Source organism: Artibeus jamaicensis, unplaced genomic scaffold, assembly GCF_021234435.1.
Source record: "Artibeus jamaicensis isolate MK-2021 breed Jamaican fruit bat unplaced genomic scaffold, CSHL_Jam_final contig_426, whole genome shotgun sequence".
Taxonomy (NCBI): domain Eukaryota; kingdom Metazoa; phylum Chordata; class Mammalia; order Chiroptera; family Phyllostomidae; genus Artibeus; species Artibeus jamaicensis.
Window position 1 is genome coordinate 4507560 of NW_026521826.1, and position 144179 is coordinate 4651738.

The 144179-nt window shown below is 44.1% G+C and overlaps 1 protein-coding gene and 3 pseudogenes across 1 annotated transcript; 3 read left to right on the plus strand and 1 right to left on the minus strand.

The window, feature by feature from the left end:
* Nucleotides 1-338: 338 nt before the first annotated feature.
* CCDC3 (coiled-coil domain containing 3) lies at nucleotides 339-84905 on the minus strand. The gene is made up of 3 exons (XM_037155204.2): nucleotides 84293-84905; nucleotides 81801-81975; nucleotides 339-2854 (listed from the first exon to the last, which is right to left on the minus strand). Exons 1-3 carry the CDS (start codon nucleotides 84664-84666, stop codon nucleotides 2579-2581), a joined length of 825 nt encoding a protein of 274 aa, XP_037011099.1. The 5' UTR covers nucleotides 84667-84905; the 3' UTR covers nucleotides 339-2578.
* LOC119056695 (ankyrin repeat family A protein 2-like) lies at nucleotides 63311-66665 on the plus strand (annotated as a pseudogene).
* LOC119056672 (thymosin beta-4-like) lies at nucleotides 72181-72689 on the plus strand (annotated as a pseudogene).
* Nucleotides 84906-109649: 24744 nt separating the features above from the next.
* LOC128627518 (cytochrome c-like) lies at nucleotides 109650-109965 on the plus strand (annotated as a pseudogene).
* Nucleotides 109966-144179: the final 34214 nt, after the last annotated feature.

A 144179-nucleotide genomic window follows, 5' to 3' on the forward strand; every position in this document is an offset into this window, starting at 1 on the left:
GCCATTGTGTGACGCAGCCTCATGCTGCACAATAAAATCAGGAGCTACAGCAATGGAGACGGTGGCCTGAACTGAAGCCACCAAAGGGGTTCACATTCACACACCAGGTGGAGGCTCAAGACACTCTTCCCCACACTAGGTGTAGCCCACATGCTACCAGCTTGTGACTCTTGAGGACTCTATTTAAAGAGTCTAGATTCTATCTGCCTCTCATTTATTATATGACTTTGGCCTCCCCGAACCACAAAGTGGACTAAACCATGGCCTGCGTCTCAAAGATAGTGCTAGGAGAGGTTGGCTGACATGTGTCAAGTTCTGGTGAGTGTTTATAGCTGGAATATTCTTGCATGAAAAAGTTCCTACTAGCCCTGGCTGGTGTAGCTGAATGGATTGAGCATGAGCCTGCGAACCAAGGGATCACGGTTCGATTCCCAGTCAGGGCACATGCCCAGGTTGCAGGCCAGTTCCCAGTGGGAGACACACAAGAGGCAACCATACACTGATGTTTCTCTTCCTCTCTCCTTCCCTTCCCCTCTAAAGATAAATGAATAAAATCTTTTTTTTAAAGTTCCTACTAGTACAATAAACAAGTGGCAAGGACTGTGGTTAAGATGGCAATGCCGCAGATAACAAGGACCCAGGGAGTTAGTTCCCTTTGGCAACCGATCTGAGGGTATGTTAATGTCATTGATTGATGAAGCTGCTGCCCCTCCTGAGGAGCAGGCCAAGGCAGCACAGCTTCTCTGCAGGTGTGTCGAGGGATGGGCATGCGGAGAAAGGCAGGGTCAGGCCGTGTCCCGAATGCCCAGGAGGTACTCACACATGCTCCCTGCAGAGCATCCAAATTGCCTTTCCAGGCCTCATCTTGAAATCTCCCTGATACAAAAGAAACATCGCTTTACTGTCGTGGCTGAAATATTGCTCATCTTTATTGAAAAGGGAGACATAGTGCAGCTGTAGAGACCCAGCTCCCACATTCTTCCAACGCTGACTGTAAATCACCCTTGGGCTTGTCCTTCCCTTCACCGCAAGCACAACCGTTCTAAGGGAGTGTCCCCAGGAAGAGTAACCTGGAAGGCACCCCTTCTGCTGTGTACCCCACTGAAGCATAAGCTACTAAAGTGCAGGCAGAATCTTGGAAACAAGGAGCCCTTGAGCCAACAGTTCCAATGCCACTCAGTCCAAGACAGAGTCTGCCCCTGAGGCAGGAGCCTGCCACCAAGACTCAAGTGACACAAGGTCCAACCCTCAGACTGGCTGCCACCAGCATGGAAATCTGACAGGACCTGCCACTTCTAATGGAGGAGACAGAACAGTCGGGCCCTGCAGTGTCCTGGGTGGTCTGTGGGTAGCAGACCCCCAATGAAGGGCCAGAAGCTTCTCTCTGGACAGGCAGGGAAGGGAAAGGTCATTATCTTCTACCCTCAGCAGAAGATCACCGACAGGACACTCAACTGACTTCCTAATAACGCAGCTGGGGCCTGATCACATGAGCCTAAGTCAAGAACCCGAGTGTCAGGTATAGTGAACACAGCTCTTTTCCTGCAGTGCTGTCTTTAAAGGTTTCTGTCCCAAGGGGATGACATGGTTTGATTGGGTACAGGTGCAACTGCGACAGGCAGACTGATGTACAAACACTACCCCAGGACGAGGTCTGTCCCTGTGGGTGGAAAAGCATCTTCATAAAGAAGCAGGAGAAGGGAGCACCTGGAACCAGGCCTGCCTGGGACCGACGCAGAGTCACCGGATCCCAATAGGTAAGAAGGTGTTTTTCTAGGAGTCCAGAGTACTGGGGCAGCTCACCTTGAATTTGGAAAAGTGGGAAGAAATTACTGAGCAAACAGTAAATTAAAATTGAAATTTAGAAGGGGCTGCAATGCTGCTCAGGATTTTCCCTTAGGAACGTGGAGTGATGAAACATGGCAGGCCCCTGGGGCCATGTCCCTCTTGATTAAAGTGACCTCTTATCTTCGGCTCTGGGCAGCTGGTATTGGAAATCGGGTATAACGTATCTTTTTAATGGCCCGCTGCCCAACTCAGTTCCCTTACCTGTGCCGAGCGCATTAAGTCTTCACTTGCCTCAGGGAGAAAAGGCTGGCTGGAGTAGGGACACCCTGCACCTGCTACTTATAGGCATCACTGGGAGCTTTGCAAGGCCATTATTGTCCTCCTTCCAAAGGCCTGGAATATGAGACATGGGGCAGTTCCATGACTGGATTCAGGTCACTCCTCAAAACTAGTTGTTCTGGAGCGCAGAGTTGAGGCTGCACGGCTGCCTCTTCTGAAACAAAGGCCAACCTCCTTGCAGTCTCATACAGCTAGAAAGTCTAAAGTGTCCTTTCCCCAATATCTGCACTTTGCAGGCCACTCCCAGAGGCTGAGGACAGGCTCCAGGCAAGCACACAGCTTGCTTGATCCTGCTGCCTCTGGACTTCCAAGCACCATGTGTGAGACCAGGTAGGAACAGCAGGACTTTCCCTTTAACCAACTAGACACTACCAAATGCAGAGTAAAAAATATCTTCTACAAGGGAGGCAAGGCGCCCCAGCAGTGCTGGCTGTGGCACCAAGGGGTCCCCTTATCCCCGCAGGTAGGTGCTGCGTGCGGGCTCCCGCCCCAGGGCGTTGATGTGCGGAATGGCTCCCGCTGTGGCTGCCAGCTTCTCACTGAGCTTCTGGTTGACCAGTTCCAGGTGGCGGCCGTTCTTCCGCGCCTGCCGCAGCGACCTCTTGACCTTCTTCACCCGGTCCCGAAGCTGCCTGTTCCGCTTCTCCAGGGTGGCCACCTTCTGCTGCAGTTTCTTGACATGGTCCTCCTCCTCAAACAGGGCCTTCTGCACCGATGAACACATGAGCTGGGGACAAAAATGCCACACAGGGAGAGGCAGGTGAGTCTCCGGAAGTCGGCCCAGGTCAGCGTCCCAAACCCTAGTGTCACCCACAGCCCGGACTCCCGCCCAGACCTCAAACCGAGCCCCTCTTTTGCTTTCTATGTTTGGGTCCTTGGATAATCTTGCTTTAAAAAGATATTCTAAATATTTGTCACTCCTATCAAAAAGCTTCAGGGAATCAAGTAAAAGACCAAAACCCAAGACAGAAAAATGCACAATGAATGTAGATAGTTTGCAGGCAAAGTAAACCTCTCAAACGTTAGGAACAGCATCGCAGCCCCTCTCATAGTAAGATAAATACCAATCGCAGCCTCAGTAAACCACTATTTCTCACAGACACTGCAGGTTTAGTATAAGCCACTGCAGAAAGCAGCCTGGCTACATCTATTGAACAAAAGCATCACATACCCTTTGACCCAGTGATTCTGGGCTTTTTTCGTAGAAACACTCCCATGTACGCCAACTGCCACACACAAAATATAGAACAGTATCGCTTGTTACAGGTACAAGATGGAGAAGTGACATTAGCATTGCAGTGGCCTCAGATCCCCTTGACTTTTTTTGTCCATCCATCCATGAGCATAAGTGCATCTGTGGGATTCAGTGACCATGCACTGAGGCGCCCACACGCATCAGCCAGACCACAGTCCCACTGTGGGGCCTGCAGTGGCCCAGGAACTGGCTCCAGCCCCTCTTAGGCAAAGGGCCTCAAAATAGATATACAGATGGCCAACAGGAATATCGCTAATCACCAAGGAAATGCAAATCAAAACCACAAGTAAGTGTCACCTTACCTGTTCAAATGGATGTCATCAAAAAAGGCAAGAGGTAGGGTTATGGTAACATAGGCAGATCCTGAACTTACCTCCTCCCATGGACACACCAAATCTGTAGCTACATACAGAACAGCGTCTGATGAAGGAAACCCAGTCCCTAGATGAATGACTCCCACACACTGGGCAAATGAGGAAAAAAAAAAAGTGTAGAAACAGGAAAGAGAAACTAAGACACGAGCTTGTCATAAAGCCCTGGTGTGACCCACAGGTGGGCAGGGACTCACAGCTCCCAACTTCTCCCCGAGGAGCTAAGAGTTTGAACCACGTGGTGGGGACTCCAGCTTTCAAGACCTGCACCTGAGAGATGGAGCCCCAGGCAAAGCCAGCGGGGCCGTGTCCACAAGGCTCCAGCAAACTGAGAAATGGTTCTCAGAGGACTCACCCATGGATTCCCCCAGCACAGAGGCAGCAGACTGAAAAGCACCCAGTCTTTCTGTGACAAGGCCTATTTGCTTTTAAAGCTTCAGCCTGAAAGACTAAGCGCACGTCTAGAAGCCGACAGCAATATTCTGCAAACCCTGCAGGCCCGGCCTCTGCCTTGCTCCAGGTACCACCCAGAAAGGAGCCCGTGCACACATCTGGTGCCCCAGTGGTGGTGGCTGTGCCCAGGGGACACCCCCTCATCACTTGGATCCGGGGCCAGCAGGGCTCACTGTTGCAGATCCCATAGCACTATAACAGTAGGGAAATAGCCTAACCAGTAACGCACTCAGGGCACAGTGGGGGCGATGCTGCAGCTACAAATTGAAATCCCTGTGACCTGGCACCGTGATAACCCCAGGGCTAGAGCATATCAAGGAGAACACACACTAAGAAGTCACAGGTGACCCAGCTTCTTTTCAAGACACCCTCCTGAATTGTTATGCCAGCAAAATGGAAAATTATGATGGGGAGAATAACGTGCCTTTCCAGATTTAAAAAAAAATTGATTTTAGAGAAGGACACACTGATTTGTTGTCCCACTTATTTACTCACTTATTGGTTGCTTCTTATATGTGCCCTGACTAGGGATCAAACCGGCAACCTTGTCATATTGGGGTGACACTCTAACAAACTGAGATACCCGGCCAGGCCCAAGATGATGGTTGTCGTTGGTAACACTTATGAACATCTTCCTTTTTCTGATCTTCATCCTGATATCAAAGTGGTGTTTCTCCCTTCACACACAGCCCCTCTGTGATCCAAACAATGCAGCAAGGAGGTAGAGCAACATTTAAACCCTACTGCTGAGGAGCACCTTTGCCCAGGCCGTTGCTGCAACGGGACGACATGGATGCCTTTCTGGAAGGCCCACAACCTCTGTAACTGATTGAAGACCCCTGCTTGGGCTTGGGTGTACAGATGGCATCTGAGTTTCGTCCATGACCCCAAAGGATTGGCTGGGGCAGAGGAGGCTGCTAAAACCAACAAGGCTACGGGTGAGGATGACACTGAGGAGCCCTAGGGCTGGTTCCTGAGGACTTCACTGAGAAACTGTTGGGACACATAACTGTTAAGAAAAGGCAAGAGGAAAGACTGCAGGAGAAAACTCACAGTGAACGGCTTAGCAGAAGCTTTTGTAGACCTCAAAGCAGCTCTTTAAAAAGTCCGAAAACACGCCCCCCACTGCCAACAACAAAGGTTTTCATGAACGAAATGCACGTGTTGCATTATGCAGAATGAAAATCTGTACTGAGAAAAAGAAACCTAGCAAACCACTGTGGGCCTAGTTCTGAAAAGAGTGACCGATCCTCCAGAAGAGCCGCAGGTGGGGCCTTCAGCAGGTGTTCCAGAAGGAGGCGACAGCTCCGGGTGAGTTACTGCACCGCGTGACCTTCCAGGGGGACGAGTCGTGAGTGTGGGGGCCACTGAAGCCCCTGACCCCATGGCTAATGTGCATTTGCGTCTTAGTTCTTGACAAAAATTTTCATAGGAAGAAGCTTATAAAGACAGCTAAGTGGTAATACATGAGTCAAGTAAAAAAAGTAAAGTTTATAAAGTAAAAAAGTTACCGCCCTGCAGGCCCCAGTTGTGGTCAGTGTGCTATACAGGCGTGCCTTTTTTTTTTATACTGTATTTTACTGTACCTCTTCTGTGTGTAGATGCTTAAACACATAAATATTTACTACTGTGCTACAGTTGTCTATGGTATTCAGTGCGTCAACATGCTGCACAGGTTTGGAGCTTTAGAAGTAGCAGAAACACAGCCTAGGTGTGTGGTGCAGGCTGTACCACCTAGGCCTGTGTAGGTGCACTCTACGATGTTTGCAAGTGACAAAACTGCCTAATGACACATCTCGCAGAATGTATGCCTGTCCTCAAGTGATGCCCGGCTGTAGTAAGGTGGTGGCTTAATCACATGTAAAGCCATTCTGAAGGTTAAAGGATAAAAGCAGTAAAAATGGCTATATCTACAATAGTGTTAATGGATACACAGATGTGAACTGTGATTTAAAAAGCACAGTACATACAACAAAAGTTACAAAACAGCCAGAAAACAATCAACAAGATGGCAACATGTACATACCTATCAGTAACTACTTGGAAAGTAAATGAACTAAATTCTCCAAAGGACACTAAATGGCTGAGTGGATTAAAAAAAAAAAAGACCCAAATATATGCTGGCTACAAGAAATGCAGATGAGCTTTAAGGACATACAGACTGAATGCAAGGGAATGGAAAAAGACATTCCATGCAAATGGAAACCAGAATTAAGCTGACGTAGCTACACTTACATCAGACAAAATAAACTTTCCAACAAAAACGAAGAAGAGCATTAAATAATGTAAAGGGATTGATCCAACAAAAGGATACAACCATTGTAAATGTGCACACAACATAGCAACACCTAGAGATACAGGAGTGGGCAACAGTAGGTTTAAAGTTGTAATACTAATAAATAATACAAGATAAACTCTGTTTCATGAGGTCATAACTGTAAACCTGCTTATGCCTGCCCCTGTATAGAGCAGGGACAGATAGAAATATAACGCCAGTAGGGGAGTTTACCTGCATTAATCAATGTATAAATCATCCAGACAAAAGATCTAGAAGTAAACATTGGTCTCAACATAAGACTAGATGGACTTAAATGGTATATCTTAAATATTCCATTCAAAAGCCAGGGCATACACATTCTTAAGTACACATGGAGCATTCTGCAGGACAGACAACATGGTGGGCCCCAAAACAAGTCTTAGTCAATTTAACAAGATTGGACCCACATCAAGCATCTTTTCCACTCACAAGGATACAGAAGTATTAGAAATTAAATAGAAGAAAACTGGAAAATTCACAAATATGAGGTGATTAAACAACATGCTAATGAATAACCAATGGGTCAAAGAATAAATTCGAAGAGAAATTAAAGTATACCTTGAGACCAAAGGACACCCAACACACCTACACTTATGGAATGCAGCAAGGAAGTTCATAGTGAAACACACCTACATCCAGAACAAGAAATACCTCATATAAATAACCTAACTTTACATGTCAAGAAACTAGAAAAGAAGAACTAAGCCCAAAGTTAGTAGAAAGAAAAATAAAGATCAGAAAAGAAATAAATGAAATAGAGACTTAAATAATACAAAAGATCAGTAAAACTAAGAGCTGCCTTTTTGAAAAGATAAACCTTTACCTAAGATTAACAAAAGTAAAAGAGGACTCAAAACATAAAATCAGAAATGAAAGAGGAGATATTATAATTGACACCACAGAAGTACAATGGACCCTAACAGACTACTATGAACAATTACATGCCAACAAATTGGACAACCTAGAAGACAAAGGCAGATTCCTAAATATACAGCCTATATCAACTCATGAAGAAATACAAATCTGAATAGCCCAATTACTAGTAAGGAGATTAAAACAAATCAAAAACCTCTCAAGCAATTAAAGTCCATTACCAGACAGCTTCACTGGTAGATTCTACCAAACATTTAAAGAAGAAGTAATACCAGTCCTCCTTAAACTCTTCCAAAAAAAAGAAGAAGAAAGAATACTTCTAGACTCATTTACAAGGGGGGACCCCAAAATCCTGGAACTTGTTTATTTTAAAATGTGTATTTATTCTCACATGTTTAAACTTCAGTCACCTTCAAAGTTCTCTCCATTTGATGCAACACACCTACTGAGACACACTTTCCACTGTTCAGAACAGTTTTTGAACTCTTCTAGTTTTGTGCTTTGAAGTCCTTCTGCTGTTTTTTGTTGTACCTCTTCCACAAAATGTTTCCTTTTGAGGACTTTTCATCCAGGAAACAAAAATTCACTCAGGGTGAGGTCGGGTGAATAGGGAAGGTGGGGCAAGGTGGTCATCCCATTTTTGGTCAGAAACTGCTGAACGCTCACCATGGTGTGGGCAGATGCATTCACTAATCACCCATCATTCACTGAAGCCAAATTCAGCCTCTCACAACAACGCCAGCCCACACAGTGATACAGATGGGTTCCTAGAACACCCACTTAGTGGGGGAAGCCTGTACGACAAAAGTCCCACCCTCCAAAAGATAATTCCAGGTTTAGGCGGGGCCCTGCCTCACACAAGGCCAGCATTACCCTGATACCAGACAAAAATGACATGAGAAAAGGAAATTATAGGCTAATACCCCTGATGAATATAGATGTAAGAATCTTCAACAAAATATTAACAAACAGAATTCAGCAATTCATGAAAAGGATCATACACCCTGATAAGTAGGGTTTAGTCCAGGGATACAACAATGTTTCAGTATCGATGAATCAATTAATGTGATATACTACATAAACAAAAGATAAAAATCACATGGTCACCTCAATAGTTGTAGAATAAGCTTTTGACAAAACTGAACATCCATTTATGATAAAAATTGTCAGCAAAATGAGTAGAGGGAATGAATATACCTCAACATATTAAGAACAATGGCCGTATACAAGCCCAGAGCCGACATCACACTCGATGGAAAGAAGCTGAAAGCTCTTCCTCTGACCAGGACACAGCAGGACGCCCTCTCCTGCACTTTCAGTCAACACAGTACTAGAGTCCTAGCCAGAGAGCAGTTAGAAAAGAAAACGCATTCAAATTCAAAAGGAAGAAATAAGGCAAGACTGTGACTATTTATAGACGACATGACACTAGATAGAGAAAAACCCTAAAGATGCCACCAAAAACTTAACAAATTCAGTAAAGTTGCAAAATACAAACCAAGGAGGTTAAAGATTTCTACACTAATAACTATAAAATATTGATTAAAGAAATTGAAGACAAATAAATGGAAAGCTATTTCAGGCTCATGGATTGGAAGAATTGTTTAAATAGCCACACTACTCAAAGTGATCTACAGATTTAAATAGCCACACTACTCAAAGTGATCTACAGATTCAAAGCAATTCCTATCATAATTCCAATGATATTTTTTGACAAAGCTAGAACAAGCAATCCTAAAATTTGTACGGAGCCACAAAACACCCTAAATATCCAAAGTAATCTTGAGCAAGAACAAAGTTGGAGGCATCGTGCTCCCTAATTTCAAACTATATTATAAAGCTAGAGTAATCAAAATAGTACAGTATTAGCATAAAAGCAAACACATGGATCAATGGAACAGAATAAAGAGCCCAGAAATAAACCCACACACTCAAGGTCAAATAATTTATGACAAAGGAGCCAAGAATATGCAATACAGAAAGATGGTCTCTTCAAAAGATGGTGGGAAAACTGGACTACTATCTTACACTATACACAAAATTCAACTCAAGTTGGATTAAAGTTTTGAATGTAAGACCTGAAGCCAAATCCTAAAATAAAACATAGGCAGTAAATTCCTTGACTTCAGCCTTGGTGATAATTTTTTGAATTTGGCAAAGTGAGAGAAGAAACCAGCATTTGGACTACAACAAACTAAAACTGTGCAGCAGAAGAAACCATCAACAAAGGGACAAGACAACGTATGGAATGGGAAAATATTTTTGTAAACCACATATCTGATAAGGTTAATATTTAAAACCTATAAAGAGCTCTTGTAACTCAATAGCGAAAAAAAACAAAACAAAACACATAATTCAATTAAAAATGGGTACAGGACCTGAACAGACATCTCTACAAAGATATACTAAAATCCAACAAGTGTATGAAAAGATGCTCAATGTTACTAGCCATTAGAGAAATGCAAATTAAACCACAATGGGATACCACTTCACACCTGTTAGAATGGCTATTATCAAAAAGATGAGATAAATTTTGGTAAAGATGTGTAGAAAAGGGAACCTTTGTGCACTGTTGGTGGGAATGTAAATTAGTTCAGCCACTATGGAAAACAGTATGGAAGTTTCTCAAAGAATTAGAAATAGCGTATGATCCAGCGATCTCGCTTCTGGGTACTTATCCAAAAGAAATGAAAACAGGCCCTGGCTGGCATGGCTCTGGATTGAGCACCAGCCTGCACACCAAAGGGTCACTGGTTCAATTCCCAGTCAGGGCACATGCCTGCATTGCGGGCCAGGTCCCCAGTAGAGAGGTACATGAGAGGTAACCACACATTGATGTGTCTCTCTCTTTCTTCTTCCCTTTCTCTAATAAAATATTTTTTTTAAAAAAAGGGATCACAAGACATCTGCATTCTCAAGCTCATTGCATTAGTCACAATTGCCAAGATGTGTAAACAACCTTAGTGTCGGTCAACAGATGAATGGATAAACGGCGTGTGCACATACATACAAGGTAACATTATTCAGCCCTGGGAAAGAGGCAAACCCTGTAGTTGAGTTTGCAACAACATGAATGGACCTTGAGGGCATTATGCCAAGTGAAATGAGTCAGAGAAAGACAAGTACTATATTCTATCATTTATATGCAGAATCTTTAAAAAGCTAAACTCATAAAAACAGTAGAATAATGCTTGCCAGGGGTAGGGAAATGTTGGTCAAAGTTACAAACTTTTGAGTATCAGATGAAAAGTTCTGGGGATCTAATAACGTGCAGGGTGTCCAGCCCACGGGCTGCGTGTGGCTGAGGATGGCTGTGAACCTGGCCCAACACAAAGTTGTAAGTTTACTTAAACGTTATGATTTTTTTTGTGTGGTGACATGTCACAATGTATTGAACATGTGGCCCAAGATCTTCCACTGTGGCCCAGAGATGCCAAAAGGTCGGACACCCCTGACACATACAGCATGGTGATTACAGTTAACAACACTGTATCACATACTGGAGTATTTCTGAGACAGTAAGTCACCAGTGTTCTCACCACAAAAGGGAAATAGTAACTCTGTGACAGGAGGGAGGTGTTAGCTGATGCTCAGGCGATGATCATTTTGTAATATGTACAAATCAACACATTGCATACCTTAAACTTATACACGGTTATATGTCAATTATATCTCAGTTAAGCTAGGGGAAAATGAAAACAGTCTAAAAATGCTCATCAAGAGGGGTCTGGTTCAATGAATTACAGTGGATCCACACAATAAGACACCTGCCATCTTTACAAGAGTGAGGCCGTTTCCTGTGAGGGGCCTGCAACACTATCTTGGGTACATTGTTCATTTAAAATTGAGGTGCAGAGCAGTGTGGATCATGAGACACAAGGATGTAAAATGCAGATTCCATATGCATATACTATCTTTGGAAAAATATATTAAGAAACTGGAAAGGAGAGCTGTGTCCAGAGGGCAGAGGGGACAGGGGTGAGAAGATTTATGTGTACCCTTTTGTAATTTCTGAATCATGTGCTGTATATATATTTAACTATTCTCACCTCCCAACTCCCTTCTCCTACCCATTCTACATGCTCCCATCAAGAATACGGTCTCTAAAGTAAGGCTTGAGCTGCCAGTCACCTCTGCTTAGAACTACCCATCGGTCCCCAGCATACACCCTGCGATGCAGTGCAGTGATGAGCAGTCTGCTGCACTGGTTTCCATCCTTAAGCTCACAGTAGTGGGATCTCTGCTGCACCCACCAGACCCCCACCCTGGTCTAAAGGAGTTGTTGCCCCAGATTCTTGCAGTGTTGATAGTCCTCAGCTGAGTCTCTCTCCAGAAGCTGCCCCACTCCCATCACTCCTCCTTCCCCAGGGGGCCACATCCAGTGACTGGCTGGTTGACACCAGGGTATGAACACCAGGGCACTCCCGTCTCTGAGCACACCTGGGGTAGGTACGGCCTTCGTGAGACTGTATTTTGTGAGACTGCATTGCAGTGCATTGCAGTCCAGCTTCTGCTGCTGCGCAGTCCCGCTCTTCCCTCTCCTTCACTCTCGTCCTCGGGTGTTGACCCCCCAGGAGCCCTCAATAAAAAGATGAAACCTCCTATGTCCCACTTAGCTCAGTCTGTGTCCCAGAGAACCCAGCAGCACTCACGGTCCTCGCCTGCGCAAGGGGAGAATGGTGGCACCCCTTGCTGGGGTGTGTCGAGGATTTAATGAGTTTAACTGGTGATGCTCAAAACCATACCCTGTGTTGGTATTTGAATGTGTCTCTCCAAAATTCATATGTTGAAATCCTCCAATTTGGAGGCCCAATGAGATGGTATTGGGAGGTGGGCCTTCAGGAGGCCACTGGGTCTTGAGGGCAGAACCCTCAGGAGTGAAATTAACGTCCCCATGAAAGAGAGCCCACAGCGCTTCCTTGCCCCTCCCCCATACAAAGGTAAGAAGTCTGAGACCCAGAAGAAGGCCCTTACCCCACCATGCTGGCACCTGGATCTTGGACTTCGAGCCTCCTAGCTCTGAAGAAATAAATTCTGTTTATAAGCCACCCAACCTGTGGAATTGTGTTAGGGCTGCCCGAATGGACTAAGACCTAGTAAATGACCACCGGGTGTTAGTTATTAGTATGGAATCTTCTAAAGCCCTTCACCTTTGTGATCAGACCTGGCCGGCACCTCCAGTCTTATTTTCCATCCTCAGTTCCCCACTCTATGCGCAAGGCAACCCATCTCCTAGCTGTCCCCCGGCACACCCTGTTCTTCCCTATCCTGGGCCTCCGCCACACCCTCCTCCCTTCTGGAGGTCTGGCTCCCTGGCCTCCGTCTGCAGGGCTCTCCAGCGTGCTCCGGGCCCCCCACCGTCTCCACCCCCCCCCCCCCCCCCCTACCCCCCCGCCTCCTTAGTCTCCTTAGTGCCCCTGTAGCTGTCCTTCCAGCACGAACGTACAAAGCGCCAGGCAGCACTGGCCAGCACTCACTGCCCTGTGAGGTTGCCGACTCCGGAGGGCCGGCTCCACCTTGCTCTTTGTAGCCTTGTTGCCCTGGCCACTTTAGGCATACCAGACAAAATCTGAATCAAGTTAAGTGTTCCAAAAATACCTGTCATTTAATAAAGAGGTTTGGCCTCCTGGGGCTGCCACTGTTCTGGGGAGACCACGTGTGCAACACTGCCCTCTTCTGGCCAAAGAGTCCCTTCAAAAAGAAGAGGTGGGCAGGGAGACCCTGGAGAACTCATAACAGTGGGCCCCTGAACAGTGCAGAGGTTAGGGGCGCCAACCCCCATGCAGCTGAAAAATCTGCATATAACTTTTGACTCCCCCCAAACTTAGTTGTCTCCTGGTATCCCCAAGTGCCCATATAACATGGCATAGAACAATGCGCACAGTAGGCCCTCCACACGGGTGGTTTTCCAAACACAAATCCAAACAGCACAGGCATTTATTCATTTTAAATCTGCACATAAGTGGGCCTGCCCAGTTCAAACCCATGCTGTTCAAGGCTCAACTGTGTTTATCTGGATAACTGAGGGCTTAACAGGGCCAAGCACATTCTATCCACTCTCTCATTAAGTCGCAGTAGATTCTTCAATCAAAAACAGGATGAAAGCCAAAGCAAGGTCTATTAAAACAAGAGGACTGGGTTTTCTCCCGGCTGTTAGTTCAAAGTCTGAACGGACAGAATCCAGTGTGCTGGAGCATCCATCAGAGAGAGGTTTAAGTCATGTTTTAGAATGCCCCCAAAGGCTACATTTTTAAATAATATACGATCAAACAGTGGGATGCGACAAGATCTGTGCTCTTGGTGGGACATTAGTGGTCACTTCTGAGACTTCAACACTCTTCAAAAGCATCCCTTTGAGTCCAAGGGGCCAGCTGTTCCCTAGTCTGGTGAAGCAAGAGGAAGACCACCTTAATGATGTTCTCGAGAAACCCAGGAGGGAGGAAAAGGACCCCCGGAAGTGTGTGCAGTCTGGGGGCGGGGGCGGTGCTGGGTGGTGGCAGGGCTGTGGTTATTAATTTGGGATAGGTGGAGGACGAGAGATCTTGGGGGAGATTGTCATTCTTGACCCCCACAGCCTCTCTGTGACATGGGCAAGGTTTGAATAGCAGCAGAAAGGCACAGAAGGACTCTTAGTAACTTGCCCAATGTCACCAACAGTACAGCTGTGACCCAAGGACCCTTCACCAGGTGCAAGGTCGTGATCTCTGCAGAAAAGTGGGCTATGTCACCAAGTAGGGAGACCCTGGGCCCTCTAATACGACGAGGCCACTGCCAACAGTATCTCGCAGAGGCCCCTGAATCCTGGCCACTGCCTCAAAAGAAAACTCCTTTTCACCGAGAAAGCAGGAATTTCTACCCATGAGCTATGCTTTCAGATATGTGTGTGTGTGTGTTTCTTTCAGAAACTGTCCTTTCTCTGGAATAGTTTCCAAATGGCATCAATGTCTTTAGAAAACTGCTTTTAAAAAAATACATAAAATGTCAAGACACGTTATTTGCTCATTTAGCTCTACAGTATTTCTTGTAAGCCGAGAAGAGGAGGGGGAAGGCCCGGCCAAGCTGCAACAGGTACTGCCACACTTTCTCTGAAGAAGAACCAAAGAAAAACAAATGACCTAGTGTCCTGGCCCAGAAGCAACAGGTTCCTAGGGCACCCCCCCCCCCCAGGCCTGCATCGCGCCGACTCTGATGGGCTGAGGAGGAGACCGCGGGGCGGCAGGGGCGGCAGCGTGAGCGTGCCCAGCTTTCTCCTGCAGGTTTGTTTGTCCCCAGCAAGCTCCGCACAGCCAACAGGACCCGTGAGGCGGGCGGACGAGCAGGCAGTCACCTGGGACCCTGCTCCCCTGTTCTTAAGGAGGCAAAAGGTAGACCGGGATACCCATTCTTTCTCTTTTTAAAATAATACCTTTTAAAACTATTTAAGCAACACGTTTCTTGTGGAAGACTTTTTAAAATTATGGGATCAAAGAAGAACAATTCGAGTCGCCTAACTATTGCACGGAGGTACTGAGGACATTTTAATGTACTCTTCCTAGAACTGTCTTTAGGAGTAGAGCAGAGATAGTGTTTTAAACAAAATTAGAATCACACCATTGTTACATTTTCTGTTCTTCCATGAAACCCTCTGGCATTTCATCGTGACCTTTTCCTGAACTCCAGTTTGCGCCCTTCCCTTGAGCATTTCCCTTGGAAGCTGGGGAGGCCGCGTTGGGGCTGTGCCTCGCTGCCATGCACTGCAAGGCTCGATCCCAGTTATAAATCCTGCTCTCTATGAACACTGGCCCGCGGGAAGGATGCTGAGCTGGGTGTTTTTTGCATCTATGAGGCTGGGTGACTTCAGTGTGACCTTTTGGGGGGGTCACCTGCCCCAGTGATAGGACAAACCTCAGGAGAGGTTTGCCTGTACCTTTACCCGAAGCCTTCCTGTGTGCTCCGGCCTCCCAGGAAGCGCGGGCGCCGTGGGACACCGCAGAGTCCAGATCATAGAAGCTGAAGGACTGTGTCTGTACTGCCACGTACCGGCACCCCTGACTGACTTGTGAAGAACTCATCTCTGAACAGTTTCGGCTTCCATGTGTTCACTCATTCCAGCAAGGAGCATTCATTATTCCATGCCTGGCACTGTGTGGTGTAGAAAGTTTTCCCGAATTATTCTGCAGTATGCCAGTAATCTCTGCATCTAGCTAAACAAAGAGAGTATTAAAATTTACTATTTCACTCTCACGACAGCAGACCTACCAAATGCTCACTGAGAGGATTCTTGCCTTCACGGCTGCTTTGGATTTAAATAACCGCCTATTAAGACAAGACAAAGTGTACTTTCTAAAATGTTAAAACTGAGAGGAGGAGAGTCCAAAAGCAACATCACAGGCAAACAGCTTGCCTTTTCAACACTTGGTTCCTGTTCTTCAGATTCGAAAAAAGAAGAACGGAAAAAAGGAGTTTAAATCTAGAGGAGGGGTTAGCCGACCATGGCCACGTGCGGCCTCCCACCAGCTTTTGCAAATCAAGTTTTACCAGAACACAGCCACGCTCACTTGTTTACACGTTGTCACGGCTACTTCCATGCCACGGTGGCAGAGCTGAGTAGTTGTGACACAGTCTGCTCAAAAAAGCCCGAAATACTTTCTCTCTGGCACTTTACAGGAAAAACATCCCAACCCTTAACCTTGAGAGGGGCTCAAAGCAAGGGGGGTGCCAAGGCAACAAGCTGACCACTGGGTGAGCTCAGAGGGAAATGGCCAAAGAACAAAAGGAGGGTAAAGGGGCAGGAAAACACCAGGTCACCACAGGGTCGCAGGACCCTCCCGGGCCCCACCGCACCTTTTCACACGACTTTGAAAACAGGGACTGGCGATGACTGCTTTAGGCTGCCAGGTCTTAGCTCAAGTTCTCAGTAATCCCTGTCATCAAGGATCCTTCTGACTCCATCTCAGCAGACTGCTGCCAATTTCAGCCCTCCAATTAACAAGACAGCTCTTTCCAGAATGACTAGCAACTGTTTCTAAAATACTTCCCCAGCGGCGCTGGAAAGATAAGCTGACTAGAACCTGCAGATGTGCACGACCCCTGCACATCAATGATCAAAGCAGAGCTCAGGGGACTCTAGACAAGCAATTCGTCAGATCCTAAACGTTTGCTTTGTGCTGTGTTTTCTGACCCAGCCGAGGGCAGAAGCCAAGATTCATCTTGTCTGCGTGCTTCGGGCAGTTGATAGAGAACGCACGGGCCTCAGCCCAGGTGCTCCGCGGTCCTCTTCACTGCACCGTAGTCTGCGACCCCTCAGGCACACAGATGTGTGAGGAGGGGTAGCAGAGTCAAGTTAGTGCAGAATGGTTTCCTGCTGGTTCAATACTCACAAACTGGATGACACCCGGAGCTACTGAAAAAGCATCTCCTGACCACAGAGGTGGCAACGGGACAGTTCTCCTGAGGACTCTGGAGGCACAACCTGAGATTCCTGGGAATGTATTTGACTTGGCAGCTAATTCTCTGCTCCACCCAAAGTCTGAAGGAGGTGTCTCCCCATGCCAGGAGCCCTGCAGAAGGGGAAGCAAGGGCCCCAGGCAGGCTGTGGCTGGAAGGTGAGGGGAGTGAACAGGAACACAGGCCTGGGGTCAAGGCAGGAAGTCAGGAGGGAGCTGCAGGCTGGTCGTGGGGGGGCGGGGGGGGGGGTTTCCCCACTGCAGCACTGACTCCAGAGCTCCCCTCCCACCACTCACCCGGGGCAAGCAGGGGACTATCTAGTACCCTGGGTAGGAACTGCAAAACCGTTCAGAATCAGGCAGTGAGATTCTATCCTGGCCCCCCCATCACCTGGCAGTGGGGTGTTGCTTAAGTCCATGAAGCTGCCTTTGCTCAGTCTTTTATATAACAGGGATAATAAGCCTCTGTCAAAGATTTGCTTTGAAGATTTAATCAGATAATATATGGAATGCATTTGACCTAGCACCTGGCATGGAGTGAACAATGAACGGAGCTTTTATTATTATTCATCCTGAGTCGGAGTGTTTTTGATCACATTGTTACTCCCTGACCACACTACTAGGCTCTCTCAAGTGGCTGCATGTTCGCAAGTGTAGTTAGGTCCTGCTTATAAAATCTCCGCCAATCCACGCTCTTCACACTTTTACCCAACTCATGAAATTCTACTTATTCTCTGAGTCTCAGTTCAAGGGCCACCTCCTCTGTGAAGCCTTCCCTGATTCCTCCAGGCAGAGCCATTGCTAACTGTTCCCTGACCCACCACCGAGTTCACTGCATCATGCTCTCTTAGCAAGTCTCACTGTCTCTTAGACCATGAGCCCATCTTTACCAGGGTTTCATCCTTCCATCTTGGCATCCAGCACCTAGCATTCGGCAAGCACTTAATAAGTGAAGGGAGGAATGCGGATTGAAACAGAAATAAGTTCAATGATTTAAAAATAGGCAACAAGTGGAGGAGGAGGAGCTACCTTTGGAAAGTGGGTGCTGGGCTCACCACGATCCTTGTGAAGCCCTGTTTCCCAAGAAAGTCGGTTTTGACTGCCTGTTCTGGGAAGATTAGGAGCTGGCCTTAAAGATCGCTGAAATTAGTGTGTGTTCCCCACCCGCCATGTTCTCCTCACAGTCCTGGCTGGGCTAGTTTATACATCTATACCAAATCCCACAAAAGTTGCAGGTCATGGTGGAGACGAGACAAGACAGTGAATTTCAGAGGGGAGATGCCACATTGCAGAAAACTTGGGTAACTTAGGGGACAGGGTCACCGTTGAGAGGCTGGCTGCAGAGGGGAGGGGGAGAGGATGGGTCTTAGACAGCCCCAGCTTAAATCATGAATTGATGGTGATTAAAACCTGGAAGGAGCCCTGGCTGGTGTAGCTCAGTGGATTGAGCGCAGGCCTGCGAACCAGACAATCGCGGTTTGATTCCCAGTCAGGGCACATACCCGGGTTGCAGGCCGGTTCCCTGCAGGCCAGTTCCCAGCAGGGGACCCACGAAGGGCAACCATACATTGATGTTTCTCTCCCTCTCTCCTTCCCTTCCCCTCTAAAAATAAATAAATAAATAAATAAAAATCTTAAAAAAAAAACCTGGAAGGACTTCACTGCCTTGGGTTCATTCCTGACATCGTGGAAAGAAAGTTTATTGGTAAAGTTCAGCTACGGAGAAACACATTTGTACCTTTAGATACATTCCCTCCAAAGTGCTGCCCAAAGTGGGGTCCACAGGGTGCTCGGCTCATGAGATACTCGCATGGGAGTGAAGGGGTTTTCTGGTCAAAGTTGAGAAACGCGGCGTGTTGCATCTCCCTGCGAGGCGATGCTCACTAACACGTCATCCCCTGCACATTGGTCCCGGATTATGTCAACCTCTGTGACTCCGTTTTACCCCAGATCTCATCTGCCCTGGGGAGAGCCCTCCAACAGACTGAGAATGGACTGCAGGCTGCAGAGATTTCGGTCTTCTTGGTCCTGAGGGGACCTGAGCTCCCTGCCAAATCCATTTAGCTATGGGCAGCCTACTGAATTTGTCCCAGGGGATTTTTTTCAATGTCTATAACAAAAGTTTTCTTGTTATCATTGAAAATGGCATAATGACTCTAGGAGTTCAATAACTTTTAAAGTAAGTTAATTTGAAGATATTTTAATTACCACTGGTCCAAAAAAAATGAATGACTTTCTCACTGCATTCCATTGCCTGCTCCAGCTCAAGATGGTATCACTCAGCTGTGCCCCTGTGGGCTCACCGACGGGAGCTGAGCTGGTCCCATTCCGCAGCATTTCAGTCTTAAATTCTAAGCTTCTTGTGGGTGAATCAGTATCTCACCCAGGGAATTTTGCAAACATAATTTTCTGTTATTTATGATGTAAAGAAGACTGGGAAGTGCCTGGCTACAGAATAATACTGATTCCAACCCACAATGCTTTTCTGGACCTGCCAAGGGGAGGATACACAGAGCCTTGGGTAAGCAGGCTGCTAGGGCGTATTCAGCACCCAACAATTTCTGGGGTGCAATGAAGAAAGGGCCTCCCGGTAAATTGAGAAGGCGGGTATTTTACTTTTTTAGGACCCCAGAAATTCAGCATCACCACAGAGGGGTGCCTCCATCTGGGCCCAATTCTGCCACCGATGAATTAGTGGCCTTGCTGAGTCATGCGTGGTCCTTCCTGAACCTCAGTCGCAGCCTCTGAAAGACATCTTCCCACCTCTGATACCCCCACAGGTGTGCTCAAAGCTGCTGTGGGCATCTCGGTCCCCAGCTGGCCAGTCACGGCCAGGGCTGGAGTTTCTTCCCATGAAAGCAGCAGACAGGAAACGGGCCCGCTGCAGACGTGCTTCCCTCGGAGGGATGCGGGCTGTCCACGCTCACTGGGATCTCAGGGCTGTGTGAAGATCTGCCCACCGGCCTCCCGATGTGTGCATGCTCAGTCTCCAGGGCACAGTGAGCTATGGGAGAGGAGGTACGAAAGGGCTGATGATGCAGCCACCTCCTCCAAACCCAGCAGCCAACAGATGTACTGCCACTGGGGATGGGAGCCAAGTTCACCCCTGCCCTTGCCCTGAGTGTGCGTCACTGCTGAGTGAGGTGCACTGAGCCACCGATTGGCTTTTTAAGCATCACACTCCTCTCTGGTCATTGCTGTTGTCCCAGGGAACAGTAGTAGGACACTGACCAAGTCAAAGCTTCCATGTCCCCCTGTGGACCTCTGAACTTGGTGTATGTACACACGACAGTCCCGTCTGATCTCAGTGCCTACTAGTGAGGCTGCTGAGACTGGGAAGGCTGGATGTGGACCACTGGGGTCCACCAAGGTGGGGAAGCCTAGAGGAAAAGTGGCCCAGAGCAAACGCTAGCCTGCTCCACCCTGCTCTCTCTCCAACAGAACTGTTGGTTTGACCCTCTCTGATCTGATGTCCATTTCACTGGGGAATTTCACAGTCCTAGGTCCCAAGTATTTGGGTACAGTCTCCAGCCGTCCTCCTGCAAAGGGCAACTAAGGACCAAGCCCTACTTTTTCTCTCGATGGCTAGTGTGTTTTCCTGGCATCGTCACCACTGGCTGAAAACCCTACAGGGCTCCTGCCACCAGCCCTGCCAGGGAATGTGATGAAGATTTACGAGCTGTGAGCGCAATCCTATTTACTTCTCAGGGACTGACAGACGGACAACTTGTCCATGTGGCCACATCCAGGGCCTGACTCAGCTGAAAGTCTGCTTCGGAGAGTTTTTCAAACCCAGAAACCAGCTTTTCTGCTACTGAATCAGGACAGGTGGCCCTGCCTATGCAAAAGAATGAAACAAGACTGCTGTTTGACACCATGCACAAAACTGACTCCAAATGTACTGACGGCTTAATACAAGACCTGAAACAATAAAATAAAATACATAGAAGAAAACATAGGTACTAAACTTGTGTCCCATGGTCTCCGAAGAGGCTTTTGTGAACTTGACCCCAAAAGCAAGGGAAATAAAGGCAAAAATAAATGAATGGAACTATATCCCACTAAAAAGCTGCACGGCCAAAGGAACCATCAACAAAACACAAAGGTAGCCAATGGGACGGGAGAAAATATCTGCAAACACCACCTCTGATAAAGTGCTAACATCTAAGATATACAAAGAATGCATACAACTCAACAACAACAAAAGTCCCATTAAAAAATGGGCAGACACTGAACAGATACTTTTCCCCAAAAGATATACAAATGGACAAGAGACGTAAGAAAAGATACTCAGCTTCGCCAGGTGTAAGGGAAACGCACATCACAACCACAGTGAGATCCCACCTCGCTCCTGTCGGAACGGCTGTTCTGAACAAGACGGGTGACGAACGTGTCGGTGAGGGTGTGGAGAAGAGGGAACCCTCATTCACTGCTGGCGGGAATGCAGACTGCTGCCCACACGATGGCAAACAGCTGGAGGTTCCTCGAAAGATTAAGACTAGCACTGCCATAGGGCCCAGCAACCCCTCTCTGGGTGTCTGCCTGGAAATTTTGAAAATACTTATATGTTCGCCCTTATGTTCGTTGCAGCATTATTCACAGTAGCCAAGACATGGAAACAACCAAAGTATCCTCTGACCAAGGACTGGATAAAGAAGAAGTGGTGGATAAACAGTGACATACTACTTGGCCACTAGAAAGGATGAAACATCTGGGACAACATGGATGGATCTTGAGAATATCACGCTAAGCAAAGTAAGTCAGACAAAAAAGGACAAGAACCATATGATTTCACTCATCTGTGGGATATAAAAGCAGAAAGCAACAAATAAGCACACAAAACAAACTCATAGACACAGACAACAGTGCGGTGGTTACCAGAGGGGAAGGGGTGGGGAGCAAGAGAAGGGTAAAGGGGGCCAAATCCATGGTGACGGGAGGAGACGAGGCTCTGGGGGGTGAGCACACGCTACAGTAGACAGATGTGGTATGAAGAACTGCACACCTGGAACTTACATAAAGCTATTAACCAATGGTACCCCGATAAACTTAACTTTTAAAAAAGAGCTGGGGGAGGGACTTCGTGGGACCTCGCTTCGAACCTGGCTCTGCCTCTCGCTGGCTCGGCAGGTGTTCTCCTTCTTTCGCAACGTGGAGAGGCTGGTACACTGTTCAGACTGTGCACAGGCTCATTCCGTAGGCCTCAAAGCCGCTCAGTGTTAACTGTTATTCTTACAACTGCTGGGCTCTCCATAACCTCCTGTCCAAAATCATTCCCAGTTAATATTTTATCAGGGGCAATATTATTGGAAAGCCTTGAAACGACAGATGACAAGCGGATACTAAAGCACTTAGGTGACAACTTTCTGCCGACTTTCAAAGGCTTCCTTTCTGGCTTAGAATCTGGCACAAGTGCTTGCAAACCCGAAAGTTTCAACAACCTGGTCAGGCGCGGTTGACATGTGAAGAAGGGCCTTAGACTACAGAATCCCACCAAGTGCGAGGTTATGACCAGACTCTGTGACAAACGGAAAGTGGGTATCAGCCGCGAGAAGTTATAAGCACACCTCAGTTGTTGTTCCACACTGCAAACAGGTCTAAAGTATTCCTAGCAACCTCTTCACCAATTTGCTGTTTCATCTTTCAGGGGTGCTGTTCTGTGTTGCTGCCTGGCATGTTTATTCTCACCCTGTTTCCTGTCACCTCCTCAGATCTTTCCCCACCTCCCTGTGTGTGGCCTCCCCAGGTAACTCTATCTCAGCACCCGCTTGTGGCCCGAATGGCCTCAGATGACCAGGTCTACCCAGTAATGGTAAATGGCCTCTTTCTTCTACCATAAACCCGTGATGACAGCCCCGCTGCCCGACACAGTTCCTGGCGCACAGTGAGTGCTCAAAGGCCTGACTGTGGGATGAAGCGACGGGGTCTAGAACAATCACCTGCTGGCTGCTGGCAACACTGGACGACTGAGAAGCAGACAGTAAAAAAGTCACTCAGCGTTTCACCACTGACAGACCACCCCCATTTCTTTTTTCCTGGCGTGACTTTTTACCCTGGTTATAAACACTCTATTTTCAATTTTGCCTTTTTAAAACTTACATTTCACAAAAACCTTATAATCCAAGGGTTTCATTATTCTAATGGCTATAACTATTCTACTCTTTCATTTACTTAGCTACAGCTTTTGTTGGGCACGCAGGTTGTACCTAAGTGTTGTACTACTTTGAATAACGTTCAAGAAAATAAGACACTATGTTTATTTTTTATCTGGATTATTTCTTTAGGGTTGACACTTGAAAGTGAAATTATTAGATTATTAGATTAGAAGTACTAAACATTTCTAAGAATTTTGCTTTATGTTACCAAATTGTTTTCTAAAAGGATTATACTAATTTAAGGTTTAATTTTCATGTTTATTTAATTTGCTAGAATTTATTTGTGTACATGGCATGATATAGTATATGATTTTTTTCTAGGGGGAAAATCAATTCATTCGCCCACATTTATTGAGTACCCCTCCCTTATCCACTGGTCATATCACCTCCCCTTAGACTTCCGGCTGGACCGCCTGCATCCTGTGTAGTTGTGGGTTCCTAGATCAATCCCATTTGGCTTTTATTAAGTTAGTTTGAATATGCAATAGGATATTCCTCTTTTTCAAGAATTTTTGGCCAAACTTTTTAAAACCCAGGATTCTATAATAATAGTAAAATTATAGTATGGAAACTATGCAGCTCTCCACATATTTTGAATGGATCAAAACCTACAGACTAATATTTGATAATGACAATATTAAACATTAGAGTATACGCTTTTCTGATTTGTCTTCCTGCCCATTGCTTTTTCTTAGATACACTCTTGATTCTATCTATGTCTTATTCCTAGTCAGGGAATAAAGCCATAAAATTTTACGTTTCATTCTTCATTTAACCTATAAAAGTTGTATTTTCCGCTCTTCTCATTACCCATCTATGAAAATATGCACAGATGTTCCTAATGGGGACAAAGAAGGATGGCCACTGTGGGATTGTTTGTAAGATTGAACAAGTGGAAACTTTTATTCCTGTGAAGAAGGAGTGGCTAATAAAGGAAATCGTACCCTTTGTGACAGCATGAATGGACCCAGAGAGTATTATGCTGAGTGAAATAAATCAGACAGAGGAAGACAAGTACCATGTGATTTCACTTATATGTGGAATCTAAAGAACAACGAACAAACGGAACAGCAAGACCCACAGAGACAGAGAACAGACTACTGGTTGCTGGAGCGGAGGGCGGGACTGGGGCACTGGGTGGGAAAGGCAAGGGAGTGAGAAGTACAGACTGGTAGTTATGTAACAGTCACAGGGGTAAAAAGTTACAGCGTAGGGAATACAGTCAATGGTACTGTCTGGTGCCAGGTGGGTACTGGAAATCCTGGGGGGAAACACTTTGTGAAGTATGTGATTACATAACCACTCTGCTGTACACCTGAAACTAACACAAAATAATATTGAATATAAACTGTAATTGAAAAATAAAAAGATAAAATTTTAAAAGGGAATGTTAAATAAACTACGACCCACCCACCCTATGAAATACCATGCAGAATTAAAAGATGAGGGAAAAGATCTCTTACAAATATATCAAGTGGAAAAAAACACAACCGCCAAGTCTTAGAACCATTCCTACAGTATGATACCATTTAAGAAAAAAATGCCCAATGCTATTTTTTAGCATTAAAGATATGTATTTTATTGCCATATTCAAACACTGTAAAGCTAATACCTCTGAGCTCCATTTAAAATGAGCCATTGGATTTGAAAATAAATGACACTCTTTTCATACTAATCTTTTTTTTCATGTCAGCTTTTTAGAAGCACAGTTTACATTCAAAGAAAACCATTTTTTCATGGCCCACATATGGCACGTAAAGCCGCGGTGAGAACTTGGAAGCTCCTTTACCTTCAGCGTGGTCACGTCTGGGGAAGGCCTGAGACTGAGTGTGAAGGAAGCCGTGTTTTTATGTGTAATGTTTACATTTTTGCACAGGTAATATTTCCACACCTGTCTTTCTCATGCAACTAGGAATTAGTGAACAGTTTAAAAGCCATTCTCTCTAAAGGAATCATCGGCGGTTGCATTTCTCTTGTGTGCACCTTGGTGCCACAGGTCACATGGTCCCTTCCACAGGGCTCGGCGCAGACTCAGCCCCCACAGAGCACACGAGTGATCAGCACACTGCAGCAGAGAGGGGTACTCGGCCCCCAGGGGGATGTGCAGTGACTAAGTCCTACTGGCCTTGCAGGAGCCACAAGGACTTGCAGATGCCATTTTAGGTTAAAAAAAGCCCAGCTTTGGAAGAGTGGGGGCTTGACCAGGAACTGGCACTGACTTACCGCAGACACAAGCAGAAGCTAGGTTTCCCCACCGAGCTTCCCGAAGGAGCAGTTGCTAAGCCTGCTGACTGCCTGGGGACATCAATGTAGACATGGCCCTCGGAGCTGGTTCACAGCGGTGGGAGGGAGTAGGCATGTACCCAGGGAACTAAGATCCTCAGACTTAGAGCTTGATCTTCACTAGATTCTGGCATCAGAGAAAGAACATCAGTAACTACCATTAACTGAGCACTCACTATGTGCTGGGCTCTCTGCTAGGCATTTTGGACACATTCTCTTATTAAATTCTGACATTCAACCCACACAGTAGGTTGTACTACTTTGCCCATTTTATATTCAAATAAAGCTTAGATTGCTGAAGTCATGTGCCGCATGGTCTGTGATAGAGCTTGAACTTGAAATCAGACTATCTACCTTAAAAGGTTGTGCCCCCATGCTCTTAAACTCTGTGTTAGACTCCTGATGTCTTCAAATGAGCTTTCATTTGCAAACCAGAAGCTCCAGTGGCGGTTTCGGGAGCCTCTGCCCTCCCCTCAGCTCTCCCTGACCCCTGGCAGCACACGCAGGGTGTGCTCCCCACAGCACAGCCGCCTTCCAGCTCACGAGAAAACCCTGGGCAAACCACACATGATGCTATTTGTCTGGGACACAGTGGTTTCAGTTACCAAAAAATAAAACTTAAAACCACCATTCCAGATGACCGCCTTCTCATCCTCTTCCGTAATCCCACTTGCGAGCAATCTGGATATTCAATTTAAAATGAATTAAGGAAGCAACTTAAGTGAGGAAGAATGGCAGCCCCAGCCTTTAAAAACTCACAGTTAATGAACATCGAATTCCACTCTAGTCCCCGAGAAGGTGACCTTTGGACTCATGAACTTTACACATCCTCCACGGCCAGAGCCGCCTCTGTGCCGCAGTCCCATCCCAGGGCCGTGCATGTCTGCTTGTGAGGCTGGCCCAGGGTGGGGGGGCGGCTCCCCGTTTGCCCCTACAGGGTCCTCGGATTGACTGAACTTACAGCCAAGAAGCCCTGCCCACTGATAGACTTCACTGATGGGTAGAAAAGCCAGGCCCTATTTTTTTAATGTTTTTTTTTATTGTGGTAAAATACACTGAACGTAAAATTAACCATTTTTATGTGCATACTTCTGTGGCATTCGGCACATTCGGACCATTGCGCAGCCCTCCCCGCCCCACCCACCACCAGGCCTCGCCTTTGGGCTCCCAAAGTGCCTCCCCCCACCCCAACTTCCACCGTCCATTCCACCTCTGCCCTTACACACTGATGTCCCCTCTCCAGAGGGCCCTCTGCTTTCTCCAGAGCTGCGGTGTTGGTGAATAAAGCCTGCAGCGTGACCACCCCGCACAGGCTCAGACGGCTTTCCAGGCCTCCTTGCAGGCCCGGCTGGACCTCCTCCCCAGAGGGCTCCGGATCTGCCGCAGGTGCTAACTCCAGAGCCTCCTCCTAGCCAGGCCCCTCCTCCAGCCGGGAGCCACACGCCCTCGGTTACCACATGGCACTCCTCAGCAGCTATGTGGCCCTGAGCAGTTGACCGAACTTCGGGGAGCCTATTCACCCTCCCCAAAACTGGGCCATGGAATCAAACTGCCGGGTGGTTGTGAGGACCAGAAATGAGACTCATCAACGCTTGGTGCCTGGAGGTCCTTGTCATTCACCGTCACACTCTGCCTATTAAGTCTGTCCTGACCTGCTGGTCCCTCTGCAGGGTCCCCTCCCTCCATCACTTTTCCTTCTCCCTCATTTCCTTCTTCCCACGCCATCCTCCTCCACCCCCACCTCATTCTCTGCCTTCCACGGGAACCCAGAAAGTTTATGTTATCCCGGGAGGTGGTAGAAACTAGCAGTCTGACTCTGTTGCCTGAGCCCCAGCAAGCTTGCGTTTTTCCCTTTTCCCCTTTGGTTGAATCTGGCAGAAAATGCCCACTTGGGTGTCACGTCTTAGTGTGTGGAGTGTAAGGAGGATGATTCACCACAAGCCTGTTTACAGCCTCACAGGGAGCCCAGAGTCTGGAAAACATGCTCTTGCTCTGATACTTGCCAAATGTTCAACAGACAAACATATGATATCCTTTCCTGGCCTTCCCCCTTACTGAGATAAGAGACAATCCCTTGACAGGCTTTGAGGAATAAATCACTTATTTTTAAAAGTCAGTCGGGAGAAGGAGACCATCTGGATGGAGGCTTTGAAAACCTGAGAACACAGGAAAGAAACTGAGCAGACGAAGCCACACTGGAGTGGCCTTCGACAGTAAGCTTAATTTTCTAGAAGGCAAAGGTCTCTCTGGGTGACAGCCCCTTACCTGGGGAATACATGCCGGCCGGCACACTTCATTTTGTCATTTCTCTCCTCAGAAACCTTCAAAGGCAGCCAGAGCCCCAGGGGACAGGCCTCACTTCACTTCCTGATGTGACATCATTACTCTTTCAGAAGCACTAAATTATGGGTACCCTGAACTAGTCTCGCTGTTCCCTAACACACCCCAGCATCACTCCGCATCTTTGCCCCTGATGCTTCCTCTGCCTGGCGTGTCTCCCACCAGCACGCTCTCCAAGGCCAGCCTCTGATGCCACCTCCACTAAGCCTGTCCTGGGTCCCTCACCTGAATGGGATCCACCCTCTCTCTGGACTCCCATGGTGCTTGGAACTCCCTGTTTGCATTTATCTCACAGAGGCAAAAATGAAAACCAATTATGTTACATTTTGTTATAAAGTACGTATGCCTTTGGGTTATACATCACGGTCATGTACCTACTCGTCTTCACCCTTGTGCTCGATAATGAGCTGTTTGAAGGCCACAGGTGTGTCTGCCCCAAGTCTCCATCACTCGCCACCCTCTCTCTATGCCTGGAACTTGCTGGGTACTCAGGAAGCGTGTGCCTGTTAAGCTTTACAAGTCAGTAACCCTACTCTGTGCACACAGTCTGTGGACATGACCTCCTCTGCCACAGGTGTCTTTGCAAACAGTGGTGAGGGTGCCTGAACTCAGCGATGCAAACGCCGACCTGGAACAGCTGCCCTTTGCAGGGACAGCGGAATGTCCTCCCTTGAGAGACGGAAGAAACGCTAAGTCTGGGGTGGGATTCATCTGTGTGCTCAGTGTTACGCCTTGAAGGAAACTGGTCTCACAGGCTACAGAACTGCTACAGCCTGTTTCTGCTTGAGGTGTCTGGTGTCATTAGCTCTGCCTGTGCAACTTTCAGGTGAAGCTCTGAGTTTTTAGACCCCTTCTCCAACCCCCGAAAAGCTGTCAGAAAATCAAAGAGCTGGGCATCCCATCGTTCTAACTGTCTTTAAACTGCCTTGCCGCACAGTGTGGCTCGCAACATGACCCCTCTGACAACTGGCCGGTCAGCCTCCAGGGCAGGGTACTCTGCCTGTGCCTGGATGCGACCCGGTTGTTTTGTTTTCTCCTGTGACAACCACCTACTGCAACGGTAAGTACAACTATATACCTAATAACAAAATAGAAAATAAATGGTTTAACTCACCCTCTGGAATCACTCAGAATAGAGCCATTTTCTCTTTTGGGGGGCAGCATGCCAAGGGTGCGCACAGTGTCATGTCTTCTCCAAACCTTCTCTAGCCCTGGGTAAACATTTCAGTTCCCCAGATCATGTCTCACGTCACATTTTCCAAGACCCTCCATGATCTGACCTCTCCCATCTCCAAGGTATGGAATCCGCCAATCCACCCCTCTCATGCAGTTCCCGGAGCTGAGCACTGTGCTGTAGGGCTGGTCTAACCATGACTGGTAAAGCTCACACCTTACGTATGAGGCAGGGAGGAGAAGGGAGGAGAGTCCTCTAAGGCTGGCTCTTACTAGGGTCGGGCAGGCCTCGGGAGGCCTTACTGGGCTGCAGAGGGATCATCTGCGGGTGTACTAAGGTATTTGAGGTGCTATGTCCAAGAGAGAGGTTGGGCAGGAGCACAGGCCAGGTGGGCACCCTGTGACACACTGGGAGTGCAGGACACTGCTCCAGTCCCGGGTGGGAACCGGCTACTGAGTAGCATGAACACAGGTGGACAGTCAGGAGGAGAAACCCAAATAAGAACATTGATCCATGCTATGGACTCGGGAACACAGGCAGAGTGAAGAGCTCCTTCCCCCTCCTTTCCCCTCTAAAATCAATAAGCGTATCCTCGGATGAGGATTAAAAAAAAAGACGGAAGCGATCAAACTGGATATAAAACTAAGACCCAACTATACACTATCTACAAGAAGCAAACTTGACCTACAGCCAAACGGTTTGAAAGTAAAAGGATAGGAAAAATACATAAACATATTGTAGAAACACTCAGCATGAGAAAGTGGGTGTGGCTATATTGACAGCAGGCAAAGTAGACTTGAGGACATGGAGTATTATTACTCAAGAAAACAGGGCATTTCGGCAAGGGCCAACTCAACATGACGACATTATAATCATGAATGGTTATGATCACTGTCCCTAAAATCAAAAAATACATGTAGTACACCCAGGAAACCTGCATCTAGCATTTAACAGAAAAATAAGTAAGAAAGTCACCACCCCAGACAACTTCTGTCTTGTAAAGAAAAACAAGTATTTAAGGATTTTCAGGGTTGAGTATTGATTGGCAGCAAGGAAAGACAGCCCACCATCCTGGTCTTCATAGCAGCTGATGTGATGCTTGCCACATCCTGTTTTCCACCCCACCCAGAAAAGGAATCTTTTCTGCAAAAGATCCCTTTATTATGGAAATTTCCAAACACACATGAAAGGAGTGGGATCAGCACAGTCAGTCTCCATATACTCCTCACCGCCCACCCTCAACAATTCCCAGCATTTTGTCTCTCCTCTTTCATCTACCCAGTCCCTCGTTCCCTGTTATTTTTTAAAAGCATGTTTCAGAGGGAATCCCAGCTATCACGGCACCTAACCCGTAAATACTTCCATAGGCTTCTCTAGCTGTAAGAACACGTTTTAAAAAGCATAACCATCAGACCTTGATCTCATTCAAGAATATTATTCATAATTGCTTAATATCAGGTAATACCCAGTATATTGCCCTCACGGATTCTTTTTGTTTAATTTGGTTTGTTCAAATCATGATCCAAATAAGGCCCACATTTTGCCATTTGGGTGTTGTAACTCCCAAGCCTCTTTTATGCTATAATAATCTTCTTTTCTTACTGTCTAAGCCATTAATTTCTTAAGAGAAACTGGGTCATTTATGCTACAAAATGACTGAAAAAGAGCTCTGACTTAAAGACCTCTTCCAGAGATGATTATTATCACCACATAAAGAACAATAATATGGAAGTTTAGAAGTGGTTTCTCTAACACATGCTCTGTTCCAAAGCACTCCAAAGAGACTGCTTCTTATTGCCCAACAAGGCCAGTGAGCCTCTGTGTAAGCCTATTTGAACCCCATTAGAGTACAGGGACCTCGTTAGAATCATCAGGAGCAAAGACTTACTTCAATTCAACGTCAAGTGAAATTCAGTCACCATTTCAAAAGCACTAACAATATACATAGGTTTGCCCAGCTAGTGTGGCTCCGTTGGTTGGAGCATTGCCCTGTAGACTGAAGAAAGGTCACCAGTTTGAGTCCCAGTCAGGGCACAATCGGGGTGCGTGTGGGAGGCAACCAACCAATGTTTCTTTCTCTCCCTTCCTCTCTCTCTCTGTAATCAGTAAGTATATTAAAGATAAGAAAGAGTGGTTCACAGGTTCTCTTGACTTCAAATGACAGGGGAACCCAGAAAAGTAACTAAAACAGAGAAAAGAGGGCTCTGAGAGCTGAAGGAGAACATTGCCAAGCCCTAAGTAACTGTCTCCCTAACTTGAAGGCCTGCTGAGGTACACAGGAGCTGTCGAGGAACACAGGTGTGCAATACCCATGTTCAAACCAGCCAAGCACATGAACTTGCAACACTGTTCAAATGCAACAATGCAAAGACAGTGAGAGCTCAGAGAGGGTGCTTATAAGGAGTGCGGCAAAGGCCCAGGAGGTGAGTCAGCCAGGGAACCATCTCTACCTACCCTTGCCCACAGCAAACCCAAACTTCGTTCTCTCTCAAAGAGCTTAGAAAGCCAAAATCTTGGGAAGAAAAAAGTTCAAAAAGCCCCAGGCACCGAAGAGAAGAAGGCAATGAAAGGAAAGAAAGAGGAAGTGTGACATGCTTGACATTCCCCGGCAGCTTTTGGCTCCATTTCCCTCCAGTCCTTTCAGGAACGACCCAGCTTGACATCCTCAGGCAGACACATCAGTGAGTTCAAATGAACCAGTACCAACTTGTCATTAGCCATCTGTCCTCCTGCCCCTCTGCAGGACTGCACTTGGCCACCATAAAGAAAGCTGCCTCTTTATGAAGGGAGGCTGAATAATCTCAGTAACCTCCCTTTGGAACGCCTTTTTGGGGCATGCAAATTTATACCAACAGCAGAGTCTTAACATTCAGCCAAGCCACCTGCTCTGCCTCTGCACACAGGGGCCTGGTGCGGAGCAGTGGGGAGCACCAGGTGTCCCGTCCCCTGACCCCCACTCCATCCATGAAGCAGCACTGTGTAGTTCAGTCCTCCCCTAACATGGCCAGCTCTGATATAACAAAGAGCACTTGTTTCATTGAAGACTTTCATTGAAAACATGCCCACATCCAAAGTGAGGGGACAGACAGGGTCCTATCACCCGGGCAACCATTGTTAAAGGAGCCTCTTTGACACACACCCCCAAGAAAACAAGAACAGCTTTGCAGGCTCCTGGCTAACCTCAACTGGAGATAAGCGTGATGGGTAGTCTTCTGTGTCAACTTGCCTGGGCTAAGAGATGCCCCGAGTGCCAGTAAAACATTTCGGGGTGTGTCTGTGAGGGTGTTTCTGGAAAAGATTAGCATCTGAATCAGCAGACTGAGTAAAGATCTACTCTTACTAAAGTGGGGGAGCCTCATTCAGTCCTTTGAGGGCCCGAATAGAACAAAAGGTGGAGGGAGGGTGAGTTTTAGCTCTTTGCTGGAGCTGGGACACCCATCTCCTCCCACCCTCAGAGGCCAGCTGTCCGGGTTCTTGGCCTCCAGACTCGGAGCAGTACTTAACACCTTCGGTGCCGTCAGTGCTCAGACCTTCAGGCTCGGATCCAACTTCATCAACTTAATCATTCCCTCATTAAAGCCTTTCTTTAGAAGTATAGAAATCTTCGGACATGCAGAATTTAGATGTATTTCTATTTCTCTTTCTCTGGAGAACCCATACAGAGGACCCTGACTAATACAGCAGGGATCCAGGCCAAACTGGGACCATCCAACTAAAGAGTGATAAGTTCAACAGGACAATGTTGCCTAAACATTTTATTAACATGGCAGCACCCTGTCATGTTAGACTAGCTACTCAGCCTGCCTCTGCCTATTCTCAAGGTCACCAACGGGATGCAAGAGCTATGAGGGGCCCTGACCAATGACTTCCATGGAAACAGAGCTTGTGAGCAGGAGGTAACACAGCTGTCTCGGCTTTAGTGGCTCCATCGTTCTCTATCATTTCCCCTGGGGGGCCTGGATCCTGGCACTGAGGGATGCCATCTACACACCCAGTGCTGGTTAGCATCCAAGGGATTGAGCCCACGCTGCCAAAGATTCTCTCTATCACTGTCAACCACACAGCATTAAACACAGTGACCCATGGTGACCCCCTGGCTCTTCCTGGCATTCTGGCAGAGGTTTCCACCCCTTCTCCACTGGTCCATAAGACCAGCATGCCTCCAGACTGACCCCATCTGGGCAACCCAACATCATTGGATCCTGAGCTGGTAGCCTTTACCTCTTAAGGCTGTTTTTTTTTTATGTTTAAAATGGGACCAATGATGCCAGTCTGAGAGAATTTCGAGGGACTATCAAACCTAGAAAATGTATGTGGAAGGTCTTTGGAAACTGTAACATGCTGTACAAAGGGGAGCTAAATGACCAACGCGGGAGGAAGTAAAGTTATGTTCTGTAGGACACAGTCAGGGGAAAGCTAGACCGAGAAAGAATTTTCTGTTTTTGATCTGGCCACTGAAATTTCTTTTTGAAATGAGTAGATGGACAGTGAATAGTATTAGAAAACAGTCTTTGTATAGAGGATGGGAAATAACATTTCATAGTTATATTTCATTCTCAAATAAAATTACTGTTCACACACCTACATATTATACGGGAGACGCTAACTCAGGAGTGAGCCACGAGGGTGACTTTCTGAGTTTGCAGCAACTGCACAGTGAGAGCAGGTTTCCTGACGTCATCAGGCTCCTGCTCTAGGCAGAACTTCAGCCAAATCATTTTCATCACATAGGTCTCTCATCCTTTTAAAAGGCTTTCCAGGAGAAGAGTTTGTAAAGTTTCTCTACAAAATGGTTTAACTTGTTTCAGTTTCTTTTCTATTTAGTGATAATAGGTCACCTATTTGCAATGCACACACTGAAAGTTTAGATGTCACCAAAGCAACGTGACAATTTAGCAGAGCATAACCAGATATTTCCAGGAAAGGCATGAGGAGAGTCCCCTTTTATTTGTGAGAGGTCACTATGACGTTAAAGGGGTGGGAGGTCATTTTGACACGGGCAGAGGTCTTCCTGTGCCACCCACAACTGCCAGAGCTGACAGCGGCGGCTGCTACTGGGTTAACAGCTGAAATTAAGTCCTAGAGCCACGGTTTTCACATGGGAGCAATTCTACCCCCCAGGGGACATTTGACAGTGTTTGGAAGCATTTTTGTCTGACACAACTTACGGGTTTTGCTACCACCACGGGTGGACAGAGGGCAGGGCTGCTGCTGTACACCCCACAATGCACAGGACAGCCCCCCCACGACAGGGAATCTTCCAGCCCGCCATGTCGACAGTGCCGATGTTGAGAAACCCCGTTTGGGGAGGGGCCCTGGAGCACAGAGCCAGCAGGGGTTTGAGGAGGGAGAGTTGGTGAGACCTCCAAAGGCACGTGCCTGCCCCAGCTCAGACTCCACAGCGAGAGGTGCAAATCAATTTAAACCCCTGACAAGTAGACTGTGTTCACAAACCTTTATGAACAAGGCCAACCCAAATGCAGCAATTAACTTCATTAGTTTCTAATTATTTACGGTGCATGGCAGATATGGTGAAATGGGAAAAATCCAGAAATTCTAAACCTGCCATATGTCAAGAATCCAGTCCTGCATCTTTTCCTCTATGTGGGGATCTTAATCTGGGGTCCCCACTGCCCAAAGGGCTGCGAGGAGAATTCATAGACCATGTGGATTGCGTGGGAAGATATTACATGTTTATTTCCACTAAGCGCTAACTGAAAAATAGCATCTCCCTCTACTACTCATGGGATCAAGAAGCTACAGCAGCGCCTGACACTCTGCCACCGGGAGGTGTCACAGATACCTTCATCTCGCATTATAGCTCAATATATTATGTACGCTCATCACTACTTCAAAATCGTAACAGGTATTAGATCTGCTGCCAGTTCTTCTGTTATACTGTAAAGTGTTAATGCAGTGTGTTTCTACATCACAGGTTCTTTTAATATTCTGATAACCTATTAAATATAACTGGTTGCCTTTGTAATCCTGAGCATTTTATCTAATGCATTTAAAAATACTGTTGTGAAAAGTGGTCCATAACTTCAGCAGACTGTCAAAGAGCTTTATGACACAGAAAAGGTTAAAAATCCCTGTTGGGTGGGGGCGGTGTGTGACTCAGAACAAGCCCATTCATAGCCTGCTACAGTGGCTAAGGGAATGTAGACAGTCTCATGGAAATCACACTCACTGGCCTGGTTCAGACAGAAGGCCCACCTGGTCCCCTTGGACAACAGCTACTACCTGCGACCTTGGCCGACTCGGAGGGCTGTGCAACTTTACACCATGGCCCTGCATGGACGCTTGAAGGCAGACAGTCTGCCCATGCCTCAGTCATCACCCAAAGGGTTGGTCCCTTCAATCTCCCATCCTTTGTCCTACTCTCAACCCAACTTCCCCTGTGTTCCTATGCCTTTGATCCAGGCTCCCCACATCTCCCTCCAGAATTCCTTGAACTCTGCAATATGGAAAATAAATTCCCAAACATCTTCAGTCCTCCTGGAGAATTCTCCTTCCATCTGCCTACTTAGCTGAAGCATGGCTCCTTCCCCCAAACACAGCCTCCCAGTTCCTTAAGCTTCAGGATTGGGAAGAGGGGTTAGCATTTTCCACCCCAAACAATAGCAAGTCCACACTGTCTCTCCTCCACTCACATATAAAACCCTGGAGCTTTGGGACTCATGGTGTCTGACTGCACCGCCATCTCCACCTCTCCATTTTGCCATCTACTGGCCTTCCAATCACCAGCCTACACACATGCCTGCTTTTCACCCCCAGCCACACAGTCTTCTCTCCCCTCAGTTCTGCTGTCATTCCAGATGTGACATCAGTAATTATGTGGACAATGCACCCACCAGTCTTGCCTCCAGTGACACTTACCCACACCAGCTTCAGCTACTCTCTCCTCTGGAGAAAGGTATATATATCCAATACTGTGTTGTCACCTGGAACCACTCCACCTTCAGCCTTCTGCATCCCATCCTGACCACAAGCCACTATAGGCAGGACGGTACAGTGTGGAAAGCTTAGGCTTCAATGCCAGTCTGCCTGGGTTCAAATCCCAGCTCTGCCCCACACTAGCAGGGAGACCTTAGACAAGTTACTGAACATTTCCATGCTTATAACATGAGTAATAACAGTCCTTTATCATAGGGTTATTATAAGAGTTAAATGAGTTAATGTGGGCAAAGGATCTAGAATAATGTATGGCATACACACAGAGCTATTTAAATACTGGCTTCCATTATAATCCTTCCAGATTTCTCATGCCCTCACTTCCTTTCCTGGCCTTTGACCACCTGAGGCTTCTAATCTCCTGATTGTCCATTTTTTCTGAAAGTATTCATTTACTTTTATATTTATCTCTTTCCTATCCAGCCACTCTTTTTCCCGTGGTTGCTTAATAAATGTTTGTTTAATGGATGACACATCAATGATTCATAACTTCAACTATGTTCTCATCCATCCCCTTAATCCCTCTGCCCTCTTGCCTTTTCAATAAACACATCCGATGATACACCAGCCCCAGATCTAAGCAGAGATCTATCTTTTCACCTCCTACCCCTGAGACTGTTTCCACTGGAAGTTCAGCACCTCCAAATCCAACTCTGCTGGATCATTCTTTCATGTATCACAGGTCAACTCTCTTTCCAGTCCTTACAGCAGTGACTTCTAGCCTTAAACACTCTCTTCAAGTTCCCTCTTCTCCTATTACCCCTTCTTTCATTCTTAGCAAATGACTGTTTCCTACCATATAGAGAAATGAAGGCTTCCACACTTCCACACATCTACATAGAGAGAAAAAGATCCCTTAACTTCCTTCCCCATTTCTTAAAGGCATCTGCATCCTCTCATCTCCCCCATCCCAACAGAACAGATGTCCTCCTCTCCAATAAGGTAATTTCCTAAACCGGGGCTCAACTTCTGTCCAGCTCATCCAACCAGTAGTGCTTCTAAGCTGCATGAGAAAGAAGCTTGTATTTTATAACGAAGGTTAGTTCATAATAAATAGCAGAAGTCAATCAATTCTGTCCAGGTATCAGCTGGTCACTAAGAATAAATAAGACACTCTGGGGAGATCAGTCTCTCTTGCACTGAAACTGTGCAGAAAAAAAAAATTATTGCATGACACAATACGGAGTCTGAGCAAACTATAATAATTACCTAAAAGAGTGATGAAATAAAAGCCTGGTCAATCCTATTAAGAATGACAAAAAATAACTATACACAGCCAATGATTTAATAAAAATATTAACTAGAGCCAGCCAAGATGGAAACGTAGGTAGGTACACTTTGCCTCCTCACACAAGTAAAAGAAGGACAACAACAATTTTAAAAACAAAAAATAATCAGAACTGCCAGAAAATTGAACTGTATGGGAGTCCAACATCTAAGGAGTTAAAGAAGAAACATTCGCTAAAACTGGTAGGAAGAGTGTAGATGGGCAGGTGGGGCAGAAAAGACATGTGGCAAGGTGGCGGCTGCAGGACAGGGTGGTCGCACATTTGCATGCAGATAAACCAGAAAGAACAACTGGGGAGTGAGACTGTGCAACTCAGGGCTCCAGCACAGGAAAAGAAAGCCTCAAAACCTCTGACTATAAAAATCTGTGGGCATTGCAGCTGCAGGAGAAACTCTCAGCCTCACAAGAGAGCTCACTGGAGAGGCCCACAGGATACTGGAATGTACACAAGCCCACCCACCCAGGAATCAGCACCCGGAGGGCCCAATATGCTTGTGGTTAGTGGGGAAAGTGACTGAAAGCCAGCTGACAGCCGAGCAAGTGGCACTGTCCCTTCTAAGACCCCTCTGCTACATACAGTGCCACAATACATTGAGGTGGGTTGTCCTGCCCTGGAGAATACCTAAGGCTCTGCCCCTTACAATGTAACAGATACACCAAGACAAAGAAATATGACCCAAATGAAAGAACAAATAAAAACCCCAAAAATAGAACTAAGCGATGAAGAGACAGCCAACCTATCAGATGCAGAGTTCAAAACACTGGTAATCAGGATGCTCACAGAAATGGATGAGTATAGTTGCAAAATAGAGGAAAAAAATGAAAGCTATGCAAACTGAATAAAGAAAAATATCCAGGGAACCAACAGAGAAGGGAAGGAAACTGGGACTCAGATCAGTGATTTGGAGAAGGAAGAAATAAATATTCAACCAGAACAGAATGAAGAAATAAGAATTCAAAAAAATAAGGAGAGGCTTAGGAACCACTGGGACAACTTTAAACATTCCAACAGCCAAATCATAGGAGTACCAGAAGGAGGAGAAGAGGGGGAGCAAGAAATCAAAAACTTATTTGAAAAAATAATGGAGAACTTCTCCAATATGGCAAAGCAAATAAACTTCCAGGACACCCAGGAAGCACACAGGGAGCTGCAAAGAAGTTGGACCCAAAGAGGACCATACCAAGACATATCATAATTAAAATTCTAAAGGTTAAAGAGAGAATCTTAAAAGCAGTAAGAGAAAAGGAGACAGTTACATGCAAAGCAGTTCCCATAAGACTATCAGCTGATTTCTCAAAAGAAATCTTACAGGCAAGAAGATCTGGAAAGAAGTGTTCAAAGTCATGATCAGTAAGGACCTCTATCCCAAATTACTTTATCCAGCAAAGCTTTCATTTAGAATGGAAATGCAGATAAAGTGCTTCCCAGATAAGGTCAAGTTAAAGGAGTTCATTCTCACCAAGCCCTTATTCTATGAAATGTTAAATAAACTGATCTAAGAAAAAGAAGATGATCAAAAATATGAACAGTAAAATAACAACAAACTTACAACTATCAACAAATGAACCTAAGAAAAACAAAAACAAAAATAAACTAAGCAAAAACTAGAACAGGAACAGATTCACAGACATAGAGATCACATGGAAGGTTATCATTGGGGAGGGAGAATAGGGGAAAAGGTGCAGGGAATAAGAAGCATAAATGGTAGGTACAAAGTAGATGGGGGAAGGAGAGGTTAAAAATAGTATAGGAAATAAAGAAGCCAAAGAACTTATATGTACAACCCATGGCCATGAACTAGTTTGGGGGGGAATGCTCATGGGGGGTGGTGCAGGGTGGAGGGGAATAAAGGGCAGAAAAAAAAGAGACAACTGTAATAGCATAATCAATAAATATACTTTAAAAATATTAACTATGATCATTATTAAGTAACAACTTACTTAACACAGAGATTGTTAAATAGCAGCGCAGTTCATCAAAGGAGATTGGAAGCCTTTAAAAATAAAATAAACCCAGCCAGGATGGATTAAATGCCCATTCCCGGCCCTCCACCATCTCTAATTTTACTTCTGAGTAAATACCTCAGACCTAAATGTCTGAACACATGCTGATTTTTCTGACAACGTACAGGACCCTGTTGGCAGATGCTTTACATGGAAAAGGAAATAGCTCAAAATACATCAGACTATTTCAGTCACAGAAGCGACAACGCACGAAGAAACACAGGCATCTGGAAAAAAAGTAATTGAAAGAGTTTTTTTCCCTAAGCCAAACTCCAGTTCGCTGTTTCTCCTGGGAATAAGATTTTATGGTTGGGAAATGTGATTGGAAGATAATGGTTGCATTTCAAATATATGACTGGTACTCAGGAGACCACAGTGAAATCGTCAACAAGGACTTAAAAATCACATGACCTTTGAGAGTTTTGCTAATAAAATCCACAAAATGGATGAGCTTACATGTGTCCAGAAGCCACTTTAGGGTCAGGGTGGCTCCCTAGTCAAAGAGGGGGAAACAGTGTCAGGCTGTTGGTACAGCAAAATCAACAGATGGTCTATGTCAGACAGATCTGAGTTTGAATCCTACTCAACTACTAACTGCATGACTGTCCAATCACATAACCTCTTAGATCCTCAATATCTAATCACATTTACTACCTATATTGGTGGTGAGGATTATGTTAAGAAAGAATATGAGTCATGAGGCTTCTGGTCAAGATGGTGGCATAGGCAGATATGGCTCGCCTCTTTGAACAACCACATCAAAATTACAACTAAAATATAGAGAAACCATTACTCAGAACCACCAGAAACAGAGTTGAATTGAAGTCTGACGACTATGGAATTTAAAAAAACACATCCACCCAGACTGGTAGGAGGGGCAAAAATGTAGAACAAGCTGGTATCTCACCCATGTATGGTGGATAAAAATTCATGAGGGATATCACAGGAGCAAGCAGTCCCAGCCCCATACCAGATTCCCCAGCCCAGGGTTTCAGTGCCAGGAAGATAAGTTACCACAACTTCTAGCTGCAGAAACCAGCAAGAATTGAGTCAGTAGAAGAAACTTCTGGAGCCCCAGGCAGTTACTCTTAAAGAACCCACACACAGACTCACCTACTCAGACTGACTCTGAGCTCCAGGATCAGGGTGGCAGTTTCAAGGGCACCAGTGGCATACTGGAGAGGCTGAAGTGTCCAGCATTGGGGAGAGCAGAGGCCATTGTTCCTTTTCTAAGCCCTTCCCCTGCAGAGCCACGGAGCCAGCAGCTTGGTGCCTATTTGAGACTCCATCAAGCTGGTTAACACTGACCTGCCTTTGATATCCCCAGAGACTCCACCCCCACTCAGCTTACAGGCCCAAGCAGCTTTTTCATATGAATGACTGGTCTTGGCTCATGCTTCACAACTTCCTAAATCCTATCACACAAGTGACAGCTGGCCTCCGTGAGGTCCATGCCTGGCACTAGCAGCAGCCAGATTACTTTCATAGCTTGGCTTCACACGGGAATCCCCAAGCCCAGCACACGCAGCAGCCTTCTCAGATTGCTTTATAGCTGAGAGAGAACAGTCCCATGCAAAATAAGGGGGAGGCGGCTGGCTTTGGCCTGCACCACCCAGGAAATCCCAGGACCAGCACACCCAGTGGCTACAGACCACTCTGGAACACTGCTACTCTGCTCCTGTACAGATGATCCTCCATGGAAGGTGAGGTTGGTGGTCAGTGGTCACAGCCGATCCTTGCAACTGATTGGCCTGGGTAAATCCCTCCCACTAAACTGCCGTCAGAAACCAAGGCTCAACTACAAGAGGAGGGTGTACTCAGCCCACAGGAAAGGCACACCTCAAGTACCCAGCTTGGGTAATAACAGAGGCTGTGTCACTGGATCCTACAGGACACCTACTACAGTAGGACAGACTACCAAGACACAGAGTCAAAGCAGTTCTACTTAATATATAGAAACAAACAGAGGAAGGCCACCAAAATGAGGAAACAAAGAAACTTGGCACAAACAAACAAATAAACAAAAAACAGGAAAAAAAAAACAGAAAAAGAGCTAAACAAAATAAAGATAAGCAATCTGTCAGATACAGAGTTCAAAATACCGGTTATAAAAATGCCCAAGGAACTTAGTGAGGACCTCAACATCATAAAAAAGAACCAGTCAGAAATGAAGGATTCACTAATTTAAATAAAGAACAATTTATAGGGAAAGAACAGTAGGGTGGATGAAGCTGAGATTTGGAACATAAGAAAGCAAAAAACAACCAATCAGAACAACAAGGAGAAAAAATAATCCATAAAAACAAGGACAGTATAAGCAGCCTCTGTGACAATTACAAGTGGCCCAACATTCACCTCAGAGGTGTGCCAAAAGGAGAAAAAAAGAGCAAAAAAATGTAAATCTATTTGAAAAAATAATGAAAGGAAACTTCCCTAATTTCATAAAGGAAATAGACATGTAAGTCCACGAAGCACAGAGAGTCCCAATCAAGTTGGACCCAAAAAGGACCACAGCAAGATATATCATAATTAAAATAATAAGCATTAAAGATAAAGAGAGAATCTTAAAAGCATCAAGAGAAAAGCAGAGAATTACCTACAAAGGTGTCCCCATAAGTCTGTAAGCTGATTTCTCAAAAGAAAACTTGCAGGAAAGAAGGAACTGGCAAGAAGTATTCAAAGTGATGAAAAGCGAGACCTATAACCAAGATTGCTCTATCCAGCAAAGCTATCATTTAGAATGGAAGGGCAGATAAAGGGCTTCCCAGATGAGGTCAGGTTAAAGGAGTTCATCATCACCAAACCATTATCACATGCAATGTTAAAGGGATTTATTTAATAAAAAGAACATCAAAACTATGAACATTAAAATGACAACAAACTCACAATTATCAACAACTGAATCTAATAAAAAATAAAAATAAAAACAAAAACAAAAATATACTAAGCAAACAACCAGAACAGGAACAGAAGCATAGGTGTAGGGATCATTTCAAGGTTTATCACTAGGAGGGTGACAGAGGAGAAAAGGAGGAATATTGCAGTGATCAGGAAGCACAGGAACAAAATAGACAGTGGGATGTTAACAATAGTATAGAAAAGGAAGAAGTCAAAGAACTTACACACACAACCCATGGACATGAATTAATGCCGGGTGGGGGAATGTTGGAGGGAAGGGGGATACCAGGCAGAGGTGGCAAAGGGAAAAAAATGGGACAATGGCAACAGAATAATCATAGAGTATACTTTAAAAAAAAAGAATGTAAGTTAAGTTACATAAGCGGTGGACAATTTAGTTTCTCCCTTGTCTCCTGGCTCTAAATCAAACGTGGCTGAATTGAAGGACAAAGAGCCTTTAGTCTAACCTTTGGCATTACTGGCTCTGAAGAAAGATGTGATCAACAACAGGTAGCAGCTGATGTGAGTCTGGAAGTGGGACTCTGTGAACGTGACAGGATTATCTAGCACTACCCAGCAGGAGGACAGGAAGATACTGCAATTACAGAGCCTTGGTCTCTGACCCTTGAGTAGGAATCATTCATCTCTGACCCCCGGTGTTCTGTGGGTGAGCTTCAGAAAATGAATGAAAGTGTAGTGTGTACCTAAATGTATTTTTCTGGGAAAAAGTTCATTGCTAGCACCCCATGCCCAAATGAATCTGTGAGCAAACACCTAGTAAAAGAAGTAGTTCAAACAAATAGTAAAACCAGAAAAAAAAAAAGGTTAAAAGGAGGAAGGTCATGTGAAATTACAAATTCAGGGACACAAAAAATGTACATACAAAAGAAGCAAAAAATGATGACAAAAACATAGATGTGAAGGAATTCAGTAAAAACTGTAGTGACTTTAGAATTTTGAACTTAAGCAACCATCAACTTAAAATAGAGTGCTATAAACATAGCTTGGTTTATATGAAGTAACCACAAACCAAAACTTTGCAAGAGATATACAAAAAATAAAGAGAAAGGGACCCAAATACAATACTATAGAAAATCATGAAAATAAGAAAATAAGAGCAAAAGAATAAAGGAACAAAAAAGAACTATAAAAACAATCAGGAAACAATAAAATGGCAATAACTACATACCTATCAATAATTACATTAAGTGTAAATGGACTAAATGCTCCAATCAAAAGACATTCATTGGGTGGCTGAATGGATAAGAAAACAAGACCTGTACCTATGCTGCCTACAGGAGACCCACTTCAGGTCAAAAAACACACACAGACTGAGAGTAAAGGAATGGAAGAAGATATTTCACACATATGAAAATGAAAGAAAGCTGGGGTGCCAATACTTCTATCAGACAAAGTGGACTTTAAAAGAGATAAAAAAGAGATAAAGAAGGGCATTTCATACAGATAAAGGGATCAATCCAACATGAGGATATCATCTGTACACCTAATGTAGGAGCATGTAAATATACAAAGAATATATTGACCAATGTAAATGTAAATATTGACAGTAGGACAGGAACAGTTATCAATGGATTGCTCAATCAGACAGAAAATCAACAATGAAACAGTGGCCTTAAATGACAAATTAGAGCAGATGGGCTTAATTGATGTTTTTAGGACATTTCACCCCAAAGCAGCAGAATATAAAATTTTTTCAAGTGCACATGAGATCTTTTCCAGGATAGATCACGTTAGGCCACAAAACAAGTCTCAATAAATTTAAAATTGAAATCACATCAAGCATCTTCTATGATCAGCTTGGTATAAAACTTAAAATAAATTATAAGAAGAAAATTAAAAAACACACGGAGACTGCATAACATGCTACTAAGCAATGAGTGGGTCAACAAGATCAAGGAAGAAATCAAAAGATATCTTGGCACAAATGAGTTGAAACACAATGACCCCAAAATCTACGGACAAAGCCAAAGCAGTTATAAGAAGGAAATTTATAGCATACAGGCCTAATTCAAGAAAAAGTAAAAATCTCAAATAACCTAACCTTGTATTTAAAGGAATTAGAGAAAAAAGAATAAGCAAAGCCAAAGTGAGAAGGAAGAAAATAATAAAAGTTCATGGAAATAAACAAAAGAGTAAAAAAATAGAAAAAAATCAATAAAACCAAAAGCTGTTTCTTTGAAAAAGATAAACAAAACTGAAAAACCTGTAGTCAGACTCATCAAGAAAAAAAGGGAGAGGAACCAAATAAATAAAATAAAAAATGAAAGAGGAGAAATAACAACTGCCATCACAGAAATACAAAGGATGATAAGAAAATACTATGAACAATTATCTGCCACCAAATTAAAAACCTTGGAAGAAATGGGTAAATTCCTAGAAACATACAATCTCCTAACACTGAATCAGGTAAACAAAACAAAACAGAAAATCTGAAACACTAATGAAATCAAACCAGTAATTAAAAACACTGCCAACAAACCAAAATCCTAGAACAAATGTCTTCACAGTGAATTTTACAAAATATTCAAAGAATTAATACTGATCCTTCTCAAACTATTCTAAAAATTGAAGAGGAGAGAAGTCTCCCAAACTCATTTTACAAGGCCTGAATTACCCTAGTATCAAAACTAGACAAAGATACTACCAAAAAAAAGAAAATTATAGGCCAATATTACTGATTTTTACATAGATGTAAAAATCCTGAATAAAATATTAGCAAACCAAATTCAGCAATACATTAAAAATATCATATACTATGGTGAGGCTGGATTCATTTCCAGGATGCAAGGCTAGTTCAATATTCCAATTAATAAATGTGATATACTACATAAACAAAAGATTGTATCAATAGATGCAGAAAAAGCATTTGCATAAATCTACCAGTTGGTAGACTGGGTTAGAGAGAACATACCTCTCTATAGAGAGGCCATATATGACAAGCCCACAGCTAAGATAATGGTGAAAAGCTGAAAGCTTTTCTTAAAGATCAGGAAGGAGGCAAGGATGTGCACTTTCACCAGTTTTATTCAATATAATATGGGAAGTCATAGCCCCAGCGATCAGACATGAAAAAGAAATGAAAGGTATCCAAATGGGAAAGAAAGAAGTAAAACTGTCATTATTTGCTGATGACATGATAAAAAGCCACACACACACACACACACACACACTACTGGAACTAATAAATTCAGTAAAGTAGCAAGATACAAAGTTAATATTCAGTAATCAGTTGTATTTTTGTATACTAATAACAAACCATCAGAAAAAATAAAATTAAGACAACAATGCTATTTACAATTGTCTCAAAAAGAATAAAACACCTAGGAATAAACTTAACCAAGAAGGTAAAAAACCTGTACTTGGAAAACTGTAAGACACTGGAGGAAGAAATTGAAGAAGATACAAATAAATAAAAAGATATATGTTGCTCATTGATTGAAAGGATTAATATCATTAAAATGTCTTCATTAGACAAAGGAATCTACAGATTCAATGCAATTCCTATCAAAATACCAATGGCATCTTCCACAGAACTAAAACAAATAATCCTGAAATTTGTATGGAACCATGAAAGATACAAAAAGCCAAAGCAATCTTGACAAAAAAGAATAAAGTTGGAAGTACCATGCTACTTGATATCAAATAACAGTACAAGGCTGTAGTAATCAAAATAGCATAAAAAAAAAAAACAGACATATAGACCAACTGAGCAGAATGGAGAGCCCAGAAATAAACCTACCTCTATATTATCAATTAATCTATGACAAAGGAGGAAGAATATACAATGAGGTAAAGACAGTCTCTTTGAAAATGGTGTTGGGAAAACTAGATAGGCACATGCAAAAGAATGAGAATGAATCACTTCCATACACCATATACAATAATAAACTCAAAATGTATATTAAAAACCTAAATGTAAGGCCTGAAACCATAAAACTCTTAAGAGACTACATATCAGTAAGTTCTTTGATATCGCTCTTAGTAACATTTTTTGATATGTCTCCTTGGGCAAGAGAAACAAAAGAAAAAAGAAATAAATGGGACTACATCAAACAAAAAAGTTTTTACACAGCAAAGGAAAACATCAACAAAACAAAAGACAGCCTACTGAATACAAGAAGATATTTGCCAGTAATATATTTGATAAGGGGGTTAATATCCAAAATTTTTGAAGAACTCGTACATGTTAACACACACTCAAAAAAAAATCCACAAACAATATGATTTAAAAATGGTCACAGGACCTGAATATACACTTCTCTACAGAGGATATACAGATGGTCAATAAACATATGAAAAAATGTTCAATGTCACTAATCATCAGGGAATTGCAAATTAAAACCACAATGAGATATCACCTCACACCTGTCAGAAGAGCTATCATTAATAAATCAACAAAGAACAAATCCTGGTGAGGTTGCAGAGAAAAGGGATCACTAGTATACTGTTGGTGGGAATGCAGACTGTGGAAAACAGGATGGAATTTCCTCAGATAAATAAAAATGGACCAGCCTTTTGACCCAGCAGTTCCACTGCTGGGAATATACCCTAAGAATCCTGAAACACCAATTCAAAAAACTCAAGCACCCCAATGTTCATAGCAGCATTATTTATAATAGCCAGGTGCAGAAACAACCTAAGTGCTCATCAGTAAATGAATGGATAAAAAAAACTATGGTAGATTTACACAATGAAATACTACACAGAGAAAGAAAGAAGGAACTCCTACCTTTTGTGACAGCATGGATGGAACTGGAGAGCATTATGCTAAGTGAAATAAGCCAGGCGGAGAAATACAAATACTATATGATCTCATTTATAAGAGGAATCTAATGAACAAAATAAATAATAAGCAAAATAGAGCCAGAAGCATGGAGACATGGAACAGACTGACAGCAGCCAGAGGGGCAGGGGGAAGGGGAATAAAGGTGGAAAGAAGGGAAGGGGGTTAGTCAAAGAACATGTACGAATGATCCATGGACATGGACAACAGTGTGGGGATTGACTATGAAGTGGGGGTAGGCTGGGCAGAGGAGGGCAAAGGAGGAAAAATTGGGACAATTATAATAGAATAACAATAAAAAACACAATGAGGTATCACCTCACACCTGTCAGAACAGCTATCATCAAAAAATCTACAAACAAGTGTTGGTGAGGATGTGAAGAAAAGGGAACTCTCCCAGCCCTGGCTGGTATAGCTCAGTGAATTGAGCGCCCCGCCTGCAAACTGAAAGGTCACTGGTTCAATTGATGGTCAGGGCATATGCCTGGTTTGCGGGCCAGGTCTCCACTCTGGGCCCTGCAAGAGGCAGCCAATCAATGTTTCTCTCACACATCGATGTTTCTCTCCCTCTGTTTCTCTCCCCCTTCCCCTCCCTCTAAAAAATAACTAAATAGCCCTGGTTGGTGGGTTCAGTGGATTGAGTGCTGACCTGTGAACCAAAGTTTTGCTGGATCAATTCCCAGTCAGGGCACAAGCCTGGATTGCGGGCCAGGTTTGCAGTGGGGGCACTCAAGAGGCAACCACATGTTGATGTTTCCTTCTCTTTCTCCCTCCCTCCCCCTCTCTCTAAAAAATAAATAAAATCTTAAAAAATAAAAGGGGACACTCATGCACTGCTGGTGGGATTATAAATCAGTGTAGCCACTATGGAAAATAGAATAGGGTTTCCTCAAAAATTTAAAGTAAAACTACCATATGACAGCAATTCTACTTCTGTGTATTTATGCAAAGATAACCAAAACTCTAATTCAAAAAGATATATGTATTCTTTTTCCTCATATTCACTGTAGCATTATTTAAAATACCCAAGATATGGAAGCAACCTAAATGTCCATCAACAGACAACTGGATGATGAAGATATAATATAGATGCACATATTTAAGAGAAAGAGAGAATCAGCCTAAGGAGTCACCAGGTTGTTTAAACTGACAAGGATACGGCTCTGCTGAAGTGCTAAGCTAACTCTAAAAGGAATTCCTCCACCGTCCTCTCAGGTCCAAGCCATTGTGCCTGAGATCAGCTCTGGGGCAACCAGCAGAATGAAATGAGGTGTTCTCTATCCAAACAAACAGTGTGAAGTGCTTTAACATGTTGGAGTTGGTGAACCCCAGAAAAATGTGCCTTTGATTGTCATTTCCCCCCTTACCCTGGGTTTTCTGTACAACATTAGACTAAAGAAGACAAACAGTTCTGAACTTACCACCGCCTCACCCACCTCAGAAACCCTTAGACGAGCCCTTGTGCCACCACCAGAACCGGCTGCACAAGCTCAGACCTGTGATTCTCACTGGGGAAGGGTGTCACATAATGATCATTCATTCTGAGCTGACAGCAAGACCCTCTGCAAGCAAGGGGAGGGGGGAAGGGAGGGCTTCTCACCCACCACATCTGCCAGAGCAGCCTGGGTCACCTTGTGGTGGGCAGAGTATGCAGTGGGCATGTAGACTGATTTCCCTGGTAATACCGCCTATGAGTGATCTCTAGCTCAGCTTGTAAACAGTTGCTTGGGTTATAAAAGGCCAAGTACAAGCTGAAACAATTCATCAACAAGTAGAAACAGGAGGAAATCAAGTTTAAAACCCTGCTGGCAAGGAATGCTCACCTTAAGGCAGTTGTTCTTAGCCTGGAGTCTGGGGTCCAGGCACAGCCAGCTGTGAAATCAACACAGCAGCCCTTTGCCAGCATTTGTAAGGATAGCAGGGTAGAAGAGACAAAGTATCAGGGCATCACTTCCATGATTTTGGGAAACTTCTGTTTGGTTCCAAAATGTTCTTCTTTGCATCAGCCACAGCCTAAAACATTTGGAAGCCACCAACTGAATAAAGGATGGAGACCCTGTGTTTTCCTGGGAACCCCTGTTTTTAATATGACCTCCACTAGCACACCTTCTGATTTGTTCTCCAGCTGTTTTCACCAAAGGTGGCCATTATGATGCCCATTTGACAGGTAAGGAAACACAGGTGCAAAATAGGAAATGACTTCTTGTAGCCACATGAGAACAGAGCCAAAAACGAGTGTACTAAAATCCAGCAAGACCAAAAAACAGGCCTGTGCAGTTCTCAAACCTCCCATGTAGCCAAGCAATGATTGGCCACAAGCAGCTAGTCAGAATGTGAGCTCCTGGGCACAGGCTTTGTATAGCTCACCGCTCTAACCTCGGTTTCTAGAACCGGCCCCAGCACAAAGTGGGCCCTCAATAAACACTGGTGGAAGGAATAATTTAATGAAGTAATGTATTAGGACAATCCCCAAACTCAAAAGCAATTATTTACTAACACAGACTTTTAGCTGACTCTACACAGAAACCATGTTTCACTGAGGTGCAGTAAATACCCTACACTGGACTTAGAGAACTAGTTAGAAGGAGAACCAAGATTATTCATCTCCAGCTTGAAATGTTTTGATGGCATCAGCTAGATGAAACAGTCTACTGGCCCAGGCTGTCTTTTAATACCCAAGTTCCTGCCTACCTTTCTAGCTACATCTTATTTTCCCTCTCACCCAACTTGAAATGTATTCTTTAGTACTAATGAACTTATTTAAATTCTCTAAATGCTTGGGAGTGTTGTATGCCTTGGTGCCATGGCATATTCAGTGTCTCTGGTCTTCTCTGAGAGCCCAGACAGATAATACCATTAAACCGCAGGTCAGGTGTGACTTCCTCAAAGCCATCCCGCATCACATGCCCCTCCCCCAGCCTCTGCAGAGTTGAGCGAGCTCTCATCCACACTGCCCCTGCTGTGCCCACTGTCGGCCTGCTGGATCCCTCTGTCTGCCCAGAGCCCATCTCATCATGTCCCCCAAAATTACTTGAAGCAAAGAAATAAAAAGATTAAAATGCACACAGGCAAATAAAATACTAATATGGCCTGCAGTAAAAGGAAAATAAGTGATTAATCATCTCACAGGTATTCCACAGAGACATTATTCGTCTGCTCCTCCTGCACCAGCTGTTCACATGTGGGAGGGAAAACTCCCCTGGGCCACACTGCTGCCTTGCTCACAGATAAGGAGCTGAGAGGACCTGACCCTCAGGTTTAACCCTGTGGAACTATGACTTAGGAAGAGTCTGGGGAGCTCACAGCCACTCAGCCCGAGGGACTGCATGGATGGCCTGACCCCAAGAGAATGGACCTCATGTGCAGGACGAGGAATGAAACAGAAGCCTCCGAAAGGGCCTAGCGCAGGGGTGGACAAGTGTTTTTGGTAAAAAGCCAGTTAGTAAATATGTCCAGATTTGCAGGCCACACAGCCTCTGACAACTACTCACCGAGGGCCACTGTGGCACAGAAGCAGCCACACACAAAAGGCAACAACCACGCAAGGCTGCAAGCCGAAAAGCCTTATTTACGCACACTGAAATTTGAATTTCACACGATTCTCATGAGTATCAAAGAAAAAAATTTTAATGTAAAAACACACTTATTACAAGCCACACAAAAATAGGCAGCAGGCTGGATGTGACCGGCTGAGAAGATGTGGGGTGTGGGCCCAAGTTCACCAACCTCTGGTCTAGTGTGGAGAAATCGTGCTACATAATCACATCTAAAAATCTTCACTTAGAAAACAATCACTGCAGTAGTTTACCCAGAATGTTCATTTCCTGACTTATTCTAAATTAATCAGAATTTGCAGAATTGGGATATTTTGAATCCAAACAATCACAGTGTTCGTGAAAGGCTTCATCCAACCCAAACGTTTTTTATTTTGAATGACCTTATGTTTCTTTCCAGGACACAGATTATCAAATGGGGTGTATAATATATGTCTGCCCGAGTATGACCCAACATCCAAACTGACTGTGGTAAATGAAAGCACGCAGGAGAGCAGGCAGTCCTGTCGCACGAGCCACCGAGAGGCTGCGAGACAGCCCTGCCAGCATCCAGCACCGCCTGCCTCTCCGCTTTCAGCATGAGGACTGGCCCGCCCACATCTCCCCACTGGTCACTCACAGAGCAGAGCTTCCCATGGTCACCACACACCACCTGCAACAGCAAACCGTACTTCGCTTTTTTATTCTTTCTTAAATGTTTATAACAATTCTGTAATTGTGCAGATGTGTCTGGTGTTTAGACTCCTTGGTATATACCACATGGAGTTATGAGTCACCAACATTGCTTGCTTCCGTTTTCCTAAAGGGTCACTATAAGACACCTGTAAATACCACACTCTTCTAATGCAAATAAAATATAATTAACTTTTTAAAGAAATCTCTGCCAAGCAACCTGTACTATTTTGCTTATGAAAACCCTAGTACCCACTCTCCAATCAGTATTCCACTCCTCTTTCCACTCCCTCCATCACTTAGATTCTGGTTCCTTTCTGAGGCAAAACCAAGTTATTTCTAGGCCTGTCCTTAGTTATTATGGCAGAATATTGGGAGCGAGGAAAGTAAGTTCAAAGTGAGCCCTGTGGATTATCTGGGTTGTAGTAACCAAGACCAGATTCAGGAAGTTTGTCCTCATTCCAATGACTTGTGACTGTGTTGCCATTCTGCCAAGCCACCATTTCCATGGTCAAAAATAAAAAGAGAAACTTTCTTATCCCATCATTCCATGCCTTTTGAGGTATAATGGGTTGTCCCTGAGGGAGCTAAACACGTTATACTCTTCAAAGCAATTTTCCTCCATCTGGCATTTCCATGGAGCAAGACTATTATTAAGATGGACAGTAACAGCCCCTTGACCCATCACAGCTGGGGAGTCGGCCCAGGAACCCAGTGGTGGACCCGACCCACTCTTCACCCCTTTCTCCTACCCTTGGAACCCTGATTTTGTCACCTTCCTCCTGGCCTTGGGCTTAGAGAAAAGGCCCTTTTCAGCTCCAGAAGATGGATCTTGGTGAGTCCAAGGTTACACTCTACACTAATAATGAAAATTACAAATCTTTTGCCAAAGTATATGCCTGGAGCTTTCGGTGGCTTGGTTGGTCAGGGACTGAATATGCAATTCTGGTCAAGGAAATAATAGACTCTTTTTCTGACCATACTTTAGCCACACTCCCCTGAGCCTCTTCCCCGCTAGGCTTCAACATGGGCCAGTAAGAACTGCAGCTTTCGGCACAAACAGCTCTGCCCACCCCACCACACTAAGTGACTTGAACAAACTCTAACATGGCTTCCAGCAGCCTCAGGCCATGTCCCTGGACCACCCAGCCCCCTTGAATTCTGTCAGAAAAAAACTCAACGCTGCCAAATGAATTCACCGCTTGTTCCAGCCAACAACCTGAGAGGCCTCTGTCTTGCCTTTTCTTAAGGCACTTACATTAAAAACTTACAATTGAGAATCATCCCACTGCCCCTTTGAGATGTGCAGGTATCTCCCACAACCCAGGACTGTCTTTCTCAAGGCCCTGAAAGCCATTCCACTGAAATGCCATCATTAGAAGGACAGGAGCCCTGTCTCCCAGTCTCTGTCAGAGGGGAGGAGTCTAACTTCAATGAGCAGCAGTTAGAAAACCTGTATGTGGCCTAGTAACACCGACCAGCGCACCTGCTTTTTGTAACGTTCCACTTCCCTGTCTACTCCTTCCTCTAAGTTCTTCCTTGAACACTCCCAGCCACCTCTGCATGGATCAGAGTTGAGTCGGTTCCACAGATACCTCAGCTCTTCTCCCTCCTGCAGCAGTGCTCAGTGAAATCTGCCTTTACCTCCTTTAACTAGTGCAAGGCTTTGTTTTGCTTTAACAGAAACGCAAAGGAAATTCTGTTAAAGGGCTGCTAGTCGAATTTTTTTCCTGATCGAAAATAAAGAGAAGTAAAAAAAGCAAACAAACCAAAGAAACCCAATGATTCAACTCCATGAAGGAATTTCAGGAGAAGTTACCATTTGGGATAAAGCAGCCTTGTGAGAAAATGATTTCTAGAGCTGTAATTTTGTACCATGTGGGAACAAACTTAAGGACCAAGCCAGCAGGTGCCAGGACCCTGAAAACCTGAGCATCTGGTGCCAATAAATACCCATCCTGGACCCACACTGCCCGAAGCTTGTTATGAGACTAATAAACACCCTACCACTTAAGCTGTTTCGGGTGTGGGTCTTGAAATCAAATGCATCCTAACTGGGTAAAGGGCTGCCCAGAGAATGTGGCAGAAATGCAGTCATACCTTAGGAGTAGTATTGACTATGACTCAATTGTAGGGACAAAAACTCAATCCAAAACTTTAGTAGAGAAAAAGAATAGCATACTAGCCTAAATAACCAACAAGTCCTGGCCTCATTTCAGATTCCAGCTGATCTGGACTCAGGTGTGCTGGCAATGCCACCGGAAGCTCCACTCTTCTCTGCTCTCCCAGTGACAACCTCATCCTCACTAGGTCCATCCCATGTCAGGGTGATGGACCAGCAGCATCGGGCAGACATTTCTCCAGCTTGGTAACCCCAATGGGAACAGGGGGCCTCTGTCTGCACAGTTCCAACAAAAGTCTAACCTGCCTGGCTTAGGTTTCTGTCCATTTCTCTAACCACTGACCATAGCAAGGGGATCTGAGTTCTGCTTGGCCAGGCCTAGGTCACAGGAATGTGACCAACCCAACAGGGAAGGGCAACCACAGGAAAGTCAGGGTGTCATTGCTGAAAGCAAGAGGCAGACAGAAATAGCACATCCCCACTCCTGGAGGGGATGATGAATTTTAGACTCTAATCAATAGACTAGCACAGCCAGCCTACTGCACTGTAAACTAGAGCTGGCCACCAGTCCCACCTCACCCACCCACATTACTAGCTACAAAGAGTAGAAATATGCTTTATGATTTCCACTCATAGTACCTGGCTTATAACAGACACTCAAATACTAATTAGCCAAGTGTTCTACCATTTGAATATACAGGGTCAGGGTGAGTCAAGGATCAGCCTGGGAAAAACCATCCTTACACACACAGTATCTCCTCTGTTCAAAGAACAGAATGTCAGACCAAAAAGGCACCTTATAAATCATCTAATCCAAACCCTTCAGGCTATGGGCAAAAAAACTCGCACCCCAAAGAGGGTTAGTGACATGGCCTGGACCTCAGGGCTGCTCAGGGTCATAGCCAGGGCTGGAGCTTCTTCCCAGCCCAAGCTTACCACTGAGTCACATGGCACCCCGAATGCTTCCATGTGAGACCCAAGGAAAATTAACACTTCTTCTCCTTCCTTAAGGATTTTCTCAATATGACTGTACTGTCCTTGAGGGGGGAAGCAATGAAAACAACAGACATGTATCTTTTGGTTATCCATTGTCTTTGTCCCTCAGCTCTACAGACCTTTGTATGATTGCATTGTTTTCTTTCATGTTTCCGTTGTGTGTTTGGGAAGAGAGCAGGGGAGCCAGAATGGAGACATGAGAGATAACTGGGAGCCAGAAAGAAGTGTGTGTGTCCTGGCACCTCAGAGGATGAAAATTCCCCATCCCTGGGTTCAAGGCTCATCTGCTTATCGGCCCAGAGAAGGCACTGCCAGGCATGGAGATTTATATTGTGACATTCCGGCCCTGATCAGTGTGAAACCAACAGACCGAAGCCCGTACTACTCACTGTAGGCGAGTGCTTCTGTAACAGGCTCACGAAGCTTCCCACTGCGATGACAAACCAAGCAGATTCAAAACACAAGGTGTGGTGGGGGCAGTGGGGAGAGGTGAGAAAGTGGGAAATGGCCAGCAGGCTCCTGAAGAAGTCAAGGCTGCACAACCCTCCCCTACAGCCAAGGGTTTGGAAAGGCCAACACAGATCCAGAGTAGCTGCTGCCCAAGCTCCGCCCACAGATCACAGGCTTGGGACTTCTGACCTGACACCCAGAAGGAGCCCTATTGACCAAACCAAGGAGGGCACTACACGGGGAAGCATTCCATAGGGTATAAACCACTCTGCACCTACACAAAGGGAGTTTGGGGTAACCTTCTGACTTCCTTACTTTTACAGTTCGGAGTGGTATTCTCAGAATGATATCTCAGTGGGAAAAAAGTAGACAGAAGGAAGAACAGAAGTGCCTAACAGTGGGGGAGGGACCTAGAAATAAACCCTCCACTGAGCACCATCCAGAAACAGCTCTGTGTGGTGCTACACACAAGCATGGGTTTGGAATCCCACAGACCCACGCCCCAGCCCAGGCTCTGCCTTCGTGAGTCCAGTGTCTTGGGCAAGTGGCTTAATCCCACCTCGTCTCAGTTTCCACATCTTTGACACAAGAGTAGTAACAGTATACACATCACAGGGCTTTTGTGAAAACCTAGAGCCACAACAGCCCCCCCAAGTGACTGCTTCCCACTAAACTGGTTCCCAGGAAAGAATGCATCAAGAAAGAAAACAGCAGGTGGGTGAAGTCCTCTCTGAAGACAAGTATTTCCTTGAAAGAAGAATAGAATCAAGTAGCACAAAAAGTGGAGGAAGGGATAAAAACTTCTGTCAGTCCTAAATTATCCTAGCTACAGTCCATAGAACTAATCTATGGACAGAAATGGTCATTGTGAGCCTTGGAAAAGATGCTGGCATCCACAATTTTGGGTATTTATTCTCTCGTTTCTTCCCAAAGGCCCTGTGGTCACTGTATAGATATATCCTAGCACCGCTCAGTATTGGCTCTCAAGCGCGGAACAACTTGGGACAGCTGGTGACATCCAATACACTGATGTCCAAGGGAGGGCTTAGCATTAGGAAGTCAATGGAGCTTAAGCTCTAGCACCAGGGAAGCAGAAAGGACCTCCCATCCAAAGTAATCAGCCGAAATCAGTACAGGTTCCATCTCAATCCTCTCCTTGGAGATCCAGAGCTAGCCACAGCCAGCTTTACAGACGACACTCTGCAAATGTAGAGGAACACTCCTCTGACCCTTCTTTGAGTGGGTATGTGTGGGAAAAACTGTAAGCCTCTGAAATTATAATGTGGACTTGTGGATGCTTGGTGCTAAAGCAGACAGCACTGGCAAACACCAGCTTTATGAGATTGATTACAAATCACAGAGTGTTGCTTCCTGAGAAGGGTGGAAGTAAAATTTGATATAAGGCCAAGAAGGATGAAAACAGAAACTGCTGTTTCCATGCTAGAATTAAGACCTCCAAGATTTCTCCGTGTCTTCTTTTGTTGCCCTAAAGGTAAGGGAATTGATAAGACAAATTCTCCTGTCCAACAGACATCCAGTCCTTAAAGTAATTCGCTTTGTATTTAAGAAAAGTACATAATCATCAATAAACCCTCCCAATCTCTTCAAGCCTATAAAAACAAACTTGATGCATCAACATGAAATGAGCTTATACCTTTAGAACTACATCTTCCTTTTTTCTTTTAAAGACACAAACAGTAGCTACAATTGTTCCTTATTATGTTTAAAATGCCATGTCAGGTGGCCAGAACAAAGCCCGTCCCAAATGCTGTGACACTCCATCAGATACAACAGGGAGGGTTCCTCTTGAAGTCACATAGAATGACAATGAACTCTAAAATCATTCAGGATACAAGGAGTGAATTTTTTCTGGAATAATATTTCAAACATGGACTAGGAAGATTATTTTTAGTTATAGCTAAAAGCTGCAAGAAGCCATTTTACTTTCTGTTTCTTTTGGGGGGGGGCTAGGATTACTATAGCTCTTATACAGTTTCTTATAAGTATGTGCATTTTTCATAAAGAGATATTTAAACTTACATGCAGAGATACACAACACAGTCTTTCACTTCCATTTTCCCCCTGTCAAAAGTAATAAAATCTGCCCTGATGGTATGGGTCAGTGGGCTAGGCATTGTTCTGCAAACCAAAAGGTCACCAGTTCTATTCCTAGTCACAGTGCAGGCCTGGGGTGCAGTCCAGGTCCCTGGTTGGGGATGAGTGAGAGGCAACTGACCAATGTTACTCTCCCTCTATTTCTCCCTCCCTTCCCCACTCTTTAAAAATAAATAAATACAACCTTTTTTTAAAGTAATAAAACTTAAACTTTTTATTTAAGCGACCTCTGGCTATTTTTAAAGTACTTCAGCAAATAAATACTACTTTCAAATAGTGAAAAAAATAGCTGTGGGAAAGAGGAGACTATTGGGACTGGAATTCATTAACACATTGGGCAATAGTAGTTTTTCTTTATTTAGAAAGTTGCCCTAACTCCTCCCAGTGTAAAAACTATGACCAAATATGGGCCAGCTGCTCACTGTCTCCTCTTTGCCTCTCAGCATCAGCTAGATTCCCCCTCTTGTTTATCTTTGGTGTCCATCTGTTTCCTTTTACCTCTAATAAAACAACACCAGTCATAAGACTATTTCAGATTGTCATGACACTCTGAGACTTGCCAATGAGCCATTTATTCATCACAATAAACAAATACATATATAGCACATCCCATGTTCTAAGCACTGTTTGAAGAGTTTTGTATGTATTCACTCATTAAACCATATATCATCTACTCCTCACAATAATCCTATAGGGTTTATTTTGTTGGTTGTTTACATTTTTCTTCCATTCCTAATAAACCATAATGTTATTGAAGTTTCACCCTTTTCCACATGGCCATTACTTCAGGAGGGGCTGGCCTAGGAGGCAGGTCCTTATTGTTCTAAACTATTCAAGGAGACCTGCTAGGTACAGGCATGTTACACACTTCTGACCAATGACATGTGAGAAAGCCTGCTGGTTGTGAGGAGGGAGGAGTTCTTCAGGAGAATGCTTTTTTGTTGTTGTTGCTATTTTAAAAAGCCACAAAAGAAAAGACAATGTCTCCCTCTTTTGAATCTTGTTGGGTCTAGAGTTGATGCCTGGAAATGCTGCAGTCTTCTTGCAACCATGAGGGAATCTGGCCTGAGAAGAGAGGCACCACAGAGAGAATGCCAAGCCAAGAGAGTTGCCCAGAGGGGACCCAAGCCCTGATTCTGTGTCTGGAACTGCTAGAGCTTTGGCTTACCTCATGTGATAATACAGCCCTCACTAGGAAATGTATTAAATGTTTTAAATTAGGTGAGTTCAGGTTTTTCTCTTACTTGCAGCCAAAGGCATCCCTAATCACATAATTAACTCTACTTCACAGATGAAGAGAGACTAAGAGGGCAAGTGACTTACCTATAATCACACTGAGCAAATGTACTAAGAATATGCAGGCATTAAGGTCTAAAGCTTACACATTAAACTTAAAACAAATGCTAAGAGGACTTCCCAACATCAAACATTTTATAGTATATTATATGTTCATACACTTTTATAATCACACACACTCTCACACCACAACTAATAATGGTTAGCAAGTTCATCAACTACAGCTCAATACATATTTCTGATTCCTAATCCCAAAGATTGTTAATTTAAAAATGTTTATTGATTTTTAAAGAGGGGGGGAAGAGAGAGAAAGAAATATTGATTGGTTGCCACCCATATTCACACTGACCAGGGCCTGAACCCATAACCCATAACCATAGGTATGTATGTACCCTAACCAGGAATTGAACACCCAAACTTTTGGTGTGCAGGGTGATGCTCCAACCAACTGAGCTACACCAGCCAGGGTGAGAAAATTGTTAGATTTTTATTTTGCTTGTATGTGAAAGATTATAGGTCAAGTCACTGAAAGTATCACAGGTACTTGGAAAGGCAAATAATTATTTTTTATCAAACTCTAATAGTTTTAACATTATTAGTTCATCTTGGTAAAATCAAGGGAGTAGCCATGAGAGTCAAAGTACATAAATATAGTAGTAATCTGTTGTTAACTGCTAGCTTCTTTTCTCATGTGACCACTAGTTCATCAACTGTGGACACTAGCAGTGTGGGGGTTTCAGCTATAAGAGGATATAATGCAAAACAGAACCCAGAGATGTCTCACCCTCAAAAGGAAGTCTTCATTACTCTACATGAGCTATAAAATGATGGGTGGAGAAGGTACACTCCACCAAAATGAGACTCGAAATATAATTCACTTTCGATGAGAAATCATTGAGTTCTATGAAAGTAAACCAAGAGTTCATTTTTTTGTGACCATACATCGTTAAGTTTCTAGTATAGAAAGGAAATCTATACAAGCATCTTACTTCTATGTCCTCTTTGCCAACCTCTCCCCAGATGTTCCTAAGGCCGTGTCTCAATATATCTGTCACAGTCTATGGGCAAGAAACATCTGGGAGTGATGCAAATGGGTTTAATAAATTCAGAGCCACAGCATCAGCTCTTGAGGGCTGAGTTCTGTCCAAGCAGCAGTATCTGTGGGGAGAAATTGCCTCCCTTGCCATCTCGTTTCTGTGTGGTGGATTCTTCAGAGGTCTGTTTCTGGTCTCTCCAGGCCCCTCGCTTACACCCCCCGGAATGGGAAATGAATCCAGATTGGTGGATTGGAAACGGGAACTTGCTTATTCTCACCCTCTCTCCTTATACTTTTAGGAGCTAAGTGAACACAGGAAGCTTCCTGCCGAGTGTTATCTAAGCTGAAAATGTTCAAATGTCAGAGCCCAAGGACATGGGCTGTGGTTTTCCAGGGCCACCTGTGCCTGCCTAGATGGGCAAATCCATCAAATCCTGAGTTGGAAACAGCCCTCTCACCTGCAGATAGGAGCCACGTTTCCCAATACCATCTTGATCAGTTTAAAAAAACACTCTTTGATGCAGTTAAATCAGAACATGGGAGAGGAAGTGGGTGGCTACCTACTGAGCTTGCTGAAATGCCAAGATTTTCTTAAAATGAAAAGACTTCACTATACTTTTATGCATATAATGCTTGATGGCCTAGGGAGCACTGACCTGTGTCTTATCGCTTTCAGCCTTTTCAACAAACCTAGGGGGAAGGCAGTGCTTGTTATTCCAAATGGACTCTGGCATGGGAACTAAAACCCAGAAATGTTAAGTGATCTGCCCACAATATATAAATGCATACAATGTCCCAGGTCTCTAGCTGCTATGCTTCTGTTCATTCTTTCCCTCCCAAGTGTCTCCATCTAAAGCTCTGAGTCCAATAACCTGAGTGACTCACCCAAGGCAGGGCCAATGTGGACCCACTCTCTCTCAACCTCCCACAACACAGCAGTTCTGCCTTGAAAAGGCTGCTTTCAGCTGGACAGCTACATGTAAAATAGTGAAACTCAATCACCAACTTACACCATACACAAAAATAAATTCAAAGTGGATAAAAGACTTAAATATAAGTTGTGACACCATAAACGTCCCAGAGGAGAACGCAGGCCATAAAATCTCAGATATTCCATGCAGTAATATTTTCACTGATATGTCCCCTAGAGCAAGGGACATAAAGAATAAACAAATGGGATCTCATAAAAATAAAAAGCTTCTGCACAGCTAAAGAAAACAGCATTAAAATGAAAAAAGAACAAACCATATGGAAAAACATGTTTGCCAATGATTCCTCTGACAAGGGTTTGATCTCCAAAATATATAAAGAACTCACATGGCTCTACTCCAAGAAGACAAAAAACCCAACTAAAAATATGGGCAAAGGACTTGACCAGACACTTCTCCAAGGAGGATATACGGAGGGTCCAGAGACATGAAAAGATGCTCAGCATCACTAGCCATCAGGGAGATGTAAATTAAAATCACAAAGAGATACCACTTCATACCAGTCAGAATGGTCATCATATAAACGAATCAACAAACAAGTGCTGGCAAGGATGTGGAGAAATGGGATCCCTAGTGCACTGTTGATGGGAATGCAGACTGGTGCAGCCACTGTGAGAAACAGGATGGAATTTCCTCAGAAAACTAAAAATGGATATGCCTTTTGATCCAGTGATTCCACTGCTGGGATTGTATCCTAAGAATCCTAAAACACCAATTCAAAAGAATGTATGCACCCCTATGCTCATAGCAGCACAATTCACAGTAGCCAAGTGCTGGAATCAACCTAAGTGCCCATCAGTAAATGAATGAATCAAAAAACTGTGGTACATTTACACAATGGAATATGTCACAGCAAACAGAAAGAAGGAACTCCTACCCTTTGTGACAGCATGGATGGAACTGGAGAGCATTATGCTAAGTGAAATAAGCCAGGCAGTGAAAGACAAATACCATAAGATCTCACCTGTTGACTAAGTGAAACCTAATCAACAAAACAAACAAGCAAGCAAAATATAACCAGAGACACTGAAATTAAGAACAAAGTGACAGTAACCAGAAGGGAGGTGGGAAGGGAATAATGGGGGTGGGAGGAGAGGGAAGGGTTTTCAGGCACATCTATGAAGGACACACGGACAAAACCAAAAACAAAGAGGGTAGGATTGAGGGAGGGGTGGGAATGGCTTGGGTGGGGGTAGTAGTGGGGAGAAAATGGAGACAATTGTACTTGAACAACAATAAAAATAAAATAAAATAATTTTTTTAAAAGAAAAGGCTGCTTTTATACACTACACAACTTATCTACTTTGGTGCCATTTAACAAATAGCTTAATTTATTTGAAGCCCCAACTTTAATTTTCTTTGGAGCTTCAGAGACTTCTGCCAGGCAAAGAAGATAATTATATTGATTCTTTCATTATTGTAATGTCTTATTTTTCATTCTTAAGCACCACATCTCTACCCAAATTCGAGACTATTAAAACTTCTTTAAAAGCCACTCAACAAACTAATAAACTAAGCAATTATAAAGCACTTTGCAAAGTTGGACAATTCATTAAAGCCCTCTGCTTCTCAACTTCTCAGTGTCTAGTTGTAATAGGGAATCTGTCTATTTAGAAGCATAGGGTCAAGGCTAATTACTCCAATACATAAATCTACCAATGTATCATATTTTGAAGGGAAGAAGAACCCTTGAATGTCCCCAAGCGCAATCAGACCCCAAGCTGTCTACTGCCCTCCCTGCTCCTGGGGCCTTGTAGACTAGTTTACATCATGGGGCAGGGCTCTAAGTCACTGAGCTGTGCAGGAAAAGGGTTACTGTGTTCAGCTAAACCAATGTTCAGGCTGAGAAGAAAACTGGCTGGTATTTTTTCTAAAATGAATGAGGACATTTTCTTGACCTAACCGGCCATGCACTCTGAACACAACTTATGCCCTGAGGCCCCTGGATTGCTGGCTCAGAGCACAGCTTCTTTTGTAGACCCCGGAGGCAGAGATATGCAAAAGGAGAGCGCACACAGGGGGTTCTCAATAAATTCTTCCTGACCAAATCCAGTGTCCTTTCCATACCTTGAATTTCTTGGCACCATTGACCTCTTCCTTTTGGCTCTCTCTTCATGTGGGTCCCACCACATGGCTCTCCCACCACCATTTCCCATGGTCCCCTCTCTGTTCCCTGAGTGTTGTCCCTAATCCCACCCCCACCTGCTGCAAAACTCTTGTGGCTGGTCCTCAGATGGACTCATTCCGGCTCCCAGCTGCAACCATGAGCTCCCAGGCTGGGAGTATTATCTTCTCCCCATCTCTCACACCCACTGCCTGCAGGTCTGTAACCCTCCCTGTCAAACTGTCACCTCACACCATCCACAAACTGTTCCTCTCCAAAGCCTCAGATGCAACCCCTCTCCCCAACCTCACTTGTGATTTTGTTTTGCTTTTGTTGTTTTGCTTTTGACATAGTACTTATGGCCACGCAGGCCAAGACTCTAAGAGTATACAGCATACTTGGGCTTCATGATACCTCACCTCCAATTTCTAAAGCTGGCCAGAGGCAAGTCCCCCCAGCTTCTGCCATGGGTACAGACCTCGTGGTTGACTTCTGCCTTGTTTCCTGGCCTGGCTTTCTGGGTTTCCGACTGGACCTGAAGCCACATCCCATTCTAAGCTGGAGCCCTGACACCTTCCTAGCTCTTTCCAAGTCCCCTTCTACCAGGGTGGGTGAGAAATCTGTCCCATAGCACTTAGCCCCCAGGTCACATTCCATATGTTTTTAAAATGACGCATCCCAGAAATCAGCTTGGCTTGCTGTGAGCAGGACAGCAGGGGAAGTAGGCTGATAGAGCAGAAAGAACCTGACTGTGGATGTGGTCAGGCCTGAGTTCAAAACCCATCACCGCAACTCATTGACTGTGGGACCAGGCAGGCTTCTCCAAGCCTGGTTCCTCATCTGCACAATGGGGACATCACCACCTTGCTTATGGAGTTTTGAGAAATAAAGGAGGTCATAAGAACAAGGGCAGCAGCTACCAGGTATTGAGTCCTTACTATGTGCCAGGTGCTTTGCTAGGGACCAGGAGAAGACCTGAGGCCTCTTTTGCTAATAAACAGTCTGAGGAGTCATCAGGGAAAGGAGAACAGATGAGATCTGCCCTTGGGGAAGCAAGAGACAAAATATCGTAACACAGTGCAAGCCCCTGCCCCAGCCAAGTCCTGGTATGGAGCCAGGCAGCAGCCCGCCCCCAGGGTAAGTCACACAGCTGCAGGGAGGGGGCTCCACAGGGACCAACCAAGTCCATTCCTGAGCAATTTCTGAATAACAGAAAAGGGCACAGAAGCAGGAAGCAGGAAGCAGGAAGCAGCACATGGCCCAGCCTCTTTCCCGAGCCCTGGCCTTCTCGGCCAGTGCTGTCTGCTCAGGAAAAGGTAAGCGGATCCAACCATGCTCTTGCAATATGGATGTCTCCTCCACAAGGTCAAAGGCAGCAATCATTTGGCGGGTTCCTAGTGCCACCAGAAAGGTGTTGCTGCCTCCATGTCAGGGAGGTGTTGAGTTCCCCTCCCATTTACTACATGTTACCCAACTTCTACTGTACATACAACCCTCAGAACCATGGGTTCAGTTCCAGATCAGGGCAATAAAGCAAGTATTGCAGTGAAGCACATCATCATCTTTTTGCTGGTGGAGGGTTTTGCCTTCAATCTGTAAAAATATAATATCTACAAAGAGCGAAAAATCAAGGTGTGCCTGGACTGTGGGTTTCCAAGCACACCTGACTCAGGTCTCATATCCCAAGGCCTCTCGCACATGACCCCAGCTTTTCCCCAAGGAGCATGATGGCTCCAGACCAGGCATTTGGGGATTTGAATTATCTTTCTTTAGTGGTTAACAGCTTCTGTGAGTGGGTCACTTACTTCCGTGTTCTCATCTGACACGACATCTGTGGTTACGAAGGTCAAATGAGAATAGAAATGCAAGTGCCCCGAGAACTAGGCAGCATTCTAGAAAGTTCATAGCTGGTCAAAGGCATGATCAATAGCCCCTCTAACAGTGAGAGACAAGGGGAGGTGAACAGAACATCCCAAATCTCAAATCTGCTGAAATATGCTGGATAGGAAAGGCCAGCAGAGTACAGTGAGCAAAATACCATCACAGGCAGAAAACAGGGCAAGGCTTCAAAACTTCCTGTCTGGAGTTTCCATCTGTGAGACGGGATGCCTTCTGGGCGTGGCCAAGCCGGCTGGTGGCTGGCGTGTTCCACGAGCAGCGTCACCAACAGAGAACAAGAATAGAACACTGCGGTACAGGCCAGAGGTCTGTTTCCACAGACGCCAAAATGACTGTCCTACTGGCAGGGAATGGCCATATCCTCCTCCTCCTGTTTTGCTCTCAAAGTGTATGTTTTCTGCTATCTCCACTGGCAGAGGGGATGGAGCTGACCAATGGTAGACTGTTATATTTCAGTGATTTCAACTAGAGGGAATTGGGAAATCCTGTATGTGGCCATTTTATCCACCTAACCACCACCTCATAATACCCTTCAGCTGGTACAGGGAAGGGAGGGGTGAGTGGACAGGGAATTATGACCTGGCCAGAACATGAGCTACTGGAAGCAGAGGGTGTGGAGCAGGACAGTGAGCTCTAGTTATGAGTCACAGAGGAGCTATGAGCTGAGCTCATAGTCAGGAATACCTAAGCCGGGTTGCACCTCCAGGCCAACAGAAGCACGCCCCACGCCCCACCCCCGTCTTTCTAGGAGAAAGGAAGGGTGGATGGGAGGGTTGAAAGGTCCAGCTTTTCCTAGCGGTAGGATCTCCACCCTGAATCCCACGTAGAAGGAATTGGCAGTGTTTTATGCGAGGTCTCCCTGCTACCCAGAGAAACCCCATGCATGCCCAACCCAGGGCTCACTTCTGCTCACTTCCCCCTTGCCCAGAGGCCTCCAAGTCAGACAAGGACACTCTCTTGTCAGCTCCTGCAATGGTAGGAACCAACCTTATGGAAGGCAAGACTTGCCTGCTGCCAGGTAAATTTGGGGGAGACACAGACATTCAGTCTGTGGCAGCAGAAGGACTCGGCATCCAGCCAGCCTACCTGCCCTGACAGCTCTCTCTGCGCAGCACCCTTTCCAGGCAGCAGTCAAACCCACACCCTTGCCTAGAGGGAGACTCCTACACCCCAAAATGGGACATTTTGTGGCCCGTCAGGCATTTGACCCTCCATGCCAACCCTCTGGGGGTCAGGATTAAAGAGATGTCCAGGCTGGCCAGGAGGGTGGGTGGATGAGGAAAAGGCAACATGACCTGAGGGTGACTCAGTGGCCCCTGAAATGACCATGTCTCTGTCCTGCTCCAGCAGTAATAAGCACCGCAAAGCACAGTGGTGGGAAAGGACCTGGAAAGCCTCTTGGAGGCAATGATGCGAAATGTTTTTTTGTCCAGAAAGTGAGAGAAGAAACCAGAAGTGAAGTCACAAGACTGAACGAGCTGGGACTCAGGGGCCTGTAGTGAATCTCTGGCCATAGATGGACAGGCCCGATGCACTGCTGGCTGCAGAAGGTGGTCACGAGGCCGGCTCCCCCACCAGCTCAGCCTCCCACTGCTATCCTCGGGACCGCCCGCCATGGATTTTTTTTAATTTCGAGAATACACTAGATACTACTCTTAGAAAACCCAGGGGAAATTATGAAGCAATGTTTTAATTATTGAAACTACAGTTGAAGTCATGGCTACATCCGGATCGTGGAGCACAGTGGAGGCCGGAAGAGTGTCCCAGCCGCGACAGTCTAACCGGCACCCAGACACTAAGGTAGAACAATGGCTGGACTCCGTGGGGAAGCATCAGCTCAGGGTGTTGCCATGGGAACGGAATTCAAAGTGCCTAATCAATTTTGTATGAGTATGGGTTCTTGATTGGCGAAGTCCTTAAAAGAAAAGGGTAGTAAAAATCTTCAAGATCAGGTTGTCTCTGACCTGGAGGTGGCACCTGTCCTACTTAAAGCTGAATGCAATATCCATGCATCTCCTCTCCAGGGGTCCAAGTGAGGAATCCCTCGGCAGCTGAGCGCTTCCCACCCATCAAACAGCTCTCTTAACTGACAGGCACAGAGGAAATGAGGTCTCAACCACGCTTCTCTTAGCCGATTCTTATCTGTTCATCAGTTGGCTGCTCAGCGAGAGATGCGCTACCTGGCTCCTCCTAGGGATCAAGAAACTGCAAGACAACGTTGTCAGTCACACACGGATGAAGACGGATTTCCTCCTCTGATGTGGGCTACGGCACATGGTCGAATTGCTGTGATAGAGCTTTCACTTCAGTGAGCCCCAGCTTTCAGGAAAAGGTGCGGAGACGGCAGGGCCTCTGGCCGACGGGAAAGGGTACAAAGATATGGTCAAAATGCTGCGTGACTGTGGCGCTGCCGTCAATGCGTGTGATTGGAATGGAGGCACAACTTCGCTCTATGCTGCATGTGGAAATCATGTGAAATGTGTAAAAATGCTTTTAGAAAATGGAGCTGACCCAACCATTGAAACCGACTCAGACTGTAATTCTGTAGATTTAGCTGCAGCCTTGTGCTCCGGAAGTGTTTGGTAGGTCGTTGAGTCACATTGCTGAAGCTGCTTCAAAATACGGAGCAGTTGCCAGGCTTCAGAGAGCATTGTCTGCCCTCCCATTTACTTTTTGGCCCTTACGAACAACTGTTTTTTGCTTACTTATAATTTTTTAGCTAAGTTGTAGTTGGAATATTTACTGATTTTTAGTAAGCTTTAATAAATATTCCTCTGAGTAACTCATTGGTTTATAGTAGAATTACTGTTGATGCATTTTAAATAAATGTGTTTTATGGTATATATAAAACTATAAATTAATGTTTTGTGGCATGTAAATTTTATGATACAGATAGTTATCTGTCTTTGTATCGAGTGTTGTGACTTAACATTTTCCAGAAATTATTCTACCCTACTCATCTTTACTTTTGCATTAACTCATTGACTTGATATGAGGTTTGCTATAAATTCATAGAAAATTAAGTTAAAATTGCACAGTGTGATTGTTTATAAAGTATTATAAATAAACAAAGTACATTTTCTGCTAAAAAATAAAGAGGTGTTCACCTGGGACCCAAATTTCTTGGTCTGAAAACTCTACCCCCCCACACCATTCCGTGACAGCAATTTAATGGGCCAAAATGCACATGCCAAACGCATTTGGGAATCTACCAAATTATAGAGCTCCCATTCACCAGCTGGCCCCTTCTTACTCTGTGCCAGGCTCTTTGCATGAATATCTCATTTAAATCTTGAAGTAACCTTGTGAAAATATCCCAGGTTTATAGAAAAAGCGGAGGCTCAGCGAAGTTGAATGACTTGCCTACTGTCACAAAACCCGTCTGCAGCGGCACCAGGACACAGCCGCAGGGCCTGCTCCGATCCAGTGGCGTCCACCACTTTTGAGTGTCCCCAGGAGGGTAAGCAGTGCCTTCTCTATTTTTTCTGTGCAATTGTAAATGCCTGTCCAAACCAGCGTTGAGAACTGCTTCCCAAGGGAAGAGAGCAAATCCACTACCCCCTCGAGTCAGTAGCTGACGGCAGTGCTGACCATGAGCACCTAAGGCTCACTTCCCCGGGCAGGTCTCTGCAGGAAGCAGAAATTCCAGCCATGAGAGAAACCTACCTGCAACAGGAATTGGCTGGAGGGAGAAGAAACCACCTTCGCTGGAGGGTTTCAGCTAATGGGTGTTTATAAGCAGCACAAAATCCAAGCCTCCACAGGGCCTTTCCAGTAAGGCTGTATAAGCAGTTTCCAAACACTGGGAGAGACTTACTGCTGACTCCTTCAGCCTTAGTAATATTTCATCTTTGACACACACATATTAAGTTCCTATCGTTTGTGCAAAAGAACTAGATTTAAAAGACAGAAAGCCTTTTCATTAGTAGCTTATGACCTAGCTATAGACAGATAAATACTCATGAAAGACACACCTGGAGTACATGTGGGTATAATCTCCCTTAGGCAGAAGGACCGAGGAAGGGGCTCGGCCTGGGCTCCATGTGGCTGGTGCATGGATGGTGTCAGCTATATAGCTTGAGTGATTCAATGCATCATCCAGAGAAGAAAAGCTATTTTCCGCCTCTTGCTTGAGTGGTCTGTTGCACTCACAGTTTTTAGAATTAAGGGATCAAAAGCTTTAAAATGCACATGTTTATAAATAATGCCATTACTATTCCTTACCACTTTAACTTGAATTATTCACTAGGATCAGTTTCAACTGTCCCGCAGAGCCTTGGGGTGGGTGGCGTGGCACAGATCAGCAGAAGTCTGTGCAGCCTGGTGAACACGGCACTGAACGGGGGCCAGGCAGGAGGCGTCAGGCAGGCGGACAGCCTGAGGCCGGCTGGGAGAACCCAGAGCGGAAAACAAGACAGAAAGATGGACAGTCAGACAGCACAGAGAAACTATACTGGTCTCCAGACCATTTCCCAGAAAACAGGAATAGAAACTTCCCTCCAGCCACAGAGCAAGAAAATGGAAAGAGGACCCACTTCTCAGGTCAAATAAATAGAAATAACAAAGCGCCCACAGAGTTACCACCTGATACTGTGCAAGAGTGCCCTTCCCTTCCTTTCTGTGTATGCATGCACACATAATTGCAGGTATGTGTTTGTTCACTGCCTTTGACTTTCAGTATGACAGTTTTGCTTTACTACAAAGGTATGACAACAGTTTGCACATTTTTAGAACCCTGTGCTAAGTTTCTGCTAACATTTAAAAAATATTTTTAGCACTGAAATTAGGATTATTTTATTTAAAGTCAAAACAGCATCACTAGGCCACATGCTAACAGTTGTAGCTGTGGAGTGAGTCTTCATTTTCCTACAAAATTATTTCGTGATGCTGCCTAAGGGGCTGAACTACATGACTTCTTAGCTCCCCTCTAGCCCTGACATTCTTCATCCCGTGTCTGTAACAAAGTAAATGCAGTGGCCTGCGTTTCTGAAGACAATGACCCTGGAACATGCTGGTGGCATCTGGGGTTGCCTAGACCCTCAGGGGGAGCGTGGTTCTGCCAGGTGTCATAGCTGATTTAAATAAAAGAAAGATGAGATCCAGCCAGGGGAACTCAAGCTTGACAGCATCCCGGAGGGTCTGTCCAGTGAGAGCCAGAGCAGTGTGAGGAGACAAGAGACCTCTGCCCAAGATTCACAGGCAGTGCTTGCTCTAACCACGGCAATCCAAGCCCAGATACGTCTCCTCCTGTTTGCAAAACCACAGTGCAGGTTGAGAAAGGAGAGCTGAAGCTGCTGGGCAATAAAACAAGATGACGTGAAGTGAAGGGTTTTTGGGGAAGGAGTATGGGGAAGAAGAAGGCATGAAGGCAAAGGCCCTTTTCCCCTTCCAAGAGAAGTCTGCATGAGCTGAGATGTCCAGAGGGGGAGCTCAGATGGTGGCAGATTTTCTGCTTCCAAGGCAGAAAGGAGATAAATGATCATCATCTCTGATTTAAAACTGCAGCTTGATGGCCAGAGAACTTACAAACCTCTCATGCCTCTTGGCAAAGCTTTTGCGAGGAGAGTCAACACATTCGGCTCCCATGTCCACATGGGGACATGAGACACTGAGAAAGAATGTAATGAAGAAAGCAACCACAGACTTGAGGAACAAAAGTCAGAACTTCCATTTGCTGGTCTGCAAGGCTCTCAGAATGCTTTAATTTATTTTCGGCACTGGAGCACATTTCCACAGAAACTCCCGGAGCTGGGAGGTCCTCATGAGGCCAGGTAGAGGATGGAGGACTCTCCTCTTTGGGAATAAAGGGTACCCAGGTTGGAAGACCAGACTTCATTTTGATTTCTTCCCCCTCCATCTTCGTATGTAAGAACTGAGGTCCTCTGGAAAGGCTTTGGGACAGACCGTTACCATGTAACAAAAGAAATAAAATTAAGAAATGAGGACACTCAGTGAAGTCTGTTCAACAAACCAGAGTGAGAACTTTGTCCTGCTGACTGCTTAACTGGATCTGTGATAAGCGCCACAAAGAAAATGTGGGCTAACAGCATTCTTGGAGGACAAAACCAGACCAGCTGGATAAGGACAGCAGGTAGGAAGTGGGTCAGGGCAGCGACAGTTGCTGTGTAAGCAGAAAGTGTCTCAGGTATGGGAGGCAGAAGACCAGTGAGCAGGCACGATGGAGAACAAAAATAGCCTGGACTGGAAGTAAGGAGACTGTGGCCTCACTTCCAGTTGTCACTGTCTACACACCTTGCATTTCCCTTATCAGGCCTCAGTGAACTCAACTGTGAGAGTAACAACAGAAATAATTCCAGTGTCTATAGAACCCTCAGGAAAAGAAAATGTAACCACTTAGTTTTCCCAAGAAGAAATAGCAGTTTCAACAAACAAAGTATTTATCGTGCATGTACTATGTACCAAACACAAAAATACACAAGATGAATGGATTTGTCCTAGATCAATATTAGTTAGTAGGGACAGTCCAGATTAGAATCCAAATCTCCTGAATCCCAGCACTGGATTCTTCCCAAAGGTATCCACAGCCCCTACCATCTGACCCAGCCCTACCCTTGCAACTTCCCACTAGTCTCCATGCTAGAGGCCCAATGGCTGAAATAACTTCAATAAGTGTTTTCTCCAGACCTTCTGAAATTCTGGGCCCCACTGTGATGTCACACATTCCCCTTCATTAGCTCAGACTGTGAAAGGCTCCCCGTCCTTGAGTGTTCCTCTCAAGTAACATCTCTTCCCCTGCTGTTCTCTCATCACCGAGCTGGTCTACAGCAGTGGCACCTGCAGATGGCTGGGGGATCCCAAGATCCTTTCAGGGGGTTCATGAGATCACATCTATTTCCAGAATAATACTGAGATGCCTTTTTTACTGTGCTGATATTTACACTATTGGTGCAAAAGCAACAGTGAGGAAAAGCGCCGGCACCCAGAGCAAGCCAAGGCAGTGGTGCCAAACTACAGAATAGTCGCTGTATCCTTCAGTGCCTTGTGTAAGAAAAGACAAGCGAATGTAAGAATGTCCTTGATGAAACAGTAAAACTCATTAATTAAATACCGGCCTTGGGCACACATTTGCGTCCTCCGTGTAAAGAAATCAGCAGCGCACACAGAGCACACTAGTTCAGCAGCTCCTCACGGTGCAGTGGCTGTGCTGAAGGGGGGGGGGTACTGAGGGACAAGTTCTGAGCTGAGCTAGTGGCTTTCTTCAAGAGACACTATTTTTACTGGAAAGAATGAATGACAAACTACAGGCATTCGGATTTGAGTGTGTGATAGACATTTTCTTAAAAATGGGTGAAGGAAGCATGCCACTTCAAAGAAAACCACTATTTGTTGCCAGTGATGAAATTTAAGCTTTCGAGCAAAAATTTGAATTTTAGAAAATTTGCCCCTGTGTGCTTGACATTTCCAATGTTTAAAGACTTTCTTGATGAGATTGGCGGTATATTAATGAGTAAGACTTTTTAATATTGCATAATGAAAGGCCTTGATATGTGTAAGATCTATATAACTGAATTTTCTAAATGGCTAATTCATCATGTTACAAAACCATGCACAGGAAAAACATTTATTTGCAATGCAAGACAGGCTAATGGATTTTCATGTAGGAATACAAAAAGTTCATTGACAAAGTTTCAGATTCTGCACCAAAACTAACTTTTAAGAAATTATCACTTTTTGGAGTTTTGGTATGATATCAAAGAAGAATACGGAAAAAGCGATACTTAACAGGTGCACAGGTACCTATTGAACTGAAGTTATTCTCCTCTATCCCTAAGGGGTCTCTTTGATCTTGAACAAATAATTTGGTGAACTTGACTGTTGCGGCAAACTCCCAGGAATATTTTAAATCAAATACTTCTAGGGTGTTATGGATGATCTGGATGAAGTGAGTTCTGACTTTCTTGATCCAGGTAGGGCTCAAAGCTCACTTTAAGAACCACAGGTCATCTTTCCCATTCCTACTTGCTTCTGATAATCTGAAATTAAATATTGTTCTTTCCCTCCCTGCAGTATGTTCTACCCAAGTTTGACCAAATGTTCTTTTTCAAATTTTATTGATTGATTGATTTGAGAGAGAGAGGGAGAGACACCGATCTGTTGTTCCACTTATTCATTCTTTGGTTGATTCTTGTCTGTGCCCTGACCATGGATTAAACTCGCAGCCTTGGCACATCGGGACAACACTCTAACAAACCGAGCTACCTAGCCATGGCCTGTGAATTCCTAAAGGGCACAGTCAAAAGAGAAACATCAACTTCTAGTGCCAGTCAAGATGGAGTAAGCTGGATGTGTATGTTTCCTACTGAATACAGTTAAGAATTCTCTGCACATAATACAAAAGGCAACTACCTATGGACTCTGAAAACTAAACAATTAGCAGCAATGGGACCTAAGTCAATGGGGCATGAATCATGGAACTGTACAGCACCATCTCCAGAAGAAATTCCCTATTCCTATCCAGAAAACCCAGCGAGAAGGCCCCAGTGTACTGGGGAGTATAAAAAAGTCCCTGGATTCAGCAGTGGTCATCTAGCAGACCGGACTCCTCTCTCATTCATGCACCTCCCTCGGCTTCCTCGGCAACCATGTCTGATAAACCTGATGTGGTCAAGATTGAGAAATTCGATAAGTCAAAATTGAAGACAGAAACAAGAGAAAAAAATCCACTGCCTTCCAAAGAAATGACTGAACAGGAGAAGCAAGCAGGCGAATCATAATCAGACCCGCACTGCCAGTATGCACTGTAGAGTCCATAGCATCGCCTTCTTTACTTTTAGCTGTGTGACTTGGTAAGCTACAAAGAGGTTGGGTCGGTTTAAATGACCGTGCTGCCCCTTTTCACATCAGAACTACTGACAATGAAGGCCGCACCTGCCTCTCCCATCTGCCCCTCTGGCTGGCAGGGCGGGAAAAGAACTTGCATGTTGGTGAGGGGAGAAGCTGGGTGGGACGACAGTGAAATCTAGAGTAGAAACCAAGCTGGCCCAAAGTGTCCTGCAGGCTGTAAAATGCAGTGTAATCAGAGGGCCATTTTTGGGTTAAAATGATTTTAATTGCTGGAATGCACAATTTGTAATATGCGAATAAAAAGTTTTAAAACCTGAAAAAAAAGTCCCTGTTTTTCTTCCCTTTTTCTTCTCTTTTTTCTCAGCTAGCCTTGCCCTGAGGCCAACCCCAGATCTGCACTGCCACAGCGGAACAGGTCAAAAGAAATAGATAACCTGATTACCCCTATCTATTAAAGAAATCAAACTGTGTGCATGTGACATGATTCTACATGCATTGTATAAAATTCTAAAGGCCACACATACACACATAACACTACAGTTAAGTTGCAGGATACAAAATCAATATACAAAAATCAGTAGCATTTTTTCAAACCAACAATGACCTATTTGAAAGAAATTAAAAAAATAAAAATAAAACAATCCCACCCTGGCCAGATAGCTCAGTTGTTTAGTGCATGGTCCCAATACAACAAGGTTGCAGGTTTCATCCTTGATCAGCATGTGGAAGAAGTAACCAGTGAATGCATAAATAAGCAGAACAACAAGCCAATGTCTCTCTCAAAGTCAACTTAAAAAATAAAAAGAAAACAATATCATTTATGATAGCATCAAAATGAAGAAAATGCTTGGGAGTAAATTTAACTAAGGAAGTAAAAGGTCTGTGCAACAAAAACTTTAAAACATTGATGAAAGAAATTTTAGAAAACAAAAATACATGAAAATATATCCCAAGTTCATGGACTGGAAAAACTAATACTGTTAAAATACTTGTATTCTAGATTGCTAGAATCCAAAGCAATCTAGAGATTCAATGCACTCCCTATCAAAATTCTAGTGGCATTTCTCACAAAAACTTTAAAAAACTCTAAATTTCATATAGAACTACCAAAATACCCTGAATAGCCAAAGCAATCTTCAGAAAGGAGAACAGGGTTGGAGGCATCATGCTTCCTGATTTCAAACTATATTACAAAGGTATAATAATCAACACAGTATGGTATTGGCATAAAAACAGGTACACAGAACAATAGAATAGAACTGAGTGCCCAGAATTAAACCCACACATATATGGCCAATTAATTTACAACAAAGTAGGCAAGACTATACAATAGGAAAGAAACTTCAACAAATGGCAAAAAAACTAAACAGCCATATACAAAAGAATGAAACAAGAGCACTATCTTATACCATATACCAAAAAAATTAACTCAAAATAGATTAAAGACTTGAAAATAAGACCTGAAATCATAAAACTTCATGAAGAAAAGATAGGCAGTGAGCTCCTTGACATGGTCTTAGCAATGATTTTTTTTTGGATTTCACACCAATACAAGGTCAATAAAAGCAAAAGTGAACAAAGTGGCCAAATCAAACAAAAATGCCTCTGGGCAGCAAAAGAAACCAACAAAATGAAAAGTGAACCTATAGAATGCAAAAAATATTTAAAGTCATATATCTGGTAATGGTTTAATATCCAAAATATATAAGTTCAATAGCAAAAAAACAACAACAACAAATAACCCTATTTTAAAAAGGGCAGAAGATCTGAAGGCACACAGGCAACTAGCCATCAGGGAAACACAAGACACAATCACAAAGAGATATCACCTCACACCTGTGAGGATGGCAATTACCCCAAAAGTAAAAGATAACATGCGATGGCAAGGATGTGGAGAAGAGGGAACCCTTGTGCACTGATAGTGAAAGTGTACATTGGTATAGCCACTGTGGAAAACACTAAGGAGAACACAACGGAGAGTCCTCAAAAAGTTAAAAAAGGAACTACCATAATAGATAGCAATCCCTCTTCTGAGTATATACCAAAAAAAAAAAAAAAAAGGAAAAGAAACCAGTAAGTGAAGGGACAGCTTTCCTCCGCTGTTCACTGCAGCATTATTCACAACAGCCAAGATATGCAAACAACCTGTTTCTGCTGACAGATGAATGGGCAAAGAAATTGTGATACAGAAACAATGAAATATATTATTCAGTCTTTAAAAGGAAGGAGATTCTGACATTTGGGACAACATGACTGGACCTTAAGAGCATTATACTAAGTGAAACAGAGACAAAGACAAATACCATATGATCTCACTTATATGTAGAATCTTTCTTAAAAAAATGAGATACGACCACACACCACAATGTCCTTTTTTTCCTTTTCTTTTCCCAACACCAAATACTGATGAGGATGCAGTGCTGAACTCTCACACGTGCTAATACAAATGCAAAATGGCAGAGCCACTCTCAAAACCGTTTTTCAGTTTCTTATAAAATTAAACACACACTTCCTGACAATTCAGCAAACCTATCCTAGGTATTTACCCAAGAGAAACTGAAAGTCATGTTCACACAAAAACCTGTACCTGCACAGAAGCTCCAGGAGCCTAACACTAGAAACCACCTAAGTATCTCAAAACCCGGGTAGATCCCTAAAATGAGATACTTTTCAGCAATGGAAAAGGAGTGAACTACTGACACACACGATATAGACGAATCTCCAGTGCATTCTGCTAAATTAAAAATAAAAAAGCCAAACTAAAGAAACGCAACCTGCTGTGCGAGCCCACTCACACGACAGTCTGGAAAACACGGGGGCAGTGGTGGAGAGCAGACTGGGCTGGCGGAGGGTCTGACCGTGAAGGGGCGGCACACGGGAGGTTTTCTGTGACGGGGGGGTTTCTGTATCATAGTCGTACTTGTGATTACACAACCATGTGCATTTGTCAAAAATCATCACAAAAAGTGAATTTTATGGTTATGTGCATTTTAAATATTAATTTGGAAAATAAGACAGCGAGAGAGGGGGTGGAGAAGGGTTGAAGGAGGAGAGATGGGGAGGAGAGAGAAGATGGGAAAGAGGAGAGAAACCTATAATTTACTTTTCCTAAATCTTTCCCCAATTTATTTACCTTACTACATTCTCCCGCCTCCCTCGTAGCCCAGCACCTATCTGGCAACTTTATAACAACCACCACCTGTTCTCACCACAGCACTTGGATCCCCTCCAATCACGTTGGTGTTTTCAAAATGTAAATTGATTCTATCACTCTTTGCTTTCAAAACAAAGGTTTCCCATTGCTGTTAGAACAAAGCCCAAATCCTCACCAGGATCTATCAGTCCCTGCCTGGTCTGGTCCTAACTAATGCTCTTTCTTCATCCTTCTCCCTCATCCCCTTTGCTCCAACCACAGGGACTTCCTTTATTTCTTCAAGGGCACCATGTACTCTGCTACCTACCACAGGGCCTTTGCATATACTATCCTCCTCTGGATGGCTCTCATCTCCCCTCATACCTCTTTATCGAGCATATCTTAGGTCCAAAATCAATGCAACAAAGGCTTTATTTAAGTCTAGGTCAGACTCCCTGATTATTTCCATTCTTTCCTTTGGAGCATTAATTTCCATTTGAAATTATAAAGTCATTTGTGTGATCTTTTGTGTCAACCACCAACACAACAATAAACCTTATGGATGAGGGAATTTGTAGTTTGCTCAACATTTAACTATCATAGTAACTTCCTCACAGTGGGTACTCAGTGTTTGCTAAAGACTAAACTCAACAAGCCCACAAAATGAGGTATGTATAATATCATACATATCCATACTCTTTATAACAGGAATGCATCAACAGGGGACTTGATTAAATACATTGGGACACATCCGTGTGATGGAATACTATGCAGCTATTTAAAGCAACTGTGTATGCATTGATATGGGAAAATCATGACATCCTCATGAGTAAAGCAAAGTATGCACAGTGCATTGCCACTGTGTCAAAGGCAGCAAACAATGCGCAGTTGCATTATTTGTTGGATGAAAACACTCACTGAATGTTTATAAGAAACTAATAACAGCCGCTACTTGTTTTTAGGGTGGGTGAGAACTGGACAGATGGGTGTCAGAGGTGGGAGAGAAACTACTGACTCCCCCTTTACACTTCCAGATTTGGGAACCCATACGAGTGTGTGTTTCTAACTCGGCAAATGAGTTAAGTGTCCCTGCTTGGAATCCAATACATTCTGTTGAGTGCATGAAAGCACACGCGGTGGCCTGCCTGTCCTGCGTCCCCATCTGCCACCCACTGCCCCCTCACCACACTGCCACCACTCCGCCACTCCCCTGGGAAGCAGCAGGAAGCTTTTTAAATTTTAAAAATATGTCAGTTTTAAAGGTATACTTCAAAATGATCCATTTACAGTAATAAACTCTTGCATCACCCTTTACAGTTGACAACGTATAAACACTTTCCAATATGGTCTAGTTAGGTCCCTACAACAACCTGAGAGTTTATCTTGGGTTGTCCAGAAAGTCTGTTCGATCAGATAAAAGACATCAAATAAAGGTATTTCCATCAAATAAAATACCCATTGTTCATGTTCACCAATAGCTCTATTAATTCAGATATTTTGAGTATGTCAGCTGTCTCCCACTACTGGTTTCTAGTGACTTGAAGCCAGGGGTGCTGCTGAACATCTTCCAATACATAAGACAGTCCCCAGAGCAAAGAATTATTTGGCCAAAATGTCAATAGTACCAAGAAACTTCACAAACCACTTTTGACACATCTGGTCAATTACAGCACCTTCTCCATACACTGCACAAACCTCTTTTTGCATTTCAGTTGTGTTTTTACCTCTCTTGAAACAATAGAGCATAATATGCCAAAAAAGTTGCATAGATTCTTCCATTTTCAATATTTTAATGGCTGCACAAATATTCATTAATTTTGATTTTTAAAATGCATGCTGATATGACAGCTGTCATAATACAATTTAACAAAATTGTTTTGAATGAAGTTAAAAACAAGCAAGCATTAATAGAGCCATTGTATGGAAAAAATGTAACAGACTTTTGGCTAACATCGTATATTGTAGCCCCATTTTATAGATGAGGAAACTGAGGTCATGAGAAACAAAGGGCCCTTCCCAAGGTCATTCCTCTAGAAATGACAGAGCCAACTGAGATCCTCAGATTGCGTGTATGTTCCTTCTAACGCAGCTTGAAGAATAGCTTTCCAACCCTTTCCAACTCAGAACAGCGATGCCAGAGGTCTCAGAGATTGTATTTCAACCCCATGACATTCTGTGAGAGCCCTACGCAAGTATAGGTCAGTCTGGGTCTTGGTCCTAGGGGACAGTACTTACAGAGAAAGGAAAATATCCAACTTCTGTTTTGACCGTTACACTCACCCAGCAGGATAGGAAAGAAGAAAGAAAAATGTCCTTGGCTGGTGTGGGGAGAATCCTGCCAGTAAGTCTGCTGGATGCTCCAACTTGCCAAAGGCACCCCCCAAGGTCCCATTAACACCATGACACTGAAGCAGAGCAGCACTGAACACTCAGTAACACTGCCCACTCCCTGGCAACTTTGGAAAACTTGTGTTTCTGCTTGCCGAGGCTGGGTGGGACGCCGAAAATGGAACTAGGGAGAGGGAGGCTGTGCTGCTGAGGACCAGGGTGAACGAGGCCTTGGATGTGCATCACAAAGGTTCCCTACGTGCGATCCTCCTCCTCTTCCATTTCTTAGCCTCCGGATGGACTCCAGAGTCCCAGACTCACTGACCCCCCAACACGGAGAAAGGGTGAACTGCCAGTGAAGAGACTGATAGCTGCCTGTCACAGCCACAGCCTAGGTCACCATCCGAGCCGACTGGAAGCCGAGAGCAACAGCTCGAGCAGTAGAAAGCCCAAGGGCTCACCGACCTCATGAGGGACGTTACAGCACGTGATGCAAAGGAAGGGCATGTAACATGCAATGTCCAGGGCCACTTAAAATGGGCTTGAAACACGTGAAGCATTCATGGGCTCCGATTTTCAAAAGCATCCTCAGACCTACTCCCACTGGAATAAAAATGTGACCTGAATGGCTCTTTTTTACCTCTTTAATTTTTATTAATTTTTTTTATCAATGTTTGAATACGGTTTTCTCCATTTCAAACCACAACTTTCTAACAATGCAGCCTCCCCCATATAGCCCCTCAATCCCATCCCCTTTGGCTTTGTCCATGTGTCCTTTATATATGTTCATTTACCACTCTTCCCCTTCTTCCCCACCTAATTTCCCTCTCCTCTCCCCTCTGGTTACTGTCAGTTTGTTTCTACTATGTATGTCTCTGGTTATATTTTACTTGCTTATTGTTTTGTTAATTAGGATCCACCTATAGGTGAGATCACATGGTATTTGTCTTTCACAGCCTCGTGTCCTTCACTCAGCATAATGCTCTCCAGTTCCAATCACATTGTTGCAAAGGGTAGGAGGTACTTCCATTTTTCTGCTGCGCCTACTACCACAGTTTATTGATCCACTCATTTAATGATGGGCACTGAGACTGTTCCCAGCACTTGGCCATTGTAAATTATGCTGTTGTGAACTTGGGGTGCCTAGGTTCTTCTGACTTAGTGTTTCAGGAAAAGAGTATGGAATTTCCTCATGAATGGCTCTTCTGACCCCTCCCTAGAGTGAGGGCCCCGTGGGGAAAGTGTAGATTCCTTCCGACAGAACAGGAGATAGCCAGCCTGGGTAGGAGAGACAATGTGATGCCCACCTTCACACAGGGAAGGAAGAAAATGCTTAACATCTTTTGCTGAAGAAAGGAACGAGTAATTGTCAATAATTCTTCACCCAACTCGGAGATCATCAACTCACAACTACTTTAATTACTTCAGAGTACATAAAAATTTCCCCAGGAATATCATGAAATGTAAATCCTAATATTGACAAAAGAGGACATTAAATTCTAAATTAGCTAATTTAACTTAGCTCTGATGTGCTACCTTTCAAAGTGGGCAGAGATAAAAACAGAAGGGGTTCCAAAGGTGTTAAAAAGTGCAAGGTATGTCAGATGTAACTTCTGAATTTGGCTGCACAGGAGGTCGGCAACCCGAACAATTATTTTCCTCCCTCAAAGCTCCTGACTCTTCCTCAGAATCGGGTGACCACCCTGGCTTCGGCATCTGAGTGGCCAGGGCAATCAGAGGGCTAATGAGGAAGACCTCTGCCCAAGACCAACATCTGACCACCAGAAACAGGGCTGCCGCACACTGAACCAAGTCTCCACTGGTCCTATTGTTCTGTGTTTTTCAAATGATGGAAAATCTAATTCCAGGAAATGTTAATAGTTTCATTATGTGACCATTGGACTAATAAGTTATGTAACCGAAGAGTGTGAGGCTAAGCTACTAAAATGTTTTTGGAATATTATCTGATCTCTTCATATAAATTCATTGTTATCAAGGATCTAGGAGTATAAGCAAAGCTCCCACGAAATGGAGAACCCAACGGCTGTGCCTAAAAGGATTTCGTCTGGAATGCGCTAGGACATGACTCAGGCTTGGGATACTCAGGCTTATACTTGGCAGGCCAGGGCAAAAGGAGTGGGGCCGGTACAGGTTAAGAAGGGTAAGAAACAGGTGCTTGGGCCCATGCTGGGAGCAAAATATAGGACAAGAGTCCGAGAAATCCTGATAAACCATGGAGGGGGGTTAGAGGATTCTAGACTGCTATTAATAAAGTAAGTCTAAGGGAAGAAGCTCTTCACAATACCCAGGAAGTAAAAATAAAGTTTTCTCTAGTTGGATGTACCTGCCTATCATGCTAACGGTTTCTGCGCAGGAGGATGAAGAAGGCCCCCAGGTGCCAGGGAGTCCTGGGCAGAAGGCCTGGGATTCCGGAAGAACGAGGCAGCATCCCTAGACCAACCCACCAGACAACAGACAAGCACTCTGCACAAAGCCATCACATAAGGACGGAAGGACAAAGCCCCCAAATATGGCTCATTAACCCATAAAACAGGCCTTGCTCCGGGGGACCCCCACTTCCCCCCCAGCAGAACTCTCTCCAGCAGTCTGTCACCTTGCCTTAAAAAGTCTCAGCCAGGGGACTGGGCTGGTTCCACAGTCATCCCACCACCACCGCCAAAATTGCTTTGGGAAAGTAACGATCCTTAAAATCCCCCCTTTATGTCTTCATCCCCAACCACCCTGACCCTTACACACCACAGACACTGTGGCCACCCTGTACCTCTGTGCCTTAACAACTGCAGTTAAACACCACAGAAGTGTTAGCTGTGGTAAAATTCCATTTCACTTCCTTAAGAACATTCTCTTTCCTCTCAGAACATTTCTTGGAGTCCTACACGATCGAGACCACCACCAGAGCAATAACGACGATGGTGATGGTGGTGGTCACAAGGGCCCACGTGTGCAGGGTGCTGACTCTGTCAAGCACCGTGCTAAGGACTTGGACCTTCATACATCCACACAGTGAGACCACACGGCAGCGGCCCCGTGGTATGGATGCTGCTACTGACTCCACGTTACGGAAGAAGGAACTGCGGTGCGGCGTACCAGCCTTCTTCCCGACTCGGTCCCTCCCTCTGTGAGGGACCCCGTGCCAACGGGCAAAGCCTCAGAAATCTGCAGCTCATGGGCAGTGTTTTCTAACTGCTGGTGGGACGGAGAAGGGAAGATAACACTCTTTGATCTGGGCGTTTGAAGAGTATTCTTGACTCCTTTGGTCACGAAACTCATAAAGCCCTGACCAGTGTGGCTCAGCTGGCTGGGTGCCGTCCCACAAAGCAAAAGGTCACTGGCTTGATTCCCAGTCAAGGCACACACCAGGTTGCAGGTTTGGTCCCTGGTCAGGGCTCTCATGGGTGGCAACCGATAGATATTTTTCTCTTGCATCATCGATGTTTCTCTCCCTTTCTCCCTCCCTGCCTGTCTCTCTAAAAATAAATAAATAAAAACTTTTTAAAAACTCATACAAGATGTGGCTTTCTATCATGGTGCTGCTGCACAGGACACAGCCAATTCTTACCCTATTGTCCTCCTGGACCTCCCAGTCGCTGGAGAAAGTGGCCAGCTGCTGCCCTTGGGAACAGTTTGAAAACTGGAAAAGGCTGGAAAACATCCTTCTGTTCTCTTGAGTGTCTGGGAAGATGGCATCTTGGAAGTTGACTCCATGAGGCAAGAGGTTATAATTGTCATCCATCCTGGTGGGGAAGAGAACAAGAAGGCAGATGTAGAGGGGACACCTGTGGGGTGCACCAGCTTTAATCAAGCGTCAGAGAAGGACCCGGACAGTCCCCGCCAATCACACAGCGTCGTCTCCCAGGGCTCCCATCAGAGGAGTCCCTGTTCCTAATTATTTCTCTGCCTCCGGTACATGCATCTATTCTGAAGCTTTTCATATAACTTTTAAAAAAGTGACGGGTGAAAGGGCTTGCTTGCATGTGTATATGTTTTACCTATTTGTTTATCTCTCAAGAGGCCTACTGTCTCCTAGAGGGTGCTCCTTGTTTCTTGGTGTGAGGAAGGCCAGCTGAAATGACCCAGGTTCAAATCCTACCCTTACTACTTATCTTCCATCTGACATGAAATAAATTTTTTTTAATTCTGAGCTTTAGTATTCCAATCTCTAAAAACAAGATAATAGCACCTACTTCTTGGTGGCACTGTGAGGACTGCATTGGAAAATGTAAGTAAATACAGTACTTGGCATGAAGTGAGTGCAGTATAAATGTTAGTTAACGCTTTGATTGAGCCTAGTGTAAATGACCCGCTGAAACAATAAAGTCATGAAAAGGAACAGGAGAGAGAGAAGTTACACTTCAGCTCTCCAGTGGGTCTCCACTGCCACTTTTCCCTGTGACACTGACCAGAAGCCGTCTCAGTGGGTCCCCAAATAACAGAGGAGGAATGATTTGTACGCAGCTGTTAACACACTTCAGGACAACACAGCCCCGTGACATGGAAATGTACAGACTACTGTGTGACTCTGTATTTCTGTCCTAACACTTTGTAAATATGCCGGAGCAGAAGACGAGAGGTGGCTGGCTACCACAGAGTCAGTGGACAAAACTGTATTTCATTATAAAGTTGGGAGGCTGGGGCAAACCATGTCTACTCAAGTACTCTGGCTGTTTTTGCTTTGGAAAATGAAATTTCAGTGTTATATAGTTTATAGCTGTGTTTTTATATTTGTCCTAAATAAAAACATGAAAAATCTTAGTTAAGCCTCTCTGTGTAAGATAGGTACAGTCTCAGTCCCTGCTGACTTTTAGAAACTATACTTCCCCAGGAATGAAAAAAATAAATTCAGCTGAACCTCGCTGAACCACTCAAGCCAACACCAAGCACGCCCCATGGATTCTAAACTTAGCTGTGCTGGCTTTGATATGGGAAACATGTGCTGCCTCGGGCTCATGGACGCCCTCTGTGTAACTTACTGGTTTCCTTCTCCGAGAAATGTGAAATCTCAAGAGCTCAAAGTGAATCTGCAGACGCAGGTCACACACATTCAAATATTCTCATCGCTTGGGCACACACACTGGGCAGACCGCAACCAGTACCAATCCTAACTTCGGTTAGTTCACTATCTGGATATAGATGTTAGATTCCATTTCGATGTTTCCCTCAGTTGCTCTGTATCACGATCCTGTTTCAATTGGAAACAGCCTGTTGGAAACAGCACCATTTAGGGTTTCACCTGCTGCTCTGTTTCAGACTTTAGTGGAACCACTGACCGAACTCTTCATACGCACACATTCCATCCTGCCGCCAGGCCAGCTTTCACGGCACATCGCAAGATTCCAGGAGTCTCCAACCAGCAACAATCTCCTGCCTGACTCACTCTATCCTCCTCGAAGTACCATGACTCAGGGTGGTACCCAGAAGCCTACTCCCCTAAACCTTGGCTATTTTGAACAGCTTGGCATTGAGGTCTGCTGGCAGCTGATTCGAGTCTGATATCAACGGATATGAGTGAAAAGAGAGGACAGCTGGGCTGCATTCCACACCCTTTGCGTCCAGGCACTCGAGCGGGTGGGAGAAGAAAGTGTGGCTATTCCTGTGTCTAACCTGCACCAGGTGTTTGCATGAATCACTGTGTTCTAGTCTCGATCAACCTTGCTTTCCACAGGACTAAGGCGAGGATATTGAGGCTCCTGAGAAGGTCAGTACCTTGCACAAAATCAGGAGAAGCAGAACCAGAATTCCAACAACAGTCCAACTTCAAAGGTTTTTCTTTTTTCTTTCTCACCAGCCCAAGCTACTCCCACTGAATCCAGTTAAAAATAAATAAAGTTGACTCGAATTGAGTATTAGAAACCACCTCCAGCAGTTGCCTGAAACTCTTTTCATGAAGCCCAGAAATCATTCCTCTTTTTTAAACCCCCGTAGCCAGAGATACCTGGGATCTTTGGAGAGAAGGTTGGTTAGAAAGTAAGAGGAGGACCCTAAGGCATATTCTCGTATAGCACGGACAGGGTTCTGTGAGAGGTCATGCAGCTGCTGGCGCGCCGGGCTCACCTGAGAAAGAAGAAATAGGAGTAGTCCTGGACCACAGTGTGGGAGTGACACGAGAAGTAGCCCAGGCCGGTGAGGTTGAGCCTGGAGCCGGCGGGGACCTCGAGCATGCTGCCCCACGCCTGGTCGCACAGCATCTCGATCTCCGCGGAGTAGAAGAGCCCCGCCTCGCCGGCCTCATATTGCCAGGGCAGGTAGTTGTAGAGGCCGTGCACCTCCTGGTGCAGCGCCAGCACTTTGGCGTACACTATGATCTCAGCCAGCTCGGCGCGACAGCTCTCGCTCAGGGGTCTCCACTCTGACGGCAGCTGGCAGCCGCGGTTGAGTCCGAGCCGGCCGGCCACGCAGAGCGCCGCGAGCAGCAGCGGGCGCAGCATGCCGGCGGCGGGAGCGGAAGCGGACGGCAGGACAGCGCGGGTCGGCGCTGCGCCCCGGGCGCACTAGCCTGGGCGCATGGCCGGGCCTCCCGGGGCCCGCAGGGCTGAGCAGGAGAGCGCGGCCGAGGGGCACTTGGGACCTTGTTGGGGGCGGGGGTGCTCAGAGCGCCCTCCCCGGCCGGGAAAGGCCAGTCCTGGGCGCCGGACCCTGCGCGCCGCTCCGGGAGTTCCGCACACCACTTTCCTCGCCGTCGGGCTCACAGTGCCCAGCCCTCGCCCGGGACTCTTTAATAGGGTCTTGGGGCGGGCCGACCACCGCCTCCTGCCCTGCCCCTCGCGACGGGGGCGTGGGCTGCGGGAGAGGGCGGGGAGGCGGTGGAGCGAGAGTAGGACGGAAGCCAGGGACTAGCGGGACACTGAGGAGCGGCGGGGTCTGCGGCCCCGGGCCGGGCGCGGTGTTTAGGACACGTGGAGCGCCCCGAGAAGGTCACTGCAGAGAGCAGCGCCCAGCCCTCTTGCTGCTCGCCACCGAGGCGATGGGACAGAGCTTTCCAGGAGTAAAGCGTGTTTCAAACACGTTGCATCCTTAAAATAATTGCATCCTTAAAACACAAATGCTGGCTTGATAACTCAGAGTGCGTTCTTACATTTTCTGTGTAATTCATTTAGAGGCAAAATACATAGGAATCAAATTTTACTTTACCTCCACAACTAGAGAAGTCAGTGTGAGCTAATAAATTTTTTGTTTCTCTCCCTTCCTCCCTCTCTGCTTAATATTTAATCATGATCTTAGAAAAGCCTTAATAAAAGATTGGAAAAGCCATTTTGCCCTGATTTATGTTCTAAAGGCACATGATTAACAGAATTCTACTTCCAGGTTCTAAACACCCTACACCTGAGAAGTAAATTCGGAAGCTAATTCCTAACAGCTTTCCACGAGCCAATGAGTGAGTCTGAGGAGCCCTACCAAGACCTCTAGACGCCGCAGTTCCCTTCCCCTTCAAATTGCCTTAACTTTTCCTTGCGTAGTGAAGAGAAGAAAAACGAGATGCTTGTTATTTATAATATTCATTATATCATACATATAATATGCATGTATATGTCATTGTATATATATATATGCACATTATATAATATTTATTTATAATAAAGGTATCAGCAAAATTGCCCGAATAGGGAAGTCTCTTTGTTCTACAAGTACCTTATGAACTACGGTTTCTGCAAGTCTGAGCCTTGTAACCAGTTGCATTGTTCCACGCACGAAAGGGAAAAGAATTCCTGGGAAATTCTGGAAGAAAAGATCAACAGAAAAGAGCTGCAGAGGTGGGAGAGAAGGTCCCTAGCTGGGCCTTGCCCCCATGACCCCCAGCTGCCTCCCTGAGCTCTCTCAGCCTTCAGCTGGGACCACTAAGTGCGCGCATGCTCGCTGTGAGCCAAAGTTTTGAAAGCCAGCTCTGGGGTACAGTCCGGCCCATCCACACAGGGACTCAGAGGGAAGAGGACATGGGAAGGGGAGTCGGAAGACTTCGAGGGAGGGCTCTGGGCATCCCCTAAAGTGGAATGGCCAGGACTCCAACCAGCACTGCCCAGTGAGTGAGGAAATGGAAAACCACAGCTGATGTTAGCTCACAGTCTAGAATCTAGTGACTCAATTGCCCAAATTATTATTCTTACAAAATCCTCTGGGATAAGCCTAAAAGAAGAAAGAAATAAGAGTGAGAGCTCTTTGCAGGAGCTAATTCCTGCACATCTTTGAGTCAGTCTCAGAAAAGTTTGTTGAAAACATAACCACTAGAGTGAATCAAGTGGACAGCAGTCATGCTGGCATGTGACTCCCTGCTGTGACAGCCCCCACCCTGCAGATGCCAGACTTCAATCTAGTGGCTAAATGTATCCAAGGATGACATCGGACACAGTGTCAGCACTGCTGTGTGTCTCTCATTAAACAGGTGAATTCAGAGACTTCAATGTCATTGTCTTAGTTTGCTAGGGCGCCATAACATAATACAACCGACTCATGGTCTAAACAGCGGACATTTATTTTCTCATAGTTCTGGAGGATGGAAGTCCAAGATCAAAATGCTATCTGGGTTGGTTTCTGGTGTGGTCACTCTTCCAGGCGTTTAGATGGTCACCTTCTCTGTCTGTCCTCACATGACCTTTCCTCTCTGTAGAGATCTCTTGCATCCCTTCCTCCTAAGTACACCTCCCAATTGAATTAGGGCCCACTCTTGTGACCTCATTTAACCCTAATCACATCCCTGAAGGCCCTCTATCCAATATAGTCTCACTGGGTGTTAAGGCTTTAACATATGAATTTGGGGGGAGGGGGACACAATTCAGTCCACAGCAGTTATTTAGCTGGAGAAAGAGAGAGAAGGGATATAAAATGGTTTACACTCCTGGCAAAGAGAATTAGAGCAAGCATTGCCAAATTATAATATTAACAGTTGCTAACAAGTATTCACTGCTTATTATGGGCCAAGTGATGTTGTAAGAATTTTGCATATGCTATGGTGGTGAATTCTCCATGCAACAGGCCAAAGCAGATACCACTGTCATCCTCATTTCAGAGAGAGAGAAATTCAGACAGAAGTGAATTGACTCACCCAAGATCACAGAGCTAGAATGTGACTGAGATAGCCTTCAAACCTGAGCCTCAGGCTTCAGAGCACTGAACTTAACTACAGTGCTAGAATGTGGACAAAATAGCCAATGTTTTAAAGACACAAGCTGGCCCTTTATCTAGAAATAGATGGAGTATATGAATAGTGATAACCTTAGCATAATCACTAGTGACGGCTAAATGGGGTTGTGGTAGGACTAACACTGATTGTGTACGAAGCAACAGCCCTGCTCCATGTTATGCTATGACTTATGCGGACAAGGTAGTAAGAAAGCTTTTCTTTTTAACTGCATCTTCAAGTGCCTCAGAGGCCTGGAAAAGATTTGTCCTTTTCTGCAGACCTTAAAGATGGACTTCTCTTTCCATTTAGATGAGCAAATTAAAAAAATCAGTATGCGTGCCTGTTTTCTCTTTTTATATAAACTTAGAATCAAAATTCTTCCAATTACTACCCAGGATGTGTTTTCCAGAAGCGAGCCCTCTGAGAGGTTGTCCTGTGCCTGGATTCTTCACAGACACATTGGTCATGCTTTTCTTCTCTCTGTTATAAGTTCTGGCAGAGTGCCTTGCTGACTGGGGTTCTTTACCTGGAGTCATGGGGTGTCCCCTGGGGAGCAGCTCCTTTCTGGGGACTGAGAACACCAAACAAGCAGAGCTCAAAGTAGCCAGGATAAGAAGAAAAAATTCTATGAGTGAATTTTGGGGCTTAATAGTGAGACAAGCTGCTTCCACCTCTTGATTCTAAGACACGTATGATTTGGCCATTGGGTGCCAGCACCATATATGGTTCTGTTTCAAAGCATATACTGTCTCCCGTAGGACAGCACCTCATCCTTTTACAATACTGACTCCCAGTGAACATGAAAACTGAGTCTTCAGTAAGCCCTCACATCACATTAGCAAGCTTTCAGAATGTGCCCTATTGCTTCTAGGTAATGGAGTGTGCTAAAAGCAACTAAGTCTATAGCCCAGAACCCATTGCTGCATTCCCTTGGCTGTAAAAGAAGCAATGCTGTGGGAAGCACTGATCAAAGGCAATGTGGGGGGAAGTACCATGATGGTGGGTAAGGTGTTCTGTGAGTTCGCAGATGGTAGCGCCGGCAGAAGCATGGTGGGGCAGGGAAGGCATATCCGTATCCAGATTGGATCTATCACAGTGAAAACAAATATCTGCCCCCTCCAAGATGGAAGAGGTCCAGTTATCATTAACTTGCCACCAGGTGACTGGCTGGTTCCCCCAGTGAACAGGACCGTATCAGAAGATCAATGCTGATCTCTTTGCTGAGATAAGACGCCCTCAGCAGAGGTGTTAGCACGCCGGCTCGGTGAGGGTGAGTCCTTGTCACGGAGTCAGTGCATGGCCTCTATCCCTACGGGCATGGCCACTTTGTCTCTTCCTGTTTCCTCTACAAAATATCGTGTCATCAGCAGATAAAGAGAGTGTTACTTCTTTTCCACTCTTGATGCCTTTTATCTCTTTTTCTTGCTTAAGTACCCTGCCTATAGCTTCCAATTCAATGTTGACTAAAAGTGGCCAGAGCGAAATCCACAACTCTTCTGCTCTTACGGAGAAAGCTTCCAGTCTTTCTCCGTGACCTGTGGTGTTAGCTCTGATTTCCATGGATACCTTTGATCCCAGGTAGCGTGTTTCCTCCCATTTCTAACTTCTAATTTGTTGACTGTTTTGTTATAAAGGGTATTGGATTTTGTCAAATGTTTTTTCTTTTTCTATTGATACAACCATGTGATCTTTGTCCTTTATTTCTGTTAATATGGTCTATTGATTCTCATGTGTTAAACCAACCTTGCAATCATGGGATTAATCCCAGCTGGTCATAGTGAACAATTCTTTTCATGTGCTGCTGAATTCAGTTGATGGTATTTTTTAATATATTTGCATCTGTATTCATAAGAGATATTGGTCTGTAGTTTCATTTCTTGTGATGTCTGGCTTTTTGTTTTGTTTTGTTTTGTTTTGTTTTGTTTTAGTACTAGGATAATACTAAGTTAATAGAATGAATATGAGAATATCCTCTCTTATTTTTGGAAGAATCTGTGACTTATTGATGTTAATTCATCTTTAAATGTTTGGTAGACTAATCAATAAACACATGTGTTCCTGAACTGTTCTTTATGGGAAGTGTTCGGATTACTGACTCAATCTCTTTACTTGCTGTAGATCCATTCATATTTTCCATTTCTTTTTTAGTCCATTTTGGTATTTTGTGCTGTAGAAATTTGACCATTTCATCTAGATTATCAAATTTGTTGAAAGAATGATGTTTTGATGCATAGATGACAGTTTGACATGATCCCACAAGGAAAAGGTCTAACGGAGACAGATCAGGGGACAGAGGTGGCCAAGCAAGGGAGCCTCTACTAAGTCACTGGCCTTGGGAATTCTTCTCCATAAAACTGCCACACACAAAAACCTTAAAATTAAAAATAAATCATCATTCAAAATTCACAAACCTAAGTGTAAAGAAGTATAAGTAACTGAACTTCCCAATGATGCTTGTGTGGACTTACAGCATTTTTACTTCTGAAGTTCTTAAAGCCAAAAACTGCCCTGAGGCCTTTGAGACACCCCAATGTAGCCACACACACGCACACCCCTTGCTCTGCACACCCACAGGGCCTGTGTGGCAACGGTTCAGCAGCAGTGAGCACCTAGCACTCATGCTATGTAGCATTCTTTTCCAAAAGGAACCAGGGCTCTTTGGAGAAATAGCTGACACCAGAGACTATTTACAGGATGGACATGAAAATTCTCAGATGAACCAGCAATATTGCTGCACCAAAAAGTAAGAGAGCGCTCAATGAACAATCGGGACCTGCCAACACGCACACGTGCACACACACACACGCAATTCCGAAGGGGACCCCAGTGATCAGTTACAGTTAGTAATGATGGTGATTGCTTAGAAGCCATAGAATAAAATAGGATGGCATAAATCCACAGTAGTCAGTACATGAATGAATAAATAGAAGACTTGAGAGATATTTACATAGTTATAAACAGCTCACAACAAAGTATGTATATATAACAAAGGGGGAAAGAACAACTGTACAGTTGGAGAAGCCTGGAGGATATTACCTTAATCAGAGGAACATTCTGAATAATTGGGCAAATTGTAAGCCTGTGTCACCTGAGAAAATGCAATGAGAACAGAGTGTCATTTCTATGATATTCCTGCTGAAGATGTATAACCTAAATATAATCATGAAGAAACATAAGACAAACACAAGTTGAGGAATATTCTAAAACTGGCCTATAATATTTGTGTGAAGTTCACAAAAATCAATAAAAAAAAAACCCAGTAGCTTTTCCATTTGAAAGAGATGAAAGACAACCTGCAAAAGATTAGACTCAACGCACAACTCTGAACTGGACCCTTTTCCTGTAAAGGACATTTATTGGGAAAAGTAGTGACATTTGAATGGGGTCTGAAGTTTTATGAGGGTAATATACGAATGCTAACTTTCAATTTCTATGCCCTTGATAGAAATAAATATACCTGTTTGCAGGTGGCAGGGCAAACAGGTTCTCAAGTGGTCCTGGAAGACAATTCATTGGAACCGAACCTGCAACTTTTCTGTAAGTTTAAAAATATTCCAAAATAAAAAAGAGGGCCCTGGTGTGGTTCGGTGGATTGAGCACAGGCCTGCAAACCAAAGGGTTACTGGTTCGATTCCCAGTCAGGGCACATGCCTGGGTTGCAGGCCAGGTCCCCGGTGGGGGTATGCAAGAGGCAACCACACAGTGATGTTTCTCTCATTCTCCCCCACTTCCTCCCCCTCTGAAAATAAATCAATAAAATATTTTTTAAAAAGAGGAAAAATTAATAAATAAGTAGAATAGCTGAGAAGTTTTCAAAAAAGGATTGGCAGGAATAATTTGCCCTCTCAGATATTAAAGAGTGTCGTGCAGCTACTGTGCTTACAAGGGTGTGGAATGGTACAAGAAGCAACAGGCGTGTCAGAAGAACAAAACGGATACGGGTTTGTAAGGACTTGAAGTACAGTGTCTGAACGATGCAAACTGCCAACCATCACAAGTGGCTTATAGACTGTAGCACATTCATATACTCCAACACTGTATCACAATTAAACATACATTTACACATTCTAAATGACATGCTCATGACACTATGTTAAGTGACAGAAGAGTATAAATTATCTGTGGGCACATCATGGACTCTCAGGTGCTGGCAGTGGTCCCTGTCTTGACCCTGGTTGTAGTTTTATGGTCATTCGCTTTGTTCCATAACTCTTTTCTGTTTTTTCCTTATGTATGTTATAACAAAAGACCTTTAAAGGACATCACAGATCCTTCACCATCCCGGACTATATTCTAGATGTTGAGCTGCAATTTTATCACCCTTTTATCACCAAATGAGGAACCAAGTACCAAAATGGTGAAATCATTGCTCTTCAGCTGAGAAAGTCCAAGGCCAGGATGTGGATCTATCCACGCTTTGGCCGCTATGCTCACTGCCCCATGTCCCTAACACTGCTGCTGAGAGCCGACAGTCATCACAACAGCGACTGGGATTGTGTGCCCCAGAGTGGGTCAGAATGTGTGCTGGGCACTCTGCACTCATCTAGCCCTCACAAGAGCCCTGCAAAGATGTCATTACTCCCAGTTACTTAAGGAAACAGGGCACATGACTGGTGATAAATGAAGCTGCATTCAGATGCTATGACTTCAAGTGCTAATGTTACTTCATTAGATCAACCATCTTCAACATTTTTCTTTTTTCTTTTTCTGAAATTATTTTATTGTTGTTCAAGTACAGTTGTCTGCATTTTTCCTCCACCACTCCCCCCAACCCCACCAAACCCACCTTCATCCCTTGCTTCCACCCTCCTCCTTGGTTTTGTCCATGTGTCCTTTACAGTAGTTCCTGAAATCCCTTCCCCACACTGTCCCTCCCCCCTCCCCTTTGGTTACTCTCAGATTGTTCTTAATTTCAATGTCTCTGATTATATTTTGTTTGCTTTGTTCTTTTGTTGATTATATTCCATTTAAAGGTGAGATCGTATGGTATTTGTCTCTCACCACCTGGCTTATTTCGCTTAGCATAATGCTCGCCAGTTCCATCCACATTGTTGCAAGGATAGGAGCTCCTTCGTTCTCTCTGCTGCATAGTGTTCCATCGTGTAAATGTACCCAAGTTCGTTGATCCATTCATTTACTGATGGGCACTTAGGTTGCTTCCAGCACTTGGCTATTGGAAATTGTGCTGCTATGAACATTGGGGTGCATAGGTTCTTTTGAATTGATGTTTCAGGGTTCTTAGGATTTAATCCCAGCAGTGGAATTGCTGAGTCAAAAGGCAGTTCCGTTTTTAGTTTTCTGAGGAAATTCCATCTTGTTTTCCACAGGCGCTATACCAGTCTGCATTCCCACCAACAGTGCACTAGGGTTCCCTTTTCTCCACATCCTCTCCAACACTTGTTGTTTGTTGGTTTGCTTATGATGGCCATTTTGACTGGTGTGAAGTGGCATCTCAGTGTGGTTTTAATTTGCATCTCTCTGATGGTTAGTGATGCTGAGCATTCTTCCATATGTCTCTGGGCCCTCTGTATGTCCTTCTTGGAGAAGTGTCTGTTCAAGTATTTTGCCCATTTTTTCATTGGGTTTCTGGTGTTCCTGGAGTGGAGCTGTGTGAGTTCTTTATATATTTTGGAGATCAAACCCTTGTTCAAGGTGTCATTGACAAATATGTTTTCCCGTATAGTTGGTTCTCTTTTCATTTTAGTGCTGTTCTCTTTAGCCATGTGGAAGCTTTTTAATTTGATAAGGTAACTTTTTCATCTCATGGCACACATAAGCTAATTGCTCCAATTCTGTGGCACACCAAAAAATTATTTTATGCCAATATGACAAGAAGTAGGTATAATTTTGATTCATTCAAACCAATGGCTATTGTCGTATTGAATATTGTTAGTCTTTTATTTGACAACCTAAGGGAAAAGAAGTCAGTGCATGTTTGAAAAATTCTTTTGGCACACCAGTGTGCCTCTTGTGACTGGTTGAAAATCACTGCACTAGAGAAACACAAACTAAATAGTAGCTATACATCAGGCACTGGAAAGGTACTGGAGATGTAAGACACTATTCCTACTGTATGGAAACTGACCTTCCTGATGAACTCTGAATTTTGGCCCCTCATCTATGCCTGCTGCTGGTAGGACTGCCCGTCGTTGTCTGAATACAGTCCAAGGTCAGGCACCTCTCCCAGGAGCAATCAAGTTACTTCCTCCACAAAGTTAAATGATGAACAAATAAGCAAACAAACAAAAAATATCCAGCAGCTATGATTCAGTTATTCTACCTGAATTAGGTTTAGACCTTTCCTTTATGCATATCTGCCATTTGAATACTGGGTAGATATAGGGAATAAGCCCAGAAATGCTGATCAGAGACCAACAGATGAAAAATTAAAACACATTTTTCTTATTCCATCATATTTCTTACTCATGTGGGGCTTTTCTTGGAGGTTCCCAATGTGCTATCTAAACGTTAACTCATCCTTCCTTCTGGTGTCCTTGGGAGGCAGGAAGCCAGTGTTATTTCATAGATAAAGAAGCTAGAGTCCCAGGAGGTTAAAAGCCCTGTCCAGGGTCACATAACTGAAGGCAGTTGGGGGTGCTGGGAAAGGGGCTTGGGGTTAGGAATCCCTGCCTGGGGTCCTCTGGCTCCCAAATGGGGCCTCCTTCTTATGAGATAGCTGTGTGTGTTCAAACTCGGTGGGAGTCTTGTCCTGTAAAAGGAATGCTCTGGGACTGCTGAGAGACAACGGCATTTTTCTCCCCCTCACATTCATGCAGGCTACATTTTCAGAAGTCAGGTTTAGGACATGGAACTGTTCCAAATTCACCCAATTTGGGGACTGAAATTCAGCTCAAATGACCCTTCCAATGACCATGAGTCCATGACAATTCCGTCCTGTCAGAACAGGGCAGAAATCAGGGGCCTGAACTCTCGATACACATCTTAATCTGTGCCATTTTAAGCATCTGCATTTCAGAAAGAGTGAGCTAAATTCGGGATTGACAGCTCCCCAGCGAAATGCATCAGTCTTCGGAAAGTGTCAGGAGCACTTCGGTGACCCGCTGTGCTTACTTCCTCACTCTGTTGTCATGACAAGGACACTGCCAAAGCCCCTGGCACAGCTGGCAAAATGGAAACAGGTAGACTAGTTGATTTATTCAGGTAACCACGGTGAGGCTCTAAGAATTCCTACTGTACTTTTAAGTCCATCAAACCAAATCCCCAACATCTTCTTGTGTGATTTTCTAGATACTAAATGGAAATACTAGGCATGAATTGAGCATTTTGACCCTTCGTAGTCATCATTCGACATTTACGTTTCAACAAATAACTTTCAATATTTACCCTTCAACTACTGCATCTTGGGCAGGCACTGTTCTAGGCCCTGGCTACGCCATGATGATTAAAGCAGAGACCCTGCCGTCTTGGAGTACACATCCTTCAACACGCAGGTCGGCACCCTTAATAAATTGGAGAGAGAAAAACTTGCCTTTAGAGATGGAACCTACACCTGGGAAAGAGTGTCTTGAAAACCTCATTCAATATCCTCTGAACACCTTCATTAAAAGTCTGTGTAACTGACAAGGTTGAGATTAAGCACATGGTCTCAAATCTCTAAGAAGCCAGTGCTCACTTTGCATGTTAGAACATAACCAACCCTCAGACTGAGATGAGGTGGGTTTCACTGACCTTCTTTTTACATCAGTTTCCTTGGAATGAAATGAAAGAACAAAGAAATAAGCCACAGTGGGGAGGAGTGGAGAGAGGAAATATGTGTGATTACCATGAAGCTGCTCTGAGTGTCCCTGACATGTTGTCAGTAAGTGGCTCTTTCTCATAGGAAATGAAGTCTCCTGGGGAGGTGACAGAAGCCCTAGCGAGTAGAGTGGAGCGCAGTTCCTAAAAGGCAAGACCCCTCCAGCCGAAAGGGACCCACAGCTGGGCCCATTCAATAAACTGGAAATTCACAACCGAGCACACCAGACCAATTTTCACCTCTGAGCACTGGCCTGATAGCTCAGCTCATCAGAATCTGCTCAGGGAAAGTGCGAAGCTGATAGAGTACCATGCATGGGAAAGTTTATAAACGCTCAAAACATACATACCACTGTGTGTTTTCAATTTGCTGGTTCAATGTCCTTGCCAGCTGCATAGAAGAGTTCAAACCCTGTTGAAAAGCACGTTGGAGGAACAGCCTCTTATTTCTAGCAAGGATCTCACAGGATTTCCAGCTTGGTGATGACTATTAAGAAATGAACAAAATGTGTGGAAGAAGTTTAGATAGTCTCATATTTATAATGAAAGCATTGCACTGAAAGAGTTAATAAAGACAGCTCTGAAATGTAAATATAACTAGTGCTGATTGCAGCCTTATTCTTTTTTTGGCATCAAGGAAAAATCCAACTGGTTCATTTATAACAAAACCCCAAAGGCATCACAATTAGAGTGTTTTTTCTCTAGGTGATTTTTCACTCACTTTCTGCATTTATTCATCTTTCCATCTGTGCTGTCATCACAAAGGCATAATGTGGTCAGTATTTCAGCAACTTCCACCCCAAGGGAAAGTGCTTTGTGGAAGAATATCTGCTTTTCCCAAATTTTCTATTACTGACCTTGTTCCATTTAAAAATACTATGACTTAGTGCCAGTGACTCCACTTTACACATTTTAAACATACGTTTTCCAAACCTGCATTAGTAGTATGAGCACTGGATAGGACTGGCATTGTGCAGGCACTCGATATTTGTTGAAAGAGGGAATACATGAAGTTATATAACTTATCCCTAAAGATGTACAACTTCAGCTTTCGGGGCGGGGGGGGGGGCAGGTTTCAGTTATGCCACACTAAAACTGTTTATTCAAGTTGAAAGTTCTCATCATATATTTAATTCATGTGTCCAAAATCAAAAACATGGACTTTGAGAGGTACATTATAGCTTTAATGTAATACAGCTATAAAAGTTCTTTGTGTGGAAATAACTAAAAAGAACAGTTGCCAACAAAAGTGGATAACTTTTCTGGAATCACGTTTTTAAATAAATTAATTCGAGGCACAATCAGTTCATCTCCACCCTCCTCCCTTCTCAGTCACGACCTCAGCTTGCACAGATCTCCAGACTGTCCATCGACAGCTTCTTGCGCCACTTTGATGTTCTCCTGAGTCAGCTCCCTCCTAGTTCAGACGATAGGAAAACTTGGCTTTAAAAAATCTGGCAGGGTTTTTTTTCAGCAACAAGTCCTGAGAACTTCAGCTTGGACAAGAGCTCATCCTATGACCAAGTTCTCTTGATTTGTTGCAAAAGCAATTCTGCCCAGAGGTGAGGTTCCTCTGCTCAGTTATCTTGTTTCCTTCCCACTGGGCAGAATGAAAAAAGAAATACAGAGTGAGTTACCCTCAGAGTGTAACACCTATGTCTTTTCTCTGCTTTGTGACTTCCCAACTGCCGAGCACCCGATGAGTAGGTTCTCCCAAATAAAATGGATATTGTACACAAACGGAATTCTTCAGTCCTCTTTTCCTCCTCCTTGATTTTTCTACCTCCTCCTTTCTTTGTTCTCCCTCCCATAAGAAATTAAAATTCACTAATCTTATTGATGAGAGCCCAGGACATTTACTAGGTCACATCTACCAGTGAACAGACTCAGGGTGCCTTTACGGACAACACAGAGGGACAGACCTTTCTCTTCAGCCTCCTCCTGCAGACTGTGCAAAAGCTGAATTCTCAGAGCACTCATCTCTGTCCCTTCCCTCTTCTGCATCTATAATAGCATGCTAGAACAGGCCTGAGGTCCAAATTTCTCCCTAGTTCTTTTTCTCCAAGTCATCACTGAGTGGGTCATGCCAAAATTTAGATTCAGGGTGAAGAGTAGGAAGCTCATCTTAGACTGTAAGTCTAAATCACATGCTTCAACTCAGGTTTTACCAGAAAGCCCAGCATAGTCTGTTACTGGGGACTGCTCAGCTCTAAGTAGAGACTTATAGGAGGCCCCTCACTCTCTGAGTATCCATTATCTGAGCTGTTTAAGTGAAGCAAAGTCATCATAAAGCAAAACTAGTTATGAATAAACTGACCATTTATAAAATTAATCCCCAAACGCCCTTCCTCTCAAAACATTAGTATCTGTCCCATCACCATTATGGCAAATAATAAATTCAAATATAGCAGAAGTCTACTGTGAAAACGAAGTGTAGATATTGCAAGGATGCAGGATTTCATGAAGTTGAGAAAATATCCAGAATTCCTTGAAATAGATGTCAAGCCAATAATAAATGTAAGTACAGCACAATTTGACCAGTTAACAATTGAAGAGAAAATAAACAACAATGACAACATACAAGATACTGAAAAATAAAGAGACTCAAATATCAAAGGATTAACAAAGCACTTGGGAAAAACAAACCCTTGAAAATCTTTGCAAAAACAACCCTTCTGTGACTGTCTGGCAGAAGTCAAATGTGAAGTAAAAGATTTTTTATCTTATCATTACATAATTTTATCTAGAAATTATTACCCTCCTGTCTGGCTTATCCATTTCTGCCTAACAAACCACCCATACCTTTAATGATTTTCAACAATAGCAATAAGATTTTGCACAATTCTATTGATTGATCTGGTAGTTCTTCTGCTCCACATGTTGGCGAGGATGCTGGAATGACAAAAAAGTTCAACATGGCTCTATTCACATGACTGAGAGTTGGTGCTGGCCATTGGCTGGAAGCTTGGCTTGAAATGTTTTCTGGGGCCTCAGTTTTTCCCCACATGATTGCTTTGGTTTTCATATAGCTCAGTGTCCAGGTCCCCAGAGAACAAGCCCCAATGTGCATCTGCTTAACAAGCCTCCAGTTGCATTATACTTGCTAAAGTCCCATTGTCAAAAGCTAGTCCCATTGCCGAGCCCAGCATCAATGAGCGGGGAGAACTATACAAAGGTCTGAACACCACCAAGAGATGAGGTTCACTGAAAGTACTGTCTGCTACAGATCACCCTCTGGCCTCTAATGAATCATGTCCTTCTCACATGCAAAATGTACTTGCCCTCTTCAAAGCTCCCAAAGTCTTATCCTGTTATGTCATCAGGTATAAAATCTCATCATCCAAATCAAGTCCAAATGCAACCAAGATCTCTTGGGTGCAGCTGCTCTTCCTTTGAAGCAGCGTGAATGAAAGAGACAAGTTTTCTATCCCTCCCACACCGCACATACTATGAAGGGCAACAGCAGGAGAACTGCAATACAAACTCCCATTTTCAAACGTTGAATAGTGGAAGGCACACAGCAGTTCGTGGTCCATAGCTTTTCTGAAATACACCCAGGCACATGGAGGCATTTTCTTAACTATGGTTCAGTTCCCTAGAGATTCTCTGTGGCTTTTACCTCTACCCTCTGTGCTTCAGGCTCTGTTTTCTGTAATAGCCCTTTTTCTGCCCTAAAAGAAATGACCCAGATTTGTAGCTGAGTTTCTCTCTCAGCTTGCTTCCTCTCCATAAAAATTTGGGGGTCCTGAGGCATCTTTTCATTTTGAATTGTCTCTATCTTTTAAATCTAGGTTAGTATAATATTATTACAAATTTTGTAGTTCTCTATGTATCAAATTATTATCCACTCTGCTAGACAAAAATAAGATTCACAAATCTCTTTAAGACAGTCCTCTCTGTGCTTGGGGCTGCCAGTCAGAGTACTATGAGAAACATAACCTTAATATTCTTGGAGGTCTTCTTATTTAGCAGAGAGGATCTTTGAGATACCTCCTAAATACTTCTGATACCCTTACCAGCATGGTTCAGTGGGTTGGTATCATCCCACGAAGTGAAAGGTCACTGGTTCAATTCCCTGTCAGGGCACATGTGTGGGTTGCAGGCCAGGTCCCTGGTTGAGGGCATGTGAGAGGCAACTGATCGGTGTTTCTCTCACACATCAATGTTTCTCTCCCTTTCTTCTCTCTTTCCTCTCTCTAAAAATAAATAAATAAAAGCATTAAAAAAAATTCTTATGCCTTAACAGAGACCTTGACCCTGAGGCCATATTTCACTTCCAGCACCAAGGCTTTGAGAAGTTTTTTATGTTTAGAATGATTTTCTTGAAGAGATTAGAGAAGAAAAACAATTTTGTTATCCACCCACAAGTTCTAGATCATTTTTAGTTCTTCCGAATTCTGCTTTAAGTCTAAACAGTTTACCCTTTAGCTCCACTCAGTGCTCCTCTGCGTGGGCCTCTCCACATGTTGCTTCTGTTTTCCCACAGGATGGCGGACGGATGGGTGACAAGACCCCGCCTTCTGAGGAGACAAGGTCTGTTTGCAAGGAATCACCAGGCCTTCGCTCACATCACCTTTGCCAGTGGTTCTTTAGCCAAAGCTTGTCATGCGGCCAAGCCCAGAACGGAGGTGTGAGGGGACTTACGAGTACAAATAGCATAGTTCACTGAGGGCCACCAAAGGAACAGTCCATCACAGCTTTCAAATCAACGCTCAGTCATTTAGTTGAGCGAGTGATTTAATGTACAATTGTCATCAGAAAATTATTTTGGTAATTGTAAGACAAAATAAACTCATTTTTATAAATTTTTTTTCCTTCAAAAATCATACCAATCAAACCTAGCGTGCATTGTCTGCTACAACATTTTGGTAGTAAATGGATTCCGCTGGAGTGGCCTTTTCCTAGTACTAAGTACCCTCAGACATGAAGAGGTCTAGTGTTTCATTTCCTCTTGCCTTTGTGCCTGGAGTGTCACTCTTGGGTCAAGAACTCTTTGTAGAGCAGGAGTGAGCACAAAACAGAATTTGGGCAATCTGTTGTGTCAGAATAGTCCCCAGAAACAGCATCATCTTAATAGCACCAAAATATCATTCCTCATCTTGATATACCTTTTTTTACTTTACTTGTAAAGAAGAATTAAATGGTCACTCTTCCACCATTCTAGCTGGATGCTGATAACTAGGTGTGGCTTGAAATTATATGCAACACTACTTCCCTCATCAAGCCTTAATAACCTACAGCCTTTTTCAAACTGCTTCCTTATGAGAGTTCTACAGAAATTAGTTCTGAAAGGCCTTCAGTCTTTGAAAGGAACATTTTTGGAACAAAGGTGCACTTTTTAAAGAGAGGCTTAATTCTGTTCTCTGCCACATGTTTAAGTTCTAAATGAAACTTTAAAGGGTAAGAGGGCTTCGTGTTTTATAACACTGTGTAGTCTACCCTTGGAACGCCTGGTGTATGTCTTCCCTACACGGTGACAGGAAAAAATTCAAAATGCCTGAATTCACTGAAACTTAGGAAAAAGTCTACATTCTTATTTAATCCTTGATGAAACTACAGGTAATTCTTTAAACAGTATTTAAAATCTAGCCAAGAAGCACATATGCTCATCTTTTTCTTTTCTCCTCAGCGATTCGATTTAATCACACAACAGTCAGTGTAACATAGCCTTTTTTGTTGTTATTGTTACATAAATCTGGCAGGAAGTGTAACTAAAACTCTATAATCAAAATGCTTCCACAGAGCCAGCGATTTCAGCAGTGCTGGTCCAGGCCTCCCAAGGGCGTCACCTGTCCTTCCACCTCCCCGTCCTGAACGGATCTAACATCTTACCAGGCCTCAACTTTCTGTTCCTTTCACACATCTTCATAAGCAATTAAGCAAAGGATGCCCCCCTTGGAGTTTTGTCATTTTGCCTTCAGTTTCCACGGCAATCTTGGTCATGTTTAAAAGGCCTATAAATGCTGCTTCAAGATTAGTTCTTCTGTCAGACTTGAAAACAAAACTGCCACGGCCAATGTGTTGGTCTATCAGAAAGCTGGAAGGTAGGGCCAGTTATCAGGGATGAGCTTACAAAGAGGTTTGCAAAGCTGTTTGTTAAGCTTTGAACACCCTGGAAGCTAAGACTTCCAAAGGAGCATCGTTGGATCTCGGGGTTGGAGGCACGCTGCATCACTAAATTTAGTAAAACTGGCTGGTGTATAACCTGAGTGTCTATACTACCCTATTTATCCCCTGGATCCAGTTGGAAGAATGAAACTAACCACTTAGAACCCTCAGAAACAGCTTTTCTCCAGGGGAAGCCTCTAATAGATTTGAAATGAGAGCTGGAGGAGAGAATAGTTGAACCACAATTTGGTTAGAAAAAGCAGCCTGGGGATTTGTAGGAGCTCTGCTGGGAAGAAACAAAAGTTGATTGTTTAATAAGAAAAAAATTAGCATATATGTCCCAGAAGAGGAAGTGCCTCTCACAGACAAAAATATAGGACTTGCTGAGCCTTAGAAGCAGAGGCTTAGTGTCTCTCGTCGGAAAGGCACGGAGCAAACAGCAGCCCGAGGGGCTCACGTACGTTGGCTTCTGTCTACCCAGCCCCATTCCTTTCTTTGTATTTCCAGACACAGAGCGCGGGATCTGCAGATTAGAAACAATAATAAGGCTATTTGTTCCGCACCTTGTTCCAGGCAGCTCAAAGCACTTGGCAGGCAGTATCTTGCTCACGCTACTAAAGTTTCTGGGAGAGAGGGATTTACGAGCTGGCAACGGGACCCATTCTCTGTACCCCACCCAGCAGCACCCGTGGCATGTTTGGGCCACATCCTGCACGTGTTCCCATTCAATCTGGGCTACTTTTAAGGGTCCATTTTCCTCAACACAATCCAGGGAGCCTGAACAGGAGCCCGGGCAGTCATTACAAATGAAACTCCAGTAGACGCCTTTTGAGAAACTGTCTGATAGAGCACCTTAAATGCAAACAGGCATGTGCTTCGGTTCGGATGGACAAACAGCGGCCGACTGTCAGCTGCATGCCAGGCTCGGCACTGGCGCGTCCAGGGACTACCCCAGACCTGCCCTCTCGGACTGTCGGTCTGGACGCAGCTGTGTTCGTCCGTGCATCCCTGATCTATCTCTTTACAGAAGTATTTCCAAAATGGATTACAACTTCATTTGTTATTTTGTAATTTATACTCCTGCTGATAGTGCCTTAGGCTATAAATAGATATATAATTGGGATAGTTGTTTAGTATTTTTGCCTAGAACTTTCAGTTCATATGTACTGACCTTGAATAGTAATTAGTGATTTCTTTTTTATTTTTGCTTTTATTTATTTTTATTATATTTTATTGATTATGCTATTACAGTTGTCCCAATTTTCCCCCATTTTTCTCCTCTCACCCAGCACCCACCAATCCCTCAGGCAATCCCCACACCTTTGTTCATGTCCATGGGTCATGCGTTTAAGTTTTTTGGCTACTCCATTTCCTATAATATAGTTTACATACACATGGCTATTCTGGAACTACTTGTAATTCTTAACCTCCTCACCTCTTCACCCATTCCCCTACACAACCCCTCCCATCTGGCACCATTAAATGCTCTCCATATCCATGATTCTGTGTTTTTTCTGCTTGTTTGCTTAGTTTGTTTTTTAGATTCAATTATTGATAGATATGTATTTTTGCCATTTTACTGTTCATAGTTTTGATATTCTTCTTCTTCTTAAGTCCCTTTAATATTTTATATAATAATGGTTTGGTGATGATGAACTCCTTTAGCTTTACCTTGTCTGGGAAGCACTTTATCTGCCCTTCCATTCTAAATGATAGCTTTGCTGGATAGAGTCATCTTGGCTATAGGTCCCTACTCTTCATCACTTTTAATACTTCTTGCCAGTCCCTTCTAGCCTGCAAATTTTCTATTGAGAAATCAACTGACATTCTTATGGGAACTCCTTTGTAGGTAACTAACTTATTTTCTCTTGCTGCTTTTAAGATTCTCTCCTTATCTTTAACCTTTGGCATTTTAATTATGATGTGTCTTGATGTGGTCCTCTTTGGGTCCAACTTGATTGGGACTCTGCGCTTCCTGGACTTGCATGTCTATTTCCTTCACCAAATTAGGAAATTTTTCTTTAATTATTTTTTTGAATATATTTCCAATTTCTTGGTCTTTCTCTTCTGTGAGTGTTGGACCTCTTGAAGTTGTCCCAGAGGTTGTTTATACTGTCCTTGTGGGTTTTTTGGATTCTTTTTTCTTCTTGTTGTTCCAATTGGTTGGTTTGGGTTTGTTTGGTTTGTTGTTGGTTTTTTTTTGCCTCCTTATGTTCCAAATCATTGATTTGATTCTTGGCTTTATCCACCCTACTGTTGTTTCCCTGTAAATTGTTCTTTATTTCAATTAGCGTACACTTTGTTTCTGACTGGATCTTTTTTATGCTGTTCAAGGCCTCACTAAGTTCCCTGAGTATCCTTATACCCAGTGTTTAGAACCCTACATCTGTTAGATTCCTTATCCCAACTTTGTTTAGTCCTTTTTCTGGAGCTATGATCTGTTCTTTCATTTGGGCCATGTTTCTTTGTCTCCTCACTTTGTCAGCCTCCCTGTGTTTGTTTCTATGTATTAGGTAGAGCTTCTATGATCCCCTGTGTTGGTATCATGCCCTACTGGGGTAGGTATCCTGCAGGGTTCAGTGGCACAGCCTCTCCTATAACCTAAGCTGGGTAAAACTTGAGGTGTGACCTTCATGTGGGCTGAGTACACCCTCCTTTATAGTTGAGACTTAATTGTTTTTGGCAGTTCAGTGGAAGAGATTTACCCAAGCCAATCAATTGCAAGGATTGGCTGTGACCACTGACCACCAATCTCCACCCTCCATGGAGGATCAGCTGTGCAGGAGCAGGGTGGTGGAGAATGGTCTGTAGCTGTCCATTCGGCGCACAGGTCCTGGGATTTCCCAAGTGGTACAGACCAAGGTCAGCCCTGACCTGTGTTTTGCCTGGGGTCACCCTGCCAGAGCTATAGAGCAATCTAATCTGAAAAGGCTGCTACTTGTGCTGGGCTTGGGGATTACCAGGCAAAGCCAAACTGTGAATCCTGGCTGGCTGCTGTTAGTGCCAGGCCTGGGACCAGTTCAAAAGAGGTACTGGAGCTTTGGGGCTCACTGAGGCCAGCTGTTGCTTGTTTAAAAAAATTTAGGAAGTTGTGACACATGAGTCAAGACCAGCCATTCATACGGAAGAGCTACTCTTAAAAGCTGTAAATTGGGTGGATGGGACCCTCAGGGGACCTCCAGGGTGGACAAACAGTGTTAGCTTGGTAATGGAGTCTCAGATATGGCAACCTCCTGCCAGCTCTATAGCTCTGCCCACCTTTCTGTCTGGGAGAAAACTGTCCCCCAGCTCTCACCTTGATGCCAGCCACTTCAGTTCTGCCTTGTTTGCCACTGGTGCCTTTGAAGTTGCTACCCTGGTGCTGGAGCTCAGAGGGAACAAGTCTTAGTAAGTCTGTGTGTTGGTTCTTTAAGAGGAACTGCTTGAGACTCCAGTAATTTCTTACACTGACTCAATCTCTACTGGTTTTTGCAGCCAAAAGTCATGGGGACTTATCTTTCTGGCACTGGAGCCCAGGGCTGGGGGAGCCTGGTGTGGGGCTGGGACTCCTGACTCCAGAGATATTCTTCCCGATATTTTATCCACCAGACGTGGATATGGGACCAGCCTGTTTCATATCTGCGCCCCTCCTACCAGTCTGGATGGATGTGATCTCTTTCATTCCGTAGTTGTCAGACTTCCTGTCAACTCAACTTCTGCCAGTTCTGAGTAATGGTTGTTTTATAATTTAGTTGTAATTTTGATGTGGTTGTGCAAGGAGGTGAGCTGTGTTTACTATGCCGCCATCTTGACCAGAAGTCCAATTAGCAATTTCTGAATTACTATTTTAGTAATTAATAAAGTAATTACTACTTCATAGGTGAACATCAGCAGGAGGATGATTCAAGGAACTTCAGAGTAAAATTCTTTTTTAATTTTCAATTTTTTAAATTTTTGTTAAGGTTTTACTTACAGCCCTGGCTAGGTGGCTTGGTTGGTTGAATCATGATGCCACACACCAAATGCCTATGGGTTCCGTCCCTGTTCAGGGCACATACCTAGGTTGTGGGTTCAATCACCTGTCAGGGCGAATGTGAGAGGCAACAAATCAATGTTTCTCCCTCACATTGTTGTCTCTCCATTCCTCTGTCTCTAAAATCAGTAAGCACACCCTTGGGTGAGGATTAAAAGAAATTTATCAGCACTGGCTGGTGTAGCTCAGTGGATTGAGTCAGGGCACATGCCTGGGTTGCAGGCCAGTTCCCAGCAGGGGATGCATGAGAGACAACCATACACTGATATTTCTCTCCCTCTCTCCTTCCCTTCCCCTCTAAAGATAAATAAATAAAATATTTTTTAAAAACTTAAAAAAATTTTTTTCATTTACAGTTTGCATTCCATATTATATTAGTTTCAGGTGTACAGGTAGTGGTTAGATAATCATATACTTTATAAAGCATTCCCCCTTATATTCCTAGCATCCAATGGGCACCAAACACAGTTATTATATTACTCACTATATTCCCAATGCTGTACTTGACATCCCTGCTACTATTCTGTAACTACCCATGTGTACCTCTCAGTCCCTTCACCTTTACCACCCACCATCCCCACAACCCCCCTTCCCTCAGGCAACCAGCACTCCGAGTTTCAGAGTAAAATTCTGACTTCATTACTAATTTGCATTCTGACCTCAGGCAAGATCACTTCAGCGATCCAGGTGTCCTCTCTGTAAAAAGCAGTGTCAGCTGAAAGGAGTGTGATCATTTTTCTCTGCTTCCCCAGTATGTAGAATGTGGGAGGCGATTTTCGGTTGTCATAATAACTGACAAATGCATTATTAATAACCAAGGGCCAGGATGCTGTTTTTCCTGCACAAGAAAGTTTCACAGAAAAAGATTTTCTTGCCCCAAATGCCAGTAGCACCCTGGGTGACCATTTACACTGGTCAGCGGCCTCTCACTCCCTTCCCAGTATGACAGTCTACGCATGTGGCTCTAAAAGGTGGGTCACAAAGTGTGGAGGTTCTTTGTTCCCGAGACCTGTGCCCCGCTCACAAGGATGATGAGGACACTTTAGAACTAGGAGGTGGCGGAGAACTGGCGTGGAGGCTCTCATTTGCAAGGTTTTCAGGATTCCCAGATTCGGCTCGGGAAAGGCCCCGCTGCTCCACCCAGACTGGCTGTTGAGTCCCACTCAAGGATTTAACATCTGTGGCCCGATCGGCTCGTGTTAACATGCTCGCCAGCCCAAGAACGACCCTGACGAAGGTGATGCGGGCCCCAGCTACCAGTGGAGCCAGACTGGACTCAGAAGGAACAGCAGAGGCCGACCAACAGGGACAGGCACAGTAAGTTCCCGCTGCTCAAGTCCTGGCCAGCTGCACACCTGCACTTCCAGGCGGTCCTTGTGCTCTTTGAAGGTGACCTTGGGCTGTTTATAGAACTGTGGTCCTCCGTTTAGTAAATGATGTCCTGTGTGCACTCAGTGCCCTAACATTTTTTACTGTGTGTCTTACCTACAGATCGACTCCTTTAAGACCTAAAGAATCAATCACTTTTAGAAATTCCTCTTAACTTTATAATGTTCTTGAGGGTTCAGCCTCAATGAAATACCTCACTCTGAGGAATAAAACAAATAAACCATGCCCCAAAATGGAGTAATTTTTCTCCAATATGCATGTCTAGCAATCTGGTTGCAGTAAAACACACACATACCACTCCAAAATGTTTTCAAAAATAACCCACAAAGCATAAAGTCAACTTATTCAGCCAGAAACACCTATTAATTTGGGCCCTGTGAGGTAAGTTGAAACAGATTTAGTACTTCTTCTTCCTTCTGGATGTCTTTGTTTTTAATTAAAAATCAAAACTGAAGTGAGGTCACTGGCATTTTGACATCGGACCGAGTCTCATTTCTGGTACAGCTGTGACACGGACCACAGCACAACTCACCGCGAGCCTTGCACATTCGTGTGTGAACGTTCGTCCATACGCATCCTATCTTGGCTCCGCACCGTAACATCTTGTTCCGAGTTATGTATGCGAATGTGCTGATTTCCATCTTGCTGTCTGCTCACCCATTCCGAGTGTCCGGTGGAGAATCTTGAAGGAGGCCGCAGAGGAGACCCCAGTGAGACAAGGAGACTGTGCTAACACCCATCCGCATGCCCAGGGGTGGGGCTCGCTCAGGGAGCAGAGAAGCAAGCCTCCCCAGACTCAGGAGATCCCGAGTGGTGTGCCCTGGCCTTGGACCAGAAGAGCCTCCCCAGGAACAATGAGATGTCCTGGATAAGTCACTGGCAAACCACGTCAGTCCTCTGAGCCCAGCTTCTTCATCTATCACAGCAGGTTGTGGTGGGACCTAAATTAGGTAAGGTAGAGAGGGAAGCCTTTGAAAGCCGCAGCCTACACATTAATGCTAATTCATGAGATGGGGATGCAAGCAGGAGGCCTCGGGGACCAGGACCGACATTGACTCTGGGAGGGTTTGTGGAACTTGCGGTGGGGCCACGCTCCTGGGACGGTCCATGGTTTCAGGGCCAAGTCCCCAGGGTTGGTTGTCAAGCACAGCAGAAGAGAGCACCACGTCTGGGAGCCGGAGGCTAGCCCTGCTGTGGGCGTTACGGGGGAAGTTGAGGGGACCCAGACCTGGAGAGACAAGGATACCGGACTAGGGGACGGCAGAAGCGGAAGTGTGACGAACGCACAGCAGGGCAGCCCCAAAACCCATTTAGGCCGAATGTCACCCTCTGGGTCCGCACCTTTTCCTTTTCCTTGCACGCTGTCGGGTGTGAGACCTTCCACTTCTTTCTTGATTACCCTTTAAAATAATTTTTTAAAACTGCATGTCTTCTCACAGACTTTAAAGTTAACATCTCAAGCATGTCTTCAAAAGTTTCAATAGTTGCAAAAGATATAACTTCTGATGCACTGGAAATATTGAACATTTAAAAATTAAACTCATATGACTTTTTTAAATGTTTCCAGTATAATCCAATACCATAGCAATTTGGTTTCCATCATAATTCACTCTAAATATACACCAACAAGCTTGTGTTTAGTAGGCAAAATATTATTTCATTTACTCCTTAAAGTGGTATTTCCATTTCACTCTCCCCAAGTAATCCTATGATAATGTAACATATTTTATGTCTGAAATCCTTTTATTGATCACCCAGCAAAAACATCTATATGCTATGAAATTAACATTGCACCTTTAATTAATTTGAAATTAATATAAAAACTTTCCTGTGACCATACAGCTCTAAGTATCAAATATTTCTGGAATAAATTATCACTGTAGGCACTACTCATTTGTAATTTATCAAAACAAATATATTATAATTTTCATAAATTATTTTTAGACATAAAAAGTAAAATTTTAAAGGTTTCATTTTTATTTATTTTTAGAGAGAGGAGAATGAGAGGGAGAGAAACATCAGTTGGTTGCCTCTCACACGCCCCCAAATGGGGACCTGGCCCGCAACCCAGGTGTGTGTTCTGACCAGGAATCAAACAAGTGACCTTTTGATTAGCAGGCCGGCACTCAATCCACAAAATTTTATTGCAAAAGAAATCTACCATAGATGGCATTCTTCTTCAACACTATTCCAATTTCGCAATTATTGTTGTTAACAGTTACTGTACACAATATGAAACCTTTTTCATAAAAACAACTAAGTGAGATTGAAAGGAATTTTATCCTGGCCACATCAATTACAGAGCTCCTTCTGATTCAACATTCTATCATGAAAATTATTTTTGATGATCCAATTCTCTGACAACTCAATTAGGTCTTCCCTCAATTTTCATGAAAGCAGAAAATTAGAAATCTGAGTTACAAAGAGATGTATTAGTCAGTCAATAGACTCCCTCACGCAGGTTCTCACAAAACAGCACCTGCCTGGCATCCCAGAGATCGGCCTCCCCCGGGCGATGCACGGACTAAGACGCGGGGAGTGAGGGGACCGCTTGCTTCTGTGAAACGGAAGCTGTGGAAGGGGGATGAGGGGAGGCCCTCCTGCCGCGGACGGGCAGGGCTCACTGCCTTTCAGCTCTGGGCAGCGCTCTTCCAGGGAAGGGTGCACCTGTGGGGGGCAGGCCCGGGGTTCCTTTTTCAAATCCGTGTGCGATGTACCCTTAGCGGGCCCCCATGTGCCCACCAGGGAGGTGGGTCCCCAGATGTTAAGTCCACTACCTTGAATGTCCCCACTGGGTTGGGAGCTGAGTCTCATTGGAGCTGGAGACCCTGGACAGCTGGGGCTTCCCTGACTTTTCCAAATGACCTTGTACAAACTAGGTTTTGTGGGACATCAGTGCCCTTGGACATGTTAGTGATTCCTAGTGAGGACTCCCAGGCCAAAAACAGTTTGGGAGGTTATTAGAGAGCAGGATGCATCCAGCATGTGAATGAGAACCCTGGTAATTCATGCAACAAAAGAGCAATTTAAAAATGGGTGATGTTGAGGAGGACAAGAGGATTGTTGTTCAGAAGGGAGCCCCGCGCCTTACCTCGGAATAGGGAGGCAAGCACAAGACTGGACCAAATCTCCATGGTCTTTTGGGGCAAAAGACAAGTCAGGCCCCTGGATTTCCTTACACAGATGCCAACAAGAACAAAGGCATCACCTGGGGAGAGGCTACACTCAGGGGTATTTGGAGAATCCCAAGAAGTACATCCCTGGAACAAAAATGATCTTTGCTGGCAGTAAGAAGTGTTCAGAAAGGGGAGATTTGTTAGCTATCTCAAAAAAGCTACGAATGAGTAAATGTTGGCCACAGCCTTATTTATTACGAAGGTCGCGTGGCTTTTTTTATGTGTACCGTACTGCAGTGGACCTCATACACCAGAATGCAGGTCACGAATGGCTGATGGAACGTCTCTCTGGGGCAATTCTGATTTAAGTAAGATTGGCCTGTGATTAAATGGATATGATCAGTGCTTTGAACTTGGATGATGATTTCGGTTCAGGAACTGCTATCACAGTTTTCCCTCCTAAAAATATGTCTGGGCTTGATTTGTAATATTCAACTCTTCACAGACATGGTACATGCCCCCTCAAAACCTGCAGGAGATGGGCTTTATACTTCGATTTGTGTAACTGGTATATTAAGATGTTTAAATACTGAGGCAAGTCCTTCGCTGTTCACTAGGAAATCAAGCCTCGCTGTGCTTAACACTGTGGTCGGGAGCCTATTAAAAGGCTGGGGCCGCGATAAGCTGGCATGTCACTTTACCTTTTTGGTCCCCACTGTGCCATTTCATTAAAACGTCCTGTATCTAACCTGTTGCCTTTACTTAATGAAAGGCGTTGTAGTGCGGTTTGTGTATAATGTCCAATGAAGAGTATCTAATACTTCTCTCATTTCATAGACGGTCTGTACGGTCAGATGCTGTTAAAATTCAGCAGGACGAGACATAGTAGCAAACTGTGAATTCTCTAAGCGAGACTAAATTATAATTCAGGATTGTCTTGAACAGCTATTCAAAAACGACTGTAGAATTAGTACGTGTGTGTGTGATTGGTGATGGTGCTTTTGCCAGCTCACTAGGAAGATTCGAGTAGAGGAGAACAGATCATCAACACAAAAGTGTAAACTATGTGATCATAAGGCTTAGGATAATTCAAATCAAAGTCACTTTTTAAGTTTGGGAAAAGTTCCCTATTATAGTTCCACCTCTTAGAGATTTGCAATAAGACCTGAATATTAAAGGCTAAAGTAACTTGTTTCACTTTGTTTAATGCAGAATTTCCCCAACTGGATTCTCCCCCCAAACCTCCCCCCTCTCCAAAGAATCCGCAGTTACACACAAAGGGGCCTTAGAAATGCGTGTGGTCCTCAACTCCAACCTCAGGCTCCCGTGCCGCGCCTGCGCAGCCCGACCCGCAGGGGCCGCTCTGGGACCGCACTAGGGGCCTAGACCCGAGACTGGTTTGTTTCCCGGGCCGTGTTCCCTGCTCCGGCAGCATTGTCTCTGCTCTGGCTTCCTGTTGGTGCCGGTTCTAGGTGGGGTTCCATATGACAGGAAGGTTCCTGTGCAACTGACTTGGGCAGCACCCGCTGCAGCCATGTGCTTGCAGGGGCCTCCTAAGCCTGTGAGCCACTCTCAAATAATCCCCAGTGGGCAGTCAGCTTGGCGCTTCTCCAGATGTCTTTCTGGGTCCCCTGGTCATCGATAATGTGGACCAAGCCAAGACAGGAATATGACCAGCTGCAGAGTGAAGTAAAACTCCAAACATGAGTGGTGTGTGGGGGTGCAAGTGTGTAAGAGAAAGATCGTGTGACTGTATAACTGTCTTTTATTACACGCACAGCCACGTGGATTTTACCCATCTGGTTTGCATTTTCCATCTTTTCATGGCAAAAAAAGCAAAGTAAGCTCTACAACAATGATAGGGTGAACATACAAATGTCCACAGTGTCACAGCTGGGACAGAAGGCTCCCGAGATGTTTACTGCATACGAATGAGGGTCAGGTGGCCTGACTTGGGTTGTGGGTTGAGACATCTTATCTCTTTAACACGCAAAATTAAGCCCCTTCTGTCCTTTTCCTTTCATTCACCAAGAAGACTACAAGTTAGAAATGAGTCAATATTTTATGCCCACGTCCTGAACAATTTGGTTAGAGTGCAAATACAATTAATTACACTCTCCATTCTTGACTGGAGCTCAAAATTCAAACAAATCAGTCAGTACCTGCCGTGAAAAATGCCTGAAGAGTGAGCCTCCGAGCTCCTTGTTTCCAGGAACAGAGGCACCACGGAGCGTTTCTGCTTGTCATTCCGTCTACACACCTGCTCGGAACGAGCGAGTCTGGCGGAACCAATGACACGGATTACTGATCCCGTCTCAGCCGGAATCCGCTTTGACCCCTGAAAACCCCTGATCTCACCTTTGAAGCTGGAAAATAACTAATGCATTTTTATGAGCTTCCACAAATGCAGGAGAACAAAACTCTGAATAGCTGGAAGAAATGAGATAAAGAACCAAAATGAGCCTTTGATCTTAAAATCACTTGAGATCTCTTGGAGGATTTCCCCCCCAAACCCCCTTTCTGGGTAGGTGAAGGTAGCAGAAACCAAGTGGTTCGCCTGCAGTGTAAGGGGGGTGGGTGCCCAGCCAAGGTGGGACTCAGGAAAGGGCCCTCCGCACCCTGGGGCTCTGCTGCCAGGGGCTCAGGCTCAGAGAAAACCACCCCTGCAGAGCCAGGAACAAATGGCATGAAGCCCGAGGGGAAAAAGAGTTTTCTACACCGAACTCGCCAATCTGTCCCCGTCCTAAAGCGGGGGGGGGGGGGGAGAATGTGCCATCAAGGGCTGGGAGCCCTTTTGGGGGCTGATGCATTACCTTCTGCTTCAATGTATCAGGTGTGGAGAACAGCTGCAGCGGGTTTGAAAGAGAAACGATGTTTTTCTCTCCATCAGCTCTTCCAGGCAGCAGCTAAGGGGAGAGAGAAACAGAGAGTAATCCTGTGGCTCAAGGGCATTCTCTGATCCAAACCTACAGCCTTGCATAAATCTGTCATTTTGACTCTGCTGCAGAAGCCACCGCACACCTGAAAGGTGGAAAAGCAAAATGGGTCCAGGTGTTGCCTGGCTGTGAGGCAGGGTGGAGGGAAATGTTCTTGGTGGTGGTCGGGGCTGCCTTGAGCCTTGGCGGGGGTTGGAGGGGGTCTCCGCCTATGAAGGTGGCCGTGTGGTGGAAGTCTTATTTACACAGGACAAACGGGGCAGCGGGCAGGACCGTGCAGCCCCGCATCCACCTGGGTCAGTCTGTGAAGCTATCAAAATACAGGAAATCTGACGGTGGAGGCTGAGCTGTTCAAATCCATGAACAAGCGATATCTGTAGAAGGATGGAATTCGTGGGTCACTCCTGGGCCCTGGGCTTTGAGGAGAGAGACTTTAGTAATATGGGGTTAGACAAAGCTCTAGATGTTGGAGTTTCTTTAAACCACTTTTCTGACTCTTCCCCAAATGAACCTTAAGTATTTATAATCAATAAATTGATTGTTTGCACGTTTGATTGTTTGCCTGTGGTGGGAGGCTTCACGGATACTTCTCTCATAGCAAGGCCGCTCCAGTGCTGATGTGGCATCAACATAAACGAGTCCCCACCACCTGGGCTGCAGCAAGAAAAGCCATAGGCTGTGCCAGAAAGGTTTGGGCCCTGGTGGCAGGCAGGCCATCTGCGTGCAAATTCCAGCTCAGATATTCACCTTGAACTCTTGGCCTTAATGATCGTGCCCCTGAAGTGGGGATGATGGCCTCCCCTTACACAGCTGCTGTGGGCCTCGCAGGTCACTATTCAAAATGCAGCAGCCCTGCAAGTGGCAGTGGTCACTGCTGGTTTTATCGAGTTGTCACTGTTCCTCCCAGTTCCAGAAACACTGTCACTAAGGGTGACAGTGGTGTATTAAGAATAAATTGTGCATATTTGCCAGGCCAAGCTGAGGTCCCAGCGGGGGGCTGACTGCTAGAGGAAGTGATGTACCTGGGACAGGTGGGCATTTTGTCCCAAATCCGGGTGGGGAGGGGGGAGCGGGAAGGACAGGGAAATAGTGACATCATCAGCCTGGATGAAAGTTCTCACCTGGGACGGGGCAGACTTCAGGACTGAAACGTTCTGCTAGACAAGACCAAGCAGAAATGGACTGGAGCCCAGGATTGTGCTGCCGGGACGCTCAGGAGAGGGCTCGCCCTGCAGGCTCCTCCAGGGGAAGGCATGGGCTGCCCCCCCCAGGCCACGGGGAGGAGGGCCCCAAGCATGGGGCTTCGGGGATGGCCCAGGGGGTGCAGACCACTGGTCTGCCCTTCAAACTGTCTTGACGGCCACCTGCTTTGGTCAGATACCTTCCACATACATGTTTTTATTTGTAAGTTATTCATCTGTACTGATAAAGTATAAAGTACGGCTTAGATGAAAAACAAACTCGAAGAGGCCTGTGTGCGGCGTGGTGCCTGCAGTTAACGCTGCATCACACACTTGAACTTGGTCAGGAGGGCAGGTCCACATTCACCGTTCTCACCCAGTAAAAAAACAGAAGTCTCAATGTTCTTTTCCTGGCCCTCAGTGGGTCTGCTTGTGCGCCCAGTTTTGACACTCCGGCTCCCAAAATAGGAGGCCGGTCACAGGACGGAGGTTTTCCCCTCCACCCTCACAAAGATAACTCATTTTTCTTTCTCTGGTGTTGGTGGTCTTGTTACCGAACAAGAGGTCCGAGGGAGGGGCAATACAATATTTGGCCCACCTAGGGATGCCCAAAACTGCTATACAACAGGGGCCCCTCCCAAAAACAAAATACTAAAATCTACTGGGCCCTTCTGTCCGCCGCCAATTGGAAAGACATCTCTTAAAGCCAGAGATTTGTGAAAAGGAAACAAAATGTTTATTTAATGCTATTCAGGCCTAACGCCACCACTAAAATATCAAAGTCCTTCATGTATACACCTACACCCACACAGCGCTCCCTTCTCCCACTGTCCCAACTCCGGGTACCGTAAATCAGGAAAAGAGCACACGTCTGTGTTTCAGGCCGCTGGCACCGTCAGCTGTGTCACTGTGCAGGATCTCGAGTTAATCCAAAGTACTGTGGTACCCTCTCATGGTCCACTGGCAAGAGTCCTTTATACCCAGTTCCAGTCAAAGTCTCTCCTGCTTTCCAGGCCCCGCGGCCAAAGGGGGCACCCCAAAGCCGCGTGGGCCACTTCTACCAAAGCTGCAGGAGTCCGCACTCCACCAAAAGCATGTGGCTTTCTTCTTCACCTGGCTGCAGGGATCTCCATTCTGGCAAAGCTGCGTGGTTTTTCCCTTTCACCTGGGCAGCTATCCCCTCATGTCCTGGAGCCTATCTTTTCCAAGCTCCCACACAGGCACTCCTCACTCCGGAGTGCAGACCCTAGTTCCATCCTGAGTCCGAGTCCTTCTCACTCAGGAGTGCAGACCTTAGTTACATCCTCCTGAGTCCCAGTCCACTACCTTCTCCCTGGCTCCAAACTTGGCCACAGCTATTTAACATATCTATGAAACCAGTTAAAGGTTATAGATATGTTAAATAATCATTCCAGAGGTCAGCTGCAAAACTGTTGCTATGCAGAACAGCTCTCAATGGTTCTGGTCCATTTGTCTCTTTCCCCTGGGGGTGGGGTAGTGAGGACATCTTATATGTCTCTCCAATATTCCTATACACTTTGAATTCTGGACACCATTCCAAATCTTTTTTTTTTGCCCCCGCCCCCGGCTGCACCCTGTATCAGTCTGAAAAGAGTGCAAATAGAATTACCTTTTAGTTTTGTTTTGTAGGTCAGAGGGTTAAAACCAGAGAGAGAAAATCATCTGATGACAATTGATTTCTGTACTAAACGCACACAGAGCCCAAACTGGTGCTTTCGAGAAAAACCGGAGGTGACCGAAACAGAAGAGATAGTGCTTCTCCAAGTGGGACTGCTGATCTCTGACCCACCTGCCGCTCACAGACCTGAACCTGACGCTTTATCTGTGCACCACTCAGACCCAAGTGAGAGCTGCCTCATTGCCCCCGGAGGCCCCAGGGGCAGGCGTGAAGGTCGCACAGCTCAGGGCGTCCCCAGGTACGTGTGCCGCCACGCCCAGCCAGGCAGCGAGTGAAGAGCGAGGGAGCTCTGCCAACGGGCCTGCTCTCAGCCCGGCTCCTGCAGACCGCTCTTCACACGATGCACCCTAACCCCCCCTCCCCACCCGGAGTGCTGTCCTTCCTCTCCTGTGATCCTCTTCAGATATTCACCAAATCCTACTCACCTTACAAACTTCTCTTAAGCTTTTAAAAATGGATTGCTTCCGTTGCCCCCCACTCAGTACCATTCCCATAACCAGCTGTTGGCGTTTCTGACTCTCTCAGCTCGGCTCCGAGCTCTGTGAGGGCAGTGATAGCCTCTCAGTGTCTTTGGGGGCCCTGGCCCTGACCCTGGCCCAACAGACTCTGTCTTAGGAGGCTCCAGCATTTGTTGTTGGATTATTGTCTTCTCCACCCCACTGTGTTTCACCTCCTGCCTTGCCTGGAGTGTCCACCTCTTGCTAAGAACACATCTCTTATGCAGTACCCTGGGTATCCATTGCCATATGATAAACCACCCCAAAACTTAGTGCCCCACAACATGATTTAGTATTTCTCGTGGTTTGGTGGGTTGGCTGAACTTACATCAACAATTTTTCAGTTCCCCCTGGTAGAGATCGTGGTCACGTGTGTGGCTGTGTTCAGTGTGGGGGCTTAGCTGGGCCGGAACAGCCAAACAGGCTTCACTCAGGTGACAGGCAGTTGGTGCTGGCCACTGGTTGGGGCCTGTGAGTTTGCCCCAATGTGACCCCTCTTGCTCCACCGTCAGATGAGCTTCCTTACCACGTGGCAGCCAAGTTCAAAAACAGCAGAAGCCGCCTCTCTACCACATTGCTTCCCCGAGTTCTGTTGGCCAGAGTGAGACACAAGGCCAACCAGATTCGACAGGAGGGGAGGCAGAACCCACCCCTTGATGGAAGGGAACTCGTGTACACGGGGAGAGGAGAAATCGATGGTGGCCTGCTTTAAAGACCATCTCCCCTTCCTGAGTGGGCCTTATCACGGGGCCTTCAGTTCTTCTGGAGGATTTACTTCACTCTACTGTGCTTGGCACCTTGCTAGCGTCCGGTTTACTCTTACGCAGTCAGCCACTTGCCAAGGGCTGCTCTCCCCATCCTGAGCTAATCTGCCAGATGCCTGCCCTCTGGTCTCCACTTCCAGTCCTTTGTTTTGCTGAAACAGTTGGGGTGGGAGGCCTTTAAAACCCTGTTTGACAGGGAGCAATCACTTCCTCTTTGGAGTCCAACGTGGAAAAAAGACACCCTATTATGCAGAAACTTGGATGCTTCCTGCCCAATATCACTGACTATTTTCCCCAGGAACACCACATGGAGCAGGAGGGGCTCATCAGGTAAAGGCAGGCTAATCAGTGCAACAACAGACCCCACAATTTCAGTGACTTAACACATCAGAGTTTCATTTTATACATAATAAAACTGGAAAAGACCAGCGTTCATGCCATTACATACTGAACCCAATAAGCAGAAAGGAGATGGAATCTTTATGGGCACTTTATTCAGATGGCTATCGATCTGAGATGATGGGGGGGTTCATACCCTAACACTCTTAAGTTCCATTTTAAAATGGCCCTTTTTCTAAGGAGAACAAAGTGTAGGTAAGGGGTTTGGAGTTCGTGGAAAAGTTAATTGGATTAAAAAACTGCAGCATTCTCACCCTGGGCAGTGGTCTTCAGCTGTGTCCTGGGCGGTGGTCATCCCACCCTGGAGTACAGTGGCTCAGATACCATCCTGATCCCTTGCAGTCCTCCTGAGACACAAAGTGGAACTGCTTATGGTCTCCTGGAGTCAGGGTGGGTCACACCCCCAGTTCCTGGAACAAAGCTTTCACATGCATTGATTACTAAGCCTCTTAGCTGTTACTTAAACTAAAATTCTCCAACTCTTGAGTCCCCTGTCAGTAACACGGAGAAGTGGGCCCCAGTCAATGGGGCACTGGGCTCCACGCAGTCATTCAAGATCGTGAGGTGGTGGCAATGCTGCCACCATTGACCCATGACTTTCAAGGTCATCCTGGGCACTGACATACAGCTAGAAAATTTTTTTTAAAAGCACGGGAGATTTTTATAAGCCAGACCTAGAAATGGCACAGACCACTTCCTCTCACATCATCAATTCCATCAGCCACATCTCGGTCACAGGGCCAAATTCAGCTGCAACAAGAACCAAGAAATGTAGTCTAGCTGTGTGACCGGGAAGGAGAGGAAGCAAGTCAGGCAGCCACAGTGTCATGGACCATATACACTACGCACACAGTACTACTTATTCCTGTTAGTGCACAGCTCACACTCACTGTGAACACTCACACCCAGGACAAGGAGGGTGAGCAAGCCTATAAAACTAAGAAAGGGGTGAGCGCATTTTCCCTCCACTTTCCCTGATGTGTGCACAGCACCATCTGCTGCTCAGAATAAAAGGAGGGAAAGGAAACTGCACTGAGTTGGGGATCCCAGTAAGAAGGCTAGAAGGATCAGAACTGAGTACATGCTGTGGAAACTTAAGTGGCTTGCTAACCATAGATGAGGGGAAATTCATACAGCACTTGTCTTCATTTCATAGACAGTAACCAGAAATTATGAGGATGAGGGAGAGGAGTTGTTTGGCTGGTTTTGGCTTGGTTTACTTATCTCCGAAATTAAACAAGGAGGCGAACACAGGAAGGAGAACCAAGAGGGCTACTCGAAGGTGTTTCCATAGGAAAGCAGCTGGGTACAATGGAGCACTTGATGGGAGTCCAAACACCCAGAACTGAGTCTCAGCTTTGTCGTTACCTGGGCTAATTTTCTCAGTTTTAAAATAAGGGAACAAGAAGACTTGTCTAGATCCCTTTCAGCTGAAAGTTCCAATCCAATCTCTCTACAAACCATTTAAAGAAGGTAGATGAAGACATATGGATGCATCGGATCCCCAGGGAGAGTGGCTTTTGCTTTCTGTCTTTAAAAATCCAAATCCATTAGCTTTTTTCACAGATTTTATTTATTTATTTTCAGAGAAAGAGGAAAGGACCAAGAAAAAAAAAACAGAGAGAAACAATGATGTGAGACAGAACAATGGATCAGTTGTACACTCCCCAACTGGAGACCGAACCTGAAACCCAGGCATGTGCCCTGACTGGGAATCCAACTGGCGACCTTTCACTTTGCAGGACGATGCCCAACCGGCTGAGCAGCGCTCATCAGAGCCCTGATCCATATGTTTTGATTTTCATATAAGAAACACCTATTCCTTGTATTTAAAGAAACAAAAATGTGTATGAGATCTATCCAGAAAAAGTCCAGCCATTGTTTTTTTTTAAATATTTTATTTATTTATTTTCAGAGAGAGGGGAAGGGAAGGAGAAAGAGAGGGAGAGAAACATCGATGTGTGGTTGCCTCTCATGTGTCCCCCACTGGGAACTGGCCTGCAACCCAGGCATGTGCCCTGACTGGGAATCGAACCTCGATCACATGGTTCACAGGCCTGCACTCAATTAACTGAGCTACACCAGCCAGGGCCCAGCCATTGTTAATATAACAAAAAAAAATTTGCGCAACATCAATGTAACCTGGCAGCCAAGGAGTAAGAACTGGAATGTATGTGTGTGAACAATGACAACTTCACTGTACTAGCCAGAGGCAGCGGTAGATGCTGTTAAGTAAGCATGTGAACTGTGTGGCCATGGCATTCTAAATGACTGAGTAGAGCAATGAATCTATAACAAATCTTGAGTTAAGCTTGAACATTCCTCTGCAGAAACTATTCAGATGATTCAGAAGGCTGCAGCTATGGGCACCTGGAGATTGGCAGCTTCATCACAACAACGCACCCACTCTTGCATCACATCTTGTGCAGTTTTTTGGTGAAACATCAAATCACCCAGGTGGCTCAGCCCCACTACAGCCCAGATTGGCACCTTGCGACTTCTGCCTTTTCCCCAAACTAAAATCACCTTTGAAAAGGGAAGAGATTTCAGGATTGTTGATGAGATTCTGGAAAATATGACAGGGCAGCTGAGGGCAATTGGGAGAACTGTGGGAGGTCCCAGGGTGGCTACATGGCAGAGGACTGAAGTGACGTTGCCCTACATACAGTGTTTCTTGTATCTTGTATCTTCTTCAATAAATGCCTCTATTTTTCATATTACATGGCTGGATACCTTTTGGACAGAACTTGTATGTATTTTTAGTTAGGTAAATAGGGTTTCTAGCTTGGTACAACTTGGTGACTGATGAAATCCTGCAACTAATTAATACCAATAATAGTTAATGAACTTTTGAACATTAACTCTAAGTCAGGCCCATTCTAATCACTTTGTATAGATTTTCTCAATTTTCATAACAGCCACTGCAGAGAGTACTAGTGTTGGTCCATTTCACAAAAGAGGAAACAGAGACACAAAACATCGGTGGAAGAACAAATTAGAAATGGGGAGGAAGGGAGGACTTGAATGACGTTGTGGAGAGGAACTTCTGTGCCCAGTTTCAACCCCACATCCTGACCTAGAACACCTACCTTAGACTGTTACACAGGTGAGAAACAAATTTTTACTGGGTAAGCCACTAAAATTTGGGAATAATTTTGTTACAGGAATAACAGAGAGTGGATCTCTTGCTATAGCTAATTAAAACAGTGGGATATAAACACAATAAATTAAATCTTGTACATGTTAAGTTTGAACTCTTGTGGACAATCAGATGAAAATGGCCACTGGGCACACAGTGAAAGTTTGCAGGGACACCTGGAGTCATCATTAGAATATGCAAATTCACCCATGCAGGATTGGTCTTAAATAATTAAATGGAGAGAGGGGATGAATCACCTAAATTTTCTCTTTCTGCCAACTCACCCATGGCTGTAAGCTCTGCAGGACTGTGAAATGGGATGGGCGAGCCTGCTTCTCCTCCAATGGTCTCATTTCCTTTGTGTGTCCTCACAATACAAACATGTCACCACTCAACATGATTCCGGTCTTTAAAAGCAAGCTTTCTTTCTAATCACTCTCAATCTGAGCCAGATGCCTTCTTATTCAACTGAAAAAATAAAGAACAAGTCTTCTGTTGATGAAATGCTATTCTTACCTCCAACCCTGACCTTAGACTCAATCCCATGCAAGTGTGACCCTACTGTGTAAGTTTGGGAATAAAGTTCTCAAGATGGCAGCTGATTTCAAGAGAGATTTGGGTCTCCCAGGGAAAACACATAGTGTGCGATGAGGAGAGGACCAAAGGTGGCACCCTGGGGAACCCCAACCTTTGGGAGGTGGGTGGGGATAAGAAGTTGCTCACAGGACCATAGTGGAAGTAGCAGGGGAAGTAGGAGGAGGACCAGGAGTAACGCGTGCCCCCAAAGCCACAAGAGAACAGAATGCCTAAGACTGGATTATTTCAGACTAAAACAAAAAAACAAAAAGCTGAGGAAAGGATCACAAGGTTTGACAATAAAAATGTCACTTGCAACTTTTGTCAGAACAATTTCAATGAACTTGCAGACATAAAAATCTGATTTTAATGGATTAGAAAAATGAATAAAAGATAATGAAGAGGAACAGGGCTCTAAGAAGTCTGGGAATGAAGGCTTGGCTTTAACAATAGTATTCAATACTCTCTCAAGAAATAATTACTTATGTATTTCTTTTTTAAGGTTTTGTTTATTTACTTTTAGAGAGAGGAGAAGGGAGTGAGAAAGAGAGGGAGAGAAACATCAATCTGCTGCTCCCCAGATGCACCCAGATCAGGACCAAACACGCAGCCCAGGCAGGTGCCCTGACCAGGAATCCAACCAGCAGCCTTTCACTTTGCAGGACGTGCCCAACAAACTGAGCCACACCAGTCAGGGTGAATAATTTTTATATTAATATAATAATTATTATGTATTTATAAACCACAATGTGTAATTTATTGATATAAATTTTGTCAACATAAATTAATTGCATATATTAATGCCATATCAATATAAATCCATATAAAATATTGTTGATGAGTTGATAATTTATATATTAAAATATGTAAATGATTTACAATTATACTTTAATGTAACACCCCTCCACCCACCTCTATGTCCATGGAACCTGCTCTTGTGCACCTTTCTCAACACCAGGGCTCATGACAATGACTGGCGTGGGTTGAGCCCTGATTACAGGGCTTGACTGTTTCAAGTGCTTTCTATGTGTGGATTCACTTAGTCATCAAAACAAGTTCTTTTTATGTCCACTTTACAGATCAGGAAGCTGAGGCACATAAAGGTTAAGTAACTTCACTAAAGGCATGCAGATAGTAAGTGATGTATCCAAGATTAAAAACCCAATTGTCTGGCATGAGTGGTCTGGCCCTTTTCCATCTGGCATGCTGGCATAGTAATCCCACCTGTCTAAATGCTCAGGGACATCTCAAATATGCTTACATATTTTGTTTTGATGCTTTTTAGGATGAAGAGCAGGAGACAGAAAACAAGATGGCTAGACTAAAATTTCTTTTATGTAATGAGATGGGAAAAATATAGCTTAAAATAATATATCTAAATATAAACTTAAGAAATACAGATATCAACTTTCTTCCAAGATGGAGGCATAGATAGATAGTCTTTGCACTAGTTTAAAAACAAACAACAAGCAGAACTGCCAGAAAATCAAACTGTATGAAAGTCCAACAACCAAGGACTTAAAGAAGAAACAATTATCCAGACAGGAGGGGCAGAGATGGGCAGCTGAGACAGAGAATATGTGAGGAGAGGTGGTGGGCCAGTGGCAGCTGGAGGACTGAGCAGTCCCACATTCATGTGTTGATAAGTGAGGAGGAACAACTGGGGAGCAAGACAGACCTCAAAACCCAGGGTTCCAGCACAGTGAAATAAAGCCTCAAAACCTCTGACTATAAAAACCTGTGGGGCTTGCAGCAGCAAGAGAAACTCCCAGTCTCACAGGACAGTTCATTGGAGAGGCCCCCAGGGTTTCATAAAGTACATAAAACCACCCACCTGGGAATTAGCACCAAAAGGGCCAAATTTGCTTGTGGATAGTGGGGGAAGTGACTGAAAGTGGGCCGAGAGCCAAGCAAGCAGCACTGTTCCCTCTCTGACCCCTCCCCACTCACAGACAGCACCACAACCCACTGACATGGGTTGCCCTGCCCTGTTGAATACCTAAGTTTCCACCCCTTACTACTTAACAAGTCCGCTGAGACAAAGAAATATGGCCCAAATGAAAGAACAGGTCAAAGCTCCAGAAAAAGAACTAAGTGACAAACTAAGTGACAAGGAGGTAGCCAATCTATCAGATGCAGAGTTAAAAATACTGGTAATGAGGATGCTCACAGAATTGGTTGAGTATGGTCATAAAATAGAGGAAGAAGTGAAGGCTATGCAAAATGAAATGAAGAGAAATGTACAGAGAACCAACAGTGATAGGAAGGAAACTGGGACTCAAATCAATGGTTTGGAGCAGAAGGAAGAAATAGACATTCAACCAGAACAGAATGAAGAAACAAGAATTCCAAAAATATAAGGAGAGGCTCAGGAACCTCCAGGACAACTTTAAACATTCCAACATCCAAATCATAGGGATGCTAGAAGAAGAAGAGCAAGAAATTGAAAACTTATTTGAAAACATAGTGAAGAAAAACTTCTCTAATTTGGCAAAGAAAATAGACTTCTAGGAAGTCCAGGAAGCTCAGAGATTCCCAAAGAAGTTGGACCTAAGGAAGCACACACCAAGGCACATCATAATTACATTACCCAAAATTAAAGATAAGGGGAGAATCTTAAAAGCATCAAGAGAAAAGGAGACAGTTACTTACAAAGGAGTTCCCATAAAGTAATCTGATGATTTCTCAAAAGATACCCTGCAGGCAGGAAGGGGCTGGAAAGAAGTATTCAAAGTCATGAAAGGCAAGGACCTACATCCAAGATTGATCTATCCAGCAATGCTATCATTTAGAATGGAAGGGCAGATAAAGTGTTTCCCAGATAAGGTAAAGCTAAAGGAGTGCATCATTACCAAGCCATTATATAAGTTGTTAAAGAGACATATCTAAGAAATTGAAGATCAAAAACTGTGAACAGTAAAATAACAACAAACTCAAAAGTATCAACAAATGAGCCTAAGGAAAACAAAACACAAAAACAAACTAAGCAAATAACTAGAACAGGAACAGAATCAGAGAAATGGAGATCACATGGAGGGTTTTCAGTGGGAGGGAGAAAAGGGAGAATGGGGGGGAAGGTATAGGGAATAAGAAGCATAAATGGTAGGTACAAAATAGACAGGTGGAGGTTAAGAATGATGTAGGAAATGGAGAAGCCAAAGACTTAAATGTACAACCCATGGACATGAACTAAGGGTGAGGGGTTGGGGATGCTGGGGGTGGTGCAGGGTGGAGAAGGATAAAGGGGAGAAAATATGGGGCAACTGTAATAGCATAATCAACAAAATATATTTTAAAAAGGAAAAGAAGTACAGATCTCTTTGTTAAATAAAAAGTGATTTTCAATTTAGATGAATCTTCCTCTCGGTCTCAAACAGCCCTAATCCTCTTCTTAGGGTGCTAATTGTATCTACTGCATATGTTTTATAATCATAATTTCAACCTTGAAAGCAGCTATATAAAATAAATATGGATCTATGGAAAAGCAGAATATCTATAATAAACATGTCACGTCAAGCATTCCTATTATTTACCAATTTATTGAAGTAAAAATGGTCCAAATGGATTTCCTCAGAAAACTAAAAATGAAACTGCCTTTTGACCCAGCAATTCCACTGCTGGGATTATATCCTAAGAACCCTGAAACACCAATCCAAAAGAACCTATGCACCCCAATGTTCATAGCAACACAATTTACAATAGCCAAGTGCTGAAAGCAACCTAATTGCTCATCAGTAAATGAATGGATCAAAAAACTATGGGACATTTACACAATGGAATACTACACAGCAGAAAGAAAGGAGCTCCTGTCTTTTGTGACAGCATGGATGGAACTGGAGAGCACTATGCTAAGTGAAATAAGTCAGTCAGTGAGGGACAAATACCATATGATCTCACCTTTAACTGGAACATAATCAACAAAAGAAAAAGGCAAAATATAACCAGAGACATTGGAATTAGGAACAATCTAACAATAGAGGGGAGGGAGAAGGGGACAGTGGGGAGAAGGGTTTTCAGGAACTACTATAAAGGACACATGGACAAAACCAAGGGGGAGGGTGGAAGCAAGGGAGGGAGGTGGGTTTAGAGGGGTTGGGGGAAGGGGTGGGGAGAAAATGCAGACAACTGTAAATGAACAACAATAAAGTAATTTTTTAAAAATGGTCCAATTGGCATCAGAATATTTTTTAAAAATGAGATGTGTTGCTATTTCAAGGACTTTTGGCTTCTCATCCTTTATTTCTCCTCTAAGAATAAATAACAAGATTATAGTTTTAATCCCTGGTCATACTTTACCATCCTGCTATCTTTAGTATAAGCTTAGGGATATTAATAACATTCCTGCTTAGTAAGTACAATAGAAAGTTTGTGCTCTTCCTTTCTCTCAAATATCCTGCTCACCCTTCATCATTCAGGGCCTAGGTGATGCCCCAGCCCTATCCTAATCCCTCCTCCTTTCATATTCGTGGTAGCTCAGGTTGATAGGACTTTCTTCCAGATTCCTGCAACACTCTCTTTAACGTCACATCTACAAATTCAATATCACCTGACATTGTCATTCGTCTGTGCATATGTATCTATATAAGGCCTTAGATATACAATGCCAGTGGTGTATATACTCATATATAATATATCTAATGCCTAATATATATGTGCATATGTATCTAATGCTTATGTATACAATAAATCTAATGCCTGTGGTAGATATATACCTCAGGCATTAGATATAAGTTCCTCTCAGGCAGGAACTGAGTCTCTTTGTATTTACCGTGTCCCACAACACCAAATACAATGTTCGGGTACCAGAAACGTTTGTTGAATCAATGTCTTCAGGAGAGAAGGAGAGAGTGAGGAAGGAAGGAAGGAAGAAGGGATTTTGAAGGCCTTTCTGACTGCTCAATTCTGCCTTTGCTTAGGACAATGTTTCTTTATGAAAGCTCTTTCAGTCTTCTGCATCAGAATCACGGGAAATGGTTGATTGAAATGCAAATTCCTAGGCCCCACCCCCAATCCCTTTAACCTGAAGGCCTGGAGCTGGGCCCTGGAGTTTGCATCTTAACAAGCACCTCCCTCGACTCTTGAGCACACAATTTAGTAGCCACTGGCTTATCGAAAGTAGCCTCAACTGCAGGGGACCATCTCTCCCCTCTCCTTCCCCTCTAAAAAAAATCTTTAAAAAAAAAAAAGAATATGCTTAGAAGGTATTTCTGAATGATTAATTGGAATAATCTGTATTGAACGCCACTCCCCTCCTCAAATTTTGTGATTCAGCTCAAACGGGTAACAGCCTGGGTATCATACTCTTTTTGTGAGAAATCAACTCTCCTGGAGGAGAGGAACTCTTAGTTTGGGGACACCCAATGTTCTAAATTAATTGGAGCTGTGGTAAACTGCAAAACCCATAATATTTGTATATTATTATGTAATAATATGTATAATACGTGTTATTCCCGTAGCGTCATTTCACTTAGGAGTGTTTTAACTTGCAGAAACACCGAGGGAAGCTGCGTTCCTGGGGCAAAACTACAGCGGCTTCTCAGTCTCGTCCTCGGTTGTCACCTGTGTGCACTGCTGGGACTGTCTCACAGATGCTCTCCTTTGTCTTCCTCCTTGAAATGTCACCGGGTAGGTGACCTGGGACACAGGCTGGGAGTCATTTTCCGAACTAGTCCATGTTCCTTCTCTGGGAGCAGGCTATAAACCGAGCCACAAACCCTCAACTGCAGTGGGAATGACCCCCCCTCCCATCCTCCACCTTGTCAATGCAGACTTGTTCTTTCAATGGGAGATTTTAAAGCTTAACAAAGAGAAAGTGAACCCAGGTAGTCTACCTTTCCCAGTCAGCCTTGCCGTTGTCTTTCCTCTTTCTCCGCAGTAGGGCTCTTCCTCTTTCAGTCCCCAAAGCTTGGAAGTCGCCTTCCCCAGCAGGTACTGCGTGTGGTTGGGATCATTTCCAGTCTTCATGAAAACTAAGTTAGAGTCCCTTGATGTGAAGAAAGTCCATTGAATCGGTTCTTGAAGATCTGGTGTCCTTTTTTGGTAAGTCTCTACTTGGATGATACTCATTGAAATCCAAGTCACCTGTTATCAAGACTATAAGAAATACAGGAATAGTATCCTTTCTGCTGGACTTCCCCTACTAATACTTTTAAACCAAGTTCCCAGTCCCATGCTCAATTGAGAACCTCTCCTTCTTCCATCTCCTCCAACTTTTTTTATTCTCTTTATGTGTTATTCTACAAACTTTTATCTTTTTAAAGTATTTTTCATCCATTCCATTCTTCACTGTTTAATCTCAGAAGCATGCGTACACACACACACACACACACACACACACACACACACACACGCACGCGCGCACGCAGGGAGTTCCCAGGGCGGGCTCTGGGTCCAGGGGAGGCAATCATTTCCTTGTCCACTTGTTTTGACCCACACGTCACACTAACATGGAAAAAATAAGGGTTCTCAGACAATATGAGTGCTTTGCTTAAGACACTGGCCTGAAAAACATTTTCCGTTTTTGAAATAGGAGCCCGTGCATTTTAGCTACAGAGAGTCCTTTGGTGCCATCTAGTGGACGCAACCAGTAACAGGCTGCGAAAACCAGATTTGATAACGAGCAATACTGCACACCGGGAACTGTTCTGACCAAACCGTTTCCTGCTGGAACAATGCTTTGTATCCTTTTATAACAAATCTCTCCAAGTTCTAATAAACATCTCAGAAGCTAGGGGGTCTTTGCTGCTGCTTCCTTTCTATGTTTTTGTTTTATTTGGTTTAGCAAATCATGCGAATTAAGGGGCTTTGTGACAACCAGAAAAAAACAATTAGAAAGCAGAGGCCGCATTTTCTTTGTCATTGTGACTAGCACCTGACATAGCGATCAGAGCTCTGAATGGGTCTGTTTTTCTTTGTTTTGTTTTTGTGGCTTTTTGAATGAAATAATAAGCAATTGATATCTGAGATGGAGGAATATGATACACACGTGGCTTCTCTTTAAGGAGAGAAATTTTTCTAGACTTCCCAGTCTGGGTGGGAGGTTATTACTAAACTCCTAACTAGGAACCCCTCCACATTCTGCACTATTAAATCTGTTAAGAATAAAAAGAAGGGACACTGAAAAGAAAACAAATCAACAGCAAACTCCAGCAGGCGGCAGGAGGGAATGAGCACCTTTGTATCATAGGTTTTCCATGAAACCTAACTTAGAATTGAAGATTAGAATATTTCAATCTTTTTAAAATCAATCATTGAAAATATTCACCCAATGTGAAGGTTAATTTTATGTGTCAGGTTGGCTGGGACAGAATGCCCAGTGATTTGGTCAAACACCAGTCTAGAGGTTTCTGTGAAAATATGTTTTAGGTGTGAGTACTACTCAAACGGGTAACTTTGAGTAGAGCTGATTATCCTTCATAATGTGGTGGGCCTCGTCCAATCAGTTGAAGGACTGAAAAGCAAAGACTACCCTTCCCCAGAGTGGAAGGAATTCTCTTCAGAATTGAAGCATAAAAACCTCGTCTGGCCCTAGCTAGGTAATTCAGATGGTTGGAGCATCATCCCATTGATCAGAAGGTTGTGGGTTCAATCCCCAGTCAGGACATATACCTAGGTTATTGTTTCAGTCCCCAGTAGGGGAGCATGGGGTGGGGGGGAGAGGCAGGGCAAATCAATGTTTTTCTCTCACACCAATGTTTATTTCTCTCTCAATCTCTCTGCCTCTTCCTCTCTCTATATAATCAATAAACATATCCCTGGGTGAGGATTTAAAAAACACCCTGTGTGTTTTTCCAGCTTGCTTTCCTGTGGAATTCAGACTCAAGAATGCAACATCGAGTCTTAGCTGAATTTCCAGATTGCCAGCCTACCCTACAGATTTCAGATAGACAGAAAAAAAATCTTCTATCATCTTTTTCATCTGGGAGAACGCTTACTAATACATCCAGTCCTGCACATTAATATGTATTCTATATCACTGGATCCAGACTCTAATACGCATCAACATGAGCACCCGTGGTCTCCCTGTCTCTGAAAGCACAGCCCAGGGCATCTGTGTATATAATAAGCTCTATAGCTGAGTGTAGAACTATTGACTATGTGATGTGCCCCACACCAGATTGATTAAGAGCTTTTGGATGCACTAATATTTAACTTAAACTTGCTAACAGTCAATAAACACCTGCTCTGTGCCAGGTTGCACACAAGGCTCTTCCAGTTGTGTTATCTTATGTCCCACTGAATTCTGTTAATACTTTAAAGAGACCGGATTAGCTCATCAGGGCTAGATGACCTGCTCAGGACTCCCTTTCATTCCTTCACCGGATATTTGCTGAGCAGCTGCCATGGGCCAGGCATTTTGCTTGGCCTTGGGCATGCAAAAATAAATGAGAGACACAATCCCCTCATGGACCTAAATTCTAGAAAGGATAACCAATCACAGTCAAGTGAACAAGAAACAAATACCACTGGAGAGCATGTGAGAAGTGCACTGAAGAAAATGAGCAAGGTGAAACAATAGAATACTGTGGGATGGGTCCATCCCTAAGTTAAGTCAATCACAGAAAGTGAAATGAGACCTGAAGGAAGGCAAAGCTCGCAGATTCCATTCTCTACATAGTGGGTATTAAAGCTGCATTATTCCTTTGCAATATATTTGGGCATCGTCCCACCTTGCAATCCCAGTTTGCATCACCTCATTCAGATCCTTATCGTTTCATGCCTGGAGCGCATCTTAGCATCACTATGTGTCCAATCTCCCCTGTAACTTTACTCCGTCCTGCACTCTGCACCAGCTCAGGCTAATTATGATGTCAATTGGATTCTGCCCCTATTTAGACATCTTCCGTGGCTAAAGTCCAAACATCTTCTACCACCCTTCAAAGTTCACCCCACTCTAAATCCAGCTCCTGTTTCTACCATTAGCTTCCACTACCTGGCTGTGGAACTCCTGTTCTGGTGAACCACAGACCATGCCGTGCTACCTCAGTGTGCACCTATCCTATCAAGGCTACACGCATCCTTCAAGGATAATTTTTAGGCCTTTCCGAGTCATAGCAACCTTTTCCCTTCCTGAATTTCTTTTTCTTTTTTTAATTTAGATTTTATTTATTTATTTTTAGAGAGAGAAGGAGGGAGACAGAAAGTGAGGAAGAGAAACATCAATGTGTGCTTGTGTCTCATGAGCCCTCTTCTGGGGACCTGGCCCACAACCCACACATGTGCCCTGACTGGGAATTGAACCAACGACCCTTTGGTTCACAGGCTGGCACTCAATCCACTGAGCCACACCAGCCAGGGCCCCCTTCCTGAATTTCTATTGCTCATGTTATAATGAACATAAGTGTTAGTCAATTTTTACTGTTAGAAAATTGTCTCAATTGTGGTACATATACACAATGGAATTCTATGCTGCAGAGAGAAAGAAGGAGCTACTACCCTTTGCAACAACATGGATGGAACTGGAAAGCATTATGCTGAGTGAAATAGGCCAGGTGCTGAAAGACAAATACCATATGATCTCACCTTTAACAGGAAGCTAAACAACAAAACAAACAAGTAAGCAGAAAAAAAAACCCCAAAAAACAAAGACACTGAAATAGAGAACAAGGGGATAGTGACCAGAGGGGAGAAGGAAGGGAAGTTAAGGGGAAAAAGGGGGAGGGATTTGGAGGAACAAATAGGAAGGACACAGGGACGAGAACTAAGGGGGGGGGAGGAAATGGGAGGGAGGTGGGGAGCAAGGGGCAGGGGAGGCTGGGATGGGAAAAATAGACAAAAAACTGTACTTGAAAAATAACTAAATAAAATTTAAAAAAAAAAAAAAAAAAAAAAGAAAATTGTCTCAAGCCAAAGACAAGGCAGCCTGGGTGAGAAACTTGTAGTCTGATGAAAGGAACAGTTTATCCTGGGAATTACTAAACATTTCTGATTATAGTGTTGAGCAATTTCCTGATAAATGTAGAATCAACTTGCATAGACCATCTTTCCTGTGACAAACGTAGCTACCTTTAACAAAATGTTCCTTTTTTGAATCTATATAGCTACCCTTTGTTTCTAAGAAAAAATATGTATCTACTAGGAATCTATCTATCTATATCTATATCTTATCTAGACATAGATACAGATATAGATCTGCTAGGAAAGAAATTTTTGAATGGAATTACTGGAAAGTACCACCTTGCAGCAGGCTTGAAACACAGCTTTGGCATGTCATGCTCACAGACAGTTTGTCTGAAATTGCTCTAATATATGTTAATGATATTTTAATGCAGACGCATCTTAACAAATAGCAGTTGTACACCACATGTGTGACCCAACTGTTAGGTGACATGAGTTCAAAGATAAATTGGGTCAGGCCCATCCTCTAGAGGCCCACAGTTTGGCATGGAGATCTTTAATCTGTGACCCTCAGGTCCTTGAAGTTCAAAGAGCCCATCCATGACTTTTCTGAAACAGCCTGCCAACGGACTGACTATGTGCTGATGAACTTTTTTTTCAAGGGAAGAAACTATAGATTACATCGGACTCTCAAGAGTGTTCTTAACTCTCCCAAAGATTAACCACCAGACCAAAGGAAGAAAAGGCATATAAACAGTGGGTTACAATGCAGCAGGGCAAATCCTATGAAAGAGTGAGTATAAAGGATAAGAAAAGGCCTCCTAGAGGAAGAGATACACACGTGTCTTTCCATCTCAGTTTGTTACGGTGGCGGCTTTGATATATACATCCTCCATAAGAGACTATACACAATTCATGACAAAATGGATCTACTTTCTTCTCCTCCTCTCTCTCCATCTTTTTTCTGCACAGTGCAGTTGAGCATCACCTAGAAATGATTGAGAACTCAGATGGAAAGTTCAGCTCAGTGCAAACTGTAAAAGTCAACTAGGTTATCTGTTTTGCTTAGTCCATCTTAGCACCAATAACAGTTGGTCCTCTTATTCTGTCAAAAAAATGTGGGGGCTTTGTGATATGGTATTTAAAATTTTTCATTAATGTGAACTTAAATACTTTATAATTACAGTCAGTTAAATACTTGAAGATACTTGTTCTGCTGCTTTATTAGTTGCTTTGCTACTTGAGCTTGAGGCAGTATGTTGGTTCAAATATCAAGGCAATGTTTATATGAACTTTAAAATTATATTAGGAAGAAAGCTTCAATAACAACATGTGAAACAACTGAATAATTTAGATTTGTTGTTCAAAGCAAAATGGCAGAGTCCCCATATTTTGAAAAGATAAAATTTTTTTAAATTAGAAATTCACAAAATGCTGCTTTTCCCCATTGATGGTGAGTCAGACATAAGCTATTATATTATTATGATATTCTTATGTGATTTGAGACTTGTTAAGACATTCCTAAGCAAGCCTGCTGGTCCACAGTAAATCACTGATAATAGAAGCACTCGATGCTTGATTTACACATGGAGACCAATTATATTAGTTAGGGTGAGCTAAGCTGTTATAATAAAAGATGCAATTTTTAGTGTGATTTAATTTTTTATTATTGATTGAGTTTTGAGAGAGAGTCATCAATTTGTTGTTCCATTTATTTATGCATTCATTAGTTGATTCTTGTATGTGCCCTGATCGGGGATTGAATCCACAATCTTGGCATATTGGGATGATGCTCTAACCAACTAAGCTACCTGGCCAGGGCTATGTGGTTTAATGTACAAAAAAATTTCATGGCTTTCTTACATGACAATTTGAGGTACATGTTCTGGGTCATAGGCAGTGGTGCTCCAGACATTCAGGAACCCAGGTGGAGCACAGTGCTGCCATTTTCAATACCCAGCTTCAGAGGTTACTCTGGTCACAACATTCCAGCCAGCAGGAAAAAAGAAATGCCAGGATTTCCAGTTACACAAATGACTTGGAAGTGCTACACATCACTCATCCTAATGTTTCTCCGTGAGAATTTCATTACATAACCACACTTCACTGAGGGAGGCTGAGGAATGTACTTTGTTCAATTGCCCAAGAAGAAGAAAGAATGATTCTGGTGAACTTCTGGCACTCCCCATCATACTAACTGTCACGTTGCGATTTATTGGCCTCTGTCACATAACTTGAGTTTTAATTTCACTGTGTGTTTGTGGTATTATTTGGTTTAATAAACATCTAAGATTTTAATCACACAATCATGTTCACTTGGCTTTGTGACTAAAAGACTTTTCCATGGTTCTTCAACAGGAACTGGCAGAAGCAAGCAACAAATCCTAACATTTCGAGGTAAAAACTTAAAAATCCAACCTGAAATTTCTTACACATGGAAAAGTGAGTTTCCCAACGCAAATCAACTGGTAATTTTTTTGAGCAATGAGCAACTTCTACATTCCTCTGTTTCCCCCAATATATCAGTGCAGGGTAGGATGTGAAAATTGTCAAATGTGGCCTCTGAAATGAGGCTCTAACTTAGCAGCACGACCATCAAAGTCATCATTATTTCATTGAAAAGGTTCCCCAAATCATTATTTTTATTTTAATGATTTGCATATCATTATAAGTAATAAAATACAGTATTTAATCTATTTTGCTAATATTTTATTACTTTGTTACTAATCAGTGGATTTAGCTCTTCTAACTGTGATGAGCAGGGATTGAGGAGAGCTCTAACAAAGACATTGCAGCATTGAACATGCCCTAGATCAAATGGACTTAACAGATATATACAGAACATTTCATCCCAAAGAAGCTAAATACACATTCTTTTCAAATTCACATGGAACATTTTCCAAAGAAAGACTACATGATAGGACACAAAACAAACTTCAACAAATTCAAGAAAATTGAAATCATATCAAGTATATCAAACTAAAAACCAACCTCAGAGAAAAAACTCAAAAACACTCAAATTCGTGAAAATTGAGTAGCATGCTAATAAACAATGAGTCAGTTAAGAATGAGACCAAGGAAGAAGTCCAAAAGTTTCTAGAAACCAATGAAAATGAACTTACAACAGTCTAAAATTTATGGGACACAATGAAGTTAGTCCTGAGAGGGAAGTCCATAGCAATAAAGGCCTACCTAAAAAAGATAAAAACATTTCAAACAAACAACCTAACCCTATGCCGACAAGAACTGGAGGGACAACAACAAAGACAGCCCAAGGCAAGCAGAAGGAACAAAATAACCAAGATCAGAGCAGAATTAAATGACATAGAGACTAAAAGAATAATTCTAAGGATCAATAAATCCAGAAGCTAGTTCTTTGAAAAAAGAAAAGATAAACAAAATTGACAAGCCTTTAAGCAGACTCATCAAGAAAAAAAGAGAGAGGACCCAAATAAACACAATCATAAATGGAAGAGGGGAGATTATAACTAATACCACAGAAATACAAAAAAATGTAAGAAATTGCTACAAAGAATTATATGTGAAGAAATTTGAAAACTTATGTGAAGTGGACAAATTTCTAGGAAAATGTAATCTTCCAAAGCTCAATAAAGAAAAAACAGAAAGCCTGAACAGGCCAATAACTGCTAACAAAATCAAAGCAGTAATCAAAAGCTCCCAGCACACAAAAGCTGTGAACCAGAGGGTTTCACAGGAGAACTTTACAAAACATTTAAGGAAGAGCTAACCCATTCTTCATAGACTATTCCAAAAAATCAAGAAGATAGAAGACTCCCAAACTCTTTTTATGAATCCAGCATCATCCTAATCCCAAAACCAGATAAAGACACAACAAAGAAAGAAAACTATAGGCCAATATGGCTGATTAACATAGACACTAAAATCCTCAACAAAATATTGGCAACCACATCCAGCAATACATTAAAAAGATAATACACCATGATCAAGTGGGATTCATCCCAGGGATGCAAGGATGGTACAATATTTGCAAATCAATAAACATAATACATCACATAAACAAAAGGAAAGAAAAAATCACATGATCATGTCAATAGATGAGGTAAAAGCATCTGATAAGGTACAGCACCCATTTATGATAAAAAACACTCAGCAAAGTGAGAATAGAGGGAGCATTCCTCAACATAGTAAAGGCCATATATGAGAGACTTACAGCCAACATCATACTCAATGGGCAAAATCTAAAAGCTTTCCCCCTATTATCAGGAACAAGACAAGGATGTCCGCCTTCACCACTCTTATTTGACATAGTATTGGAAGTTCTAGCCACAGTGACCAGAAAAGAAAAAGAAATAGAAAACATCCGAATTGGAAAAGAGGAAGCAAAACTGTTGTTTGCAGATGACATGATAGTGTACATAGAAAGTCCTATAGGCTCCACAAAAAATCTACTCAACCTAGTAAGTGAATTTGGCAAAATAGTAGGATACAAAGTCAATATTCAGAAATTAAAGGCATTTTGGTACACTAATAATGAAATATCAGAAACAGAAATCAGGAAAAAATTCCCATTTGATATAGCAACAAGAAAAATAAAGTACCTAGGAATAAATCTAACCAAGAAAGTAAAAAACCTATACTCAAAAAACTACATAACACTGAAGAAAGAAATTAAGGAAAACAAAAACAAATGGAGGCATGTATCATGTTCATGGATCAGAAGAACTAACATCATCAAAATGTCCATACTACCCAAAGCAAATTTATAGATTCAATACAATCCCTATTAAAGTACTAATGGCATATTTCACAGATATAGAACAAACATTTCAAAAATTTATATGGAACTATTAATGTCCTTGAATAGCTGCAGCAATTTTTGAGAAAGAAGACGAAAGTAGGAAGGATCACAATACCTGATTTAAAAACTATATTACAAGTCCATTGTAATCAAAACAGTATGGTACTGGCATAAGAACAGACACATAGACCAATGGAACAGAATAGAGAGCCCAGAAATGAACTCAAGTCTCTATGGTCAATTAATATTTGACAAAGGGAGGAGCATAAAATGGAGTAAAAATAGCCTCTTCAATAAATGGTGTTGGGAGAACTGGACAGCTACATGCAAAAAAATGAAACTTGACTACCAACTTACACCATACAAAAAAATAAACTCAAGGTGGATAAAAGACTTAAATATCAGTCATTACACCATAAAAGTCCTAAAAGAGGACATAGGCAGGAAAATCTCGATATTTCACGCAGCAATATTTTCACCGATATGTCCCCTAGAGCAAAGGACATAAAGGGAAAAAAATAAACAAATGGGACTACATCAAACTAAAAAGTTCTGGACAGCCAAAGAAAATAGCATTAAAATGAAAAGAAAACAAACCAAATGGGAAAACATATTTGCCAATGATACCTTGGACAAGGGTTTGATCTCCAAAATATATAAAAAACTCACATGGCTCCACTCCAGGAAGACAAACAATCCAATTAAAAAAGACACAAAAACTCTCCCTCTCTTTCTCCTTCCCTTCCCCTCTGTCGAAAAATAAATAAAGAAAATATTTTTTTTTAAAAATGGACAAAGGACATGCACAGACACTTCTCCAAGGAGGACATACAGAGGATCCAGAGACATATGAAAAGATGCTCTGCATCACTAGCCATCAGAGAAATGTAAATTAAAACCACAATAAGATACCACTTCACACCAGCCAGAATGGCCATCATAAACAAATCAACAAACAAGTGTTGGAGAGGATGTGGAGAAAAGGAAGTCCTAGTGCACTGTTGGTGGGATTGCAGACTGGTGCAGCCACTGCAGAAAACAGGATGGAACTTCCTCAGAAAACTGAAAATGGAACAGCCTTTTGACTCAGCAATTCCACTGCTGGGATTATATCCTAAGAGCCCTGAAATCCAATTCAAAAGAATGCATACACCCCAATCTTCACAGCAGCACAATTCACAATAGTCAAGTTCTAGAAGCAACCTAAGGCCCATCAGTAAATGAATGGCTCAAAAAACTATGGTACATTCACACAATGGAAATACTACAAAGCAAAAAGAAAGAAGGAACTCCTACCCTTGCAACAACATGGATGGATCTGGAGAGCATTTTGCTAAGTGAAATAAGCCAGGTTGTGAAAGACAGATACCATAGGATCTCATCTATAAGTCAAACCTAATCAACAAAACAAACAAGCAAGCAAAATATAACCAAAGAGAATAAAATAAAGAACAAACTGACAGTAACCAGAGAAAGGGGTGGTGAAGGATAATAGGGGATAATAGGGGAAGTACCATCAAGGAACATATATAAAGGACATATGGACAAAGCCAATGGGCATAGGTTCGAGGGTGGGAGGCGGGGGGCACTGGTGAGGTGAAAATGGAGACAACTATACTTGAACAACAATAAAAAGTAAAAAATATATATGTATATTATACCTTTCTGTCTTAAGTACTTTAGTAGCATAACTTGGGGGATAGAAAGCACAAATTATTTTGGATTTTTAAAAACTTGATACAATCTGGACTTTCGCCAAGATGGAGGTGTAGGTGGACCCACCTTGCTTCCATGCACCACCAAATCTAAGAACAACTATTTTTAACAACGATTAACACAACAAGACCACACAGAAAATCGACAATACGGAGTCCAAAGACAACGAAATGCTCAGCTAAACAGGTAAGCCAGCAGCGAAGCTGGTTGACCAAGAAGATCCCTGAGCTGGTGGCGCGCAAGCAGCCAAAGGCGCGGATCGATCGCAGGCTAGCTACGGGAGCACACAGGGAAGAGGCACGGCTGGCTGTCTGCGGCAGGTTGTGCATTTGCGTGCAGATAACCAGTGAAGAGGCAAGCATTGAGACTGTACGACGGCGTGGGGCAGCAGGCTCCCACAATTCTGCTTGGATAAACAGGCTGAAGCGAGTGGTGGGACGCAACAGACTGGGCTAGCAGAAAGAACCGCCTTTGCTCCCTCTCTGACCCCGCCCCCACACACAGCATCACAAACCAGCGACCTGGGAGGCCCCGCCCTGGTAAACAACTAAGGCTTTGCCCCTCTTACTTACTTACCGGCGCAAACAGACCAAAAATGGCTCAAGAACAACTCAGAGCCCCAGAGCCAATAATTCTAAGCGATGAGGAAATAGCCAAACTTCAGATGCACAGTTCAAAACACTGGTTATCAGGATCCTCACAGAACTGGTTGATTTTAGCCACAAATTAGAGAAACATATGAAAGCTAAACTAATTGAAATGAATGGTAATGCAAAGGATACCAATAGTAATGGAAAGGACTCTGGGACTCAAATCAATGGAGTGGACCAGAAGAAAGCAAATATTGGCCAAACAGAAAAGAATGAAGAAACAAGAACTCAAAAAAATGAGGAGAGGCTTAGGAACCTCCAGGACATCTTTAAACGTTCCATCATTCGAATTATAGGGGTACCAGAAGGGGAAGAGTCACGAGTGGAAACCTTATTTGAACAAATAATGAAGGAGAACTTTCCCATCCTGGCAGAGGAAATAGACTTCCAGGAAATCCAGGAAGCTCAGAGAGTCCCAAAGAACTTGGACCCAAGAAGAAACACACCAAGGCACATCATCATTACATTACCCAAGATTAAAATGAAGGAGAGAATCCTAGAAGCAGCAAGAGCTAAGGGGACAGTCACCTACAAAGGAGTTCCCATCAGACTGTCAGCTGATTTCTCAAAAGAGACCTTACAGGCAAGAAGGGGCTGGAAAGAAGTATTCCAAGTCATGAAAACCAAAGACCTACAACCAAGATTGCTGTATCCAGCAAAGTTTTCATTTAGAATGGAAGGACAGATAAAGTGCTTCTCAGATAAGACCAAATTCAAGGAGTTCATCATCACCAAGCCCTTATTATATGAAATGTTAAAGGGATTTACCTAAGAAAAAGAAGATAAAAAAAGATGAACAGTGAAAGGACAGCAAACTCAGTTATTAAGAACCACACCTAAAACAAAAGCAAACTAAGGACAGCTAGATCAGGAGCAGAACCATAGAAATGAAGATCACATGGAGGATTAGCAACAGGGGAGTGGGAGAAGGAGAAGGGGGGGAGAAGGTACAGAAAATAAGTAGCATAGACAGTAGATAGAAAATAGATAGGGGGAGGGTAAGAATAGTATGGGAAATATAGAATCTAAAGAATTTGAGACACGTGTTCATGAACTAAAGGGGGAAATGGTGGGGGAGGGGCATGCAGGGTGGAGGGGGGAATAGAACAACCGTAATGGCATAATCAATAAAAAAGTTAAAATTTAAAAAAAAATTTGATACAATCTATGTTTAAAGTAAAACTTGTGAGATTTTTTTTAAAGTCCTATGTAAAATGATGTAGGGTGATGGTCTGAAATAATATGACATATAGTATAATCAACCAACAATATTACAGTTGAAAGACATCTTAGAAATCTTCGTGTCTATTCTCATCTCATGGGGAAATATGGTTCTTACATGGACAAAAATGCACCTCATAACACAAAGTGCTGTGATTTACTTTTGAAAATCTGATAGTATAACTTAGAATGCAGTATTTCACCTCCTGTTTTCTACCCTATTTCTCTCCCCCCTCTCCTGATATAGCAGACTGCATTCCAGTCTGAATAGCAGGATAACAATTAGGTGCATTTTGAAAAGCTTGCTGCTTTTACTGTTTCAGGAGAATATGAATTAGTCACTTTAAACCCAATTCCTTTGAAAATGTCAAATTAATACAGTCAGAACTTTTTATTGGAATATTTCTTCCGCTTTTTATGTTTTAGTCCCTATCACAGTTACTTGGAATACACCCAAGGAAAAGAATATTCTTCTTGCCTAAGTAAATGTGCACACACAAACACACACACAATTAAATAGTCCCATTCGACAGGAAATGTTGTATGAATATAGAAAAAATAGTGCTAAAGGATACTATATACCGAAGTAGTAAAATGGATTTTGTTCCTAGATTTTTTTTGTTTTTTTAATCAGAATTTCACATGATCTAAAAAAACAGACACTTATAGATTTTTTCCCTTAGAGGTTCTCAAAATTATTCTGATCATATTTGTAATCATTTAGGAAATATATGTATTACTCTATCATTTTGCAAAGTATTGTTACATTTTACCAGATTTTAACACTGATAAACTTCAAAGTCCTACAGACAGATATAAAACAATGACCCATAAGAAGAGTTTCTGACTCAATTCTTTAATACGTAGCATAAATTTGATATAGAGAGAGCAGCATTTCAAAGTATTGCATTTATATTTACTATTAGAATATCAGTAAAGAGTATGCAGAAATTGATCTGTAAAGAAAGTATCAAAGTGGGGGATGAAATAACTGTGACAAATTGTTTGAAAAGTTCTCATTAATTAGCTTTTGTTGGTACAGGTAGTAAGGAAACTTGATATACTTTATTATAAGGAGGGCCCAAAGGTATGGTTAAGAATTATATTAGGAAGGGAGAAAAATTATGCAATATTCATAGATATTTTCCCTAAAAATTTTCAAACCATCTGCCAAACCACTGCTTGTCATTTAGTTGATGTTGAGTATCCCAACCTATGCAGTTTTTAGTGAAATCCAATGCTAAGGGTTTGTGTTAATGCAAACACCTAGACGATGGACCCCCCACCCCACTCACATTGGTGGGGATGATCCAGAGTTGAGGGTCATGCGCCTTCCCAGTAGCACTCATCCTGGGCAGGGCAAGCTCTCACAGGCCCACACCCGTGCATCCTGGTGCTGCTCAGAGGTGGAGGTGCTGCTTTGGTGACCTATGACCCACAACCAGGGTACCCAGCAAGAGCACCCACCACCCGCACTCATCCCAGACCGGTGAGCCTGAAATGAGCTGCCAGTGGCTCCAAACCTCAGAAATCCAGCTTTTAAAGTGCAGTGTGTGTAAGGTTTCGGAGGGAAGAAAGTGCAGATGACACAGAACCTGCATGTCAAAGGCCACAGGCGACCAAATTTCCCCTGACCCGGCACTGACCCTATTTCACTCCTCATTATACAGGGCCTGGCACAAGCAAACAGGAAAGTGGGTCACCTGTAAGCACAGGATGTCCCCCCACCCCAGTGGGTTTCCACTTGCACAGGAATTACAGTGAATCGCCAGAGTGAGGGCTGTTTCCCTCTTTAGTGAATCTAGCCAACTATAAAAATCCATTCAGCATCTTGAAAAGGCAGGCCCTGTTTTATTCCATCACTGAGATTAACTGCTATGATTCCCAGGTATCCCTTAGCAGCTTAATTATGGCCTTCCCTGAACTGTTCTCATAAATTATGTGGCTGTACCTCTGAATGGCCAAAGTGAGTGCCTCTGGCAAGCTGGCACAGAGACAAATGATGTCTTGGCACACACAAGAAAACAGAGCAAAGGAGAAAGAAATCCCATAAACCTATTTACCAAGTTCAACAGCTATCAGCATTTGGCATATCTGGTCTCACCCCCAACACACACACATGCACGCTCAGACCGGAGTACTTTAAAGCGAATCCCATTCCTGGGGCCCATCCTTTCACACACATACATTTTGGCTGTGAGGGTCGCCCCAGTCTGCCAGTCCCCCTCCCCAATGCCTGGATGCCATGGTCTCCTCAGTACCTCTGATTGCCTCAGGGAGAGGTTCTGTGACTGATTACAGGACGTTGTAAAAATGTGATGAGACCTTGATGTTAGCACTTCCAGAGACATTTCATTTTTATGTGGCATCTGCAAGCCTTTGCTAAGGCAAACAGATGGCTGGTGTGTGAGAATTCTAAGGAGAGGGAGTGAGTGCTGGCACGCCAGCCCTGGTCGGCTGACTCCTGCGGCCCACGGGCCTGCCTTGTCTCTGGCTCTCTCTTACTTAGAATATGGGCACTTGCCCCCATCCTGGTGGCCTTGCTACTTTCCTGTGAGACTCGGATGCCCGGATGCCCATGTGTCCAGAGGAGAAGTTCTGGCCCGGCCTAATTTCACCAGCCGACAGATAGGTTCTGTTGACAGCTGGCCTTCACAGACCAGCTCAGCCACCTCAAGAGGGTCCTGGGGACAGGCATTTCCATCTGCTGTGACCCCTCAAGGCCTGTCCTGGCACAGTCGTGTGGACACCCGCTCACCCCTCCCCATGCCCAGCATCGCAGGGACACTGACTTTTTCTGCTGTGACATCTTCAAGGGAAAAATGAGCTTCTCTCACCCCAATAAGTAGAAGAGAATAAATAAATGTACATGGGGTAAACTGTTAGACAAATTAAGCAAAATTCAGGATTCAGAAAATTTGGCTCTCAGAAGGCCCATTTTCTTTAATCCTCAAGCAAGGATACAAATTTGAGAGAGAGACAGACAGATAAAGATGTGAAAAAGAAACACCAGTTGGCTGCCTCCTTTACATGCCCCCACTGAGGACTGAACCTGCAACCTAGGTATGTGACCTCACCAAGAATTGAACCTGCAGCCTTTTTGGCTTATGGGATGATGCTCCAGCCAACTGAGCCACCTGGCCAGGGATGGCCCATTATTTTAAGACAAGTCCAGCGGAAACAGGACTGGTGGATGGAAGAAACACTCCTACACGTCATCACCTGTGCTCATGTGCACATCCTACCCCATTCTCAACTGCACCCAACCAATGGTTCTTTTATTTAAAATTAAGAGACGTTCTCTAAGAAAACAAATGTTATGCTCTGCAGTCTCAGAGCCTGAGTGACAGAGGGGACCACTCCACGGCTGTCACCTCCATCTCCTTGGACAACAGCAGACCATCGGTGTTTGGTGGCCACCAGTGTGAACCTTGTGGGGCCTCCTCCCTCTGTCTTTCTCCCACAGATGCTGTAGCCCCGAAGCACAGAGAGCAAGTCATCTGTGTGGATGAAGAGACACACACGGATGCGCAGGACAGTACAACGTTCCTTCTGATACTGCACTGCAGTGTCGTTACCAGAGCAAGATTAAGTACTCACTCTAATTATAAAGTAAGATCTGACAGATTGTAGGTGGTCCTGGGACTTGATAAGGTCCAAACACCTGAGTGAAAGCAGTGACCACCTCTCCCCAAAACTAAAAATCTCTCATTTGCCCAGGCTTCCAGTATAATGATGCGGAGGAAGAGGACACACAAACACCTGCTTTATTGACAGATGACTTGGCTGGACTCTGTTACAATGCGCAGAGGCTCTGCCTCTGATATGCTCCTCCTACCAAACCACGTGGCTGAGCTGAGTGTGCAGTTACTGTGCCCTTTACTGAGGTAACAGCTGGAGACCTGAGAGCCTCAGAAACAAGAACCGCCTCCCTCTGCCTCTTGATCCACATCCTGCTGAGATGAAAAGCCATTTTCAAAACATCCATCTGCACATTCCAACCTCACAAGAGAAAAGTTCCAGCACAGTTGAGCCTGTCATTCCTGTTAATAGGCTCTCACAAAACAATGTATTCTTTAACCTTCCTCATGAGTGGTACTTCTCTGGGCTCAGGAATGACACTGGCCAGCAGGCAGCAGGAGAGGCCACCATGGACACACAGGGTCGCTGCTGGGGAACACCAGAGCTCCCTGGACGGACACACAGAGGAGGTGGGTTTACGGTTAACATGGCTTTTAAAATACCATGAAAGGAAGCAGCCTGCCACTGACAGCAGGGTTCACAATCCCAGTAAGAACAAACGCTGGAACAAAAATTCGGTGCCCTACTTAAAAATGCTCTTTAGGAAGACATGTTTACCAGGTGTCATATACTTTTAATTCATGTAAAAGGCAAGCACATTACCAAGCCGTCTATAACACTGCACCGGAATACGACCATCCTTGCTTTTGGCATCATCCTTGCTTTTGTACAGGAAACTACAGTGCACACTGTTCTGTTTCCCACCAGGTTTCATACACACGTCCTTGTAGTCTCCGCAATCATGATGGGACCCCGTGTGCATCCTCACGGGTGCTGGGCTGGCAGCTGGGCCCGTGTCGGGACCCATTCAGACCCCACTTGGGTTTAGCTCTGGGATCTGGGGTGGTTTTAGTCACACTAAGCCTTCATTTTCTCATCTGAAAGCAGGAGCACTAGAATCTACATCTTAGCTTTGTGGTAAAGGTTCTAAAAACCAGGTTAGTTTAAATTAGCACTCAACTAGATAATGGATAGTATAATTTGAAATAATTTTCTTATATTCCCGAGGGTACCTTAGACATGACCAGTTTTTGTTGGGGTGACTGTAAGTATCTATCCTCAGACACACCGCTTTTCAGTTCCCTTGCCTACTCATCTGTTAGTGTTTTGACGGTGTCCCTAAAATATGGATGTATTTTATAGGGTTGGCCAAAAAGTCCATTTGATGGCTCTAATAGTGCTTGGGTGTCTTTAACTTCATTTGAAACAATTTTGTTAGATTGCATTGTCATAGCTGTCATGTCAGCATG

Coding starts and splice junctions, on each gene's coding strand:
- CCDC3 (XM_037155204.2), bottom strand. CDS start 84,666: ATGCTGCGCCCGCTGCTGCTCGCGGCGCTCTGCGTGGCCGGCCGGCTC. Junction 81,976..84,292: donor TCCTATTTCTTCTTTCTCAG/GTGAGCCCGGCG, acceptor CTTCCCCACCAG/GATGGATGACAATTATAACC. Junction 2,855..81,800: donor AGGTCCAGGAGGACAATAGG/GTAAGAATTGGC, acceptor TTTTGTCCCCAG/CTCATGTGTTCATCGGTGCA.